The sequence below is a fragment of the Neoarius graeffei genome, chromosome 17 (genome assembly GCF_027579695.1).
Source record: "Neoarius graeffei isolate fNeoGra1 chromosome 17, fNeoGra1.pri, whole genome shotgun sequence".
Taxonomy (NCBI): domain Eukaryota; kingdom Metazoa; phylum Chordata; class Actinopteri; order Siluriformes; family Ariidae; genus Neoarius; species Neoarius graeffei.
This window is the reverse complement of record NC_083585.1, coordinates 15,366,077-15,510,255: the sequence shown is the minus strand read 5'-3', so window position 1 is coordinate 15,510,255 and position 144,179 is coordinate 15,366,077. Positions and strand designations below refer to the sequence as shown.

General features: G+C 42.1%; 3 protein-coding genes and 1 non-coding gene across 6 annotated transcripts in view; all 4 read left to right on the top strand.

Moving 5' to 3' along the window:
• Positions 1-24,773: 24,773 nt before the first annotated feature.
• On the top strand, positions 24,774-118,722 carry dyrk1ab (dual-specificity tyrosine-(Y)-phosphorylation regulated kinase 1A, b). Its single transcript, XM_060943773.1, has 11 exons — positions 24,774-25,513; positions 92,395-92,591; positions 103,198-103,290; positions 104,975-105,163; positions 108,146-108,293; positions 108,470-108,756; positions 108,864-109,010; positions 109,359-109,499; positions 109,576-109,879; positions 112,693-112,817; positions 115,880-118,722. The coding sequence occupies exons 2-11, from the start codon at positions 92,472-92,474 to the stop codon at positions 116,474-116,476; spliced, it is 2,151 nt and encodes a 716-aa protein (XP_060799756.1). The 5' UTR covers positions 24,774-25,513; positions 92,395-92,471; the 3' UTR covers positions 116,477-118,722.
• Positions 118,723-120,806: 2,084 nt separating this feature from the next.
• Positions 120,807-120,878, top strand: trnap-cgg (transfer RNA proline (anticodon CGG)). The gene has a single exon. It is a non-coding gene; the product is annotated as a tRNA-Pro (tRNA).
• Positions 120,879-120,887: 9 nt separating this feature from the next.
• thap12b (THAP domain containing 12b) lies at positions 120,888-136,554 on the top strand. Of its 3 annotated transcripts, none has more exons than XM_060943772.1 (5): positions 120,888-120,964; positions 129,632-129,752; positions 131,024-131,131; positions 134,247-134,283; positions 134,372-136,554. In XM_060943772.1, exons 2-5 carry the CDS (start codon positions 129,738-129,740, stop codon positions 136,228-136,230), a joined length of 2,019 nt encoding a protein of 672 aa, XP_060799755.1. In that variant the 5' UTR covers positions 120,888-120,964; positions 129,632-129,737; the 3' UTR covers positions 136,231-136,554. The 3 variants fall into 3 exon arrangements, with proteins under 3 accessions (XP_060799755.1, XP_060799753.1, XP_060799754.1); XM_060943770.1 differs by lacking the exon at positions 120,888-120,964 and adding an exon at positions 121,259-121,494; XM_060943771.1 differs by lacking the exon at positions 120,888-120,964 and adding an exon at positions 121,504-122,312.
• Positions 136,555-138,557: 2,003 nt separating this feature from the next.
• map6b (microtubule-associated protein 6b) overlaps positions 138,558-144,179 on the top strand; it is a 22,850-nt gene continuing 17,228 nt past the window's right edge. Inside the window, exons 1-2 of the mRNA XM_060898040.1 lie at positions 138,558-139,490; positions 142,762-142,981. Coding sequence (XP_060754023.1) covers positions 138,811-139,490; positions 142,762-142,981 — 900 coding nt within the window. The 5' untranslated portion in view covers positions 138,558-138,810. The remainder of the gene's footprint in view (positions 139,491-142,761; positions 142,982-144,179) is intronic.

The following is a 144,179-nucleotide window of genomic DNA, read 5'->3' as shown; positions in this document are numbered from 1 at the left end:
CAGGACCGGGGTCCTGGCGTTGGGCTCGTCGGACAGCCTCCTCAATACCCCAGCGGACAGGGGCCACAATCCGGGACACAGGGATAATAGGCCCGACTTCATTCTCCCTGTTAGTGGCAGAGAACAGTCTGGACAGTGCATCAGGTTTGGTGTTCTTGGAGCCGGGGCGGTATGAGAGGGTGAAGTCAAACCGACTGAAAAACAGGGCCCACCTAGCCTGTCGAGGGTTCAGTCTCTTGGCTTGCTGGAGGTACTCCAGGTTCTTGTGGTCAGTCCAAACCAGGAATGGATGTTGTGCTCCCTCCAGCCAGTGCCTCCACTCCTCAAGGGCCAGTTTGACCGCTAGCAGTTCTCGATCCCCCACATCGTACCGGGACTCAGCAGGACTCAGGCGGTGGGAGAAGTAAGCGCAGGGGTGCAGCTTTCCTTCCGAACGTTGAGAGAGCACCGCGCCGACACCACTGTCTGAGGCGTCCACCTCCACGATGAATGGTTGGGAGGTGTCCGGGAGAACCAGAATGGGTGCCGTGCAGAAGCGGTCCTTGAGGTCTTTGAATGCCTTTTCTGCCTGAGGAGACCAGCCATAAGATCCACCTGTCCCTTTGGTGAGGTCTGACATGGGTGCTGCCACAGAACTGAAGTTCCTGATGAACTTGCGGTAGAAGTTAGCGAATCCTAAGAACCGCTGAACCTCCTTAACGGACTTGGGAGTAGGCCAATCCCGGACGGCCAGGGTCTTGGCAGGGTCCATTTGGAGTTGGCCTGTCCGTACAATAAATCCCAGAAAGGAGACCTCGGGAACATGAAATTCGTATTTCTGGGCCTTGGCGAACAGATTGTTCTGTAGCAGCCTCTGGAGAACCTGGCGGACATGGTGGCGGTGCTCCTGCACGGTCTTGGAAAAGATAAGGATGTCGTCGAGGTAGACAAAAACGTATAGGTTAATCATGTCCCTTAAGACGTCGTTGATTAGGGCCTGAAAAACAGCTGGTGCGTTGGTGAGTCCGAAGGGCATCACCTGGTATTCGTAGTGCCCAGACGGGGTGTTAAAGGCAGTCTTCCACTCATCTCCCTGTCGGATACGGATGAGGTGGTATGCGTTCCGTAGGTCCAACTTGGTGAAGACGGTGGCGCCTTGGAGCAGGTCGAAAGCTGTGGACATCAGCGGAAGGGGATATCGGTTGCGCACAGTGATCTTATTCAGGCCCCTGTAATCAATACATGGTCGGAGCCCCCCATCCTTCTTGCCGACAAAGAAGAAGCCGGCTCCAGCAGGTGAAGTGGAGGGTCGAATAAACCCAGAGACCAGGGCATCTTTGAGGTATTCCTCCATGGCCTTGCGTTCTGGCTGAGAGAGTGAAAACAGTCTGCCACGAGGAGGGGTAGTCCCAGGGAGCAAGTCGATGGCACAGTCGTAGGCCCGGTGCGGAGGAAGAACGGCGGCCCTGCTCTTGCTGAATACCTCCTTGAGATCCCAGTACTCTGTGGGAACTTGAGATAACTCGGTGAGATCAGGGGGCTCGGCAGGAGACACAGGAGAGCTAGAGAGCAGACAAGAGGCATGGCATGCAGGGCCCCATTCCACAACCTGGCTTGTTACCCAGTCTATGCGAGGGTTGTGGCGAGTAAGCCAAGGAAGGCCTAGAATAACTGGGAACTCAGGTGAAGGAATCAGGTGCAGGGATATTTCTTCCTTGTGACCTTGAGACTGGAGGAAAACTGGAGAAGTAACTTGGGTGACTCTTCCATCACCTAACGCTTGGCCATCGAGGGCAGACACAGACAGTGGGACTTCAAGAGGTGCAGTCGGAATATTGATGCTTTGGGCGAAGTGAATATCCATAAAGTTCCCAGCCGCCCCTGAGTCTATCAAAGCTTGACAAGAGTGGACAGACTCACCCCAGGAGATGGAGACCGGGATGTAGATTCCTTGGCCAGGGAGTCCGGGAGAGAGGGTAGGCCCCGTCACAACCCTCCCTCGGCTGGACGGGGCGGTCCTTTTCCCAAGAGTTCGGGACATGATGCTCGGAAGTGACCAGGCTTGCCACAGTAGATGCAGCACTTGTCCCTCCTTCTGCGCTCCCTCTCAGATGCGGAGAGGCGAGTACGACCCACTTGCATGGGTTCTGGACAGTCACTGAAGGAGGTAGACGGTCTCCAGGTAGAGGTAGGGAGGCTGGGGGGGCTCAAGGCTTGGTGGCGTTCTCTCATCCTGTTGTCCAGACGAATAGCATGTGAGATGAGGGTTTCGAGGTCACTTGGGCATCCAATAGAGGCCAGACCGTCCTTGATGGGGTCAGACAGACCATGGTGGAAGGCTGACACCAGGGCAGTCTCGTTCCATCCACTTACTGCTGCGAGTGTTCGGAACGAGATGGCGTAATCTGCGACGCTTCCTCCTTGCCGGATGGACATGAGCTTTCGGGCTGCGTCGGTACTGATGTCTGCCTGATCGAAGACCCGAAGCATCTCTTCAGAAAACAGCTGGAAATCAAAGCACTCAGGTCCCTGTCTTTGCCAGATAGCAGTAGCCCAGGCTCGCGCCTTACCAGCTAATAAGGTGATCACAAAGGCAATCTTGCGGCGATCCGTAGTGTAGGTGGTAGGCTGAAGCTCAAAGGTGAGTTGACACTGGGTAAGGAACTCTCGGCACTCACTGTGCTTGCCGTCATACCTCTGTGGTGCAGGAAGGCTGGGTTCGCGAGGTGAAGAAGGCAGCATTGCAGGAGGCACTGGAGCAGGAGTGGGAGCTGGATCAGGAGCAGGAACTGGATCAGGAGCAGGAGATGCAGGCAGAGATGTCAGCTGTGCCAGGGTTTTCCCAATTTGCTGAAGCAGTTCCTCGTGGCGAGCGAGGGCCTCACGTTGGCTGGTGAGCGTACGTCCATGAGCGTCCATGGTCGCTCCGAAGCGTGTCAAAGCTGCCATAATTCCCTGAAGGTTGGCCGGGTAGACAGTTGAAGCAGCCTCTGCTGAGTCGGTCATGACGGAGTCTTTCTGTTAGGGTTTTGCTGGGATTCGAACCTGGTTCGTTGGTGTGATAATCCAGCAAACCCCCACTAGGCCACCAGGGGGATGACTCAAATGCAGAGGCGTGAGGCGGAAGTAGAAAAAGAATCAAAAGGTTTATTTAAACTATATACACTATATACAGGGCAAAACAAAAGACAAAAAAAAACCAAAGAGTATAATCCAAAAGAAAAGCAAAGTGCAAAAATTCAAAAGCTAAGAAGATCAAAAAACACAGTACAAAGGAAACTGGAGATAAACATAACAGCACAAAGACTCCGTGACAAGAGGACTGAACTCAGGGGTATAAATAGACAAACTAATTAAGGACACAGGTGAAGATAATTAGGCAATTAACACAAACACAAGACACAGGAACAGTGGCGGCCTCTAGAGGCCAAAATAAACATGACATGAAAAGGAAATAACAGCGGCCTCTAGAGGCCAAAACAGTCCTAGTCCTAACATTTATGTTGCATTCATGGTCCAAGAATGTTCAAACTGCAAAGACTTGGACGAGTTTCACGAGAAATTCACGGATTGGGCACCTACAAAGTGGTCTCTCCTCTGCTCTGCACATTTTACTGAGGACTTGTACAAAACCTCTGATCTGTTGAGGAGCATTGGCTATAAGCCCATATTGAAAGAGGGTGCAGTACCAACAATTAAGAAAAGAAGACTACAAGAAAAGGAAAGTAAGTTTAGTTGCACCAATTCTCCGGGAATGTGAGCCGAGCAGTAATGGCGGAGTACTCAGTATGGAGAATGAGTGGACCAGTTGTCAGACTTCTCCGTTGGATATGCTCTTTTTTCTTTTCTTTCTTTCCCCCTCCGCTGAATATGCTTGCCTCAGCAGCAATATCTCGCCCTTACGTGGAAGAAGCGAATGAATGAAGAACTCAAAGTCAGATTGTTTTAAAACAATCGGCCACAAGCTCAGCCTTCAAAAGCAAGAACACAGACAGGTAAGATGCGACTCTCTCATTTGGTTACATAACAACAAAAACAACACTCGTTGTTTACCTGCATGTATTGTGCCTTTAAATTACCGGTATAAGATTATTTAATTTGCTTCAGAATGTGATTGTCTCAGTTCATCTGATTATTTAATTAGCCTTTTACATTTTAATCAGTGAAAATGCATGCATGTACATGCATGTTGCATAAGTTTAAAGGAACAGTCCACCGTACTTCCATAATGAAATATGCTCTTATCTGAATTGAGACGAGCTGCTCCGTACCTCTCCGAGCTTTGCGCGACCTCCCAGTCAGTCAGACGCAGTCAGATGCGCTGTCACTCCTGTTAGCAATGTAGCTAGGCTCAGTATGGCCAATGGTATTTTTGGGGCTGTAGTTAGATGCGACCAAACTCTTCCGCGTTTTTCCTGTTTACATAGGTTTATATGACCAGTGATATGAAACAAGTTCAGTTACACAAATTGAAACGTAGCGATTTTCTATGCTATGGAAAGTCCGCACTATAATGACAGGCATACTAACACCTTCTGTGCGCTTCGGCAGCGCATTGATATCTGAGCTCCATATCAATGCGCTGCCGAAGCGCGCAGAAGATGTTAGTACGCCTGTCATTATAGTGCGGACTTTCCATAGCATAGAAAATCGCTACGTTTCAATTTGTGTAACTGAACTTGTTTCATGTCACTGGTCATATAAACCTATGTAAACAGGAAAAACACGGAAGAGTTTGGTCGCATCTAACTACAGCCCCCAAAAATACCATTGGCCATACTGAGCCTAGCTACATTGCTAACAGGAGTGACAGCGCGTCTGACTGTGTCTGACTGACTGGGAGGTCGCGCAAAGCTCGGAGAGGTACGGAGCAGCTCGTCTCAATTCAGATAAGAGCATATTTCATTATGGAAGTACGGTGGACTGTTCCTTTAAACGCCTATCCTGTTTTAATGAGAGTCACATAAGACTGTCAGTTCAATTCTATCCAATTCTCTAGACAGCTTTGTTCTCTGGCTTTATTTCGTAAGGTGGGGGCCTCTGTGGCCCATGTGTTACTATCGGATTCACTTTCTGATGGTTTGAACTGATATGGTTCTACGTGTATAGCAGTAGCATGTACACACACTCCAATTTCAGGACTATCACAGTCTGATGCATTACTATCTGAGGAATATGAAGAATCTCCAATAAATCCGAATGAAGAGGCCATCGCAACCACTCTCGCCTGCCGAGTCTGGCTTTGGTCTATAGCACCGGTTACCACTGTGACGTCACCCACCCAGGGCTAGCTGGCTCAGTGGGGCAGCTCAAATGCTAACTTTGTGATCGATTTTTAACTCTTAAAAATATATTTTTTTATTCCCAATTATGCAGCATACAAGAGACAAGGATGGAGATACTATCCACTCAGAAATGTACTTAAAAATAAAGGTTCTGCGTATCTCCTTTAAGCACTTGGCCACCTAGCTAACACCTTTTCAGTGCGTCCTTGGTTATCAGCTTATTATCCCCAGTGATCACCTCCCTGTATAAGCTCAGTAGACACTCACACTAGTTGTGAAGTGTTGATCGGTGTCCATGTACCTGATCATACTAAGCCTTATCTTCCAGTTCTGACCTCCTGTGACTTTGACCTCTTTCCTGTGTTTACTTTGACTCTGTTTTCTTGCCTGATCTCTGACACCCCATTTATACATTGTAAGGGTCCACTACGTGTGGGTGGAGCACAGAGGACGGCAGGACAGAGATCAGGTGTAACAGAGGCTTTATTGGCACACTTTTCAGCATTGACAATCTATATGCTTCTAACACACACACCAGCGTCTCGTCCAGGGATGAGCTCCTCTGCTCTCGCTCTCCCTCCTTAAATAGGGCGCGGTCACTGGGAAGACAAACACAAACACAGGTTAATTGCCATCAGGTGTAGTGATTCTGCCACTTACCTTCCCTGACTCCGCCCTCCTGTCACAGACCGGCGCTTGACCACCCCCCGCTGCCACATACATCGACCAACCCTAGCCCGTCCCAACTATGTCTTCTGATTGCTATTTTGGATTTGGTTACCAGTTTGTGGCACACCCACTTTACCCTGCGTTTGCATCCATAAGTGCCTACACCCTGACACCGACAAAATCATTTCCACTTAGAATGTAAACAAACTGGCAAAATGACAGTAGCAATTTGTGAAAAATGCAATAAAAATAATTTGTGAAAAATAAAGATACGTTCTTACCATCAAATACTCTCACTCTCTCTAGCCGCTTTATCCTGTTCTACAGGGTCGCAGGCAAGCTGGAGCCTATCCCAGCTGACTACGGGCGAAAGGCGGGGTACACCCTGGACAAGTCGCCAGGTCATCACAGGGCTGACACATAGACACAGACAACCATTCACACTCACATTCACACCTACGGTCAATTTAGAGTCACCAGTTAACCTAACCTGCATGTCTTTGGACTGTGGGGGAAACCGGAGCACCCGGAGGAAACCCACGCGGACACGGGGAGAACATGCAAACTCTGCACAGAAAGGCCCTCGCCGGCCCCGGGGCTCGAACCCGGACCTTCTTGCTGTGAGGCGACAGCGCTAACCACTACACCACCGTGCCGCCCACCATCAAATACTTCCATTCCATATTTTGTTGCTTTTTTTGGGGGGGGGGGGGGGGTGAGTAGGGTTTTTATTTCATCCTCGCAACATGGTCCACCATTTTTTCTTCTTCTTTAGTGTTTTTTGGTGGTTGGCAAACCAACTTAAAGGTGCATGTGGCAGTGGGGGCGTGGCCAAGCAGCAGTCTGTGAATGAAGGGTGGGGTCGGAGAAGATAAGTGGCTAAGTCATTCCATCTGCTGTCAATTAATGTGTGTGTGTTTGTTACAGGGATGGAGCATAAAAGGAGAGAGAGAGCAGAGAAAAGGGGCTCTCTCCCCGACGACAATGCATGTGTGAGTGAGTGAGTGAGTGAGTGAGTGAGTGAGTGAGTGAGTAAAAGGAAAGAGAAAGTGAGCAAAAGCAAGCTGAAAAGCTAAAATAAAGCATTTGTGGAACCATCAACTCTCGCCTGCCGTGCTTCTGTACTCCACCCACATCAGGGTCTTACTACAGTGGTGCCGAAACCCGGGAGTGCAGAAGGGAACAGCCCCATGGAGTCCTCGCCATTCAGTGACCTTATCCATGCCCTCGCCACAGCACAGCAGAACCAGCATCAAGCACTGATCACCCTCCGAAAGGAGCAAGAACAACGGCTCGAAGCCTTGGTGCTGGCCCAACAAGAAGACTGCCAGGTGTTCCGGCACCTGCTCACATCAGTGGGGTCCACGACCGCCACCAGAGTGGACCCTCCCCACCTCACCCTAACAAAGATGGGTCTGCACGACGATCCGGAAGCTTTCCTCACACTCTTTGAGCAGGCAGCGGAGTTTAGAGCAGATTCCAAACATGGCTGCTCCAGACTACACTTCCCAAGTGCCACAGTGCCCCTTGTCACCGGAATTCTAACCTCAACACCTGTCTCTAATTTACTGGCAACCACTTTCCCTATATAAGCTCAGCTCTCACACTCTGACTTTGCGAAGTATCGTTCTGTGTCCCCATGCCTGACTTTACTGAGCCGTTTGACTATCTGCCTGGCTTCCCGTTATTGAACTCTGTTTATGCTTATTTCTGACTTCATTCTCTTGCCTGATCTCTGATATTCTGTTTGCCAATTGACTGACCCTTGCCAGCCCTGACTACGTCTCCTGTTTCCTGATTTGGCTTTGTTTAAAGTTTGCGATGCACCCACTCTCCCCTGCTTTTGCATCCATAAGTGCTTGCACCTGGACAGGATACTTTGCCATCAATGGATGCAGCAGAGGAAGCCAAGCAAACTGCGATTAACGCTCAGGGGCATCTGTTAAGAGAACACCAACAGATGATCAGCAATCTCAACACTAGGATGTCGTAACTCACTGCTGTCGTGTCGCAGGCCATCCTCACACATCCTTCATCTTCCGCTGGTGCTTCTCAGATGATTCCATGACATGAAAAGTATTTGGATGAAGTGTCTAACTGCAAGGGATTCCTGCTTCAATGCTCCCTGTATTTCTCCGCTCTCAAAGGAGCCACAGAAGATTGCTCAATTCATCAATCTCCTTTCAGGCAAGGCTTTACAGTGGGCTAGCGCTGTGTGGAAGCTTGGGGGTGTCATATGACCGGCTCATAGACCTCATATGACCGGCTTACAGAGCTTTTTCAGTGAGTGTTTGATCATCAGCCTGAAGGAGTTGAAGTCGGTGAGAGCTTGTTGACCATCAGACAGGGAGATAGGAGAGTTGCTGAAAATGTGCTGGACGTTCGCACACTGGCTGCTGGCAGTGGTTGGAACAAGCCAGCACTAAAAGCCAGGTTTTATCAAGGTCTATGCCCTGAAGTGCTCAGTGAAATAGCCTGCCGTGATGAACATCTCTCCCCTGACTCCCTGATCGATCTGGCTATTTGTCTGGATCACCTCATCAAGAACAGACCCTCATTACAGCCACCTCCAGCACCCTCTCCTACTTTGGCCTCCCCAACTCCCATGGAGGTCTCTCACGCTCACTTACAACAGTCTAAGAGGAGATGCCGTGAGGGCCTCTATTTCTCCTGTGGTGAGTCTGGTCATCAGATTACTAAGTGCTCTGTTCGCCCACTGTGGGAGAATCAGGTCCGCCAAGTAACCAGTCTTCCTAGCCCAATGAGTTCCAAAGCTATTCACAAGTCTCACTCATTTAAGGTACCTGTTGTGTTAAAACTGCCAGACTCAACCCATATTCTCTCTGCATTCATAGACTCAGGGGCAGAAGGAAATTTCATCAGCAGCTCAATCATCCAGAAATTCCACTTGTCCACTGACGAACTCCAAAGACCACTCAAATTAAAAGCCATCGACAGGGGCCCCATGAGTGATGGGCTTGTTACTGCACGCACGTCACCCTTGAAATTCAGGTGGGGCAACCCATTCTGAGCTCATTTCCCTGTTTGTCACCCATACTGCCCATCATGATCTTATTTTGGGATTCCCGTGGCTTCAGCTTCATGTCAAGTTTATTTTTATAGTGCTTTTAACAATAGACATTGTTGCAAAGCAGCTTTACAGAATTTTAGTGACTTTAAACATGAGCTAATTTTATCCCTAGTCTAGCTTCATGATCCTTTAATATCTTGGCAACAAAAAGAAATCATCCAATGGTCCCCATCTTGTTTCCAGAACTGCCTGAAACTTCCCCAGTTCATGCTCCTCTTCCACCTCTGTGGAGAGCCCTCTGCCTGATTCACTAGATAATGTTAATTCATGCTACCTAGATCTCAAAGAAGTGTTCAACAAGGGTAAAGCCAGTGGCCTGCCTCATCATCGTCCCTACAAGTATGCCATAGACCTCCTCCCAGGTACAACTCCACCTCACAACCATATCTACCCTCTCTCCATAATTGAACAAGCTGTTATGGAAGAGTATGTTCAAGAGGCATTGAAACAAGGGTATATTAGACCGTCAACATCTCCAGCTTCTTCTTTGTTGAGAAGAAAGGGGGAGGTCTCTGCCCATTTATCGATTATCAAGACCTCAATCAGATCACTGTCAAATACCTCATCTGCTTCTGTTGGTGCCGTCAGTACTGGAACAATTAAGAACAGCCAAGATCTTCTCCAAACTAGACCTCCATAGTGCATATACAATAGTGCTTGAAAGTTTGTGAACCCTTTAGAATTTTCGATATTTCTGCATAAATATGACCTAAAACATCATCAGATTTTCATACAAGTCCTAAAAGTAGGTAAAGAGAACCCAGTTAAACAAATGAGACAAAAATATTATACTTGGCCATTTATTTATTGAGGAAAATGATCCAATATTACATACCTGTGAGTGGCAAAAGTATGTGAACCTCTAGGATTAGCAGTTAATTTGAAGGTGAAATTAGAGTCAGGTGTTTTCAATTAATAGGTTGACAATCAGGTGTGAGTGGGCACCCTGTTTTATTTATAGAACAAGACTCTAGCAAAGTCTGATCTTCACAATACATGTTTGTGGAAGTGTATCATGGCACCATCAGGAGAACACTGAACAACAATCGTGTGCATGGCAGGGTTGCAAGGAGAAAGCCACTGTTCTCTAAAAAGAACATTGCTGCTCATCTGCAGATGATCACGTGGACAAGCCAGAAGGCTACTGGAAAAATGTTTTGTGGACGGATGAGACCAAAATAGAACTTTTTGGTTTAAATGAGAAGCATTATGTTTGGAGAAAGGAAAAACACTGCATTCCAGCATAAGAACCTTATCCCATCTGTGAAACATGGTGGTGGTAGTATCATGATTTGGGCCTGTTTTGCTGCATCTGGGCCAGGACGGCTTGCCATCATTGATGGAACAATGAATTCTGAATTAGACCAGCAAATTCTAAAGGAAAATGTCAGGATACAGTGGTGCTTGAAAGTTTGTGAACCCTTTAGAATTTTCTATATTTCTGCATAAATATGACCTAAAACATCATCAGATTTTCACACAAGTCCTAAAAGTAGATAAAGAGAACCCAGTTAAACAAATGAGATAAAAATATTATACTTGGTCATTTATTTATTGAGGAAAATGATCCAATATTACATATCTGTGAGTGGCAAAAGTATGTGAACCTTTGCGTTCAGTATCTGGTGTGACCCCCTTGTGCAGCAATAACTGCAACTAAACATTTGTGGTAACTGTTGATCAGTCCTGCACACCGGCTTGGAGGAATTTTAGCCCATTCCTCCGTACAGAACAGCTTCAACTCTGGGATGTTGGTGGGTTTCCTCACATGAACTGCTCACTTCAGGTCCTTCCACAACATTTCGATTGGATTAAGGTCAGGACTTTGACTTGGCCATTCCAAAACATTAACTTTATTCTTCTTTAACCATTCTTTGGTAGAACGACTTGTATGCTTAGGGTTGCTGTCTTGCTGCATGACTCACCTTCTCTTGAGATTTAGTTCATGGACAGATGTCCTGATATTTTCCTTTAGAATTTGCTGGTATAATTCAGAATTCCTTGTTCCAACAATGATGGCAAACCATCCTTGCCCAGATGCAGCAAAACAGGCCCAAACCGTGATACTACCACCACCATGTTTCACAGAAGGGATAAGGTTCTTATGTTGGAATGCAGTGCTTTCCTTTCTCCAAACATAACGCTTCTCATTGAAACCAAAAAGTTCTATTTTGATCTCATTTGTCCACAAAACATTTTCCAATAGCCTTCTGGCTTGTCCACATGATCTTTAGCAAACTGCAGATGAGCAGCAATGTTCTTTTTGGAGAGCAGTGGCTTTCTCCCTGCAACCCTGCCATGCACACCATTGTTGTTCAGTGTTCTCCTGATGGTGGACTCATGAACATTGGCTAATGTTAATGTGAGAGAGGTCTTCAGTTGCTTAGAAGTTACCTTGGGGTCCTTTGTGACCTCGCCGACTATTACACACCTTGCTCATGGAGTGATCTTTGTTGGTCGACCACTCCTGGTGAGGGTAACAATGGTCTTGAATTTCCTCCATTTGTACACAATCTGTCTGACTGTGGATTGGTGTAGTCCAAACTCTTTAGAGATGGTTTTGTAACCTTTTCCAGCCTGATGAGCATCAACAATGCTTTTTCTGACGTCCTTAGAAATCTCCTTTGTTCGTGTCATGATACACTTCCACAAACATGTTGTGAAGATCAGACTTTGATAGATCCCTGTTCTTTAAATAAAACAGGGTGCCCACTCACACCTGATTGTCATCCCATTGAATGAAAACACCTGACTTTAATTTCACCTTCAAATTAACTGCTAATCCTAGAGGTTCACATACTTTTGCCACTCACAGATATGTAATATTGGATCATTTTCCTCAATAAATAAGTGACCAAGTATAATATTTTTGTCTCATTTGTTTAATTGGGTTCTCTTTATCTACTTTTAGGACTTGTGTGAAAATATGATGATGTTTTAGGTCATATTTATGCAGAAATATAGGAAATTCTAAAGGGTTCACAAACTTTCAAGCACCACTCTATCTGTCCATGAATCGAACGTCAAGAGAAGGTGGGTCATGCAGCAAGACAACCACCCTAAGCACACAAGTCGTTCTACCAAAGAATAGTTAAAGAAGAATAAAGTTAATGTTTTGGAATGGCCAAGTCAAAGTCCTGATCTTAATCCAATCAAAATGTTGTGGAAGGACCTGAAGCGAGCAGTTTGTGAGGAAACCCACCAACATCTCAGAGTTGAAGCTGTTCTGTATGGAGGAATGGGCTAAAATTCCTCCAAGCCAGTGGGCAGGACTTATCAACAGTTACTGGAAACATTTTGTTGCAGTTATTGCTGCACAAGGGGGTCACACCAGATTTTGAAAGCAAAGGTTCACATACTTTTGCCATTCACATATGTAATATTAGATCATTTTCCTCAATAAATAAATGACCAAGTACAATATTTTTGTCTCATTTGTTTAACTGGGTTCTCTTTATCTACTTTTAGGACTTGTGTGAAAATCTGATGATGTTTTAGGTCATTTATGCAGAAATATCGAAAATTCTAAAGGGTTCACAAACTTTCAAGCACCACTGTAACCTGGTCAGGATTCAAGAGGACGACGAATGGAAGATGAATATTTGGTCATGCCTTATGGCCTTTCTTGCACACCAAGTGTCTTCCAGTGCCTTATTAATGATGTGCTCAAAGACATACTGGGGAGGTTCATAATCACTTACATCGATGATGTACTCCCCAAATGAGGGATGCCCATCGTGAACACGTCAAGTCAGTGCTCTCCTGTTTGTTCAAGAATCATCTGTATGTCAAAGCCAAAAAATTTGAGTTCCACATCAACCAGATCTCATTTATTGGATACATCATTAGCTCAGTGGGTGTGAGCATGGATCAGGACAAAGTCTCGGTGGTGACATCATGGCCCACTCCCACATCAATGAAGGAGCTACAACATTTCTTGGAGTTTGCAAACTTGTACTGATGCTTCGTTTGTGGGTTCAGTACGATCGCCACTCCTCTCACAACCCTGCTGAAAAATGGACCATGCCGCCTCCAGTGGAACCCAGCAACCAAAGATGCATTCAACTGGCTCAAGTCCACCTTCGCTCCGGCCCTTATCTTGCAACATCTAGACCCTACGAAGCTGTTCATCATGGAGGTAGATGCCTCAGAGACTGGAGTAGGAGGGGTTCTCTCTCAGCGTCTTGGGGAAAAGTCAAAGCTGCACTGGAAACTGAGAGCTCCTGGCCATTAAACTGGTGCTAGAAGAATTGAGGCACTGGTTGGAAGATGCTGCACACCCGTTCACCATCCTCACTGACCACAAGAACTTGCAGTACCTAAAGACAGTTAAATGTTTGAATCCCCACCAAGCCAGATGGGGCCTTTTCTTTACCCAATTCCAGTTCCTGATATCCTACCACCCTGGCTCCAGAAATACTAAGGCTAATGCCCTCTCCAGAATCCATAACACAGTGACTCACACATCCAAACCCACTCCCATTCTTCCACCAGCCTGTTTTGTACAAGCTATCACTTGGGACATCGACAAAGAAATCAGGCAATCTCAACTGGCTAACCCATCTGAGAACTGTCTTCCCAGACTCATGCATGTGCCACCAGGACTCAGAGGCAAACTCATCACATGGGCTCATTCCTCTCTAGCCACAGGGCATCCCAGCAGCCATCGCACTTACCAGCTTCTGAGGAGAAAGTATTGGTGGGAGAACATGGTCTCTGATATCAACCACTTTATCTCCTCGTTCTCCACCCGTGCCCAAGCCAAGGTACTTCAAGCTCCACCTGTCGGTAAACTCTGTCCTCTCCCAGTACCCCAACGACCGTGGTCACACATTTCCATTGACTTTCTCACCGACCTACCTCAATCCCAAGGCAATACAGTCATCCTGGTGATCACAGACCGGTTCTCCAAGGCACTCAAGCTCATCCTGTTACCCAGCCGATCCACAGCATTTGAAACTGCAGCACTATTGTTCAATCACATTTTCTGCTATTATGGTATTCCTGAAGACACTGTTAGTGACCGGGGTCCCCAGTTCATCTCCTGACTGTGGTCCAAATTCATGGACAGGCTAGGAGTATCAGTAAGTCTCACTTCAGGATATGACCCTCAATCTAATGGCCAGGTGGAGTGTGCAAACCCAGAGGTGGGTTGCTTCCTCCAAATCTTCTGCAAGAGGAATCAGAAGAACTGGGCATGATTCCTCCTCTGGGCCAAATATACACAGAACTCGCTAAAACAGTCTGCTACTCAGTTAACCACATTTCCAGTGTGTTCTAGGCTATCAGCCACCACTTTTCCCTTGGGACAATGCACCCACTCAGATCCTGGCAGTAGATTCTTGGTTCCAGAGGAGTCAACAGATATGGGAAGAGGTCCATCAGAGACTGGAACACAGCAATTCAAAGTACAAACAATATGCCAAGGGGACCGAGTGTGAGTATCCACTAAAGACTTGAAGTAACCCAACACCTGCAAGAAGCTTCAAGCCGGATACATCAGCCCATACAAAGTAGTGCGCAAGGTCAACGAGGTCTCCTACAAGCTCAAGCTCCCACCTCACTGTAAGATGGCTCCCACGTTCCACATATCATGCTTAAAACCTGACATCCAAGGTCCCCTAGCCACAGACACACCCACCCAAGAACCTCCCTCCTTAGATCTAGAACACGACCCCATTTACCAAGTCAATAAGACCCTTAACTCCTGTCACAGACAAGGACAACTCAATACCTGGTTGACTGGGAGGGGCACGGCCAAGAAGATCACAGCTGGGTTAACTCCAAGGACATTTTAGACCCCCTCCTCACTCAAGAGTTCCACAGGGAGCACCCAGACAAACCAGCTCCAAGGAAGAGAGGTCGCCCAAGAAAAGAAGTTGCTCCCAGAGGGAGGTCCTCGGGGGGGTTTCTGTCAGTAACAGTGCTAAAAACCTGAGTTTGGAGCAGATTCCAAACATGACCGCTCCAGACTACACTTCCCAAGAGCCACAGCGCCCCTCATCACCAGAATTCTAACCTCAACACCTGTCTCTAATTTACTGGCAATCACTTTCCCTATATAAGCTCAGCTCTCACACTCTGACTTTGCGAAGTATTGTTCTGTGTCCCCATGCCTAACTTTACTGAGCCATTTGACTATCTGCCTGACTTCCCGTTATTGAAATCTGTTTACGTTTATTTCTGACTTCGTTCTCTCACCTGATCTCTGATATTCTTTTCACCAATCGACTGGCCCTTGCCCATCCCTAACTACATCTTCAGTTTCCTGATTTGGCTTTGTTTACAGTTTGCAACATGCCTGCTCTCCCCTGCCTTTGCATCCATAAGTGCCTGCGCCCTGACAACACACATATACACCAGTGTATCGCAAACAATTAGAATATTGTGAAAAAATTTAATATTTTACATCAGTTATTTAAGAAAGTGAAATTAATATATTTTGCACTCATTACATGTAAACTACTTTTAATAATTATGGCCTACAGTACAAAAAAGAAACATATCTCAAGATATTAGAGTATTTCATTTCGAGTTTGTGTCAAGCAGTATAAATTCCATGTATCAGTCAAGTTCAGTAGGAAGACTGCTGACTTGACAGTTGTCCAGAAGACGGTCATCGACACCCTCCGCAAGGAGGGTAAGCCACAGAATGTCACTGCTGAAAAGGCTGGCTGGAAAAGGTGCACAAGCAACAGGGATGAGCACAGCCTTGAGAGGATTGTCAAGAAAAGTCAATTCAAGACCTTGGGAGAGCTTCACAAGGAGTGGACTGAGGCTGGTGTCAGTGTATCAAGAGTCACCACGCACAGACATCTTCAGGAAAGGGGCTACAACTGTTGCATTCTGAATTTCAAGCCACTCCTGAACCACAGACAACATCAGAAGTGTCTTACATGGGCTAAGGAGAGAAAGAACTGGACTGTTGCTCAATTGTCCAAAGTCCTCTTTTCAGGATCAGGGCTCGAAATTCATGTATTTTTTCACCAGCCAGCCGGACTAGTTACCTTCCAAAGTAACTAGCCAAACAGAAAATCAACTTGCCAAAATTTGTTCATGTATGAATTTTACTTCTGTCAAAAATAACACAAAAGAGAGTAGTTACCATTGTTCATGACTAATGTGCATTTATTTCAAGACCCGAGTATTCTGATACTGGGTTTTTTTGCACACTTTACAAATTGGCATTTGCTGTTCCACGTCCTCCTCGTGATATCCAAAAAAATGTCAGATGACTGACCCCTTACTAGTTCTTTTAGGAACCAATTCGTCCGCTTCCATTTTTAATTTGTCGCTGAAATTGACAGAGCTTACACGGTAGCCTATGCAACACCAGCGATTGCACGAACTGAGTCAGCGCTGTAAACCAAAACTAGGAAATCTTCCCGCAAGTTCCTTTCAGCACCGAGATGTCGCCCAGGATTGGTTGGCGAGTGCGTGACGTTATTGTTTTTCTTTATCCTTGGGCAGCCTCTCACGTTACTGCCTGAGGGACAGGGAGAAAAACACCGGAAAAGGTTTTAAACAAACGCAACAAACACGAAACAAACGCAAGTCGGCAGATGACCATAAAATACTCAATAGTTACGATATAATAATTATATGTATCTCACACAGAATTTTCAGAGATATATTGAGTATATTCAATATATCGCACAACCCTAGTCTGAATCTTCGCTTTATATATATATTTTTATTTTCAACTAGCCAGCCGGGCTGGCTAGTGACAGGAATTACCTGCCAAATGACAAATTAAGGCTACGTTTACATTACGTCGAATCAGCGGATCATCAGATTAACGTTCTTAAAACGATTCACGTTTACACTAAAACCGTTAGCCGTGCACACAGCAACGCCAATACGCGGATACACTCGGCTCCGCAGGCATCCTGCGCTCCAAATCACTCCGCCCTGAACAGCGAGTGCCCTCTGGAGGGTGCGCACTCCGGCCCTGCGCAGCTCACACAGCGCGCGAGTGAAGTGCACAAGCCACGATTCGGGACTGAGCCGCTGTGTGTGTGATCCCAGCGCATATCACTTACTACTTGCAAGTGGAAGGATGGCAAACCTAAAGACAATCATAACTACACAATGGGCAGTATTTGCATCAGTATTTGCAGTATTTTCATACTTTTATACTCTTTAATGAAAGGTGATACAAGGCGGAAGTCCGCGCCATTTTTCAGCAGTCGCGTCACATGACCAACGCCAGCGAATCAGGAAGGTGGATGTCACAGTGACGTTGTCCAATGAGACGCCAGCTAGAGCTCAGCACAGCGTATCCGCGTATTTTGAATGTTTACACAGCACCGGAGCTGACACGATCTGGATTGAATACGTGGACGCTGGCGGATTCCCGTTTCCAGGCGTTTCCAGGCGGTTTAATGTAAACGGACAGTGCATCCGCGAAGAAAACGAGACAGATACGGTCTAGTGTAAACATAGCCTAAGTCGCCTCGGGCGACCGGACCACCGCGAATTTCGAGCCCTGAGGATGAAAGTAAATTTTGCATTTCATTTGGAAATCAAGGTTCTCGAGTCTGGAGAAAGAGTGGAGAGGCACAGAATCCAAGTTGGTTGAAGTCCAGTGTGAAGTTTCCGCAATCTGTGATGATTTGGGGTGCCATGTCATCCGCTCGTGTTGGTCCACTGGGTTTTATCAAGTCCAAAATCAATGCAGCGTCTACCAGGAGATTTTAGAGCACTTCATGCTTCCATCTGCTGGCTAGCTTTATGGAGATGTCAATTTCCTTTTCTAGCGGGACTTAGCACCTGCCCACAGTGCCAAAGCTACTACCAAATGGTTTGTTGACTCTGATATTACTGTGCTTGATTGACCAGCCAACTCGCCTGACCTGAACCCCATGGAGAATCTATGGGCTATTGTCAAGAGGAAGATGAGAAACACCCGACCCAAAAAATACAGACGAGCTGAAGGCCATTATCAAAGCAACCTGGGTTTCAATAACACCTCAGCAGTGCCACAGGCTAATCGCCTCCATGCCACGCCGCATTGATGCAGTAATTCGTGGTAAAGGAACCATATTTTTCAGAAGCTGGAAATTTCTGTATTGTAAATCCTTTTTTGATTGATCATAGGAAATATTCTAATAATTTGAGATACTGGATTTCTGATTTTCATGAGCTATAAGATATCAAAATTAAAACAAAAAAAGGCTTGAAATATTTCACTTTACATGTAATGAATATAGAATATATGAAAGTTTACCTTTTTGAATTAAATTACAAAAAACCCTTTCATAATATTCTAATTTGGTTTTTTGAAAACCCATTCTGATTCCCAGCTAATTGTCTGATAATAATTAAATAAAACTTGATTGAGTCTGTCTTTCTTACTCAATTATTAAATCTGACCCACCATCCAATAGATTTTACTGATCTAGTCAAGAAGGTAGCAATACATAGTTCTTCACACAGCATAAAATATAAAACTGGCTACAGAGTCACTGGTATGACTGAGTTTTTGCCCCCACGATAAGCCCAAGGGGGAAAAAACCAACCAACCAACCAAACAAAAAAACCTTGTCTTAATGACTCCCCCTTGTGGAGAATCTTCAGCTTTCTCATTCTACTGTATGTGAGTGCTTGAGTGTGAGCGTTACAAACCTATGATAAACTACATATATAAAGTGTATATATAGTTTATTATAAAGTACATGAGGTACTTTACATCTAAAAAAAACACATGAAGACAAAAATCAGTCAAATTTTACACTACAACAGACACATGTAAGCTTACAATCAACTGAATGAAATTCCATAGACGTTACAATGACAATACTGTATTAATTACATTTATATAGATGAATAGAAAAGTGCTACTCCAGTCAGTCTCAATTTAGCCCACTTTGTCCAGCTAGATGTTGCTGTCCATGGTGATTTTTACTGCTTGGCTGTCCATCACAAGTTTCACTTTCTGCCATCATAATTTGGCTTTTACTCAAATGTATTTTAAAAAGACAAGCATAGCACATAATGTGCTCAACTGTTATGATATGAAACAAATATTTATTTTTTAATCTTGCCCAAAATATTTTTGGAAGGCAGTTTGTTAGTCTATTAATTGTTCTAAGACTGCAATTATAAATAATTTCTAAATTTTAATTAAAATGTGTACATAGGATTGGTCTTTTATTTCAACTTGACACCATCATATATTGAGGAGTTTAAGGCGTACACATGGATGTATTTTTTATTGATTGAATGGCTTTGTCTATATCCATTGCATTGTAAACACCCCTTATATTTGTTACTAAGTTACATACACTGCATGAACAAAAGTATGTAGACACCTGACCATCGTATTAATATACACTCACTGGCCACTTTATTAGGTACACCCATCCACCTGCTGTTTTATTCGATTATCTACTCAGCCAATCCCTTGACTGGAGCACAATGCATAAAATCATGCAGATACAAATCAAAAGCTTCAGTCAAGTTCATTTCAAACATCAGAATGGGAAGAATTGTGATCTCTGTGACTTTTACTGTGGCATGGGTGTTGGTGCCAGATGGACTGGTTTGAGTATTTCAGAAACTGCTGATCTCCTGGGGTTTTCACACACAACAGTCTCTAGAGTTTACACAGAATGGTGTGAAAAACAAAAAACATTGAGTGAGCGACAGTTCTGTGGGTGGAAACGTCTTGTTGATAAGAGAGGTCAGAGGAAAATTGCCAGATTGATTTGAGCTGCCAGGAAGGATATAGCAACTCATAGCAACTTTTTACAACCATGGTGAGCAGAAAAGCATCTTAGCATGCAACAGCAGAAGACTACATTGGGTTCCACTTCTGCCAGCCAAGAACAGGAATTGTAGAATCAACAACGAGGTCCTATTAAAGTGGCCGGTGAGTGTATGTGCTTGCTGAACATTTCAGTCCAAAGTTGGTCCCCTGCTTTCCACTAGACTTAGGAACATGGCTGGGGGAACTTCCCATTAAGTCACAAGCGCATCAGAGAGGTTAGAAGAGAAGGCTTGGGACCAAGTCAGCGATCCATTTCATCTGACAAGTGTTCAGTGGTGTTGAGGTCAGAGATCTGGGCAAGTCACTCAACAACTTCCACGCCAACCTTGGCAAACCATGTCTTTTCTTGGAGCTCACTTTGTTCACAGGTGCAGCGTCATGCTGGAACACGTTTGAGCCCCTTATACCAGGATCAGACTACATTTTTATCTTTCACGATGGTGACCATGTCAGATTAGGCAATCATAGTGCCATAAATTCTTTCTGTGTCTTGGTTGGGAGACCGGCAACACTACAAGTTTGACCCTAACCAATCACTATTTGCGTCCTTGGGTGTCGTTGAGGAGGAGAGCCAAGAAATTGACAATCATGGCCATCAAGAAACACGTCGTAGGAAATGTCAAACTAGGTGAGAAAATGCAAAAAAAATTCTGACATGCTCAATTTTTCGTCAAGTCTCATGGGATATCACTGTTCTTCAATTATGTTACATTACAAGGCCTGTTTGCCCTTCCCAATATTCAATGTTTGGGCCTGATGCTGAAACTTTGTTGGCTATGACAAAACTGTGTCAAAATCAGGCTGCATTTGTGTAGTCTGATCCCGGCATTAGTTCTAATAAAAGGAAAGCTTAAAAGGTACAGCATACAAAGATATTCTAAATAATTGTGTCCTTCCAGTTTTGTAGCAACAGCTTGAAAAGAACCATATATGCAGCTCATCCAGAATACTGCAGCTCGCCTGGTCTACAACCTACCTCGTTCTTCCCATGTCACCCCTCTGCTTGCCGACCTGCACTGACTACCTATCACAGCTCATATCAAATTTAAGACATTGGTACTACCTTACCACGCTGTCAAGAGGTTAGGGCCACTATACCTCCAGGGTTTGATCCACCCATACACGCCAGCCAGATCCCTACGCTCCGCTACTACTGTCAAGTCAAGTTTATTTATATAGCGCTTTTAACAATAAACATTGTCACAAAGCAGCTTTACAGAATTTGAACGACTTAAAACATGAGCTAATTATATTCCTAATCTATCCCCAATGAGCAAGCCTGTGGCAACGGTGGCAAGGAAAAACTCCCTCAGACGACATGAGGAATCAAATCAAAAATCAAGTTTATTTGTACAGCGCTTTTAACAATAAACATTGTCGCAAAGCAGCTTTACAGAATTTGAACGACTTAAAACATGAGCTAATTTTATCCCTAATCTATCCCCAATGAGCAAGCCTGTGGCGACGGTGGCAAGGAAAAACTCCCTCAGACGACATGAGGAAGAAACCTCGAGAGGAACCAGACTCAAAAGGGAACCCATCCTCATTTGGGCAACAACAGACAGCCTGACTATAATATTAACAGTTTTAACAGATATAACCCTCAACTGTCCTCATGGGGCCGTCCTTCACAGGAGTGGGGCGATAAAACTCCGACCAGACACAGGGCACCAGGATGGATCAAGCAGGTCCGAGGGGCAGAAGAGGCCAGCATCTCAATCCCAGGATCAACATGTAACTCAGAGGGACAGATTGGGGGGGGGGGGGGGGGGGAGAGAGAAAGAAAACACGTTGTTAGGTATGCCCTAAAAATGACAAGTATTAAATCTGTGTGGTAGGCTCGCAGAGGAAGAAACCTCGAGAGGAACCAGACTCAAAAGGGAACCCATCCTCATTTGGGCAACAACAGACAGCATGACTATAATATTAACAGTTTTAACATGAAGACAGTTTCGTTGATATTGTAACTCTTCATTGATGGAAACTTGAGTGCAAAACTGTTCATGACAACTGCAGTCCTAAAGTTAGCAAGTCAACTGTAGTCCTCAGCCATAAAAACATTACTGTAAGAGTGCAGAGCGTCCTCCAGGTGTGACTTTCAACTGTCCTTATGGGGCCATCCTCCACAGGAGCGATGCGATGAGACTCCAACCAGACACAGGGCACCAGGATGGATCAAGTAGGTCTGAGGAGCAGAAGAGGTCAGCATCTCAATTCCAGGACCGACATGTAACTCAGAGGGACAGATTTTTTTTTTTTTGGGGGGGGTGGCGGTGGTTGTGGACTACTACACCGTCAACAAACTCGAGTGAGCAAGCAAGTGGGGACTGACAGCATCCATACATCCCAGTTTACCAAAACACTATGTCTGAGGACCCTCCAGATCTACACCTTTACCTCATAAACACCATTAACAAAAGGCTTGACTAAACAGATATGTTTTCAGCCTAGACTTAAACGCTGAGACTGTGTCTGATTTCCGAACATTACTTGGAAGGCTCTTCCATAACTGTGGGGCTTTGTAAGAAAAGGCTCTGCCCCCTGATGTAGCCTTCGCTATACGAGGTACCAGCAGATAGCCTGCACCTTTTGATCTAAGTAGGCGTGGCGGGTCATAGAGGAGCAGAAGTCACCTGGTCACCTGGCCCCTCCTCCTTGCTGCTCCTACCCAGCCCACTCAAGACTGCTGTTTGTCCTAGTTCCTCATTGGTGGAATGACCTTCCCAATGAGGTCAGAACTGCTGACTCCCTGACCACCTTCAAGCGCAGACTGAAGACTCACCTCTTCAGGCTGCACTGCTCCCCTTCCTCCCTGCCTACTGTGCAACTGTGTTTCGGTCTAGACCAATCTAGGCTGTGTACTGTCTAACCTGGGGTTAGCTGTTTCTCAGCTCATCTCATTATCTCTAGCCGCTTTATCCTTCTGCAGGGTCGCAGGCAAGCTGGAGCCTATCCCAGCTGACTACGGGCGAAAGGCGGGGTACACCCTGGACAAGTCGCCAGGTCATCACAGGGCTGACACATAGACACAGACAACCATTCACACTCACACCTACGGTCAATTTAGAGTCACCAGTTAACCTAACCTGCATGTCTTTGGACTGTGGGGGAAACCGGAGCACCCGGAGGAAACCCACGCGGACATGGGGAGAACATGCAAACTCCACACAGAAAGGCCCTCGCTGGCCACGGGGCTCGAACCCGGACCTTCTTGCTGTGAGGCGACAGTGGGGTTAGCTGTTTGAGTTCTCTATTTAGTTGTACTTTATATGGTTGGTTTGTTTCCTTGGCTGTTTGAGTTTTGATACTTCAACAGAATATTACACAAAGTATTGTCACTTGTTCAGTTGGCACTAGAACTTTCTTGTCTAGAAGTTCAGCACTTTGTGTTCTTGACTTTTGCACTTGTACGTCGCTCTGGGTAAGAGCGTCTGCTAAATGCCTGTAATGTAATGTGATATGCAGAGGCTCCAACTTGGGAAATTGCAAAGAGGGAGATTCTCCCTCTCTGCAAGTAGCTCAGAGAGAGAGACAAGTTTGAGCACCGCAGGTGCGAAGGTGAGTTTTATATATATATATATATATAAAAATAAAATGTGTGTGTATATAATGGTGTATATATGAATGATTCACCACATTTTGTGTCAATGTATGTGTATATAATATATATATATATATATATATATATATATATATATACACACACACACACACCACATTTCGTGTCAATTAAATCTTATTAATAGTAACAGATCTAGATAAATCCAGTGACTATAGACCAAACTTTAATATGCCTAAAGTCAATTTTAATGTCAATAATGACTACTATAAATTGCCAATGGTAGACCCTCTGATGATAATGCTCTTCTAATAATATTCTAAGTCTAAGTTAGTAAAAGTCAGACAAAAAAAGTCAGACAAGTTTGTTAGAATCTAATGTCTGGTCTGGTGATCTAACCTTGTCAGATATAGGGTAGTCTTGCTGCTGTCCAAAATAGTCTACCATTCATCCCTGGCGACCATCGTGACGGGCGATCCGAACTTTATCTTGGTGATTTTCTGATATTTTTTCTTCGTAGTTTGGCTTTCGCCATTTCCACCAACGGAACTTCGTTTCATTGTCTCATTCAAGAGAACATAAAGTTAAAGACGAGCAGGCGATAAATGCAGACGAAATGCAGGCGCAAAAAAACAAATAAAATGGTTGAGTGTCGCGGGTTTTCTCGTTCTCTCGCGCGTATCATTAATAGCGCCATCTGTATGCTTTATCGGTAACTGCTAAGACATTGGGTGGCTCAAGTGTGTACCCCCAGTGTACCGAATTCCGCTCGATTCATATGCGCACTTGATCTGCGCGCGCCTGCCTCCGGCATTCACTCCAATCCTCCCGTTACGCCGATCGGTGTACCGACCAGGGAATCAGCATATACTGCGGGGTACACGCTTGAGTCCACCCATACAATGTCAGACACACGAAAAGCGGAAAGTCAACTATTAATTTTCGTCAACATAAACGTATCAAGTTATATATATATTTTTAACTAATCATGTGTAGTCGGGGCAGGAGATTTTTATGTTGTCAGCGGGAGGTCGGGAGGATTTTCTAAATGTTCCCTAAAGCGGGGAGAGTTGGAGCTTCTGAATATGGGTGTGATGGTCTGCTGTCTATATACTTCTGGCTACATAGCGTATTTTGTTCCCCATTTGCAATGTTTTTTTTTCACTTATTTTTGAAATTAAATTAAATTACAAACATTTTAATTAAAATTAGATAGAACATTAAAAATCAATAACGAACTTATAAATGAGTTTTGACACATCTACTTTTACAGTGGAGACATGAAGAGACATGGCACCGTTTAGGCGCCATGGTGTTGACTGACAGATCATGACGTCGTCTTAGGGCGTCATTGCTACATCCGGGACCTTACAATTTGATTGACAGTTTCCATAGTAACGTCACAGGCAGTCGCCATTTTGTCGGCAGGGTTTTTTTTTTTAATCTTTCAAATGTTTTCGCTTCCCGCCGGAATCATGCAGTCGTATCATTTAGAGTGACAGCTCTATGTGAAGAAGTTCTTCGACTGTTCTGTAGGAAAATATTTTCGGAACAAACGTTTGGATCCGCTGGGGGTGGACTGACTGAGCGGCACGGAGCTCTCTTGGCTAACATTAGTAGCCGCGCGTCTGGGGTCTGCCGGGCCGGTCCGCTGCGCAGGTTTGGAGCGCGCGCCATTTTGTGAAAATTGATATATAATCTTGGTGGAAAAGTGATTTTTTTTTTTAAATATTAAGGCATATTGGCAGGATATGATGTATATACACGCGTAGCAATTTTACCATTGTTGACGTCGCGCTTCCCTCCCTCCAGAGTGTTCTAATCTGTGCTCCGCCGTAAACCAGAGAAACATTCTCACTTTTGAACGAAAGCTAGCGGAAGCAGCAGCAGCTAGCCGTTAGTCACGTTTGTCAAGTCAACGATACCCGGCTAGCATCAGTGCACCGCGCTCCTGCGTCTGACCTGCTATGGCTGTTTTCACGAACAGCGGGACATTTGGTTGTGTTCGCAGTTTGACGCCTGTCAGTTAGGTTGTTAGCTGTGTGTGTGTCTCGGAGTGCCTCAGTCAGTGAACGCGTCGTAACCAACGTTACAGAAGCTGGATCATTGGCTTTACCTTTCCGGATCTGGGCCTTTAAATGAAGATCACATCATTAAAGGTAGGTGGAAATGGTTTCCTGTTAAACGCTTTAACCCTTTTAAAGAAAGACAGTGTGAGTAGTTAATGACTCTGAGTGAGTGAGTTAGTTAGGCAGCTGGTTAGCCGCTCTCATTAGCTTGCATTGCTGTACAGCTCTGGCCTAGAGGCTAACACTGCTGCCTTATTGCATGGATGGATAGATAGAAAAGTTCTCTTCATCAGGTTTTAAGCAGTGTACTCCTGCTCCTATCTGAAAGTGTCGTCGTTAAACTAGTTAGCTAATTCAGTCTGGTATGCTAACTGAATCTTTAGGCTAGCTGACGGTGTTAGCAGCACTTCACACTGCACAGACAGCTAGCTACTCGCCCAGTGTTGTGGGTGGAAGATTAGCTCTTTGGCTGCTGGTTGAATTATAATCACATTTAGCTAACACATGATGGTGCTTATTTATATGCCTTTCAATGACTTGACTGACTAACTTGCTGTCAAACCAGTGTTGACAAAACTGTTGGTTCAATCCAGACTAACCTTAAATGCCAGTTGTCCGTCACACTGAATAGTACTCTACAGTGTCAAGTATTTTTAAGGCGTAATAGACAGAAGCCTTTAACTCTATATCAACAAGCTATTGAATTTTAGTTTACTCATTAGGTCTAGCAGTGGTAATTTTTAAGCTTTTATAATCAACCGATCTCTTTTTTTTTTTAAAGAGCAGAGTTAAGACAGACGGTTAAGATTAGATTAGATTAGATTCACTTTATTCATCCCACATCGGGGAAATTCACGTGTTACAGTAGCAAGAAAATGTCAAACAGACATTTAAATAAACTGAAATAAAAATTAGACAAACGAAGGATTAAATACAGAGGGCTATTTGCATTATCTACCGTGAAAAAGTATAGAAAAATTGCCTTATTGAGAGGCTCGGAAAAATTGCACATTACAGGTAGACTCTGTATACACACACATACATACATACATACATACATACATATATATATATATATATATATATATATATATATATATAAGTATGCATAAAAATAGTTTAGGGCCTATATTATTGCACATAATAATTGCATCGATGAGAGATGGCAGAGGTAGTAGTGGTGAAGTAGTGCAAATTAAATGACAAACAGGTTATTGGTGCTACGTTACAAGTTGTGGATGTTATACAGTCTGACAGGTATGAATGACCTGTGGTATCTCTCCTTCTTAATTGTATTAATTTGATTATTCAGTATGTGAGCTCATCTGTCTGACTTTGGACTTGCCAGGAAAACACAGGGGATGATGTCATGTTGGCTCATCAAATCTTACCTGACACTAGATCACTCAGTAAAGGGCTTAGAGGTGGTTTAAATCAGAGAGAAGAACTCCAGCACAGTTTGACTGACCTGCTACTGACGCTGATAATGAATTGATGAGTTTAGTCAGTGTATTAGACAAGACTTGATGCCAGATTTAGACCTGAACATGTTATGTGATGCAGAAGAGATTATAGAGATGAAAGTTGAATGTGTAATTTTTCTGCATGGTGAGGAAATGTGCATGTTTGTGATTCCTGAATGGTTCTTGTCAGAGTTTTTCTAATTTTATTGTAAGTTTTGTACCGTGCACAAAGATGTGTATACTCGACGTGAAGGCACCCAGAAGTCATTTGTTTGCGGTGAGGAACAGACATAAAAAGTTTTCAGTCCCACCTCCCATGCGTTTTCCATGGAGACGGATGAAAGTCTTGTGCAGAGGATTGTGGGAGCAAGTGATGTAAAGCAGGCAAGAGGAGCAAGAAAAAGTTGAGAATTTCTCAGCTTCATGCACATAAGAAGCAAATATTGCTGGCCTGTCAGATTGCTCACATAGTTATGCCAACAATCATAGACTAGTTTCACCATCAGCGCAGTGCAAGATGGAAGAAATAAACCAAAATGCTCTCGCAACTAACACACACTTACTCGATGACTGACACCTTTTTATAGCCTTGTATACTTGCAAAAAAACAACCACCAAAATGTATCAATATTTGAATACAAACTTTTGGGAGATAAATATATTGGTTAATAATGTGTAGGAATATTTAATGGGATTAAAAGTGCATTGGTAACTTGAGTAAGGAATATCACGCTCCAGTCTCTGCTGTAATAATTCCTCCCAAAAAAAGTGGATAATTTTTAGGGTAAAGTCATGGTCTACAGTGTTATCCCTTAGTTAAATTCCCAATAGCTTTCCGACACATCACATCAACTTGAATTTAATATTGTACAAAACATCTCATATTTTAATGGTTTATAGTTCAATTTAATGTTGAGGAATTCATTTATTATTATGATAAACAGTTTCCCCTTTCTCTTGCTTTCTTTTTCCCCTTTTTTATTTTTTAAAGGGCTTTGCCATTTTACTAAGAAACTGGAAAGTGTAAACTTTGTCCTGGAGACTTTTCTGTACATCGTGACTGTTAGAAAGCACTTGCAGCTAAGACTCCTTGCATAAATGGGTCATTCTGTGTCAAATCAGATAATTCTGCACAGTCTCAGATGTTGTTCAGACCTTGCCAATATCATAAATTGGTCAAATCCAAGACATCTAGAATATTTCTGTTCAGATCCAATCTTTTCATATTTTTTTCAGCCCTTGGTATTATTTCATTTGTATAGCCTCAAAAACGCCTTATCTGGGAAGTCATGTTTGAGCAGTAATATCTTGACAAGTATTGTTCCTAGTTTCACCAAACTTTGTTTGATGGAAGACAAACATGTTTTCTGTATACCAAAATCATTAAAAGCCAGTACTGCATGCCATTTTATTTTTATTAGGCCTTAGGTTTGGGGGGGGGGGGGGGAGTGCAAAATTCCTAAGTGGGGAATAATGTTATGGGCACTACAAACTCGCATTTTTGCAGCAATATTAGATCAATCATTATTTTTCAATCACCAATGACCATGAAGATGATGCAAATAAAACAAGGCTTGGTCGCATATGTTGGTTATTTTTGTAGGTCCAGAATGGTATGTAGGGCTAGTAGGAACATAAAAATGTACATGTAAATTAATTGATGCATGATGATTAAGGGTACAAAGAGCTAGTGTCTTTTGGTTTTTTCTTCATGCAAAAATGGACACAAATTTGAGAGATTTTTATGTATGCCAGAAAAACGCCTCTCTTTTTACCTCCGCATCTCAATGAATATTGAATTCCTGTGTCATAGGAAATGTAAGCATGTTTTCAGTATGTTAATTGGAATAGAGGGCATTTGAAATGGGAACTGAGTCTCTGTTGAGGTCCTGGATATTGAAAATAAGTGAAATATTTTGATAAAAGCTCTGGAGGCTGTCTCCTCATTAAAGTGCCTGAGTGAAACGAGCAGACTTGCGATACAATCTGCATTGTGGAATATCACAAATAGCTCCGTTAGTTATGTTTGTTACTTTTACTTACCCGCTACTGTGGTTGGTAGGTTGAGCAAATTAATCCGCCACTACACAATCACTCGGCTTTGCCAGGTAGCAGGTTCTTCATTTCCAACCCTGTTATAGAAACAAGAACATATTAGAACATTATATCATATATAATGTTGTTTTACCAGCTGGGAGGGCCGTATTGTGAAATACCATGACCGAGGTCTTGAAAGTACTGACCGAGGCCCTCTGGGCCGAGGTCAGTATTCAAGGCCGAGGTCACGGTATTTCACCATACGGACCGACCTTAAGCTGGTAAATAATATATTTTAATTTTTTTCTTTACCAAATTCTAACAGAAAACGAGAGCGCCCGAAAGGGAAAACCGAGCCGAGCCGCCATTTTCAATCCTCATTCACGGCTGCAATGCAAATTGCTTCGTCCTCTGTATACAAGTGCACTTCCATGGCAGAAAAAAAACCCTACATTTTGCCACCTATGTAGTCCCCTATTTATACAAAATTGAGTCATTCAGGATTCAGCCATGTTTTTGCTTGGTGTTGGCAAGTTACAGGTTTTTAGCTTTCTCCTGAAGTGTTTTCTTTTATTTTGTCTTCTTTAGGGTAGTAAAACTCGCTATCGCTGTGAACACTGTCGTTATCGCTATCCATGCTGTAAAATTAATGCTATTGTGAATCCTCATTCACGGCTGTAATGCAAATGGCTTCCTCCTCGGTATACAAGTGCAATTCCATGGCAGGAAAAAAAAATACATTTTGCTGCCTATGTAGTCCCCTATTTATACAAAATTGAGTCATTCAGGATTCAGCCATGTTTTTGCGCGGCGTTAGCAACAGTTAGAGGTTTTTAGCTTTCCCCTGAAATGTTTTGTTTTATTTCTTCTTCCTCAGGGTAGTAAAACTCGCTTTTGCTGTGAAGACTGTCGTTATCGCTATCCATGATGTAAAATTAATGCTATTCTCCTGAGAAACGCGAAAATAAATGTTGACAAAAATTGCTGTGTTTGTTGTTGTGAATGAGCGAGTCGCCAGAGGTCCGTACCATAGGATATGGACCCGCTCGCCAGAGTGCAGGATTTGATGGAAACCGGACTGTGAAAAAAATAATAAACTTTAATTAATGTTACAGCCAGAACTACAGTCTAAGCCATGCTGTTAACTGAAAATAATGCATAGCACCTGACCAGTCAGATCTGAGGATTCAACCACACTGTGGTATAAATAAATGTAAGAAGCACAAATGAAGATCTGAATATGTAAACCAGTCTGTTTTAACCTCTGTTTTACTGGAGCACAGATTTAAGCTTACTCTGCATGAATTTTACTCCTGACAGCTCAACCTGCTTGCTTTTTAGCAACATGCCTTCAAAGCTGCCACCACCTAGGCTAGTAACCTTTAGCAACATAAACTTGACTTAACATAACTTTTTGCAAGGGAGAAATGAAGTAAGATGGCAACTGGCAGTAGGAGTGAGGGATGATGGTATTTCCCCCCTGAACTATGAAACACCCGTGCTATCTGGGTCTACACATTTCTAGCTCTTGATGCAGTCTGCGAGACTCGCTGTGCTTCTATAGACATTAATTGTTTGGAGGCAAATTATAATCGTGCCAGCGTCAAATATTTCAGAATATTTAAACAGCAAAATGGCTCAATCTGACACTAATAGATGGTGATGCATGTATTTTATACACAAGCATGTTCCTGTACAGTTTTTATTTTTAATGGAAATGCTTGTGATCACATGGGTGGTTTTGTATACATACTGTAGAAGAAGAGCTTTATTCATCACACACTTATGAAATTCCTCTCTGCATTTAACCCATCTGAAGCAGTGAACACACACATGAGCGCACACGTACCCAGAGCAGTGGGCAGCCATGCTAACAGCAAACTCCACACAGAAAGGCCCCCGCCAGCCGCTGGGCTCGAACCCAGAACCTTCTTGCTGTGAGGTGACCGTGCTAACCACTTACATCACTGTGCCGCCCGTAAGATGTGCTAGCCTGGTGCTACAAGTGAAGCCATGGTAATAAACTAAAGTGGCTGATTCACAGGTGGGGTATACTTTTCAGGTCCAAAAATCAAACCTTAGGTTTTTGTTTCTCTGCTGCTAAAAATGACCTTTTGAGATGGAAATGAACTGCAGAGTTTCAGGTGGTGTTTACATTAGACCGTATCAGCGGATCATCAGATTAACGTTTTTAAAACAATTCGCGTGCACACAGCAACGCCAATACACGATTCGCATGCACACAGCAACGCCAATACACGGATACGCTCGGCTCCGCAGGCATCCTGCACTCCAAATCACTCCGCCCTGAACAGCGAGTGCCCTCTGGAGGGTGCGCACTCCGGCCCTGCGCAGCTCACAGAGCGCGCGAGTGAAGCGCACGAGCAGTGATTCGGGACAAATAGCAGGAAGTGAAAGTCCGCGCCGTTTTTCAGCAGTCGCGTCACATGACCAACGTGGCATGACCAACGCCAGCGAATCAGGAAGGTGGATGTCGCAGTGACGTTGTCCAATGACGACGTCAGCTAAAGCTCAGCACAGCGTATCCTCGTTCCTCAATGTTTACACAGCACCGGATCAGATACGTAATGGATTGAATGCATGGGCCCTGGCAGATTCAAGTTGTTCTGCCTGTGGAGTCGTTTCCCGGCGTTTTAATGTGAACGGACAGTGCATCCGCGATGAAAACGAGACGGATACGGTCTAATGTAAACACCACCTCAGTGCTATAGGTCATATACTGGGCGTGTTACTTGTGGTGAGAAGACGACAGCATTTAGTGCATTCCTAAAATTGACCCACTTTCTTTTACAGGCTTTCGCCTAAACGGGGGAACAGGGGCGCTGCGCCCTCTTACTCTCGGCGTGCGCCCCCTTACCGACTCCGTGAAAACATCCCAGCAACACTACATGACAATGTGTCTGATCATCAAATACATTATAATTGCTCCAAAAATATTCCAATCATAGTAGATACACCGCCAGACGGTGCAAAAACAATCCGAATTGGCGTTTTCCAGACTGAGGCGCCATGTTGTTTAGTTGTTTACTTGTCGCGGCTGCTCTCGCAAGATTTGACATGGGTTACATACAAGGTCAGCTGACTTGTAGCGCGAGATTTCTCGAGACTGAATGACCTTTCACCCACCGGCGCGGAAGCTTTTGACAGAAGTAGTTCGTGAGTTGTTTTTGTTGACACTTGGGCATTTAAAGATGTCATCCCGCGGCACGAAGCGGAAGAAAGCCAAAGACTGTCCGGGGCAGAAGAAGATTAGGCCAAAAAAAAAAAGTGTGTTTCCGGTAACCCGACCGATTGAGAATTTCCGCGTCGAAATTGCCGACCGTAAAGTTTTTATTACAAATTTCCCTCGATATTTTAGTGTAAGCGGCTTTAGTTTGTCATAATTTTTTGTTTCAACGCATTCAAGTTGTGAAAGAAACGATGATAAGTAAAATGTTTCGCCACTTCTATCAGCCCTCCTCCATAAACTGAGCCGAGCCGCCATTTTGAATCCTCATTCAAGGCTGTAATGCAAATTGCTTCCTTTTCAGTATACAAGTGCACTTCCATGGCAGGGAAAAACACTACGTTTTGCCGCTTATGTAGTCCCCTATTTATACAAATAGGAGTCATTCAGGATTCAGCCATGTTTTTGCTCGACCCAAGTTCTACAGTAGGCTGGGCTAGGCCGTCTGCTTTTAATGGAAGTAGCCTAGCCTAGGACGTTATTTTCACGTTATTTCTTGATAAGGTGTTTTCACGTTATTACATGAAAATATCATGAAATCACTTCCGTAGATCATAACTCGAACTCTCGCGATATTTTTTTTATTCGTTTAAAGATTTAAAACACTTATTTTATTATGACGTGTGGTATAAAGGATTCTGTGCCAAAATACTATTTTGTAAGATGGTTACTTGTGTTAATTTTTTCGAACAAAATTTAAAAAAAGGAAAAAAAAACCTTTCCTACCTACCGACCTTATTTTAGTATTTCACGTTACCGGAAACACCACTTTTTTTTTTTTTTTTTTTTTTTGGCCTCACTTCTTTCTTTTTCAATGTTGACAGACAATTTGTTACAATTTCCCTCTCAGATAGCCTCAGAATGTCCCATTGGAGCATTTTTCAAAGGCTTTGCACAGCGGGGGGGGGGGGGGGGGGGGACAACCGGCACCATTCCCCCCCCCCCCCCCCCCGCTTCGCTCCCTCGCCATGGTGAGTGCCCTCATACTAAATTTTTCTAGAAAAAACCCTGTTCTAGTCCACAAGAGGAAGGTATATAAAGTGAAAAACTGATGAAATGGATGTGATTTTTAAGTACAGATTTCAAAGTACTGCGCAGCAATATGTGTGTACAGTACGTGGTGGTAATACGGGCGGTATGGTGGTGTAGTGATTAACACGGTCACCTCACAGCAAGAAGGTTCTGGGTTTGAGCTCAGTGGGTGATGGGGGGGCCTTTCTGTGTGGAGTTTGCATGTTCTCCGTGTCTGTGTGAGTTTCCTCCGGGTGCTCCGGTTTCCCCCACAGTCCAAAGATATGCAGGTTAGGCTAATTAGTGGCTCTAAATTGACTGTAGGTGTGAATGAGCGTGTGAATGGTTTTGTCTTGGTGTGTCAGCCCTGTGATGACCTGGCGACTTGTCCAGGGTGTACCCTGCCTCTCGCCCATAGTCAGTTGGGATAGGCTCCAGCTTGCCTGCGACCTTGCACAGGATAAGCGGTTACGGACAGATGGATCTTATTTCCAGATATTCTAGTAAACTATACAGTAAATAGTATTTAGTAATAAAAGTAAATTAGAAAATTAACTTTACTGTAGTAGTGGTTAGCGCTGTCGCCTCACAGCAAGAAGGTCCGGGTTCGAGCCCCGTGGCCGGTGAGGGCCTTTCTGTGCGGAGTTTGCATGTTCTCCCCGTGTCCGCGTGGGTTTCCTCCGGGTGCTCCGGTTTCCCCCACAGTCCAAAGACATGCAGGTTAGGTTAACTGGTGACTCTAAATTGACCGTAGGTGTGAGTGTGAATGGTTGTCTGTGTCTATGTGTCAGCCCTGTGATGACCTGGCGACTTGTCCAGGGTGTACCCCGTCTTTCGCCCGTAGTCAGCTGGAATAGATAGTTTTCACATGACGTCACAGAGTCGGGGATTCCCTGGTGGCGGCCATCTTGGAGGGCTAGCTTACCGTACGGGTCACTGAGCACTAGGGCTGCTCGATATTGGAAAAAATCAATATCACGATTTTTTCAGTAAATATCGATATCGCGATTTTTAAAACGATATTTATACACCTTTTTTTTAAAGCCCTGATCATCAACACCTGAGGCACCGGGCCACATTTTTATAGTACAGGCCTCATAGGCTACCTGTCAACCCTTCCCGTTGTACCCTGAAACGCCTTTTACTTAAACTATTTACTGTGCAAGCGCGTACTTTGCATAGGTCCTATAGCCTGCACAAGGCTCACGTTCTCCTCACTCAACATTTCCGATCACAGAGGATGGAGCCAGCGCTGGTATTACCAGTGATTACTGCGTAACGTACACACTGGCTCGTAGCCAGCCAAGGATAAAATCTCTCTCTCACACACACACACACACACTACAACGTAAGCTTGTGTGTTGTTAAGACACCAACATTAAAACACGCACACACATGGACTGGCCATTGGGAGTAGCGGGAGTTTGTGGGCCGGCGGAGAGAAAAAAAAAAAAAGTTGCGCGCTGGCCTTTAATATGATAAGCAATGTTAACAGTTTCTTTAAGAAACTGTTAACATTGCTTATCATATTAAAGGCCAGCGCGCAACTGTAATAAACAATGTTAACAGTTTCTTAAAGAAACTGTTAACATTGCTTATCATATTAAAGGCCAGCGCGCAACTGTTTTGTTTTTTTCTCCGCCAGCCCACACTGAACCACCGGGAAAACTCCCGCTACTCCCGATGGCCAGTCCGTGTGTGAACACGCACAATATAGAGACAAGTCCTTAAGAATTAACATACATGAAAATAGCTCAGCGGCATGTAAACATTCCCTGAAAGTGTAGGTGGCACTGCGGCTAGATGCTACGTGAAATGGCACAAGGCAAACACCATGCTTCGCTCAGTCAACAGACAAAATCCACGAACCCAGTAGTCCTCCTACTACTGTGGGTTAGTGTTCTGTGGCCAAAAACACCCTATGCACAGTCATTCCAAAACATCCCCACTAGTTGCAGGTTATGTCTCAAATACAGATATGCGTTGTGGATTAAGCGATCTATTTTCAAGCATCAGGCTTCTCTTCCTTCATCTTCCAAATGTGGACTCCGCTATCTTTTTGGCATGTCAGCATTGAAATACCATTTGCAGAGATATTTCACTCGAAAAGTAAAAGCAACACATGATTAGGGCTACGTGATTAGCAGGGGACACCGTTTTAAGCGCACGGAATTTTAAAAACAATGTAATTACATCTGAGTCCGTCTACATCGCGCAATAAACCCGTCCTTAGCAGAACCTACTTCAAAGCATGATGCTAGCTGCAGATGCACAAGTCAAAATCAAATGAACCCAAGTAAACATGCCGCGGCGGGCAACATTAATAACCAGATTGCCTTACCTTAAAACGCTGCCTTGACCACAGGACGACTCGCAATTATTCCACTTAAATCCACACGGTTTAACACATCTAACACAGCTAGCAAGCTGGATATGTGCTAATATTGTTGTGCTTGTTTTCTTCCGTAGATGCCATTTTTACATTACCCAGTCCCACATCCAAAAATATGACGTAAATATATGTTAATTGTATTATTATAACTATTAGCAAGCAAATCAAACAACATATTAACAAATCAATATATAAAATCACCCGACACGTATGAAAACAGAAGAATTGATTTTTTACTGTTGCGGAGATATCGCGGGAGTAGAATGGATGACGTATGCAAGGCTACGGTGTGCCTTAGGGGACAGAAGGGTTCGTTTTACCTTACTGTCACGTCAATGTTATTGTTGTTTTATTGCCATTGTAGAAATATTGTGCACGTCCCTTTCGACAAATGACAAAAAATCGTTTCATATCGATATTATGAATTTTGATATCGTTTGACACCAATATCGATATCGCGATAAAAATACGATATATTGCACAGCTCTACTGAGCACACATTGTAGCGTGCGAGTTACATTCATTTATATATTATTTACATTTATAGTTACATTACTACTATTTAAAGCTAGCAATGGTGCACACCTGTTGTATTCACAGCTGTCGTAATAGGTCAGGTGATGAAGTCAAGCGGAGCTTTTATGGAATTCCCACTGTACGGGAGCAAACAAAGAAACTCAGCATACAAAGGAGAAATCTATGGCTTGCGAGAATCAACCGCAAGGATTATCAGCCTTCCAAACACAGCAAAGTCTGCTCCGATCATTTTATAAGTGGTAAGTTGTTTAAATAAACAATCAATTGTGTTTAAGTTTGTTTTTGGAAACCAAAACATCATGTGAACAATCTCTGGAGAATGCCTAACTGGAACCGCTGAGTGTACGTTTACATTGTAATGTACACTTAATATCGTTCGTTTGTCACGTTTCTATTTGAAACTTGTCACTTCACTCACGCAAGGGTCATTTTTGAAAAACATTTTAGGTCTATTCTGTATGATTTAATGTGTGTTTGGGATGCAAACAGCGCGCCTTTTGGCGGATGCTGCCTGAATCGCGCAGATCCGTTTTTTTTTTGGGGGGGGGGGCGTTGGGAGTGTCTGATTGTAATTTCAAAGTAAATTCTGTATTAAAATTACTAAATAAGCAAATCCGTTACAGTCCATGAAACAGGAAGTATAAGGATAAGAAAACAGTTTAAATCGGGAAGCTGCACACATTTGCGCAGCCTGAGCGGTGTGCAGGACTGCGCAAATGTGCGCAGCTTCCCGATTTAAACTGTTTTCTTATCCTTATACTTCCTGTTTCATGGACTGTAACGGATTTGCTTATTTAGTAATTTTAATACAGAATTTACTTTGAAATTACAATCAGACACTCCAACGCCCCCCCTAAAAAAAAAACCCCCGGATCTGCACGATTCAGGCGGCATCCGCCAAAAGGCGTGCTGTGAATATATAAAGTTGTATATATCAGACAGCCTTTAAAGTTTGATGAAGTCAGTTTCAGGCTTTGGAGCAGGCTTTGGCAGTTTCAGGCTTTGGCAGCCCTGCTAGTCACTTGAAAATGCATCTTTGTCCACTTCGTAGGGGTCAATTCCCCCAATCAAGGCCAGTTTGGCTGCATACCGTTGTTGTGAGATGTCGTCTAATGTATCTATATACTTCTGTTTGCTTGATTTTGCCGACATTGATCTTTATTTTAGAAAAATGAGATGAGAATGAACTTGACTGCAAAGTAAAGTGGTAATAATAAATGGTTAATATAAATATAATTTTCTGTTTGTAATAACTGTCCATTCTTGCATTAAAATGAGCATACCTCTGAGCTGGTGCAAGTTTTTTTTGTTTTGTTTTTTTAAGTAGAACGGCACAATGTATGTAAAGTGAAATATAAAAATATAATGTTTAAAAAAACAAAACGTTGTGCCATAAACTGTTCTTGCTGTGCATGTATATTACAGATCAGACTTATGGACTTTTTGTAGTTTTGTGAGAATTGGGCAGCGACACACCCAAACAGGCATCCAGTACCTTTGGACTGTCAGAAAGGCATTTCAGATGGGCCGGCATGCAGCATGTCAGGAAAATCTCTCCATACTGAAGCACGCAGACTGCCTGCTCACCTCTGCTGTGATGAGTCAGCAGAAACATGCGAATGAACAGAGGGCAGAAATCAGTGACCGCTCTGACGGCCTGTCTGATTCCCTCTCCTCAAATGCCCTTCTCACAGAAAGTGTTTGCTGTCGTACGTCTGTTCCCCATAGTCAGATGGAAGCACCGTTTATTTTAAAGCAACTTTGAAACCATGTTATTTCATTTTCATAATGCATTCTACATGAAAATTCAATGATACTGTGTTTACCTCCAATATTCAGTCATTAAGCTTGTTTAAAAGTTGGTCAGGTGGAGCTGTTTGTACAGAATCGCTGATTAGGAACAGCTAAGTACATTCAAGTTTAAATTGTTACGTGGGACAACTTGCAGAATAGTCATAAGTGTTCCACTTTAATCAACAGTGAGGAAATGATTACTATGGTGAGGAATCACTCTTACAGTGGATCATTCTGGTAACAAAAGCCCTATTCAGATTGGATTAGTTTCAGCTGGATGTGGGTAAGACTTTTTTTTTTTTTAAACATGTCTCCTCAGTGTGAGAATTTTTGCATCTGGACAGCTTATAAAATTTCCACAGGAGGAGGGAGTTTCTTATTACAGATTGTATTTTATACAAATCTGGATATTTGCTTCATGTGATCATGCTCCATTTACAATAGGCAAGGCAAGTTTATTTATATAGCACATTTCATACACAATGGCAGTTCAGTGTGCTTTACAGAAGTAAAAACAAAACAGTAAACAATAGAGAATAAAGTTACATAAAATAATTTTATTTTTATTCTAATATATAATATTAAAAGAATTAAACAATTAATTAAAAGAATTAAAATAAAATAATAAGAATTAAACAATAGTAGAAATAAAATAATAAAATGAAGTAGTAGTTCAAATAGGAGGAGAAAAAGAAAAAAAAAAGAAACCAGCAGAATAAAATAGAATAAAGTTAAAGTAAATTTGAAACATGCAGAGAAAGTAAAAATTATAAAAAATGTAAAGAAGACAATATTAATTATTTAACAGAAAGCATCTGAAAACAGCTTGGTCTTTAACCTAGATTTGAAGCTGCCAACAGCAGGAGCATTTTTAATGTCCTCTGGCAGTTGGTTCCATAGCTGTACTGCATAGTAGCTAAAAGCTGCTTCACCATACTTTGTTTTAACAACTGGTTTTAATAGTAAATTTTTCTGTTTCGATCTGGTAGATCTGATTGGGTTAGGCCGCTGCAACATATCAGAGGTAATTGGGCCCTGTACCATTTAGAGATTTGTACACCAGCAGCAATGCTTTAAAGTCAATTCTGTAGCTTACTGGAAGCCAGTGAAGGGACCTTAGAATTGGAGTAATGTGCTCTGTTCTTTTTGTTCGTGTGAGAACCCTAGCCGCTGCATTTTGAACCAGCTGAAGTTGTTTGGTCTTTTTTCAATTGTTATTGATAATTTGCCCAAGTGGGAGCATATAAAGGTTGAAAAGTAATGGTCCAAGAATCGACCCCTGGGGGACACCACAGGTCAAGGACATTGACGTTGAGGAACAATTTCCCATGGTAACAAAGAAGCTTCTATCTTTTAAGTATGAATTTAACCAATTGATAACTTTACCAGTCAATCCAACCCAGTGTTCAAGTCGATTATAGCAGTATCGCTCAATATGGCATTCAAGCAGTCGGGTTGGTACTGCAGTAGAGAGTGAAATAATAAAGCTCAATTGGTTATTTCAGTTTGAGGTGAACCAAAGTTCCAGCAACAATTTGATCTTACAATCGCAAAATATGAGTGGCATTTCACAATTTGGGAATTGTTTAATATTTGGGGAGGGTCACTGATGTGCACGTGAAGAGACTAAATATGGCAAATAGCAGCAGTCAAGCACCCCCCCCAAGTGCTAGGTGACATCTGCATAGAAGATTATGGACGTGCATATGGATGGAACTTAAATTTTCAGATGGCCGCAGAGTTTGGTGCGGGAAAAAAAAAAACAAACCCATGATCAGCAGTTTTCTTGGAGGAGGATAGAGAAAAAAACATGGCCTATCCAGACAGAAATAAAGCCACAGAGAGGAGAGCACCTATAAAATGGGAAATTACCCCAGGATTCCATGTTAATTTAATCCTGTCTGGATAGGGCTAAAGTAATTTTATATGTACACACCAGGGTTTCCCCTAAAGCGTCATAGCGTAGCGGCCCTGCTATGCTTGATTTATTGACTGATGTGCTTGGTGACATGTCACTACCCATTAAAGGTAGACTGCCTTTCAGATTTTTCAAGTGTAGGTCATAAAAAGAATTTTCCCTGACACCCAATTATTTTTGTTTTAGTCGACTGAAAGCTACTGAATTTGAATCACAGACTTCCAATTTTATTTAAATTTTTTTTAAATGGAACAATTAATGAATTTAGGGCCATGTGGCCCTAAATTCTCTGCTATTTTTCCTGCTTCACCATGACCCAATTCAAGATACTACGTCATGCATCACGTGGTGGGCTTTCCCCATTTGCCCAAGGCATTGTGGGATACAAATTTGAAAGAAAAATAGAGGACGTAAGTGTGCAAATGAAACATGAAAGACCAACTACAGTAACGGAAAGCGAGAATAAAAGATGTTGTTGTGAATAAAAACAAAAGCTATCCAGTGCCCCATTATGGTGCATGTGTTGTTCTAACCCATTATTTGGTCTGCAGTTTTAAGAGTTAGACTCACCCAAATTCAAAACTTCTGGAGGAAATAAAGTTAAATCTTCATTAATCCAGTAAAACTTGAAGTATAAATTAATTTAAAGAAATGAAACCGAAAGAAAATAAGTTGGACGTGATGAGGGTGACAATCATGTTGTGAATGAAAACAAACTGTAAATGAGTTCGGCACTGTTGTGAAACTCCCCCGAAATATTTTGCGATAATGTGTTAATGTGAATCATACAAAAGAAATGCAACAAAAAGTCAGAATAAAATGAAGATTCATCACCGATATTTATTTTATTTAGGTATTTGATCGCCATTTCTCCGATTCCGATTAATTCAAAGTCTAATGATTTAGATATTATGATGTGGTTATTTTTACACACACACCTGCTGTACTCTGCTTCCCCAGAATTTTGTAAACGATCCGGAACTTCCGGGAGAGTTGGCAAGAATTCAGCTTGTCCTCTCGGACAAGCAGATACAGATTAGACTTGTCCGGTCCAAACATTTAGTTGCTCTGTCCGGTCAGCCTACCGCTAATGTCAAGCCCTTTTTTTTTTTTTTTTTTTTTGAAATGCGAAAATTACCGGTCAATGTCCGCCAGTCGGGCCTTATTTCCCACACTGTAATAAGGTATTTTTCTTTATTGGGAATTTCCCCATAACGTTCTGTCACGAAACCTGTCTTGAAATATTGATAGGTATCTGTACTTTTGTCTGCCTTTAGCATCTCCAGTGTATTTAGAAGTTCCAAATATTAAATACAACCCCAATTCCAAAAAAGTTGGGACAAAGTACAAATTGTAAATAAAAACGGAATGCAATGATGTGGAAGTTTCAAAATTCCATATTTTATTCAGAATAAAACATAGATGACATATCAAATGTTTAAACTGAGAAAATGTATCATTTAAAGAGAAAAATTAGGTGATTTTAAATTTCATGACAACACATCTCAAAAAAGTTGGGACAAGGCCATGTTTACCACTGTGAGACATCCCCTTTTCTCTTTACAACAGTCTGTAAATGTCTGGGGACTGAGGAGGCAAGTTGCTCAAGTTTAGGGATAGGAATGTTAACCCATTCTTGTCTAATGTAGGATTCTAGTTGCTCAACTGTCTTGGGTCTTTTTTGTCGTATCTTCCGTTTTATGATGCGCCAAATGTTTTCTATGGGTGAAAGATCTGGACTGCAGGCTGGCCAGTTCAGTACCTGGACCCTTCTTCTACGCAGCCATGATGCTGTAATTGATGCAGTATGTGGTTTGGCATTGTCATGTTGGAAAATGCAAGGTCTTCCCTGAAAGAGACATCGTCTGGATGGGAGCATATGTTGCTCTAGAACCTGGATATACCTTTCAGCATTGATGGTGTCTTTCCAGATGTGTAAGCTGCCCATACCACAACCTCTAATGCAACCCCATACCATCAGAGATGCAGGCTTCTGAACTGAGCGCTGATAACAACTTGGGTCGTCCTTCTCCTCTTTAGTCCGAATGACACGGCGTCCCTGATTTCCATAAAGAACTTCAAATTTTGATTCGTCTGACCACAGAACAGTTTTCCACTTTGCCACAGTCCATTTTAAATGAGCCTTGGCCCAGAGAAGACGTCTGCGCTTCTGGATCGTGTTTAAATACGGCTTCTTCTTTGAACTATAGAGTTTTAGCTGGCAACAGCGGATGGCACGGTGAATTGTGTTCACAGATAATGTTCTCTGGAAATATTCCTGAGCCCATTTTGTGATTTCCAATACAGAAGCATGCCTGTATGTGATGCAGTGCCGTCTAAGGGCCCGAAGATCACGGGCACCCAGTATGGTTTTCCGGCCTTGACCATTACGCACAGAGGTTCTTCCAGATTCTCTGAATCTTTTGATGATATTATGCACTGTAGATGATGATATGTTCAAACTCTTTGCAATTTTACACTGTCGAACTCCTTTCTGATATTGCTCCACTATATGTCGGCGCAGAATTAGGGGGATTGGTGATCCTCTTCCCATCTTTACTTCTGAGAGCTGCTGCCACTCCAAGATGCTCTTTTTATACCCAGTCATGTTAATGACCTATTGCCAATTGACCTAATGAGTTGCAATTTGGTCCTCCAGCTGTTCCTTTTTTGTACCTTTAACTTTTCCAGCCTCTTATGGCCCTTTTCCACTACCCTTTTTCAGCTCACTTCAGCTCGCTTCAGCTCACTTCAGCCCGACACGGCTCGCGTTTCGACTACCAAAAACCAGCACGACTCGGCTCGTTTCAGCCCTGCTTAGCCCCTAAAACTCGCACCGTTTTGGAGTGGGGCTGAAGCTCGCCAAGCCGTGCCGACTGAGGTTGGGGGCGTGAGCAGACACTCCCCTGTGCACTGATTGGTGAGGAGGAGTGTCCTCACATGCCCACACACGCCCCGCGAGCGCGCTGGGATCTGTAAACACCGCAAACCCGGAAAAAGAATAATTACGAATTACGAGGATTTCTGAAGCCTTATGCGCCTCGCCTCATCTATACGCTCTTGCCAGTATCTGTTGGCGTTGTCGGTGACAACAAGCCACAGCACCAAGACCAGCAACACTAACGACTCCATGTCCTCCATGTTTATTGTTTACTATCCGGGTCGTGAGACTACCGCTTAAAAGCTCACTGAATCAGTGACATACAGAGCATCGTGGACGAGTTCGCGGAGCGCAAGGCTCGTCGTATGCCCTTCAAATAATGCGCGCAGTAGGCTATTGATGTTTTATTATGAGCCATGTACAGTATGTCACCTAATGTTTTTTTGTTTCTGAGTTACATGTTCGTTTGAAGGACTTAATGTACAAAATAACATAGTTGCACCCCGTAGTGTTGAAATTGGTAAACACAGTGCATTCAGTGAGGTTTGCACCGCCCTCCTTTTATTTCTGACTCTTCCTGTCACCGCTGCAACCTCTGAGCGCTCATTCGTATGCCCTTCAAATAATGTGCGCAGTATAGGCTATTGATGTTTTATTATGAGCCATGTACAGTATCCTAATGTTTTTTGTTTCTGAGTTACATGTTTGTTTGAAGGACTTGATGTACTAAATAACATAGTTGCACCCGGTAGTGTTGAAATTGGTAAACACCGCAGTTGCGGACATTTTGTAGCCTAAAATGATGTTATGATAAGCTTTAATAAAGGGCCCGGTCATTTGCCCCGCCCCCGGCCCGGCTCTGACTTGTTCCGCCACTGTCACTGATGTCACTGTTTGCGCTGCTTAACGACATCACGTGACGTCCACCCACTTTCGCTAACTCCACCCAATGTGTCCACCCACTTCCAGCCAGCACGGTTCAGCGCGGTTGTAGTCGAAATGCAACTCCAACAGCCCTGCTCAGCTCGACTCAGCTCGACTCGGCACGGCACGGCTCAGCCGCGTTTGTAGTGGAAAAGCGGCATTATTGCCCCGTCCCAACTTTTTTGAGATGTGTTGCTGTCATGAAATTTCAAATGAGCCAATTTTTTGGCATGAAATTTCAAAATGTCTCACTTTCGACATTTGATATGTTGTCTATGTTCTGTTGTGAATACAATATCAGTTTTTGAGATTTGTAAATTATTGCATTCCATTTTTATTTACAATTTGTACTTTGTCCCAACTTTTTTGGAATCGGGGTTGTAGTTCAGGATGTTGTAGTGACCCAGATCCGATAGCTGGTTTGCTGAACACTTCAAGTGGAATAGAAGAACAAGCCTTTATTTTTTTTTTAATTTATTTTTGTCTAATGTAAACTCAATCGCAGTGAAATTCCTCCTCTGCAGTTAACCCCTCTGAAGTGGTGAATGTGCACGCATGCCCTTGGGTACACACACAGAGCGTGTGAGTGCAGTGTCCAGACTAAATATATTTGTGGGTAAATCGCATGGATCTGTGATGCCTGTATGTTTCAGCTTTTGAATGTAACACGATCTACTGGTATAAAATAAATTTTTAATCGTTTCATGGAGATTGTACTGACTGCAGTTGTCTTGATTTTCATCATTAACTGTTGCATGTATTTTTGTTTACCCGGCAGTATGGCAGACGCTGCATGATAAACAAAAATCTGTGACATCACTGAAAGTCCTCTATATTCTATTCCAGGTTTAAAAAATGCCAGGGACCCCAGTTTGACCAGTTATGTGGGTCCTGGGACCCAGAAAAAAAATCTTAGTGCCATCCCTGCCTACAGTATAAAGCTAGAATCAACACATGCGTTTTGTAGCCTTTGAGCAGGTAATCGATACAGTCCGTGCAAGCCCATGGCCCTGAACTTGACCTAAGCTCGCAGCTGATGCCAGAGAAGGGTATCCTACATTGATTGGACAAGCAATGCACAATTAATATTCACAGGTAACTTGTGCAAAAATAGTGGAGCCTTCAAGCTGGGTACGAGTGAGCAAAACACCGACGGGTTGCAGCTGAATTATGGAGTTTTTCACAAATAAAACTTTGGAAAACAGCTCCAACAGTCAAAGACCAGTTGAGACCACGATGGCCAGCTCGCTGCATGTTGCTGACCAAATTTTGCCAAATGCCAGCTCATCTGATGTTTTTTTCATTTTGTCATTGTTTATTGTTCACTTCAGTCTTGAGTATTAGGTATCATCTGCACTATTGCCAAAGTTTAATGATCAATATTTCGAACAACTCATGCCATGTTACATCACCATTCACTTTGTTTGATGTGAAATAAACTGCAGTCTCCTTTGGAACAGTACACTGCTTGTGAGATGCAAGTGGGTATTGTATTGACTTTGGGGTTTTCCCTGTTTTTAGGGTGGGAATTCAGTAAAATATGGCCTTTTCCCCAACATGTTGAACGGGTGAAAATCGGCTCTAGATGTCACCAGAAGCCTTATATATAAAAATTTGGTGGCAAGGTGGTGTAGTGGTTAGTGCTGTCGCCTCACAGCAAGAAGGTCCGGGTTCGAGCCCCATGGCCAGCGAGGGCCTTTCTGTGCGGAGTTTGCATGTTCTCCCCGTGTCCGCGTGGGTTTCCTCTGGGTGCTCCGGTTTCCCCCACAGTCCAAAGACATGCAGGTTAGGTTAACTGGTGACTCTAAATTGACCGTAGGTGTGAATGTGAGTGTGAATGGTTGTCTGTGTCTATGTGTCAGCCCTGTGATGACCTGGCGACTTGTCCAGGGTGTACCCCGCCTTTCACCCGTAGTCAGCTGGGATAGGCTCCAGCTTGCCTGCGACCCTGTAGAAGGATAAAGCGGCTAGAGATAATGAGAGATAAAATTTTTTTTTTTAAATTCATAACTGAAAAAAAACTTTTCAGTAAAGCTGGCTTTATATATTCAGTCTAATCTTACTGTCAGGCACAATTGTCGTAGTTAAGATCAGTTGTCTTTAGAACTCATGCTTGCTGGTGGCCAGCTTAGTGCCACTGCGACCGACAACAACCTACGAGAAATGTTTTGGCAGTGTCAGAAATTTTTTGATTAAATTCTGAATGTGACTACAACACTCATCTAAAATCCCCCAGTAGAAGAATGGCATAGGGTTACACAAAACTCTGGGACAGCAAAAATATGGTAACGGAAATGGCGAAACATACGGGATTTAAAAAGGCAGTTTTCTGAATTGCAGCAGCAGAGAGAATGTCGCTATAATAGGAATGTGATGATGGTGTTACTAATTTTGACATTTGAGTTGATGAAATAAAAAAAGAATTGTAGCTCTTATGAGACTATGCAATCTTAGTTTTTCCTTGCTGTAATTGCGTTGTTTCGACAGCAGAAGGCACGATAAGATGGTGGGAATGCAAAATGTAGGCAGAAGTAACACTGCTCTAATGCCGTGAAAACACACAAAAGAGCTGCTGTGCGACCGATTTGTATAAATGGATTTAACAAGAAATCGGAGCTTTCCTTTTCTGACTGCTGAAAGCTAAATAAAGTGAAGCAAATGTAGGTAGTAGAAATGTTCATGCCCCCCCCAAACACCCAAGTGTTTAGAAACTCTTACATGTTCATCCAGAATTAAAGCGCTAATAAAGAACTTTAAAGCTCATTGGCAACAGTTTTAATTTGCACATTTGAAACTTTATATGTTAAACCCTCTGCAATTTTCTTCTGGTCCCAAGAAGTATTGTTAATAAGTAATAATTAAAATAAGTTAGCGCGGATCGTGGTGAATTTGTGTTCGGCTATTTTTGTGACCACTGGGCGCATGATGTCATTCAAGACAAACAAACCGCTTGAGTTGAGTCCACTTCCGTTTACTTACATTGCCGTTCGGCTTGAGTGCAGACGTGCGTTCAGGAATTTCCAAAGAAAAACCATGCCTTATTGTGCAGTGAACTATAACAACGGGACCGGTTCAGGAAGCAGTTTTTACCTTTTTCCGAGAAAGGAGAAGAGGTAGTGTGTGTGGATTGGCCTTTTCCGGAAGAGGAGAAGAGGCAGAGCGAGAGGGTTGGCTTTTTCCGAAAGAGGAGACGAGGCGGAGCGAGTGGATTGTGCGCGTGAAACAAAATCAAGCAGTCAAAGAAGAAACGGACCAGCAATGCTCAAGCAAAAAGGAGATTGGAGTTAAACATTTTTACTTTTGCTTGCAATTGACAAGTCAAGAATCCTTGAGGGATCCTGTACAATCATTGTGGAAATGAGACAAAGGGATATTTCCTCGCTTAGAGTCGGCTATAAATAGTATAATGCCGCGGATGGCAGGCTAATGTGGCCTACCGGCGCACTGTCAAGTAATTTATCTATATCCACTAGGGAGGGCGGTTTAATTATTCTTCAAAAGGGCTCTTATTTAGTATTATGACAAAAGTAGGAATTTATCATAATTGCCAGGATAAATCGTTTGGGCGTGAGTCTTGAGGTCCGGCGTCACCGCGATCAGAGTCGGCCGAGTTGCTGTCCGATTCCGAGGCCACACGGTCAAACTAGTGAGCCACATTCACCGATTGCTTCGCAATGGCCATAGGTTCATACATGTATGGTTTCACCTCTCGATATTTAATTTGGAGAGTTCTTACTTCAAAATCGCTATCACGTTTGGACATTTTACACAACCTCTCACGACCAAAGTCCGTTCACGTGTGCTCGGTTCACAAGTAAACACAGAACTGCTCCCAGTCTGTTTGGCTTAAATGATGTCATGACGACGATCCCCTGGCGGTGAAAGTGCGCATAAGCGAGATGTAAACAAATCTTCGGAAATTGGGTTAAACGGTATATTTTAACTGTTTTATTCAATTTTAGGGTGCAAATTAGACAATAGGAAGATTGAACTCGCTTCTGGGGTTGTCATTCTCGACAAAGTTGATATTCTACGTTTCACCTCCGACCACTGCCTATGACCTTTAAAACAACTGGAGCTGTGGTGAACCTGAGCTTGAAAGAGGACACAGGTGTATTTTTGCTCCCAGACACAGTGAGGAAAATGGTTAGAGAGAGACAAATTTCTCCAAGAAATACAGTTGAAGGTTTGCAGAACTAGGGAGCAATTTGGGGTAGTTTTGAAAGAGAAATGTTGTCCCATTCTTGCCTGATATACAATTTCAGTTGCTCAACAGTTCAGGGTCTCCTTGCACATATTAAAACTGCATGGCAGTGTAGGAAGAGAGTCCAGGTGCTAAACTGGGCAGTCTGCAGTCCAGACCTGTCTCCCATCTAAGACATTTGGAGCATTATGAAGGGCAAAATACTGTCGTATTTTGCCCTTCATAATGGATACTGTTGGATTTTGCCCTTCATAATGCTCCAAATGTCTTAGATGGGAGACAGGTCTGGACTGCAGGCTGCCCAGCAGGGGCTTCAAAGTTCGGGAGAATAGCAGGGTACAAATAATTTACAGCAGGGTTCAAAATGGTAAAATGTCTGCCAGCGGCAGACATAATGCACGCAAAGCGTGCAGAGATAGATCGATGGATGGATGGATGCAAGTACGAATTTTTCATGGGGCGGGATGGTTTGGAACAGGCCATCTAAAATTGGGATAACATTTACCCGGGACAGGTATTTGAGGCGGGTCATCTAGCTTAAGCTTGATTAGCGTTGTTACGCACGCCAGTGTTTCCCACAGAAATTTTGGAGACTATGGGGGCAAGCCCTGGGGGAGGCGCGGGGGTTGTTTAAAATTGAGTGATATGTTAAATATTAAGTTATTACTGAAAAACTATTGATTAAAAAAACAGACACTGAGAAATGGTCCTATAAACAACTTTACCAATATAAAAGATTACCAGGACTACAAAAATGCAGAAAAAAGGCTTTACTTATCCAAATGCTCCTGTTGGTTCAAAAGTTAAAGTACATAGAGCCTCACAGCACAACATGAAGTTACCTTAAAATATAATATAAATGCCTCAGCTTTCATGTAAGAAAAACACCTATTAATACTAGTACTGTGTGCAGGCAGTCTCTCCTGAAGACTAAATTAAACAATATTCTTTAAGTTCGTTTCTTAAGACACGTATTTTTTAGGATGTTACCTTGTTTGTTGACAAACAAGGTAACATCCTAAAAAATACGTGTCTTAAGAAACGAACTTAAAGAATAGTTATAGTTAGACATAATGAACTTTCACTACATAAATTAAACAATAATTATAAACTAATAAAATAAATGGCTCAGGCTTCATAGAAGAAAAAAAACAATTTGAACAGAATCTCACAGTATGATGCTGAAGCTGCCTAAACAGTGGAAAATAAAATACCATTTTGGCAAAAACGTTGGCATCCATTAATTTCTTGTATTAAGTAAAAAAAATGTTGCCAGATACTGCTGACATTTTACAGCCCAAAATATGTTCAAAACCCGCCAAAATGCACTTAAAACCGCCCAAATTGGGCGGGAAACCGCCCAATCTGGCAACACAGGTGGCAATAATGGCTGCACTCATGTCGAGGATGTAAACACAGTTGACATACATGACATAGTGGATGTAATTTACGTTCACAACTTTTTTTGCTGTCAGAAATATTTAATATTAAATTTTGTGACTCGACTGACAATAGCCAGCGGCATAACAAGCCATAGCCGACGATTTGCCGCCGGTGACCGGCTACTTTTGAGACCGCTGGCCCAGTTTAGCACCTGGACTCTCTTCCTACACTGCCATGCAGTTTTAATATGTGCAGAAAGCAATTTGGTATTGTCTTGCTGAAAGAAGGAAGGCCTTCCCTGAAAAAGATTTTGTCTGGATGGCAGCATATTGCTCTGAAGTGTACGTATGTGTGTATCATTCAGCATTAATGATGCCTTCCCAGATGTACAAGCTACCCAGATCATGTGCACTAATGTTCCCTCATACCATCACAGATGCTAGCTTTTGAACTGTGCACTGATGATAAGCCGGATGGTCCCTCTCCTCTTTAGTCTGGAGGATGTGGTGTCCATGATTTTCTAAAAAGAATTTCTATTTTTGGTTTGTCAGACCTCAGGACAGTTTTCCACTTCACCTCAGTCCATCATAAAAGAGCTCGGACCCATAGAAGGTGGTGGTGTTTCTGGATATTGTTTATATCTGGATGCAGTAATGAACAGTGTTCACAGACAATGGTGTGCTGAAGTGTTCCTGAGCCTATACAGTGATTTCCACTACAGACACGTGTCTGTTTTTAATGCAGTGTCTCCTGAGGGCCTGAAGATCACAGGCATCCACTGTCAGTTTTCAGCCTTATCTCTTGCATACAGAGCTTTCTCCAGATTCTCTGAATCTTTGAATGATATGTACGTGATCCCCAAATTCTTTGCAATTTTTACATTGAGGGATGTTATTCTTAAATCGTTGAATTGTTTGCCCATGCAATCTTTCAGAGCGGTAAACCCTTCCCCATCTTTACTTCTGAGGGATGCTACCTCTCTGGGATGCTCTTTTTATAACCAGTCATGTTACTGATCTGTTGCCAATTAACCAACTTTGTTTGTTTTTGTTTGTTTAAGCATTATACAACTTTCAGTCTTTTGTTGCCCCATCCTAACCTTTTCTGAAACGTGTTGCTGACATAATTCAAAATGAGCGCATATTTTTCAAAAAAAAAAAAACCAATAAAAACTCTCAGTTCCAATATTTTTGATATGTTGTCTTTGTACTATCTTCAATGAAATATAAGGTTTCCATTATTTGCAAATGTTCACATTCTGTTTGTTTTACAGTGTCCCAACTTTTTTGGAATTGGGGTTGTAAAACAAGTAGATCTAAGTAATTAAATAAAGTATCTTCATTAAATATGTCCTGAAATATTTAATGTTGTCTGAGCTTTAATGTTATAGTTTCTCCCCAAAAATATGCACAAAATGGTTAGTTGTAGAAGTTATCTATATTAGCTAATCCTGTACCACACCAAACTAAACTAATGCTGTGTTCACACTTATACCGGTACGAAAGTGGTATAACTGTATCGATATAAAGTATACCGGTACAGTTTAGTGCATCTGTCCACACTAGCGAGAAATGTTTGCGGTTTTCTTTCACGGTAGTTGAAATGCGCGTGCGCGAAATGTTTCCGTGGTTACCGAGTCACTTCCTTCCGAGAATATACGGCATCCGTTATTTCGAGATCTCAAGAAAACAAAACAATTATTTCATGATCTCAGCTGGATCACTGTATCTCCGTCGGTAGAGACGAAGCCGGGCCAGTCTTCTGCGGAGGTGCCGCGGACTAATTTTGAAATTATCCCTTATTAAAAGACTTAATGCAATCTCTCCCTGTGTCAACCCCTGATCAAAATATTGCCTTATTAGGTGATCGATTATTCCAGACATTCTAATGACCAAAGTTGCGTCTATACAGAATGAGAAATAGCCCCAAAGTCAGCATATCACAAGTCTCTTGGCGCACCTGAATGAACCATTTCTCAGCTGTTTACTCGAGATCATGAAATAGTTTTCTTTTCTCGAGATCACGGAATAATTTTGTTTTCTCGAGATCTCAAATTAGTTGTGTTGTGTTCTTGAGATCCTGAATTAATTATGTCGTTATCTCGGGATAACAAGGTGAATTAAAAAAAAAAAAAAGGATTATATGAAGGGCCTCTCTCGGCTTCCGTACGGATGAAACAATGTGTGTGTGCTTTTTGTTGTCAGTGTACAGTCTGTATTTCTGGTGGTCATTTATTCAGTCGAATCATATAAAACGCGCGAGGCAGTTGAGAGAGAAACAAACGAATCTCCGTTCTTCACTATTTTATTCAGCGAAGACATCGATTGAAGTGTGTGACTTTGCGCATGCGCGTTATATTTGTATTGATACAGAACCGCTTCATCTGTCCACACTACAGCGAAGCGCTACAGTACCGATACTGTACCGATACGAAATCCATACATTTGTGGGTTTCGTACCGATACAGTTATACCGCTGCAGTACCAGTATAGTTGCTAGTGTGGACAGGTGTTGCGGTACGAAAGTAGTTTCGTATCGGTACAAAATCCCTAGCGTGGACAGGGTATAAAAGTAGTACTATGCAAGCGGCAGATAAGAGATTAATGCTTCCTGCGTTGTATGGTGCACAAATGTGGACCAAAAGGGGTTAACTGTCCATGCAATCAAAGTGCATTTTACACTCAATTGAGCACTTCTGAATGCTATGACTGTGTTACCCTGTACACACCATCTTCAAGGCCAGGGTCAGAGTTGCAGTTTGGGGAATTGCTTGAGAAATTGGAATTGTGCTTTAGCCAATGTTGTAACCTTTTTATATGGGGCAAACAGAGGGTCTGCTGGAATTGAGGGAGAGAGAGAGAGAGAATAAGGGAGTGAGGGAGAACACACAGTTTCCATCTAGAGGTCATCTAAATTGTTCATAGTCTGTCTTGTCAAATTCAGTCTTAAAAGTCTGTTTTAACAACCAAATTCCAGAAGCTAAGTCAGAATATAATTTTCTTTGAATTTAAGACATATAATACCCAGTGCAAAGCCATTCTGCAAGAAGCATATTCCGAGGTATTGCCTGAAAGCCATGGGGTCTAAAACGTAATGTATTTCTAAAATTTTTTATTTTTTTTTTTACCTCGAAGGAGTTTTGAACAGATCATTATATTTGGGAGAAATAAACTACATATCAAGTACGTCAAAAACCATTAAAATATTCAGTATTGAGTTCTGTCCCCTGAATGTTCTTTGCACATTGCATGGGATCTGTGATATTAGGATTTACATATAAGAATATTTTGCTGTATTTGTGATCTCTACTTGTTAGTCTAGACCCATTAATAAAATTCACATTTCTGAATTTATTAAAATCTGAACATGGTATCAAATTTCAAAGCGGTCATTTTGGGGCTTCTAGCCCCTTCAAGAAAGTGGCTGTAAAGCAGAAGCTATGATAGAGAGGGCTCAAAATTCAGATTTGTTCATTTGGTGAGTAAAAGAACATTTTATTAGCAAAATGAAGAAAATCTGAGGCCAAAGGGCATGGGCCATTGGTTGATTTGGCATGGAACCAAATCATGTGCAGTTGCTTGGGGCCGTCACAGAGGGGGCAATATATGACGATGGCATATTTGGCACAATCTCATAAGCATAATAGCTCCCATTCTCTTTGCAGAGCACAAAGTGCCTCAGTCAGCCTTGGGTGGCTTGCCTTTTTTTTTTTTTCTTCCCCTCCTTCCCCTTTTTTTTTTTTTTTTTGACTGCCATCAGTCCTGTGTTGTGGAGTGTGCCAAGCACTTTTCTGAGATGGTGGAGGTGGTCAGTTGTGGGAGTGGATGACCACATCATCCAAGTAGGCTGCAGTGTCTGGGCGGTGGGGTCTCAAGACAATGTCCATCAGCCTCTGGAATGTTGCAAGTGCTCCATGGAGCCCAAAGGGAAGGACCTGATATTGTTGGTGCCAAAGGCAGTCTTGGGACATGCTTTCCTGGAGAGGGCTACCTGCCTTTTAAGTTGAGGGTGAAGATAAACTGGGTCCTCCCTAGATAGTTTGAGGTCATCTACTCGTGGCAGTGGTAGCTGTCAAACTGCAATACTGTGTTTAGCCCCCAGAAGTCATTAGAGCCGGAGGCTTCTGTCAGTTTGGGGATGATAATGATGGGGCCGGACCAGAAGCTGGTGGATATTTATTTATTTTGGGGCCCTCCTGTAGCATCCTGGGTACTTCCGCCTCTTTAGCGGAAGACTGGCCTCTGGGACTTGGTTGAGCTGCTGTTGGATGACTACTCCTGTGGGAGTCTTAAAGGATATGGGACATGAAACATAAAAGCACGCTATATCAGTTTCTTTCCATTAAAAATATGAATTAATTGCATCAACAAATACAAAATCATCTATTAAATTCAGCAAAATCGTTATATTCGTGATGATTATATGGCATTTCTGCTCGACTTCCGATATGCATTTTTTGCAACTGGAAGAGCCGCTGTCACGTGATCATGCGTCACAAAAACTTTCGGGCACAGCACAAGCGGGTAGATGAATGGAGAAGTGGATGACAAGAAAATTGTTTTTATAGTCTTTAAAGTACATTGGACATCATGGTGTATTGTGCTGCTTATGGTTGCAATAATTCTAATGGGAAATGCCCTGGAGTAAGTTTTTTTGCATTCCCCAAGGACCCGAAGCTGAGGAAAGTGTGGGCTCACCTGCGCATGCGCAGTAGGCTTCGCGCATGCGCAGTAGGCTTGGTAGGACAACTTTACAGAACACCTGTTGAAAAAAACTTTGCACCTACTGTTTCCCACAAACTGTATTCGGACCATTTCACTGAGGATTCTTTCAACATTAATACTCAGGTACTGAGCGATATTAATTCATGAAACAGGAAGCATAAGGATGAGAAAAAAAAAAAAAACAGTTCAAATCGGGAAGCCGCGCACACCTGCGCCAGGCTGCACAAATGCGCGCAGCTTCCCGACCCAAACCGCCTCCCTCTCATCCTTACACTTCATGCCTCATCCTCCATGAACCAACATCGCTATTTTTTTTTTTTTTTTTTTTTAAATCGGATCTGCGCGATTCAGCCGTGAAAAAGGCGGCATCCGCCGAAAGGCGCGCTGTTTGGATCCCTGCACGGAGGCCAGGGGACAGGGCAGGAATATTTTTGTTGATATGAGTGATCCCGTGCGATTTCGCGACCCCCCTGTTGAAGACCTCTGCGCTAAGCGACTGAAAGCCGAGGTAAGGATTAGTATTATAATTTTGGGTGTATCAATTATTGATAATCATAATTCTGACTCGTTTCGCCATTTTGAATGTTTTCATCTCGGACTCTGGAAGCATTGTATCTCAATCAATCTCGAAAAATATCAGCAAAAAAAAACCTAGCTTGCAACGGACTTTAGCTAGATCTATGATGAACTTTCAATGTATGATACAAAAATAATACTTCTTTCAACAGATCATTAGCCTTTGAGCAGAATTGTTTTTAACTTACCAGGAAGTGTTATCGAGCCGACCGCTTTCAGTTTCATGAGGGCTGAATGAACTCTCACTCTCAGAATCATCTGACCCGTCAGAGTAAAGACAAGATCCATGTTCATGTGAATTTCCAGCTATCGGTTTGAATTGATAGGGTCTAACTTCACATCTCTGTGAAACATCGGGAATGTCACTGTCGATGGTGTCCATTTCGGTAACCTGTTTACATTAGATTCCCAAGCGCTGGCTCCTTGGAAAGTTTTTGTGACGTCACGGGTCACGTGACCACCTAGCTCATTAACGAATCCTTGTTTTACGCTGATGTATAGAAAAACTTGAATAATGTGATGATTTTCACATTTTTGACGCCCTGCAGTGATTTAGATGGCATTTCTTATGTCCTTTATACATAATTATGCCCAGGTAAAAATCCATGTCCCATATCCTTTAATGTCCAGGTGGGACTGCCTGGACTCTGCAGACAACACATCCCTGAAATGATACTCCCACTCGTGCAGCTCCTGCAGTTGTGTAGGGGTTAGTTCCTCCCCCTTGTGGACTTGCCCTAGTTTAGCTGGACCTGGTGAAGGAGCAGAAAGGCTGAGGGCACCGGCACTAGATCAGTCCAGCACTTTCATTAAATTTATATGGTACAGTTGGATGACTGCTCTCTTTACTGGCTGCTGAAGGTGGAAGTTTACAGGACTTGCTCGTTCCTGGACGATGTACAGTGTGATCAGAAGTTTACATACAGCGACATGAATGTCATCTTGGATATGAATGTCATGGCAATATTTGGGCTTTCAGGAATTTCTTTGAACTGTTCTTTTTCTGTGGCAGAATGTATAGCATGCATCTTTAAAAGAAAAGAAAACCCATTTTCAAAATACAGTTATGAAGATGGATTATGATATAAACTAAGGATTCCTGCGAATAATTGAAAATAAAGAGCTCGCACAACGAGGATATCCATCTCCGAAAGTCGGTTTCTATGCAAAATGGATGATTTCATGGATGCCGCCATTGACAATATTTTAACCAATCAGAAAAATCCCCCGATTGTTTCCGGCAATGCTCTGACATCATTTGGGTGCAAGACACGGAAGCTCCACATAGCGAGTAAGACTTGAAGTTGCCCCTGGCTGGAGATTATTTCATTAAAAGGTTTATATGAAAAAAAAAAATTTAATTCCATTTCTCTAACAAAAAAGTGGAGGGGGGGGGAGATAATACGGATGTCGCTGATAAACAGCGAGGGAAGAGTGAACAGCTGATGTACTCCTGTTTATACCCCCGGTACAAGTAGTGCTGCCATGACAGCCTCATTCTGCAGACTGTAACCTTGCTAGACTACCTACAAACAGATCTGCATATAATCTGACTTACCTAAATCTGTCGAAGAGGCAAGTACGTGAGGTTTTTCTACATTCCTGGCAGCATAAGCACTCGTTAGCATGCTCTTGATTCATTCATGAAAAACTTCAAGATGTCACTAGGCTAGCCTACCATAATTACCGTGGTAGACAGTCCAACACCCACGGCAACGCAGAAAGGGGGTAAACAAGCACTGTTTTACTATACAGGATTCATGTGAACATTAATGGAGACAACAATGACAGAAGTGAAAAAACTAGCCTGCATCAATTCCCAAAGTACAAAAAGGTAAGAATACCTTCTTACCTTTTTGTACTTTGGGACTTGATGCAGGCTAGTTTTTTCACTTCTGGATAAATGCCATTTGCTGCACAGAGACAGACCTCTCATGGGTTAACTGGAATGGTCCTTCAGGTGCAAAAACGGCACATTCGCAGCTCGTGTACTCGGAACGTTTTGAAGAAGATTGTTTCATTCAAACAACTCTGATGCACTGGACGTTAGGAATGCCGTACAAGCCAGTGCTGAATCCAGATGCGGTTCCCACAATCTTTGGCCAAAAAGCAGACGTGACAAACGAGACAACACGGTCCATAGTCTGCAAAAGAGGAGTTCAAAGGGTAAGAAAACACTTTTTATGGCTTCCCTAAGTTTTTATTAAGTGTATTGATGTTATTTTGAGTTCCTTTGGGCATAAACATAATTGCTGATGCAGCTAAGCAGCTTGATATTTGTTGTATGATTGGTGTCTTGCTTTGTTTTAGTGTTGTCAAAAAGCCTCGGTAATGACTAACTAAAACAACTCCGTTCGCTTGTGTGTAACCAACTGATATGGTAATGCTTGTTTATCATGGTCATTGTTATTCATGTCATTGTCCGAAATACTCGAGGAAGTCGGTGAAGAAATGTCGCTGGCGCTATGGTCCATTTTGTCGAATATGGCTGTGTACTGGTAAGTGACGTCACGCTTTACGGAAACCATTCGGAGTTCTTTTAGGTAAACAGGAATTTGTTTGTGGAATAGCCGACCTCGATCACTGCAATCTAGTCGAAAACACATGATAATTTTAAGAAACAGGTGAAAGTTTTTATGGAATAAATTCCAAACCCAGTTTTGTGTGTGTAAAACTAATTTTTTATCGCTTTGGTGTTTTCTGTAATCTAGTTGTACTCTGTGATACAGTTGATATATATATATATATATATATATATATATATATATATATATATATATATATATATATATATGTGTTGATATATATATAAAATTTTTTTTTTTTGACTTTTTGTCAATTTATTATTTTGTCTCATTTTGTTTCTTGCTCTCATCAAGAGGACCGCATTGGAAATAAGTGTATTTTATACTTTGTGTTGTCCTTGGTGCTATTTATACTGTATCTTTTTACATGTATGAATTTTACCAAATAAATCCATACCATTCCAGCAGCTCAGGTGTTTCCGGCAATATTTCCACCTTTTTCCATACAAGTGCATCCTCCTTTGCTGTTCACATGAATCCCGTATAGTAAAGTAGTGTTTGTTTATCCTTTTTCTGCATTGCCGCAGGGGCAGTGGTTGCGTTAGACTTTTTCATTGTCTGTCATTTTGACGGACAGGGTCGTAAAAATTCCGTCATTGTCCATTATTATCTGTCATTTTATTTTAACTTTTAAATGACAATGTATATAGGCTATAAATGCTATATATTTAATAACTTGTGTTTTCATGGACTCATTTTCATTTAAAAATTAATTCACAGAACAAGCTTTGTATTATTTAATCATTTATTTATGTATTTCATCTCATCTCATTATCTGTAGCCGCTTTTATCCTTCTACAGGGTCGCAGGCAAGCTGGAGCCTATCCCAGCTGACTATGGGTGAAAGGTGGGGTACACCCTGGACAAGTCGCCAGGTCATCACAGGGCTGACACAGACAACCATTCACATTCACACCTACGGTCAATTTAGAGTCACCAGTTAACCTAACCTGCATGTCTTTGGACTGTGGGGGAAACCGGAGCACCCGGAGGAAACCCACATGGACACGGGGAGAACATGCAAACTCCACACAGAAAGGCCCTCGCCGGCCCTGGGGCTCGAACCCAGGACCTTCTTGCTGTGAGGCGACAGCGCTAACCACTACACCACCGTGCTGCCCTATTTATGTATTTATGATGCAAAAAGATGAACAGAGATTCTGACGTTCGGTCACTTGTGAACCCATTTTCCCTCCGCTAAAAACATTGCAGCTGTTGTGCCTTAACGGGCATATGAACAATGTTATTTTACAACGTAGCAAGACAATTGCAGTTAAAATATGAACAGTCCACTACAACGATTTAAGTGACAATCTAATTTGACCTGTTTGCGTGAGCTCAAACCTTCCTTCTGGCCCGCATGGATTTAAATTGGGAGCTCGCTTGTGCATAATCAAAGTCGTCAACGGAGACTGCTGCCGAGGCAATTGTCATTAAATTTTGCGTCTTTGCCTTGGACAGACGACTTCTCATTGACGTTTTAATTTTATTCTGAAGGCTGAACCCGCGCTCTGCTGCGACACTGGAGACTGGAATAACCAGCACCACTTCAGCCAAAGTTCTGAAATCGGGAAACATTTCTCCCAGGGAAGTGATCAGAAGCCGGCAAGAGCCTCTGAAAGTTGGATTTCCCGACCCTGCTAGTACTCTCTTCATAGGGAGGAGATCCTGCAGCATGCGGTCTTTCTGCACCAGTGGTGCAGCTGCACCCCGCGGCTCGGCTCGGCGGAGCCTGGAACCTGACACGGAAGGTCTTAAATAAAACGAAGTTATGTTTAAATGTTAGTTTGTCTACCCGTGCTCTCATTAAAATGATAGTTTCGCAGATATTCGAGCAGTGATGTTCCTAAGCTTCCTAAGCTTGCTGGGGAAGAATACAATAAATCGACATTTGTTTCATTTTAAAAACAAGAAAACAACTAGCCTAAATGAGCGCTATTGCATTAAGACGTACAGGCAGGGAAACGACACAAACAACCCAATGCATCTCTTTTTTTTTTTTTTTTTTTTAATAGCAAAAATGATGTGTCTTCTGCAGAGAAGGGAAACATTAATACAGCTCACTGTGCTAGTGGTTAGAAAAGTCAGAGCGCGGTCAGGAGCGCGATGGGGGGAACAGCCTTGCGCAGTGGCTACAATGTATACATGATGCACTGAACATCAAGACTGCCGCAACGTCGGCTCAGATTGAAAGTGACGGCAGTGAAGACTATGTATACTGTATGTAAGAAAACTCTGCCACAACTTGACAATCATTTCAATTGTGTGTTTCATTATGTTTTATTATTGTTATTATTAGGCTATTATTGTTATTGGTAATGGTAACGGTAAACATCCGTCAAAATGACCGACAGCCTTCAGATTTTTCCGTCATAGCTAAAAAAAAATCCGTCAATGACGGACAATTGTCGGTTAACGCGACCTATGTTACAGATTACCTTTATCTTTTGGGAAAAGGAACAGGGCCACTCCCTCCATGGCATTTGTGTTGCTGCACCCGGCAGCGATACATCGCTTTCTGGGCGTTTCTTCCCACCCATAATAGTTGTAGATTGTAGTTTAACAATTTGTGTCGTTCTCTGTATGTCGTGTTCTGTCCCAAGTTTCCATCAAAATGAATGTAATCTAGCAGAGTTAGACAAAAACTACACTGTGTGGACATAAGTGGAAAAACCGCTGGTAAAACCACTCACACTCCTGACGTCATGCGGAAGCCAGCTAATAATGGCGATGTTGGTACCGGGATTCCCTTGGTGGGAAATTTTAAACTCTACAAATTCTGAATTATCCTGACATTTACGACGTGGGTTTCAATGATAAATTATCATTGTCGGGACTTGTACTATTATTATCCAAGGGGGAAAGGGGTACGTTTCTCTCAGCCTTTAAATTAAAGATGTATGCTGTACAATCATTCTGCCACAGAAAAAGAACAGTTCAAAGAAATTACTGAAAGCCTAAATATTGCTATGACATTCACGTCACTGTATGTAAACTTCTGACCACAACTGTAGGGTCTTTGCTAGCAAGCGAGGAACTTGTAGCTCATGTTTGGGAGGAGCAAGAGCATATACTAACCAGGGTTGGGTCAGCCAGTTGTAGACCCATTGCTGCTGCTCCCTCTGGGCTTGCCCGCATGTGCTTCTGTATGATGGGGGCCGGCCACTCGTTCAGTCTGCTCTTACATTTCTTGGATGTGGTCAACGAGGGAGCAGAATGGGGATGGCTGCTCCTCCCATGCTTCCCTGATTGTGTTCAATAGGCCCCTGGGCTGTTGACCGAACAGGAGCTTAAGCAGCTTCAATCCTGTAGAGGCCTGAGGAGTCTCCCACATGATGGGGAGGAGTAGGTCCCAGTTTTGCCCATCTCCTCAACCATCCTCTTCAGTATGCGGTTGAGGGTTTGGTTGAACCTTTTCCACAAGGCTGTCGGTCTGAAGGTGGTAGACAGGTTTTCAGATGCAGCAGTTGACACTGGTCTGCCATGAGTTTGGAGATGAAGCGGGTGCCTTGGTCTGTGAGCAGGTCCTTGGTTTCTGACCCAGCTGAGAAGGAGCATCAGTTTTCTGGCAGTGTTTTTTGATGTGGTGTTACAAAGCTGGATGGCTTCTGGGTAGGGGTGGGTGTTGCCAAGGACCTCACGATACGATATTGCGATATTCAAAATTTTGCGATATATTGCGATATTCTACATATGGGACATGGATTTTTACCTGGGCATAATTGTGTATAAAGGACATAAGAAATGCCATCTAAATCACTGCAGGGCGTCAAAAATGTGAAAATCATCACATTATTCAAGTTTTTCTATACATCAGCGTAAAACAAGGATTCGTTAATGAGCTAGGTGGTCACGTGACCCGTGACATCACAAAAACTTTCCAAGGAGCCAGCGCTTGGGAATCTAATGTAAACAGGTTACCGAAATGGACACCATCGACAGTGATATTCCCGATGTTTCACAGAGATGTGAAGTTAGACCCTATCAATTCGAGCCGATAGCTGGAAATTCACATGAACATGGATCTTGTCTTTACTCTGACGGGTCAGATGATTCTGAGAGTGAGAGTTCATTCAGCCCTCATGAAACTGAAAGTGGTCGGCTGGATAACACTTCCTGGTAAGTTAAAAACAATTCTGCTCAAAGGCTAATGATCTGTTGAAAGAAGTATATTATTTTTGTATCATGCATTGAAAGTTCATCATAGATCTAGCTAAAGTCCGTTGCAAGCTAGTTTTTTTTTTTTTTGCTGATATTTTTCGAGATTGATTGAGATACAATGCTTCCAGAGTCCGAGATGAAAACATTCAAAATGGCGAAATGAGTCAGAATTATGATAATCAATAATTGATACACCCAAAATTATAATACTAATCCTTACCTCGGCTTTCAGTCGCTTAGCGCAGAGGTCTTCAACAGGGGGGTCGCGAAATCGCACCGGATCACTCATATCAACAAAAATATTCCTGCCCTGTCCCCTGGCCTCCGTGCAGGGATGCAAACAGCGCGCCTTTCGGCGGATGCCGCCTTTTTCACGGCTGAATCGCGCAGATCCGATTAAAAAAATATATATATATATATATATATATATATATATATATATATATATATATATATATATATATATATATATATAGCGATGTTGGTTCATGGAGGATGAGGCATGAAGTGTAAGGATGAGAGAGAGGCGGTTTGGGTCGGGAAGCTGCACGCATTTGTGCAGCCTGGTGCAGGTGTGCGCGGCTTCCCGATTTGAACTGTTTTTTTTTTTTTTTTTTTCTCATCCTCATGCTTCCTGTTTCATGAATTAATATCGCTCAGTACCTGAGTATTAATGTTGAAAGAATCCTCAGTGAAATGGTCCAAATACAGTTTGTGGGAAACAGTAGGTGCAAAGTTTTTTTTTCAACAGGTGTTCTGTAAAGTTGTCCTACCAAGCCTACTGCGCATGCGCGAAGCCTACTGCGCATGCGCAGGTGAGCCCACACTTTCCTCAGCTTCGGGTCCTTGGGGAATGCAAAAAAACTTACTCCAGGGCATTTCCCATTGGAATTATTGCAACCATAAGCAGCACAATACACCATGATGTCCAATGTACTTTAAAGACTATAAAAACAATTTTCTTGTCATCCACTTCTCCATTCATCTACCCGCTTGTGCTGTGCCCGAAAGTTTTTGTGACGTATGATCACGTGACAGCGGCTCTTCCGGTTGCAAAAAATGCATATCGGAAGTCGAGCAGAAATGCCATATAATCATCACGAATATAACGATTTTGCAGAATTTAATAGATGATTTTGTATTTGTTGATGCAATTAATTCATATTTTTAATGGAAAGAAACTGATATAGCGTGCTTTTATGTTTCATGTCCCATGTCCTTTAAATGACAAAATTAAGTTCACAGTTACAGTAAGTCACACATCACTGAAGTAGACGGGAGGACTTTGGCGCTGTCCAGTGTAGTTTGCTTCGGGTCGGGTTTCGGTGGCTCTGGCTGAGCTAATATGTCGGGGTGGTGTCGTGCTAAGTAAATTCACAAGTTTGTTGTGTTACCTGAATATCTAATTGGAGCGAAACAGGTTTTGCAAAGTGCGTACTCTTTGTCCAGCTCACTGTTTTTTCTCCTTTCCTTTGGAATCCAAAGTACCTCCAAACATCTGCCTTAAAGTTCGGCGGCGTCTCTAGGTTTACGTTAACAGCCATGCTTGCTTGCTTTTTTTTTTTTTTCCCCTCACTGCAACTGCCGGGGGGAAAAAAGAGAAGATGAAGAGTGCCTTGCAGTGAGGTAGCGGCATAGCGACACCTCGCGGAGCGGAGGTGCAGAAGTCGTACTGGATTTACAACCCGTCTGAAACATGATTTATTATTTGAAAAAATATCGATATTCAAATTGAGTATCGATATTGAATCGGAAGACAAAGTATTGCGATATATCGCCGTATGGATATTTTTGCCCACCCCTACTTCTGGGTATTGGGTGGCATAGTCGACAATCACCAAGATGTACTCCTGGCCCCAGGCAGACTTAGGCAGCAGCCCTATGAGATCCGTGGCTGCCCGCTCGAAGGGGACATGGTTGGTGGGCAGAGGTATCAGTGGAGCCAGTGCTGGCCTGTGGGGGGAGGGAGTTGCTGATCTCAGCCACCAATCCTGGGTAGGAAAACTGGTTTCGGATCTTTTCCAGTGTGTTCTGTGATCCCAGGTAGCTTCCAAGCGGGTGGGCATGGGCCAGGTGCATGATGGAGTCTATTTTAAACCTGGTGATGATGTCACAGGGCTCGCCCTGGCAGTTGCAGTGTTAATACAGCTGTCCTCTTATCACCAGGAAGTAGGCCAGGGGCAGCTCCTGGTTGGGGTGCAGGCTCTTCTCATCGATCTGTAGCACTTGGCCTTAGCAGTGCTTCAGCCAGTCGTCCTCCTTTTGCTCCCTTCCAAAGATCTCCTTGTTTGAGACAAGGTAGAGGGTTAATGGGTAGGGAGAGCTCACTTATGGCTCCAGCTTCCATAGCTGCTGCCTGTTCCTCAGTTAAGAGTGCAGTCCCAGGGCTGGCTGGCAAGGTGCGCTTCAGCTACTGTGGCTGCTGTGACCTCCTGAAGTTCCTCCTTTTCTTCTTTCTCTCTGGGGCACCCACAGAGGCAGGAAACCCTAGTCAGTCTTTGCCTACAAGGAGAGGCACAGGGAGATCAGGGATTAGACCTAGGGGTGGGTATTGCCAAGGACCTCACGATACGATACGCATCACGATACTTGAGTCACGATACGATACTGCGATATATTGCGATATTCTACATAGTTCACTGAAAAATGTAAACGCATTATGCATCTTAAAATCCGAGTTGTATGTACATCAGATGATAGTGATAATTCATGGGACAAACTGAGTCAAAACAATGTAATTCTAATTATCCATGCCATTTTATTGTAACTAAACAAGCGCAAGTTACAACATGTTTGCAGGAACAACACACTGTCTGGAACACATTGAAAAGTGCAGTGTGCATCTTAGTCTCCCTGAGCACAATTATGAAACAAAGTGCAGTGTGGGTCAGTGTCCACACACTGAAACTGAATTGAAACCTCAGTGAATCACGTTTCTTCTGAACTTTGAGTAAATACTCAAAATAAAATGCAGTGTCTCACACACACTAAAATTGAAAATGCAAAATAAAAGTGCAGCTTCTTGCCTTTGCCCTTAAATGACAAAATTAAGTTCACAGTTACAGTAAGTCACACATCACTGAAGTAGACGGGAGGACTTTGGCGCTGTCCAGTGTAGTTTGCTTCGGGTCGGGTTTCGGTGGCTCCGGCTGAGCTAATATGTCGGGGTGGTGTCGTGCTAAGTAAGTTCGCAAGTTTGTTGTGTTACCTGAATATCTAATTGGAGCAAAACAGGTTTTGCAAAGTGCGTACTCTTTGTCCAGCTCACTGGGTTTTTTTTTTTCTCCTTTCCTTTGGAATCCAAAGTGCCTCCAAGCATCTGCCTTAAAGTTCGGCGGCGTCTCTAGGTTTACATTAACAGCCATGCTTGCTTGTTTTTTTTCCTCACTGCAACCACCGGGAAAAAAAGAGAAGACGAAGAGTGCCTTGCAGTGAGGTAGCGACACCTTGCGGAGCGGAGGTGCGGAAGTCGTACTGGATTTACAACCCGTCTGAAACATGATTTATTATTTGAAAAAATATCGATATTCAAATTTTGAGTATCGATATTGAATCGGAAGACAAAGTATCGTGATATATCGCCGTATCGATAATTTTGCCCACCCCTAATTAGATCCACCATTATTGGGCATTCACCTCTTCAGCTGCCAATGTGGATCACTGCAGTGGGGACCTCTTTCCCATCCTTGTGCACATAAGTAACAGCCAGGCTTCCACGGGGTGGGGAGGTCCAAGTCAGGGATGAGCCAGGGTAATGGTCTTCCCCGAATCCAACAGCATGGGCACGATGGCGCCTTTTACCTGGAGGGTGATGGTGGGGGGTGGTATATAGGGCGTACCCCACAAACCAGGGCTTGAAGGACCTTGCTGGAACACAGTGCTCTGGCTCTGTGAGCATTGGCTGGTCCTGAGGTGAGGGCTGTGGCGGGGGTATCCAATGCCCTTCGAGGTGCCCCCGGGCTCTGGGTGAATTGATGGTGGGGCTCGTGCTGGATTGAGGTCCTCTTCTCCCTCTCCCCATCTTCAGGGTGGCTAGGGTGCTTTCATTCCCACAACTCTCCTCTTTTCACCCAGCAGGCCTCGCAGGAAGTGATCAAGGGCAACCTGCTCTACGATTTCTCCAGGGGTTAGGTGGTCTGGTTGGAGCCACCTCCGAGTGATCCTCAGGAGGCTGCCCATCTACATTCTAGGCTCTTGGTCTGGCCTGTAATGCCACTGGTGAAATTTGCAGGTGGCTTGGGTGGGAGAGAGCCCCCGGCAGGCCAGGATTTCTTCCTTGAGAAAAGTGTAATCCATGGGTTCCACCAGTAGGGGAGGGCATGGTAGGCCTGCTGCAGCTTGCCGGTGAGGAGTGGGGCGAGAATATGAGCCCACTCCCAGGGCTGCCAGCCCTCTCTTTCTGTGACCCTCTCAAAGGTCCCCAAGAATACCTCAGTGTCATCCTCTACATTGAGCTTTGTTAGGAGGCGTTGGGTGTCTCCGACAGGGTCGAGGAGAGGGTCCGTGGCTGAGAGTGGTGTATGCTTTAGGTTCGGTAGGTCCTGGGTGATGGTTTGTAAAGCATGGGCCAGTTCCTGAAACAGCTGCCCCTGCTGCATGCTGACGTCAAAGAGCTGTCTCACCACGGGGTCCAAGGCTGAGCTGTTGGGGTCTGTGTCACTTGCCTGCATTTGCCACCAGTGTAGTGCTCTTGGTGGCGAGATGTGTGACAAACCCGTAGACAACAGGAGTGAGGTGCAAAAGTGCGCGGCCTTTTTTTTTTTTTTTTTTAATTGCCTGGTGAGGTGAGCCAGTTGGTGTGGGTTGTGAGGTTCTTGTTGGGGAAGTGTGTTGAAAGCCCCCGGGTGCGAGGAGTGAAAGCCTTGTCCTTTAGAGATGCAGAGGATTAGCTCTATAGTCCTTCCAACAAGGTGGTGCATTATCTGAGCTGGTATTTGGAGATAAGTGGGTCAGCTATAGCATTCGGAAGGATGTACCACACTTGTACACAGTGTGCAGCCTTTATGTACTGTCTTGGCATCTCGAAGAGGGTGAATGTAGGTGCTGTCATTCGTGCCTGCCAGCTGTGCTGCATTAAACTACTGCTCCTCTCGTGTGCGCTTGGTGCCGTCTTCTGCCGGTAGTGCTGAACTGCCACTGCCGAGTGCAGAGAGTGGGGCGCGGTCTTTTCAGCACTACTGTAGCAGCATTGCAAGGAACACCTGCAGAGAGGGAGAGAAAGAGAAGACTGCTGTTGGCCTGCTGTTGTTACACACTGTCTTAAACACCAATATTTTATTATGTTCCATATGATGTCAAAAAGTAGAAAATTAATTTGTGATGGCAAGAAGGAAATATAGTATCATATGGTTCATGAGTCACAAGACAAGAAAGTGCATTAATTAGTGCATTAATTAAACTCCCTATAAATGGTTCATCTCTTAAACAGTGCAGTACATATGCTACACGCTTCAGTGAGCCTTGATCCCAGCTTCCATTAGGATTCCAGCCTCTACCTCCAAAAATGAGAAAAGAAACATTGTGGAAGTGGAGAGTCAAAGGTGTGTCAAATGTTATGTCTTGAACCTTAATCTTTTGCGGCAACTGATGTTTACATGCATGAATTCTCCATCGTCTGAGGGAGTTTTTCCTTGCCACCCAGGCTTGCTCATTGGGGATATGTTAGGGATAAAATTAGCTCATGTTTTAAGTCGTTCAAATTCTGTAAAGCTGATTTGCGACAATGTTTATTGTTAAAAGCTCTATACAAATAAACTTGACTTTATCCTGCTGAATCTAAATTAAGCTCACAATGATGAAGCTCAATTTGCTTAAAGGGCTGATGACACGAACATGACTCTATGCAATTTCTTAAATAAACTATACAACATGGCAAACATGTTAGATTTCTGTTATAATTACGTGAAAAGAAGCTGTTGTTACGCAAATATCCAACTTTTAATTGCACAGCGCAAGAAAACTGGGTCCGTGGCTCACGGCCATGTTGTGACGTCAGCGGGAGAACACGCTGCGGTTCACTGGCTGTTCTATTCTGGTTCTACTCAATGGAAATGGCGCATGAAAACGCCGGTGAACTCTCTAGTGCTAGCTCTTCCTCTTCTGGGAGTCTAGAATTGTGTTGATCTCTTCCGAATAGAATCTATGATAGTCTACTCTCTTTACCCTTTGCCTCTCGTTGCTAGGCGGCAGTTACATGAAAGTCGCAAGCTTTCACAAGCAAATACATGACTGATATCACGCCGACTTTATGATAACATTTATGATTATCATGTAGAATCTATAGCTCTACGTACCTTTATCTTATGTCATTTCACAACACATGTTCTGACAGGAGGATTGTCTTTGGATCCGGCATAGCTACTAGTAGACCCCCTCCGGAATATTGGCAGTGTTGCCAGATTGGGATTTTTCCCGCCCAGTTGAGCGGTTTCAAGTGCATTTTGGTGGGTTTTGAACATATTTTCCAGCCCAAAATATGTTCAAAACCCACCAAAATGCACTTGAAACCGCTCAACTGGGCGGGAAACCTCCCAATCTGGCAACACTGTGTAGGCACTGCTGATGGTAGTAACACACGTTTGTGCTGAACTGAACACCCAAGAGATTCTTTTAAGCTGGGAAGGGTGTCAAAACAATCCAAATCGATGTGTTCAGAGCACAGGACGGATGTTGGTGAGGGCTCCCACTTGTCACGAGTGCGCCTGACTTGCTTCACCCACTTCGCATGCAGCTCGGGATCTCTGGGAAACTTGAATAAACTTACCCCATCCTTGTAGGTTTTGGAGCAAAAGCCGGCAACACAACGCGAAGGCATAATAACTAAAACATATATATATATATATATATATATATATATATATATATATATATATATATATATAAAATGTATAATAATAATACTAATAATGACAAACTGAACACCTGTCGCATCAACAACAAACTGGTAAGTTAGGAGGAAGGTTCTTTCGCTGACGTCATATAGCTCCTCCTCCTCTTTCGTCTCCTGGGTGCTGCAGCCCTGTCAAATTTGCCCAAATAGCTGCGTTTTTTATCATAACTTGTAAAATAGGCGCCTTCGTGAATTAATATATGGATCATTGGGAATTACTTTTTATGTTATAAAACATCGCCAAAGATGTCAAAAACGTGTCATCAGCACTTTAAGTTGGCTGGTTTGCAGTGGAGAGATTTCTAACCTTTTACATACTGGCATTGTTTGAGTCTGACTGCTGTCCCTGTTCATCAGCAAAAGCTAGAGACCTTCGTCACAATCAGGGTTGGCTAGAACCTTTCACTTTAGGCAAAAATTCAAGTTTAGAATATATGCACAGCAGTATTTCTTTTCTTTTTTTTTTTTAAGACCCATTTGTGTGGAATATTCCCCTAATTTTTTTTTTTTGAGTAATCTTTCTTACTTATTCTGTAATGACTATTTCAATATGATGGACATTACAAGGTAAGCATGTTAATGAGACAAAGAAGTGTAAACTTGCAATGAAGTACTTTTTTATTCTATGAAAAGTCTTAATTCAATGTTTGTGAACATACAAGTGCATAAAAATTTGTATCTATCATATATCCCTATGGTTTGACCAATTTCTTTAGTACAGAAGCAAAAGAAAAATTAACGGATTTTAAGTGACTTTATAACTAATGGCTATCGTTTCACACAGAACTGTATTTTCATAAGAAATAATGCTAATTACTAGGGCTGTAACAATATGCGTATTGAATTCGAAATTGCGATACGCAGAGCCATGATCCGTGTCGCGATACAAGAAGGCAGAATCGTGGTACACCCTTTCAAACTTCTCCTCAGCCCAAAAACAGAGGTGCTTCCAAACTTCAATTTATGAATACTTTACTTTTTATTTAAATTACATTTTAAACTTACTTAAATTACTTTTATTTTTTATATCTATTAGTAAGTCGTTTTTTCGCCGACCTGCGACAATCTTCTGCGAGTCACGCAACATCCACACTCGCCACTGGCAGAGCATTCATTTCTTTTAAGCGGTCGCCATTCTGGTTGCGACGCGGGGAGCGAATCTGTAAACAAGCAGCTCATTGGCTGGCTAGGTGTGCCACAAGCCAATCACAATCACTTGACCGGAAAGGCATGCAGTGTTGCCAGATTGGGCAGGATTAGGTGCTTTTTGGCTGGTTTTGAACATATTTTGGGGTGGAAAACGTTAGCAATATCTGGCAACACTGAAGGCATGTCTGCTTGGGCGGAAGCCTTCTGCGGCAGTTACATTTTGACACGTGAGCAATGTTTCACTATAAAAATTCCGTAATCTCCATCTGTTTTCCGCGATCACAGAAAATCATTGGCCCTATGAGTGTGAGACAGTGAGAGAGCCGCCACCCCCCCCCCCCCCCCCCCCAAAAAAAAATCTTAACGGATTTACACGATTTGGAAAAATTACTTTTTCAGAACCGAAAAAAACAGAGCTTCCGGCTCAACAGTATTATTTTGAGAAATAAAACAGTCTTTGGATATACATTTGTTCATTTTTGCATACATATTACTCATTCTCTGCAGTGGTCTGAATTATTTGTTATTAAATAGTTAATGTAAGTAAGTAAATGTTAATAAGTCAAATTTACTACTTTAAAAATACATTTAAAAAAAATCGTGGGTGTATCGAATCGTGGGTCAAAAATCGCGATACGAATCGAATCGTGAGTTGGGTGTATCGTTACAGCCCTACTAATTACCACTGTGTTTTATGTAAACATCTTTTAGTAAAATTTAAAGACACCATCACAGTAAACAAAATTGAAATTGTGAAATGCTTTGAGTTTATCATGGGTTATTATGTTATGGACATTACAGCATAAGATCACAAAACTATGAGAGCTGCAATGTGATTTACAAATAATTATTTCAATTAAGAGATTAATGGATTTCAAAAGATCATTTTCAGTGATGTATTTGTTTGTATATCTTAATAAAAGGATACCAACATTGCTATCCTACATTTTTGCAGCTACTTGTTTCAGAGAACGGAGTGTCTAAGGATACACCCACTCTGAATTTTCACATGTCTGCTCTTCTTACATGGGTCACAGTAACAAGAAAGATTTCTCACTCTGAGTATGTAAGGGGTGTCTATTCATGACACTGTGTAGCTGTCTGGTGCCTGCAAGAGTAGCTACACTAACTTCTCTTGTATGGGGAACATCATCTGCAAAGATGAAATCCCATTTAGACACAACTTGTTCTCTTGCTTTACTTGGGGACCATGGACCAACTTTCCCTCACAGGGAAACTTTCCCTTTCCTTGTGCATTGGCTAAGATGGCTTTACCAGTGACAACAGCTTGGTAACTTTTCTGTTTTTAACAACAGACCCAAAGCCATCGCACACCCCCTTTCCGTGCAAGGTTTCAAAGAAGTTTCTAATAACTTGTGAGGTACCAGAAAGGGAGATGTAAGCAAATGCAGTCTTCCCTTTGTACTGGGCGGCACACCCGTCTGTCCATTCATATATGGTAGAGATGGTACTCAGGCTTAGCTGCTGTGATGGAAGATTCACAGCCTTCTCTTGAAACGCTTTGTGAAAGTGTGCATCATGTAGAAATTCCAATGATGGCATGTTTGACAAGTGCTCCATTCTCCAGATAATATGCCATTGAGGGGTGTAGTGTTACTTTGGCTTGATCAACTTGATCAAAATAACCTGATTGGACCTCATCTTTGAATTTACATTGGTAGTTTTTGCTAAAATCCATAGTAAGGAGAACTTCCTCTTCTTTAAGCTTTTGCTGGCATTGGGTCAATTGATGGTGTTGCCAGTTGGCCATAAAGATGTGAGATGGATAAAATTCCATGTCATCTCTCTGGGCATCCAAGAAATCTGCCAGTTTTGTCTCTTTCTCAACACAGGAAATACAACCCCGATTCCCAAAAAGTTGGGACAAAGTACAAATTGTAAATAAAAACGGAATGCAATAATTTACAAATCTCAAAAACTGATATTGTATTCACAATAGAACATAGACAACATATCAAATGTCGAAAGTGAGACATTTTGAAATTTCATGCCAAATATTGGCTCATTTGAAATTTCCTGACAGCAACACATCTCAAAAAAGTTGGGACAGGGGCAATAAGAGGCTAGAAAAGTTAAAGATACAAAAAAGGAACAGCTGGAGGACCAAATTGCAACTCATTAGGTCAATTGGCAATAGGTCATTAACATGACTGGGTATAAAAAGAGCATCTTGGAGTGGCAGCGGCTCTCAGAAGTAAAGATGGGAAGAGGATCACCAATCCCCCTAATTCTGCGCCGACAAATAGTGGAGCAATATCAGAAAGGAGTTCAACAGTGTAAAATTGCAAAGGGTTTGAACATATCATCATCTACAGTGCATAAGATCATCAAAAGATTCAGAGAATCTGGAAGAATCTCTGTGCGTAAGGGTCAAGGCCGGAAAACCATACTGGGTGCCCGTGATCTTCGGGGCCCTTAGACGGCACTGCATCACATACAGGCATGCTTCTGTATTGGAAATCACAAAATGGGCTCAGGAATATTTCCAGAGAACATTATCTGTGAACACAATTCACCGTGCCATCCGCCGTTGCCAGCTAAAACTCTATAGTTCAAAGAAGAAGCCGTATCTAAACATGATCCAGAAGCGCAGACGTCTTCTCTGGGCCAAGGCTCATTTAAAATGGACTGTGGCAAAGTGGAAAACTGTTCTGTGGTCAGACAAATCAAAATTTGAAGTTCTTTATGGAAATCAGGGACACTGTGTCATTCGGACTAAAGAGGAGAAGGACGACCCAAGTTGTTATCAGCGCTCAGTTCAGAAGCCTGCATCTCTGATGGTATGGGGTTGCATTAGTGCGTGTGGCATGGGCAGCTTACACATCTGGAAAGACACCATCAATGCTGAAAGGTATATCCAGGTTCTAGAGCAACATATGCCAACATATGCTCCCATCCAGATGATGTCTCTTTCAGGGAAGACCTTGCATTTTCCAACATGACAATGCCAAACCACATACTGCATCAATTACAGCATCATGGCTGCATAGAAGAAGGGTCCGGGTACTGAACTGGCCAGCCTGCAGTCCAGATCTTTCACCCATAGAAAACATTTGGCGCATCATAAAACGGAAGATATGACAAAAAAGACCTAAGACAGTTGAGCAACTAGAATCCTACATTAGACAAGAATGGGTTAACATTCCTATCCCTAAACTTGAGCAACTTGTCTCCTCAGTCCCCAGACGTTTACAGACTGTTGTAAAGAGAAAAGGGGATGTCTCACAGTGGTAAACATGGCCTTGTCCCAACTTTTTTGAGATGTGTTGTTGTCATGAAATTTAAAATCACCTAATTTTTCTCATTAAATGATACATTTTCTCAGTTTAAACATTTGATATGTCATCTATGTTCTATTCTGAATAAAATATGGAATTTTGAAACTTCCACATCATTGCATTCCGTTTTTATTTACAATTTGTACTTTGTCCCAACTTTTTTGGAATCGGGGTTGTACACCATTTTGATATTTTTCTTCCTTCTTGACCGGTGTGTGTGTGTGTGTGTGTGTGTGTGTGTGTGTGTGTGTGTGTGTGTGTGTGTGTATGTATATATATATATATATATATATATATATATATATATATATATATATATATATATATATATTCCCAGTGACACCAGTTAATGGTGTTATCCTTGAATGGCTAAAGGGGCTAGGACTTCATCCAGCTTGTTACATTCTTCACGTGTTATCTAGGCACTTTTTGAGAGGGAAGGTCATGTAAGGACACAGTGTAGCATCAGAAAATTGAGTTTTCCTGAGGATGGTGAGTGGCTGCAGTTCATCCTTTTTTGCTTGGATCATTAGCAGATATGGCTGTGGCAAACTTTTTGATAACCATCTTCAGTGCCAGATTTGAACATGTTGTACAGAGACGTGTTTTCCGATTAGTTTCAGAAACTTTCTTTATGTTGAAGGGCTGCAGCTTTTTGAAAGATGTCAGGCCAATTGCTTTTTCTGGATATCTGGATTTAAAAGCAGCATATGCCTCCTGCATTGTCAGAACCATTATGTTCTTCTGAACCATGGTAGTCTCCCCAGCATCATTTTTCTGTTTCATTCACCGTATACAAGTGTTTTTTTCTTTCTGGCTGTTTCAACCATTTTAGTACTTGCGTATTTCTTCTGTTCCTGCCTCTCCTTTCTTTTTCTCATCCTCTCCTTTTCTTTCAACAAATTATATTTATCTTTGTCCAGTCTCAGTCTTTCCCTATACTTTCTAGTCCTCTCTGCTGACCCTGAGAGTTTTACAGTGTCTGTTTTTGCACTACTTCTGGTTTCCATCTTTAATCTTCAGTTACTGCCTATGGGAGGGGAAAAATTTATTAGCAGTATGTTGCTGAAATTCAAAATATGTGTAATGTCTGTGACACCTTCTAACTATGTTTATTATGCATTTTTAATATTTAGTAGTTGTATTTGGAATAATTTGCAACATTTCTGTTTTGTAATTTTACATTAGAAAAATTAATTTATTGTATCACACAATCTGTCTTGGCATTTTATCATTAAAAGTAATTATTAGATCTCATGATGGCTTCTAAATTTGTTATAGAGCTCATATTAAATTTAGCATGTTGAAGATCTGAAGTATGCCGTCCATTTCTAATCTTGCCAATATTCTGACCAGTATTTTTCAGAAAACCAGACTAAAGATGGTATACAAATTGTAAAATGATCATAAATAAATGTATTAATGCTATGTCACGGACATTACATTTTGGGATTATTTATCTATTCTATTCATACAAAGACTTTCAAGACAGATTTATATATTATTGGAGTGGGCAACAAGCAGTTGTAAAATCGGTCAACAATTTACAAATATAACAGATTTGTAAATATAAGGGTGTCCCAGACATCACAAAAAATTGTAAAATTTAGCTTGACCGTTTTTATAACGTGACTTCAATATATAGGGGAATGAGTATATTAGTTGATCGTTTTATCACACTTTTGATCCTTCAGTGGTATGCCAAAAAGCCTCTTTCCATGTTTACACATATCAGACAGGATATTTTTATTGTCTAATGATGTGCTGTCTGTGGTAACACAAAATATAATTAATGGGTAATTAGAGTAAATTCATTTTATTTTCACTTTTACTCTACTGATTTTAAAATATAACCTGCAAAAGAAAGAAGGCATATTACAGAAGACCAAGAGATCAAAGATAAAACACAATTATAACACTTTTTTTTTTTTTTTTTTTTTTTTTTGTAATGAGAAATCCATGTAAAGTTAACCCATTTTGCAAGTGAAGGGTCATAACACGACACGGTGGTGTAGTGGTCATCACTGTCTCCTCACAGCAAAAAAGTTTCGAACCTCGCAGCCGACAGGCACCTTTCTGTGTCCCCATGTCTGCGTGGGTTTTCTCCGGGTGCTCCGGTTTCCCCCACATGCAGATTCGGTATAATGGGGCCACTGTAATTGGTGCAAGCTGGAGTGGTTTCCCAGCCATAATGTATGTACATATATAGATCTTGCTATGGCAAAGCTAATAAATCAAATCAACATGAAAATTGCACCTGAATATGACCATTACAACTGTTCTGTGAGAAAGTATTGTTGTAAAGGGTGTTAAATTTATATGTGCACAGGTGAACACAATACTTTCCTACATTTGAAACAAAACAAAACTTTATTATATTGATGTTGACACGATCATATAACCCCATAACAATAGGAAATATGTCTAGCTAGCCCTGATTGTGACTGAGCTCAGAATATTCCATCTTTGAACCCATCTTTTCCACAAATTGAGAGCATGACACTTCTTTATCCATGCACTTGCTGCTGGAGCTACTGTCCATGTCTTTTAATATCAGAGTCAAATTAGCACATGAAGTTTAACTCACTTAGGCAGTCCCAATGACAACAGATAGAAGTCGGCTGTAGGGGTTTTGCAGGGCGCTCCCTCTGCAAAGTCCTGAGTCGCTTGGGCATTGTAGGAGCAGCTAAGAAGAGGGCCATTGCATCCGCAAGCGAAGCCGCAGAGAAAGCCACACGATGGCTTTGGATTAAAAGGGGTGATCCGTGGACTGCTACTGGGATGCAAGTCGGGGCTTGATCAACCCTGGCTGGGTCGCCTGGGTGAGGGTGTATGATGTTGCGAGACCCGAAACACCCGAGGACCCCAGGATACATCACTGAGGATGTGTCCCAGTGCATCCATGAGGTGTTTCTAGCATAGTATACTGGAGCTACTGTCCATGTCTTTTTAATATCAGAGTCAAATTAGCACATGAAGTTTAACTCACTTTTAGGCCAAATACAACATTGCCTTAACACTGCCACAAAAAGGTACTCAATGTTGTAGATTCGAATAATTTGCCACGATTTTAGCCCTGATTTTCCAGTTGTTGACTAATTTTGGAGCTCAGCAAAGAAAGATGTGTAGTGTGAAAGGGTCAGCCATTCTGAGAGTCTGAAAGTTGTCTAGTGTGCACTTGGCAACATGCCAGGATTTTTTATTTTTATTTTTGAAATCCCAAAATCTAGGTTCTTCTGCCAGGTGGCTAAGACCTTTTTTTTTTTTTTTTTTCTTTTCCCCCCCCTCTCTCCATTGATTGCTCTTTCAATAACACAACTCCAAATCCATCCATTCATTATAAATAATGCTTTTCCCAGCTGACTTCAGACGAGAGGCGGGGTACACTCTGGGCAGGCTGGCCATCTGTTGCAGGGCGAACACAGAGACGAACAGCCATTCACATTCGGACCGATAGGCAATTTGGAGTAGCCAGTTGACCTAATCCGCATGTCTTTAGACTGTGGGAAGAAACCGGAGCACCCAGAGGAAACTTTGCACAGGGAGAACATGCAAACTCCACACAGAAAGGCACCAGTCAGTCGTGAGGTTTGAACACAGGGGGTGGGTGACTACCTCATGTCTCATTTACGTGTAAGAAAGCACCCGACATTATTATAATGAATGTAAACAATGAGTATGGCTATTATTAGTACTCATAGCTGTAAATTAGTTTGCTAACTTTAGCAATATGTCTGCCTAGTCTTATAGAAGACTTTGGTTGCATGCAATGAATGCATGGGCAGAGTGCACGCAGGTTAGATTAGATTAGATAGAACTTTTATTGATCCCTTTGGGAGGGTTCCCTCAGGGAAATTAAAATTCCACTAGCATCATTACAGGATAAACAGAGAATAGAGGGAACTTCCAGATAAATTAAGTATTTTACATATACGCAAAAAAAAAAAAAAGGCAGACAATCTGGTAGGCCATCCAATCTGAATAGAATGATTTGAACAGACTTTTTATAGCCCTGCGATTGCTACAGATTTTTTTTTTTTTTTAAATCAGGGCATTTCGTTTATTCATTGCTGTCGGAATATAAAGATAATTTCAATAAATGCAGGGGTGATAGCGTTCCGGCGCCGCGCCGGATTTCCGGCGTACCGTGGCTGGGGGAAAAAAAAAAATCTAGTTCGCCCATTGTCCTGTGTCATTCTGAGATGCACAGATAGACAGTAAAGGGAATTCCCTTTACTGTCTATCTGCGCATCTCAGAATGACACAGGACAATGGGCGAACTAGATTTTTTTTTTTTCCCCAGCCACGGTACGCTGGAAATCCGGCGCGGCGCTGGAACGCTATCACCCCTGTAAATGTAACAAATGCTTCTTAAAAAAAAAATGTACCCTACCTTTAACTTTATTTATTAGGGATACTACAGAAATATTTCAGCAAAAAAGTCAATCTGGTTCAGACATTTGGCTTTCATTCAAAAGAGGAAAAATAGAGTATGCACACACAGTCTGATGCAAATTTTTAAATATTTTGCTTTCTGTCTCATGCTTGTTTCACCTTGGTTTCACACCATGACTGTCAGTAGTGTATTGATGAAGACATAATTATAGATATGTTCTCAAGAAAGGGAAGGTTTAGGGTACACCCTTTGTTTGAATGGAGACGACAATGGGGAGTTTCGTTATCTCCGATGACTGCAGGATCGGAGATAAAAAGTATCTAGCAAGTATAAATCTACGGCCTGTTAATGTGGTAGCTGTAAAGTAAAAAGTTCAGTAAAGGCAAAAAATTTATTTTTGACCTAAAATTGCACATTCCCGTATAATGCCTTTAGTGTTATGAAAAAAAAAATCCAAGAACACCTGGACTTTACTGCTTAAATTTGGGTTATAACTATGAGTATCAATTAAAATCCACTTGTATTTATCTTTAATTTCTGCTGCACTTCATAAAACTAGAACACTGTGGTTGTGAGACTTTTTATTTTTTTTTCCAAATAAAAAAAAAAACCCATTGGAGTCAAGGGGAATGTTTAGTGTTCAGTGAAGAGATATCTTGGGCCACTACCACACACTTTGTAAAGGCAGGTCATTTTTAAAGAATAGCATTTTCAACTTCTGTATGCTAAATTTTTATCAGTGGAAATGTCCGTCCGTCTGTCAGATTATGTTGTGGCGATGTCCGTCCGTCCGAAATCAACTCCTCTCACAATTTTTGGAGGAATTTCACAAAACTTGACAGGATTGTTTGTCGGTAACATGCATATTGCAATTTAGTTCAATTAGTCACATTTTACCAAAGTTATGGCCCTTGATTACCAAACTTGTACTTTGACAATTTCATGAGGGTGTATAAAGCACTTATAGCATAGATATAGTTGCCAGCAGGGGATATTGTGCTCTCGGAGCACTCTTGTCTTTTTAGCCTTCTTGCACCAATTTGTGCATTGTTACTTAATGCACAATAACCATCCAATCCTAGATGTGCACAAATAAAATGCACTGGTCCAACATTTTTGCATCCACATAGGGATCGCTCGAAGTGAGGAAGTTGCAGTGTTATGGACAGTTTGTACCCATGAAAAATCAGTAAAACAATGAGAGCTGACTCATTAGCAGCAGTAATTGAGTCACTTATGCTTTCGGCCATTAAATAACAGGATCTATTAAAAACGTGTATTATGTTTTGAGAAAAGGAAGCAGTGTAGTAGTTATCAGTGATGCTTGGCTACTCGGATAGTAAAATGGTTCTGTTATTTCTTACAAGGTACTTGATTTATATGGCATTTTACCTTAAGCACATTCTGTGACCTAGAAAACCATTTGGGATTTGGCCTGTGTGGTAGAAAAGGAAAATATTTGTTTTGAAGACTTTGCAAATTAGTGGAGATAAATGTTTGTTTATAAATTTTAAAAATATACATATTTTAAATATTTAAATGTAAAATGTATTTAAATAAAAATACAAACCCCATTTTCCAGAAAAGGTGTCTTTTTTTTTTTTTTTTCCCAAAAGGGCAATAAAAACACATCTGTGATTTGTTCATTGATGTGAACCTTTTATTTAACTGACGAAAGTACGAAGAAAAGATTTTTAATAGTTTTACTGACCAACTTAAGTGCATTTTTTGTAAATATAAATGAAGTTAGAATTTGATGCCTGCAACACAGTCAAAAAAAAAAAAATTGGGATGGGGCATTATCAACTTAACTGTTACATCACCTTTCCACATCACCTTTCCTTTTAATAACACCTTAATCATATGGGAACTGAGGATACTAATTGTTGCAGTTTTGCCATTCTTATCCATTGTGGCTTGATGCAAGACTTAACGGTCTCAACAGTCCGTGGTCACCATCGTCAGATTCTTCTCTTAACGATGCGCCATGTATTCTCAATCGGAGACAGATCTGGACTGGCAGCAGGCCAGTCAAGCACAAGCACTCTGTCTATGAAGCGACACTGTTGTAGCCTGTGCAGAATGAGGCCTGGCATTGTCCTGCTCCCCAGGAAGAGACATCACCTTGATAGCAATATGTAGCTCTCTAAAATCCCAATATACACCTCTGTGTCAGTGGTACCTTCACACACCTGCAACTTGCCCATGCTGTGGGCACTGATGCACCCCATACCATCACAGATGCTGGCTTTTTCATTTTTCTCTGATGACAAACTGGATGGTCATGTTCAATTTTGGCATGGAGAACATGTCAAGTTTTCCTGAAAACAAGCTGAAATGTGGACTCATCTGAACACAGCAAACATTTCCACTGTCTTTTGGTCCATCTGAGATGAGTTCGGGCCCAGAGAAATCAACAGCATTCCTGCACAGAATTGAATCACTTCCTCCTTGCGTAATGCGTAATTTCAGGTTGCTTTTTTTTTTTTTAATGCAGTGGTGGACTGCGTTAAGTGACACCAGTTTTCTGAAGTCCTCCTGAGCCCATGGATTTCTCATATTAGCATGACAGTTTCTCAGGTAGTGCCACCTGGGGGCTCGAAGGTCACACACATTCAGCACTGGTTTCCAACCTTGCCATTTATGCACCAAGATGTCTCCAAAGTCCCTGAATCTTTTCACAATACACTGCAACCCCACTATAACGAACTCCTTGGGGGACATCCAAATAATTTTATACTGAAAAGATTGTAAAACCCAAATGGACCTACTGGTCACACCAAACCTTCACTTGCGTAAAACAAGACCAACTGTGTTTTAATTTATATTTACACTTAATTCACTTGCATATTTACGAAGTAAAGGAAAGAAGTCTCACTTACTGCTGTTTGCTTGCTGCATCTTCTTTCTTTTCAGCCTATCATGTTGATCGTAGTTCTGGAAAAAGTCACCGAGCTTTTTTCTTTAAAAGTTAAAATGTAATTTTTTGGAATGGCATATTCTTTTGACAAATTTGTTGCTTTCTCACCATGCTTTAGATGATCCATGATATGAAGTTTGTCTTCGACGGAGAGTATCTTGCGTTTACAAGCGTCATGTAATGGAGGCAGATGACTGGGGTAAATTCAGGAAGAGTGTTCGTTTAAAAGCAGGCAAGCAAACAGTTCAAAAATTTAAGACTGAGGCAGGGTTGTGGAACAGGTAATAGTTGATCAAGGCACAAACAGAATATCGGAGGTAATCACAAAGGCAATGTCCAAAATACAAAAGCGAGTCAAAACTAGTAAAGCAATACACAGCACAAAGACTAGGTGTAGTGTGTGTGTGTGTGTGTGTGTGTGTGTGTGTGTACTTTGCAAAATCTGTGTGTTCAGGGAGTCCTGATAAGCGTTTGCAATGATTACGCCTTAATCCGGAACAGATGAGTTTATAATTTATTTTATTTATTAATTTATTTATTTTTTGGTCGTCATCTCGGGGGTGTTTTTGTTTTTTTAATTAATAAATAAACTTCTTTTATACTGATGGATAATATCCATACAAGACATGTTTGAGTGTTCTTGTTCATATTTATACCTTTTTTTATGCTTTATACAGATTTTATTTTAATAGCAAAAACAAATGTCCCTGGGCGCCGCCATCTTGCTCTCTCTGAGGTTCAAATATTGCACTTCGAGTACAAATTGTGATAACCTACATGCTACATGAGTTACTGAAGCTAATGGATTTTGTCAACACATTGCTTCTAAACTGTTGTAAACAACCTTAAAGAGGCAGAGTGTCAAGCGTTTGGATGTAAAATAAAAAAAGCCTGATCACTGATCATTTTATGTGACATGCTTTTGTCACATTACATTACAGGCATTTAGTAGGCGCTCTTATCCAGAGTGACGTACAACATATCCAGAGCAGCTGGAGTAGCAGTTGAGGGTTAGGTGCCTTGCTCAAGGGCACTTCAGCCAGTTCTGCTGGTCCAGGGAATTGAACCCACGACTTTTTGGTCCCAAAGCTGCTTCTCTCACCATTAGGCCATGGCTTCCTCATATCGCTTTTGTTTGTGATATATATATATATATAAAATCCCCCCCACTGAGAAAAGATAAATGGCAAGAATTGTGTTGCTATAGCAGCGGGATTGTTTACTGGCATCTGTGTCAGTACTGCGTATGTGTGAGATTTAAACTTCACTTTTTTATTAAGTCTGTTGATTTCATGTGTTTTCGTTGCCAGTAAAAATCACGTGGTTATGGAAACTTTCTGATTTTAGATTTTTAGAATTAGTAGCCTTTATTTGATGGCTCTGTGTAACGAAGGTGTAACGTTCTCATGTGCGGTTAACGTTATAGGCGGATATTCAGTTTCAGTGCATATGGTTGCGGCCAGGTAAGCCTATTTTTAGCAATAGCATAACTTTTTTTTTTTAATGGATACATTAACAAATGTGTGGAGGGCACATCAGGGCACTTGCCATGATGAGCAAACTGCGTTTTATTTTTGGGTTTTGTTTGACTGTAAAGGCAAGGGACATGAACTTAGTTCATTATATGCGAAAGTTCTTAGAGTTCGTTATAGCGTGGTTGCAGTGTATTATGTACTGTAGGTTTTTAAACAAATTCTCTGTAGTCTTTCGTTGAGAAATGTTCTTTTTGAATTGATGAACAATTCTCTCTCAAATTTTGGCACACGGGTGAGCCACAACCCATCCTTGCTTGCAGAGACTGAGCCTTTGGTGCATGCTCCTCACACCGGTTACTAATTAACCTGCTTAATGTGGAATCGTCCAAAATGGGGTTACTTGAATATCCTATAAAATTTCAGTCTTATTATTCCTTGGTCCAAACGTTGTTGGTTTTTTTTTGTTGTTTTGTGTGGTTTTTTTTTTTGCAGGCATCAAAGTCTAACTTGGTTGATATTTACAAAATATAATTAAGCTGGTCAGTAAAACCTAATGAATATCTTTTGTTTGTACTTTTGTCAGTGAAATAAAAGTTTGTGGGAATTAACAAATCAGATTTTTATCGCATTTTTGGAAAATTATCCCAACTTTTCTGGAATTGGTTTTTTATATAAATAAATGTGTATTTATCTCATAGCCAACGAGGTGTGTAGCACTGCGTTGGCTATAAGCCATGTATGATAAGTTTGAGTGAAATAACTCCTTTTATTCTATCCACATTCACTGGATTGTGAGAACAGAGGGTTTTTTTTTTTTTTCTCCTCAAATTCAATAAATAAAAACTTTGGACAAAACGTCTGACAAAATAATTTCCACTTAGAATGTAAACAAATCAGTGAAATGACTAGCAATTTTTTTTAAATAAATTAATTTATTTTTTGTGGGATTTTGTTTTCGAGTAGTCAGGGCTCGACATTAAGGATTGCCCGGGGCAAGTGAAACATGCATTCGGGCAAGTGGGATATGTCCCTGACATGCCTGACCGGGCAAGTTGGAATGAGCATATATTACAAACTAGCACCACAAAAATTAGGCTTTTTGGTCTTTTATTTCAGTTCCTAAAAGCGTCCCTCACTATGTATCCACCATTATGCCTTGGCTGTTTTCTTGGTCTCAGTTTCATTTATTGCTTTGCAAGTTATTTTATATACCCCTGTAGTATGGTACGCATACTGTTTATGATGTCACGTGATAATTACAGCTGGGGTCAGACAGACGCCGTCTTTCATGCAAGCACGGCTTAATCTGTCTTCAATATGGTCAATTTTTGCGCCGTTTTTGCTTGTTCAAACAGATAAAGTCCTGTCAAGCGATTAAAATATTTAATTGCGATTAATGTCGCGACTGTTGTAGTTAACTCGCGATTAATCTCAATTTAATCGCACATTTTTGTCACATGAAAAACCATTGTAATTCTCTATCAGCATAAAAAAGTGAATGGGCTTGCTTTGTACCAATTTTTTTTTTTTTTATTGCAGAGCATAACGTCTTGTCACAGCCACTGACATCCATAACTTCCATATTAGATGAGAAAACCAAGGGATGAAAAATAAAGTGCATATCACTGTGAAAATAAAGTTTTATTTTACTCTTCATTAGTTTCTTTTGAAGAGAAGTATTTGCCATAAAAGAAGAAAAAAACAGATAACAAAAATAAAAACATTCATCATGCGTTCAAAAACGTTCATCATAGTGTGGCACTGTATTCTCTAATTCTCACTGCTTATAACTCTACACCTACCCGGTGGAGATGAGCTGGGAAACTGAAGACTGAAGGAACAGTATTGAAAAGTATTTTTCCAGTCTCACCTGTGAAAGGTAATCCCATGTGATCTCGTGTGGACGGTAAACCTGTTGGTACAGTTAAACGCAGCACGTGAATGAGGCATCTTTATTCTCGGCTACTGTCTAGACGCTATTCCAGAGACGGGTGAAGAATCTCCACTTTGCCCCATCCAATATGGCGGCGAGGATGTTTATATGTCTATGCCTTTCTCCATCACTCACACGTACTCTTATTGAAGCAGTGCGCAACAAGCCTCAACAGGAACAAGAGTCTTGTTCTGCCGAAAATATCGGCATAGTTCGAACACTGAGTGTAGGCACTGGGTGTAAACAACAAATAGTTTACAATGTCTGGGTAGCAAACAGATGGCAGAATTGGTGTCCGGTCCTCCTTATGTTTCCATTCTCCCTTGCCGCGAGTCTTATCATATGGGTCAAACCCATCAATCACAGCCAGTTTCTCCACATACCGTGCCCTTTCTGCAGCTGGTAATGTACTCGCATAACCAGAATTATCATCCATCGTGTCACTTTACTCTCGCTCGTACTTTGTTTTATTTTGTGAGTGCATGTACTTGGTCTTCCAATATGGCGCCTAACAAAATCTCGTGGCGCGGTGACGTCATGTGAAAGGGGTCTATACACTAAACAATTTTAAACTCAAACATTACCCTGTCTGTCATGATGCAGCGTGGATTTTTTTTTCCTCCTCTTTAAACCTAGAGGTGGATGATGGATATATATAATATCCTCAAACACCGTACTGTTCAAGAGTCTTGGCACCCTATTTTGTTCATACAAACTTTGTTATAGATTTCTATTTTGTGATTTCTACATTATAGAGTAATGAACCTATAGTCTGAGAGAGTTCTACACAAATGCACTGAACTTTACAACGGCTGCATGCATGTGAAATGGAAATAAATCAACTAAGGCAGGAAAAACTATTTTGGATAAAATTGTCCATTACAAGTAAAAGTAAAAAGTAACCAATAACCAAACTTAAAGGTCATAGGCAATGGTTTTCAATTTGTGCACATTTGAAACTTCATATGTTAAAAAACCCTCTGCAATTTTTTTCTGGTCCCAAGAAGTATTGTTAATAAGTAATAATTAAAATAAGTTGGCGCGTATCGTGGCGAATTTATGTTTGGCGATTTTCGTGACCACTGGGCGCATGACGTCATTCAAGACAAACAAACCGCTTGAGTTGAGTCCACTTCCTTTTACTTACATTGCCGTTTGGCTTGAGTGCAGACGTGCATTCAGGAATTTCCAAAGAAAAAAACAAGCCTTATTGCTGTGCAGTGAACTGTAACAACGGGACCGGTTCAGGAAGATTTTTTTACCTTTTACTGAGAGAGAAGAGGCAGAGAGAGTGGATTATTGTTTTCCCGAAAAAGGAGACGAGGCGGAGCGAAAGGGTTGGCTTTTTCCAGAAGAGGAGACGAGGCGGCGTTAGAGGGTTGGCTTTTTCCGGAAGAGGAGAAGAGGCAGAGCCAGAGGGTTGGCTTTTTCTGAAAAAGGAGACGAGGCGGAGCGAGTGGGTTGGCTTTTTCCGGAAGAGCAGACGAGGCGGCGCGAGAGGGTTGGCTTTTTCCGGAAGAGGAGACGAGGCGGGGCGAGAGGGGTGGCTTTTTCTGGAAGAGGAGACGAGGCGGAGCCAGAGGGTTGCCTTTTTCCGAAAAAGGAGACGAGGCGGAGCGAGTGGGTTGGCTTTTTCCGGAAGAGGAGACGAGGCGGAGCGAGTGGGTTTTGGCTTTTTCCGGAAGAGGAGACGAGGCGGAGCGAGTGGGCTGGTTTTTTCCGGAAGAGGAGACGAGGCGGAGCGAGTGGGCTGGCTTTTTCCGGAAGAGGAGACGAGGCGGAGCGAGTGGGCTGGCTTTTTCCGGAAGAGGAGACGAGGCGGAGCGAGTGGGCTGGCTTTTTCCGGAAGAGGAGACGAGGCGGAGCGAGTGGGCTGGCTTTTTCCGGAAGAGGAGACGAGGCGGAGCGAGTGGGCTGGCTTTTTCCGGAAGAGGAGACGAGGCGGAGCGAGTGGGCTGGCTTTTTCCGGAAGAGGAGACGAGGCGGAGCGAGTGGGCTGGCTTTTTCCGGAAGAGGAGACGAGGCGGAGCGAGTGGGCTGGCTTTTTCCGGAAGAGGAGACGAGGCGGAGCGAGTGGGCTGGCTTTTTCCGGAAGAGGAGACGAGGCGGAGCGAGTGGGCTGGCTTTTTCCGGAAGAGGAGACGAGGCGGAGCGAGTGGGCTGGCTTTTTCCGGAAGAGGAGACGAGGCGGAGCGAGTGGGCTGGCTTTTTCCGGAAGAGGAGACGAGGCGGAGCGAGTGGGCTGGCTTTTTCCGGAAGAGGAGACGAGGCGGAGCGAGTGGGCTGGCTTTTTCCGGAAGAGGAGACGAGGCGGAGCGAGTGGGCTGGCTTTTTCCGGAAGAGGAGACGAGGCGGAGCGAGTGGGCTGGCTTTTTCCGGAAGAGGAGACGAGGCGGAGCGAGTGGGCTGGCTTTTTCCGGAAGAGGAGACGAGGCGGAGCGAGTGGATTGTGCGCATGAAACAAAATCAAGCAGTCAAAGAAGAAACAGAGCAGCAACGCTCAAGCAAAAAGGAGAAGATTGGAGTTAAACATTTTTACTTTTGCTTGCAATTGACAAGTCAAGAATCCTTGAGGGATCCTGTACAATCATTGTGGAAATGAGACAAAGGGATATTTCCTCGCTTAGAGTCGGCTATAAATAGTATAACGCCGCAGATGGCAGGCTAATGTGGCCTACCGGCGCACTGTCAAGTAATCGTTACCTATATCCACAAGGGAGGCCGGTTTAATTATCCTTCAAAAGGGCTCTTATTTAGTATTATGACAAAAGTAGGAATTTATCATAATTAGCAGGATAAATCGTTTGGGCGTGAGTCTTGTGAAGGTCCGGGGTCACCACGCTCAGAGTCGGCCGACTCGCTGTCCGATTCCGAGGCCACACGGTCAAACCAGTGAGCCGCGTTCACTGATTGCTTCGCAACGGCCATAGGTTCATGCATGTATGGTTTCAACTCTCGATGTTTAATTTGGAGAGTTCCTGCTTCAAAATCGCTATCGCTTTCAGACATTTTACCCAACCTCTCACGACCAAAGTCCGTTCACGTGTGCTCGGTTCGCAAGTAAACACAGAGCTGCTCGTGGTCTGTTTGGCTTAAATGATGTCATGACGACAATCCCCTGGCGGTGAAAGTGTGCATAAGCAAGATGTAAACAAACCTTCGGAAATTGGGCAAAACAGTATATATTTAACCGTTTTATTCAATTTTCGTGTGCAAATTAGACACTCGAAGATTGAATTCGCTTTTTGGGTCGTTCTTCTCGACAATAAAGTTGATACATTTCACCTCCGACTGTTGCCTATGACCATTAATCAATAACCAAACTTCAACTCAATGTGTGATCTTCATTTTATGTTGCAATTCACAACTATTCTATGGTTTTCCTAAAAAAAAAAGTGTTCGCAAAATAGGGGGCAAATGATGATGTTGGGGGGCAAGTGAGTTTAAAAGTTAATGTCGAGCCCTGAGAGTTTTTATTTCATCCTCGGTTGGTTCAGCAACACACTCCGCTATTTTCTTCTTCAGGTTTTTTTTGTTGCTTTTAGTTTTTTTGGGTGGTTGGCAAACCAACTTAAAGGTGCATTACCACCACCAACTGGGCTTGAATGTAGAACAGGAGTATTTTAAAAAAAATTTATATATACACACACATATACACACACACTATATATATATATATATATATATATATATATATATATATATATATATATATATATATAAAATTTGTGTGTGTGTATAGATATTTAGATATTTCATTTATTCATTACCTCACCTGGGATGGAGTCCACCAGGGGGCAAGGTATTGTTTTCGGTGGGGTTTTTTTGTTAGCAACATTACGGGAAAATGTCTGGACCAGTCTTCATGAAACTTTCAGGATAGATGGGCATTGGTCTCAAATAGAACCTCCAACATTTTGAGGGTCATCCGGTCAAGGCCACCAAAAAGGTCAATTTTTTTCCCGCGATATCTTCCTTCATATTCATCATATTTACTTCAAATCAATTCTAAAATGTTCATCTTTCAATTCTGCTTCCATTAATATGCTACATGGCGGGGCATCTCTCATAGTTTTTCTTTCAAACTTTCCTTTGTTTGCTTGTGTGTGTGTGTGTGTGTGTGTTAACAATCTAGCGTCTAGACGGTTGCACCGATTGACTTCAGATTTTCAGGGTAGGTGGGAAATGGTCCGTAGATTACCTGATTAAATTTTGGGGGTAATCGGGTCAAGGTGAAGGTTAAGGTCACCCGAAAGGTCAACCTTTTGGTCAAAATAACGTTTTCCATTAGAACTCAAAAACGGTTGCCGATAGACGAAAGTTTACTATTATGAGCATATAGGAACTCCCATATGGCCATGATCTTTGACGTTGGGTGACCTTGAAAGGTCAAACTCAAGGTCATGGATTTTAAGAGGGCTGTAACTTGAAAACGGTTGATGGGAGACAGATATTTACCATTAACATCTTTATAGGAAGTGCCATATGGGCTTTCATTTGGCACCATGACCTTTGATCTTGAATGACTTTGAAATGTCAAACTCAAGGTCATGGATTTTCATCGAACTATCACCTGACAGCTGATGATTGAGAAATATTACCATTATCAATAAATAGGTATAAAATAAGTGCTGCTGGGTGAGGTTTGTTTTGCCTGGCAACACTTGCCATTAATAAACTTGGTGGACTTGAACAAAATGTCGTATATTTCATGGTGCCTTAACACATGTACAGCTAATTGATGGCAATGTGCTGCTAGGCGTTCAGAACATCATTATTGGAAGCTATTGGAAATGGTCTTGCCATGGCTATCAGAATAGAAAGAAAATGAAGGAAAACATATGATACTTGTCTGACTATCTGTCTTGAGATTTAAGGGCCGCATTCAGAGCTGAGTGACACATGGGTAGTGAGCATTTCATACCATGCTTGGATACACCAATGTTTGATCCCGGACAAAACTGCGGACTTAAGTTGTATTCAGAGAATTACAGCTAGATTTATGCACGTGGGTTGTAGGGTTGGGCGGTATTACGGTAAGAAGGTATCCCGAGGTATCCAAAAGTACCAACGGTATCGGTCTCATTACCGTCATTTTAAAAAAATATATAATATCTAAATAAATATGGAGTACATGAGGTCATAATATAAAATAATAAATTGAAGATCATCCCGAATAACTGTGTGATCGTATTTTCACTAATTCTATCAATTTCCTAAAGAAGTTTTCATCGCGTGCAGGGTTGTTTATGTCGTTACCATGGCAACCCTGCGTGACATTTTGGAGTCTGACAGAAAGCTTCACAAGAGACTGAGCCCGGGGGTGTCATGGCTCAGATGGCTAAGGCACCGTACTATAAATCCGGGGACCCGGGTTCGATTCCGACCCGAGGTTATTTCCCGATCCCGTCTGTCTCTCCCCCGCTCATTTCCTGTCTCTCTATACTGTCCTATCTAAAAAAAAAAAGAGAGACTGAGACCGCGGTTGAAAGATGGCAAGTCAAGATAACGAGTTAGTGGCAAAAAAAAAAAACAACATCGTCAGTGTGGCAGTATTTTGGTTTCAAACCAAACGAAAAATCTAATATGTCCCCTAAGGCACACCATAGCCTGGGGTACTCCACTTCCACGAGATCTCTCCAATGAGTTGTGTTTTGAGTAGGTTACATGAGTAACAACAAGGTAAAATAATATAACGTATGACATTTGGGATGTGGGTAATAAACGTTTGAAATGTCATCTACTGAAGAAACGGAAGAAAACATCGTAGCGTAAACTGTTCGGTTTCTGGTGGGAATTAGCAATGCGCTTACTATCTTTGTTGGGTGTGTTAAACCGTATGGATTTAAGTGGAATAATTGTAAGGAGTTATGTGATCAAGACAACGTTTTAAGCAAGGTAAGGCCATTTGATTATTAATTTCCCCGCCATGGCATGACGTGGGCCCATATGATTTTGCCTTGTGCAGCTATCACGCATTTGAATTAGGTTCGCCTCATTTGCGCTGAAGAATATGGTTTATCGCGCAGTCTAAACGGACTTGGGTGTTGGTTGATTCTTTTTCTTTTTTTTATTTCCCATGCTTGAAAGGGTATGATCCTGCTCATCGTGTACTTTTTTTTGATGGAGTAGGTGAAATAGTGCTGCAAATGGCGTTTCAACGCAGACGTGTAAACGACAGTTGAATGCTATTTTCAAGATGAAGGAAGAGTTGCGTGATGCTTTGAAATATCTCTTAATCCATTCATCAATGCACAAAATTCGCTTTGCTGCTTAATCCATACCACAATGCACACAATTCGCTATGCTGCTTTTAAATAGTACATTTGAGGCATAGGCGCACGTTACACAGTAGGCCGAAACAAAATATTATTTTTTTCTCGGTAATACCGTATACCCCGGGAAAACACAGAGACGGTTTAAAGGTATCAAAATTTGGATACCGCCCAACCCTAGTGGGTTGCAAAGAGTCTTTGTGTGCGATTCTGAACTTGGACTTGTCTCTTCTGTACTCCAGTACCTCTCGACTCTTTGGACACCATGTTCTGAATGAACATTAACCACCATCATGTAAGCATGATCATATGATGCCAACATACAAGTTTGTAGAAAATACAAACTGCTAGAAACTTGCTCCTCTTGTGGAAATTTTATTGCTCTCCAGTTGTGAAAGTTTTATCACTGAGGAAACGTGTTTTAAAAAACATGTATTTAAAAATTTTTTGGACACAACAGTCAACAAATCTGAGACTTGATTTTTGTTTTTTTCTGCTGCCAAAAATTACCTTTTCAGATGGAAATGAACTGCATCGAATGTCAGAGCTACAGGTCGTATACTGGGTGTGTTACGTGTGGTGAGAAGACTGCATACTGTGTACTGCGTTTCTAAAACTGACCACCTTTCTTAGCCCACAAGAGTAAGGAATGCAAAGTGACAGACTGTTGAAATGGATGTGATTTTTAGTACAAATTTTCAAGTACTGTGCAGCGATGTGTGTACATGGAGGTAACTGTAATAACAGCTGAAGTGGTGACGATCCTTATGGTTTTCCGAAGACGAAACTTTTTGATTGACTCGCATTTCAACCACTTGACGCTCTGCTGCAAAAGTGTTTATTTTTAATTTCATTTTCTCATTATTTATTTATTTATTTATTTATTTAAATGTTCAACAACAATATTCTTTTCGTGTTTTCCGGAAAGGACATTCTTGACAGACAAAAGATCCTGTCAGAGGCACTTCGTTTCCAAAAAAAAAACCCTTCCATTTAAATATCTTTCCATTGTGAATGAATGTATACATCCCAGAGTAAAACTAGTTAGTGCTCATCTCATTCTCATTATCTCTAGCCGCTTTATCCTGTTCTACAGGGTCGCAGGCAAGCTGGAGCCTATCCCAGCTGACTACGGGCGAAAGGCGGGGTACACCCTGGACAAGTCGCCAGGTCATCACAGGGCTGACACATGGACACAGACAACCATTCACACTCACATTCACACCTACGGTCAATTTAGTGTCACCAGTTAACCTAACCTGCATGTCTTTGGACTGTGGGGGAAACCGGAGCACCCGGAGGAAACCCACGCGGACACGGGGAGAACATGCAAACTCCGCACAGAAAGGCCCTCGCCGGCCACGGGGCTCGAACCCGGACCTTCTTGCTGTGAGGCGACAGCGCTAACCACTACACCACCGTGCAGCCATCAAGAACTTATAAGAGACATTACTGCTGTAGGTCGGGCTGGTGTGGCCCTGCAAAATAAGGTAGAAGAAACTTGAGCATGCACATAGGGGCCAAGTTGCAGGAGTTAGTTGGTGTTAAAAAAAAAACCCCACCATGATTTGTGAAACGGCCCTTAAAGAAAGAAATGAATTTTATTTTGTGAGCACATTGTTGTTGTGGGTGGGGTGTCCCGTCCCCCCCCCCCTTTTAAATGAACTGCTTTATATTTGAACTCCTATGGTCATATTGTACTCAACTGAAAAAAGACAAGTGATCTATTTAACTGCATAGCTTTCGATCAATTGTAGGGGCAAAAAAAAAAAAACCAGCAATAAGTATTGGCCATGTTTATTGTAAAGCACCTTTTGTGAGTGGTGACGTGTTAAAATGTTAGGTACCACTTGAGGTATTTATTTTTGCAAGAGCCTGCTCTGTAAATAAATCTGCAAAGAAATAAATTCAAGCTTGCCTTCCCTTTTTAGGTCACATTCCTCTCAGTGCTAGGCATGGTTTGAAATGATGGTGTGATAATGCTGGGATTGCACCTTCTGTTACTGGTTTGGGTGAGTTCTTCGCCCAATCTCGGTTCGCTCACATAAATCGCTCTCTCACTTCCTGAGATTTTTAGTTTGCACTCAGCCTCCCATGTGTTGGATGTTACCTGAAAGTGTACCAAAGTTGAGTTTAATTTGTTTATTTCTTGTTTTCTTATTGGCAAATGGCAGCAGCTCTGCCCTGGCAACAAAAGTGGTCTGTTTGCATACTCTGCTGTGATTGGGTTGAACATTGATGGGCTTGCCAAATCACACAGTATCTTGGTGGTGATAGGCTATGCTAATTGGGTGCTGTTGCTGGGATTCGGAATAGTGGTGTGGTTCAGTGTGGCTGTGGCGCATTGTGCTGCCTACTGAGGGATGCTCATAAACGAGCATTCTCCTAATAACCATCAGAAATTACTCTTAAAGGAGGGTGAATTTATCAGGATTGTATTTATTAATTTATTTTATTATATTCCTGTCCGACATATACACTATTGGGTTACTCAGAAACTAAACGTTAAATGTTCTTTCATTTCATATTTGGTGTGCACTATGGCATTCAAGTCTGTATTCAACATATTTTGAGGGATTTTCCTAATCATGTTTTTTTCCCCCCTTTTTCTCATGTGTACGCCTCTTGTATAAAAATGTGTAAAAAAGTTTTCAAGGCATATAGGAATGTCGCATTTAATGAGATGCTTCTTCATGAAATAAATGCTGTATGGTGATCTGTGACGCTTGTTAAAAAATGTTGAATCCTTTTAAATTAGTGCTAATAAGCATTAAAACACATTTGAACTTTTCTTCCAGGGGGAGAGACCTCAGCATGCCAACCCTGGTCTGGCCGGCTTGCACGCTCTTTTTCTTTCAATGCTGCTGGGTTTCACATGGCTGCACCGATGCCTCATTCACACCCGCAGCACAGTGACTGTCACCAGCAGAGTACAGAGCAGTCTGGCACTGTGCTACCATACAGTGACCAGACGCAGGTGCTCACTGCCACTCAGGTAATAGCGACTGCTCATGTACATACATGCCAAGCATATGTAATCTACTAGGAGTGTTGGAGTTTAGTTTTAAATATATTACAGTATCACACCACGTAAAAACACAAACCAGTGGGAAAAATTAAAAGAAAGATGTTCAAAGATTCCGTATAGGCTTGTATCAGGCTTTTTCTATGATGAGGGGTTACAAATGCCATATGCTAGGTTTGTGGTTGTGTAGCATGAGCGAGAATAAATGGAAATAAAAACCACATATATTTTTGTGGTCATTGTATGTCTGTTAGATAGTATTGATAAAATGAGCAAGGTATCTTGTTGGATTTAAAAAAATAAAAATCTGTGCCTTTGTCAAATAATGCACCGTTTTGGAGACCTGTTGTGTGACAAAATTGGTGCTGGTATTTCAATCCAATGTCACTCTAATAAGAGAATTTTACCGTAGTCTACTGATCGAAAGGCTTAAACTCAAAGTTAAACACAGAAAAATATTTTCATTGTAACTCTTCCCAAATCCACATGAACGCCGATCAAAAATTGCGTCATACGCATAACATCCTCTGTCCATCTAAGTTACGATTGTTCAGGTAGTATTTAAAAGGCTATTTAAAAAATTAAATAAACGCCGGGTGTATGTGTTTTTTAAATAGATATAAATCTGACTGCTATCAAGTTTTTTTGGCAAAAATTCTGATAAATTTGTATTTTTATTTGGATTTAAATGTACAGTCATAACCCTTCATCCAACTGCTAATTCCTACTCAGCAGTGTTAAGACTGAGCTAACGAGGGCATGGGGATCTCCAGACACTCATGTGAGGTCACTGCACGAGACGTCTAGGATGCATGTAATGGTGGCAGAGTCGGTGAAAGTCGTAGTCTGTCCAACAAAATTACGACTGTGCACTGTTACGTCCACACACAGGGATTTAAAAACTCAGAACTCGGCCACCCAAAGTCCCAGCCCGCCAAACTTTACAGGCACCTCCCTCTCCCCCAAGACCTTTCAAATCAGCCCAGGCATGGCCCGCTGTGACTGCAGTCTGTTATTCTCCCCCCAAACCCCTGCACAAGTGCGGCTTGCCGAAAACTTTAATATGAGCCCTGGCTCAAGCCAGCCTTTTTAAAAAAAATTCATAACTTGGCCTCCAAATGGCCCAGCCCCACCAAAGGAGGATATTGAGACCGTCAGACGAGAAGAAATTCTATGTTCCATGAAACCACCAAACCCAATAAACTCTTGTGGTGACTTCATTTTGTAAGGAGATATCCCAGATGTCCTCCTTCAAAAAGTCCTTGGGAGAAATTAATCCATAATATGCTGCCTTTCAAATTTCACTCACTTAAAGCCTAGATTACAACCGGACGTGCGATTTTTGGCATTTCCCAAACTGCTGCGGTTTTTTTGTTTGTGGAGAAAGACGCACGTTGGCCGTAAGTTTGTCTTGCAACCTGAAAAAAACGTAAGCGCCCGTAGAGTTTGTTTGACATGACAAAGAACCTCTGCGGCCGGTCTGCAGCCAGTCTACGGCTCGAAAATCAGCACGTCACACGCGCACCCTCCGTGCATTTCACGCGCATCCTCCGTGCATTTCTTGCGTTTTTTGCACGTAGACCGGCCGTAGGAGCACGTACTGCCGGTTGTGACCGAGGCTTAAGAGGACATCAGAATTTAATGTTTGATGTTTGTTTTTTCACAGGTTTTAATGTTTCAAAATTAGATACCGGTTATCACATTCTGGTATATTGTTATGTAGTTAAAGATTTTGTTTTGATTACATTTTCTAGTCAAATGAAAATAAAGACTTGGTCATTGTTGGCTTTTAGATTAGATTAGATAAAACTTTATTGATCCCTTTGGGAGGGTTCCCTCAGGGAAATTAAGATTCCAGCAGCATCATTACAGATAAACAGAGAAAAGAAATAGAGAAAAATTTCTAGATAAATTAAAATAAATTAAGTATTTACATATGAGTGATTCCACGCTTATGGGTACTGAAATGGGGACATGAACATATTTTTAAAAATTCACCTAAAACCATTTCTTTTTTTACCATCAGGTCACAAAACATGTAATCTTTAATGAATGATATGTTAAAAGATAACTTTAATTTTCTGAGATGTAATAAAAACATATTTATATGCCAAAGTCAGAACGTAACAGAAGTGTTGTGGACATATATATTCTCAATTTTAACAATGTAGAATTACTTTTTGAAACATAGGAAGGTGATGTTTTAGCAAATATAATTAATAAACATGTGTAGTAGAATAAACATACACATTCTTTCAATAAGATTAACATGGTATATAGCTAGATTGTAATTAATTTGTAACAGACGCGAGATGGACAATCGTAACAGAAGTAATGTAACAGACATCATTTTGGAACTCATAGGCTTGACTTTGGCATATAAATATGTTTTTATTACATCTCAGAAAATTAAAGTTATCTTTTAACACATCATTCATTAAAGATTACATGTTTTGTGACCTGATGGTAAAAAAAGAAATGGTTTTAGGTGAATAAGTTCATGTCCCCATTTCAGTACCCATAAGCGTGGAATCACTCATATACAAATATAAAAAGAATAAGATATGGGGAAGAGAGAGGAGGGGGAAAAAAGGAAAGGGGGGGCAGCAGGAGAGATATTGCACTTTATATTACACATTGTCTGGTATTGCTTATTGTTAGGCTAGGCTACTGCTCCTTCCCATCCTGTCCTCCTGTTACCCCTCCTCCCCCCCAGAGAGGAGTTTGTACAGTCTGATGGCGTGACGGACAAAGGAGTTTTTGAGTCTGTTCGTCCTGCACTTGGGAAGGAGCATTCTTAGGGTGTTCACACGGCACATATTTGCATCGATGCTGCACCGATGTATTTTGTTGCGATATATCTTACACCGGTGTAAATTTTGCGCAGCGTTCACACGTCACAACCCTGCTTACTAGAGAGAAGCGTGTTAGCACCGGTGCAGCCCCACTTGCGGTCACACGGCAGTTTCTGCGACCGTGTTATAGTAGCAAAAACTTTATTACTATCATTTCCTTTGATAGTAGTAAAGTTTTGATATTTCCTTTTATTACTATCATTTCCTATCATTATTACTATCATTTCCGATAGTAATAATGCGGAAATGAAATATGCGCATGCGTGAAAATGTACTTCTTTTTCCCGGTTGTCATGGCATCACCAAGTGCCGGGAAAACAACGTGGATGAAGACACCAGTGTTGCCAGATATTGCTGACGTTTTCCATCCCAAAATATGTTCAAATCCGCCAAAATGCACTTAAAACTGCCAAATCTGGCAACACTGGAAGACACGCAGTTCTGTTGTTGTTGATATTCGCCATTTTGGAAGCGCAAAATACCAGGATGCAAATTATGCAATACCCTTATGTAATCAACTCTTCTCACGCGTAGCGAGTCTACCCCTGTAGCGTTCAGACGTCCCATTTTATATCGGTGCTGCCCCGCAAACTAGCATTTACTCCGGAGTAAATTTCTTAAACCACCTCCCGAGCAGGGTTAGATTTGCACCGGTTTAAGCAGCTTTCAGGGGCTACACCGGTATAACTTTGTACCGTGTGAACGCTCTACCGGGGCAGCCCCGGTGCTACACCGGAGTAAAAGTTGCTGTGTGAACACCCCTTCTGTCACTGAACAGGCTCCTCTGGTTGCTGATGACGGTGTGCAGAGGGTGACTGGCATCGTCCATGATGTTCAATAGTATCGACATTATATTTGAGTATTTGTTGTTGTATTGGTTCAGTCAATTGATTAGACTAGACTTTCCATAAAATTTCTTAGATTGTCAGAGAGTGGGTGCAAAGGAGAACTGGCAGCACTGAGCAAATAAAATTTGAGTGTATAGTACGCTTGGGAAGATTTAACAAGAGCATTGGAAATCACAGAGAGATTTCAACTATTATGATGACAATCGAGGGCCACTGGACAATTTATGTCTGTGTAAAAATGTGGTTAGCATGTCCACCTCTCGATTGGGAGATCGCGAGTTCTACTCACGGTCGGGTCACACCAAAGGCCATCATAAAAATGGTACCTACTGCCGTCTGGCAAGGCACACTGCAATACAGATGCAAGTGGGGAGTCAAACTCTCGCGGTTACCAGAGGACTAGCCCCCCACCCCACTGTAACCCTCGCTATGTAATAGGCGAGAGGCTGAGGGCTACGGAAACGGAGATCGGTGCCACCCTGTGCGCCACATGGTGTGGGAAGGACTTTGTAAAAACATGGTGTCTGCAGCTTTAACGCCAACAAACTTTGAATGACCTGCTGTCTGTCTTCATGAATAGAGGTTTAAATTAGGAAAATGAAATGGTGTGTTTATCAAGGTGCAAGAATTCAGTAAGTGCTCTGTTTTGGCTGCTATTCAACACAGAGCACATGCACACATTATATTTTATTTACGTTTTATAATGAGCTTAGTTACAGCTAATAACTCTGTTATAATTCAGTTTATAATCCCAACCTCAGTCTTCAAGCATTTCTGACCTTGTTAACAGATAATTAATTAATAAAAAAAAAAAAACCTGACTAAATGCTAGCAATTGCAGCTACAGCCAATTGATAACGAGCTTCCGTAGGACATACTACACACGATCTCACAGCCTAGTTTGCAGCGTTGTTTAGCCAAAAATATAGTTGTTAGATTTAGTTATGATCAGCAGTGCCATGATTTTCAGTGAGTTTCATAGCTGTCATGTTTGGTAGTTATGAGCATGGTAAAAGTGGAAGCAGAGTTAGCAGTGTGACGTGTTTACAATAGTAGTGGATTATACAGCCAAAGGGTTTTCAGAGCAGTCCACATCACCTTCACAAAGAAATGGAGATTGATGTATCTCACATGCACTCGACTTGCAGCACACTCTAGCTTTTAGTCTAGGTAAATGGTGAATATTTTGAGTTCATTAATCTGAAATAAATCAGCGTACACATTATGATCAAATGTTGTGGACACATGAGCCACACCCATATGTGGTTCTTCCCCAAAGTGTTGCCACAAAACTGAAAGGATACAATTGTACTGGATGGCTTTGTATGCTGTTGCATTACAATTTCCCTTCACTGAGGCTACGGTGCCCAAACTGCTTCCAGCATGACAGTGTCCCTGTGCACCAAGCAAGGTCCATGAAGACATGGTTTGCCAAGGTTGGTATGGAAGAACATCAGTAGCTTGTACAGAGCCTTGACCTCAACCCCACTCTACACCTTTAGGATGAACTGGAATGCTGACTGCACCCCAAGCCTCCTCACACATCAGTGCCTGACCTCACTAATGCTCTCGTGGCTGAATGGGCAAATCTTCACAGCCATGGTCAGAAATTGGGTGGAAAGCCTTCCCAAAGAGCGGAGGTTGTTTGTAACAGTAAAGGTGGATGGGGCCGATGAGTACTGACTGTGTTAATGCTTGTGGTTTTTGAATGAGCACATACTAGTGTGATGGTCAGGTGTCCTTGTACTTTTGGCTACATGGTGTATGTTTGATTTAGCTGCTGTTAGACCTGTGTATATTTAACATCAGTTAATATATTTATTTTTGGGATTGCCACTGAAAAACTGTCTGAAGATGGTCAAGATTTGCACTTTGGGTTGAAAGTACATTGCAACCCCGCTGTAACGAACTCCTTGGAGGACGCCCAAATAGTTTGTTATACCACAAAGTTCATAATGAAATGGACCCATTTGTCACACCAAACACTCACTTTATATGTGAAATTTTAGGCACCTTCTCCTTATCACAAATTTCTCCTTCCGAGTCACTATTGTAGTTAATTGACTGAGGCCCTGTCCACACGGCAACGGATTCAGGTGAAGCTGATAAAATTGTTTATCGTTTCGGCCTAGCGTCCACACGGCACCGGCGTTTTGGGTGCCCCAAAATGAAATCTTTTGAGAACGGGTTCCAGAGTGGAAAAATCTGGCAACGGCCCCGTTGCGAAGTCGTCTGGATGAGTAGAACGGATTTGTTTACGATGACGTCACAACCACATGACTGTGAGTGCTTCACGCCGGGTAGAAGTGTAACGAACTCGATGCGAGTTGTCAACAAATCCTATAACTTGGTTCATGAAACGTGCTTACAAAATATTTTCACTGTGAATATTTATTGTGTAATGGTGCAAAGTGAGAGAGAGAGAGAGTGAGAGAATAGCCCTTAGGGCAGAGTCTTTAGTCCAAACACTGCGGAAGCAGTACCAAACCGCTCACCGCCTGTGCACTTTCCAAAAACAAAATAAAATCCCGCCAGCAAAAATAGGAAGAAAAAAAAAAGGAGCGATCTCACCTCTTCAGATGTTGGTTTAAGTCCTACAATACATTCCTCAAAAAGGGCGTAGAAGAACAAAGTAATCCATCAACGTGTAGCATTCAATTTATTCCGGACCATTAAAGAATTCTGGAGAATATCAGAATGTTGGCGTACCGGCTTCCATCTACCCCCATTCATTCCTCTTTCCGCGTCTTTCGTTTTACGCTACTGATTAATAATAAAAACTTTATGTGGCTAATGCTACAGAAGAAGGGGTTTATGCGCATGCGTCTATTTCTTCTATTGTTCTGGTGTCTCCGATGGGACCGTCTAGAGGTGTGGCACGTGTATTGTATCGTTTTCAGCAAGCGTTGCGTTGCCATATGTACCTGATATTTTACTGATCCGTTGCCCATGTGGACACAATATTTAAAAAAAAAAAATCTCGTTGCCGTTGTTGTGTGGATGTAGCCTGAGTTAAAGGATCACAGATGGAGGCGATGATTTCTTTGTCTGTTATGGAAATGACAGAGGTTACTGGTGTATCTTTCACCCACTGACCCATTCAGTTCATTAATGTGTTGAAAATTACTGATGTCATGCTGTGGGTCAAGGGGTATAAAAACGCCACTTGTATGCTTTAACTAGGTGTTAAGTTTGGCAGTATCAGCCGTCATTTGATCCTTTGATCACCATTCTCGATAATTGTTAGTGATTGACGCCTAAGGTGGGGTTTACATTAGACCGTATCAGTGGATCATCAGATTAACATTTTTAAAACGATTAGTGTGCACACAGCAACGCCAATACACGATTCACGTGCACACAGCAACGCCAATACACGGATACGCTTGGCTCCGCAGGCATCCTGCGCTCCAAATCACTCTGCCCTGAACAGCGAGTGCCCTCTGGAGGGTGCGCACTCCGGCCCTGCGCAGCTCACAGAGCGCGCGAGTGGAGCGCACAAGCTGTGATTTGGGACTGAGCCGCTGTGTGTGTGATCTCAGTGCATGTCGGGCATGCGCGTCACTTACCACTTGCAAGTGGAAGGATGGCAAGCCTAAAGACAATCATAACTACACAATGGGCAGTATTTGCATCAGTATTTGCAGTATTTTCATACTTTTATACTCTTTAATGAAAGGTGATACAAGGCGGAAGTCCGCGCCGTTTTTCAGCAGTCACGTCACATGACCAATGCCAGCGAATCAGGAAGGTAGATGTCACAGTGACGTTGTCCACTGACGACGCCAGCTAGAGCTCAGCACAGCGTATCCGCGTATTCTCAATGTTTACACAGCACCGGACCAGACATGATCTGGATTGAATACGTGGACCCTGGCGAATTCCCGTTTCCAGGCATTTTAATGTAAACGGACAGTGCATCCGTGAAGAAAACGAGACAGATACGGTCTAATGTAAACTTGGCCTAAGACTCGTTAAGCCTTTGTTTTGCAGTTTTGCAACCTTTTCCGTCTAGGTACGGAAAGCTTGAGTGGGAGGTGTCGCGGCGAACGCCCTTTTTGTCAGCCGGTATGCAAGCGCGTTAATTACTCACCTGCGCGCAATCAAGGAGAACAAAGCGACACGCTGACTACTTGGTCGGGTGCGAGGACTGAACAGCAAAAAATAGGCTGCTGAAGCGCGAAATACAAACTCGATCACTTGCTGAGCATTTTGTGAAGCTGTGTAGAAGTTTTACCATTGTCAAGATCTGAACAGACAGCCGGTAAGCTCGCGTTTTTTATTTTGTTGTGAATGCGAGGAAATTGTTGCGCTGACGGGGCATTGAGATGCGGGGAAAATGTTTGTGTTTGTAGCGTCTTAAGGTTCAAATATTCACATGGCGCTTTGTGTAATTGTTGGCTGGTAAGGGTTATTACAATTTGCTTTGTTTGGTCCGGTAAAAGGTGTGGCAGCTTGCTTGGTCTCATGTTTGAAATGGCCCAATTTAGATGTGGTTTGATGCGTGGATATTATTGTGCTGAATCCTTGGGTGCCAGCGAAGACATGGTTTAAAAGCATTTATCTTTTTCTACTTGCATACAGTGCATGTTTAAAACAAATTGAAAGTATTTCATTGCTAAAATGTTCATGGTGGATATGGTTTGTAAATATGTAGGTTGGCTTGTTACTTGGTAACTCATTTACTGGGTTTAGTAACTTGCTTAATTCATTATGGCCCTTGTGGTTAAAATTTAATATTTTGATGCATTTACGCTGAAACAGTTCATTCAAAATCTGTCTCAAGTTAAAGTAAATTCTGTCTATTTTCACATACATGTATTTAATGTTAAGCTTTTGATAATCATTTTTTGTGTAACTGCTTTTATAAAAAGAAAAAAAAAGTGCAAATTGGTAAATGGATGGTGTTTGTCTTTTAAGGTTTTTCATCTGCAAAGGAAAAAAGAAAAAGATGGAACAAAGGCCTGGTTTGAGTGAATTCCAGTTTTAGGTGGGGTTTACATTAGACCGTATCAGCGGATCATCAGATTAACGTTTTTAAAACGATTCGCGTGCACACAGCAACGCCAATACACGATTCGCGTGCACACAGCAACGCCAATACACGGATACGCTCGGCTCCGCAGGCATCCTGCGCTCCAAATCACTCCGCCCTGAACAGCGAGTGCCCTCTGGAGGGTGCGCACTCCGGCCCTGCGCAGCTCACAGAGCGCACGAGTGTAGTGCACGAGCAGTGATTCGGGACTGAGCCGCTGTGTGTGTGATCCCAGTGCATATCACTTACCACTTGCAAGTGGAAGGATGGCAAGCCTAAAGACAATCATAACTACACAATGGGCAGTATTTGCATCAGTATTTGCAGTATTTTCATACTTTTATACTCTTTAATGAAAGGTGATACAAGGTGGAAGTCCGCACCGTTTTTCAGCAGTCGCGTCACATGACCAACGCCAGCGAATCAGGAAGGTGGATGTCACAGTGACGTTGTCCAATGACGACGCCAGCTAGAGCTCAGCACAGCGTATCCGCGTATTCTCAATGTTTACACAGCACCGGACCAGACACGATCTAGATTGAATACGTGGACCCTGGCGGATTCCCGTTTCCAGGCGTTTTAATGTAAACGGACAGTGCATCCGCGAAGAAAACGAGACAGATACGGTCTAATGTAAACTTGGCCTTAATGTTCAGCATTGGTATTACCCTTCAAGTGTGGGATAAGCACAGCAAAGGAGCAAAACACTTGACAATGACGTTAACACACATTGTTAACTTGACTGCAGGCTTGATTACTTATCGTCTCTGGTGGGAAGAGGAGTGCATGGCTCAGTGCATCATGTAAGCAGGCGAATGATGAATGTAATTGCAGTAAGTGTTTATTTTCAAACAGGTAGGCAAACAGTTCAAAAAGATAAGACAAAGGCGGGGGTCATGAAACGGGCAGTGGTTGAGCGAGGCACAGAGAGGCGGAGGCAAAGACGAAAAGCAGAGTCCAAATGCACAAAACAAAGTCAAAACCAAAAAGGCACTACACAGATACAAGGCTTGGTAACGTGTGAGACAAGGTACAACGTCTATACTTCAAGTCTGTGTGTTTAGAGAGTCTTTATAAGCTTGTGCTGTGATTCTGCTGTAATCTGGAACAGGTGCATAGTAATTATTCCTAATGGTGCTGTGCATGCTGAGAGTGTACGCATAGATGTGAAAATGTTTTTTGATGAACACTCCCGACTCCTTGTCATTAAAGGTGGGGACCGTGAACTTGGTTCATTATATGTGAAAGTTCATAATGTTCATTATAGCAGGATTGCAGTGTAAAAAGGTTGATGCAGAAAGATTAAATGGATGCATCAGTACAACAACGGATCACTCTTAACGCATTACAAATGAGCTTAATGGTCATAATTGATAAACTTTTCTTTAAACCTAAAAATATCTCATTTCATTATTTGTAGCTGCTTTATCCTGTTCTACAGGGTCGCAGGCAAGCTGGAGCCTATCCCAGCTGACTACGGGCGAAAGGCGGGGTACACCCTGGACAAGTCGCCAGGTCATCACAGGGCTGACGAGCTAAAAATATGTTATACATTTTGATTTATTGTGCAGGACTGTAAAATTGCCTAAAACTCCACCATCCACCTGAGCATTTATGATCATTGCAGTTTCCAATTCTGAAGCTTGTATCATTATACCCTCCTGTGCTGTCAGTGAGGTGATAGTAAGGCAGTGCTCCGATTGTACTCCATAACCAACCATGACACCATAACAACCCTATAATCCACATACGGTCCTTACTTTGATCAAAGTTTTGTCCAGGAAAATGAACTGTTATATATATCTCAGCCTAAAGGTGTGTGTGTGTGTTTCATACAGAGGCACATGCCCCAGTGTTTTCGTGAACCAACTGCAGCTCCTTTGAGGAAGCTTTCTGTTGACTTAATCAAAACCTACAAACACATTAATGAGGTAAGATCTGCTGCCAAAACGGGCATGTTTGTTTAATAATGTATAAGGGCAGTAAACTCTAAGAAGCATTGGTCAAAATCTTAATGTAATTATTTATTTATTGCTGTCTTGTTTCTGTTTTAACCCTTACCCAGAGTTTTATGCTACCGATACATGAGCTAAGGTTTGACTTCCAATTCTTCAGCTAATTCAGTGATTTGTGTAGCAGATACTCATCTATGACTAATAATAAACAGGTTAAAATCCATGCTGTTACAGAAAAAACCCAAAACCTAGCATCGTTGTAAGGAGATGTTTGTTAAATGTTTATGGAAGGAGTCTCAGGTGTAAGCACTTTAACAGTAATGCCGCTTTTCCACTACCAACGCGGCTGAGTTGGGCTGAGCCGTGCCGTGCTGAGTTGGGCTGAGTCGAGCTGAGCGGGGCTGTTGGAGTTGCATTTCGACTACAACCGCGCTGAACCGTGCTGGCTGGAAGTGGGTGGACACATGGGGTGGAGTTAGCGAAAGTGGGTGGACGTCACGTGATGTCGTTAGGCGGCGCAAACAGTGACATCAGTGACCTTTTAAGCGGTAGTCTCACGACCCGGATAGTAAACAATAAACATGGAGGACATGGAGTCGTTAGTGTTCCTGGTCTTGGTGCTGTAGCTTGTTGTCACCGACAATGCCAACAGATACTGGCAAGAGCGTATAGATGAGGCAAGGCGCATACAGGCTTCAGAAATTCTCGTAATTCGTAATTCTTCTTCTGGGTTTACGGTGTTTACAGATCCCAGCGTGCTCGCGGGGCGTGTGTGGGCATGTGAGGACACTCCTCCTCACCAATCAGTGCACAGGGGAGTGTCTCCTCACGCCCCTAGCCTCACTCAGCTCGGTTTGGCTCACTTCAGCCCCACTCCAAAACCGTGCGAGTTTTGGGTGCTGAGTAAGGCTGAAGTGAGCTCAGTCGCGCCGCTCTGAGGTAGTCGAAACGCGAGCAGTGTTGGGCTGAAGTGAGCTGAAAAAGGGTAGTGGAAAAGGGCCATAAGTTTTCAGTCATGGGAGAGTCTCCAGGACCAAGACTTTAGGCTTTCAGGTTTCTTGGAAACGTCAAGCGTGAGGAGATGAGAGGCTGGTGCAGGAGATATATATATATATATATATATATATATATATATATATATATACATACAAAAATTTTTTATTTTAAATAGCTGCTATCATGTCAGCGATGATAGTAACTTAGTTGTTTTGTGGACATTCATTCATACTATGAGCACACAAAAATTGACATGCACTAGGGTTTTTCTGGTAAAATACTGTTAGTATTTTTTTGTCAATTTGGCACCTCCTGAAAATGTCACAGATTTGTATGTGGCACAGTAAGTGATACAGGGTGGTCCGAAAAGTCAGAAATCAATGAGAATGCAATGAGTAAATATGTTGATCTGAATATGTTGAGCAAACATGTTGATGCAACAGCTGAGAAAACGCATATAGTGTAAGGCTGAACATGTAGAGCGTGTGGTGTAAAGAATAAATACAAAATTACGTATATGGAGTTTTATTGTCATTGGTTCCTGAATTTTCAGACACCCTGTATATCATTTTATGAACACCCATATAAAACGGACTGATATTGTTTGAGACAAACGTAAGAGAAACTGATGTTTTGTTTGTTTTTAATCTTTCATTCTGCGTAGGTGTATTATGCAAAAAAGAAACGACGGCATCAACAGGGTCATTGTGAGGACTCCAGCCATAAGAAAGAGAAGAAAGTCTTCAATGATGGCTATGATGATGACAACTTTGATTACATTGTTAAGAATGGAGAGAAGTGGATGGACCGTTATGAAATCGACTCTTTAATAGGAAAGGGTTCATTTGGGCAGGTATGGTCCCTAACATATGGTCATGTCATATATGCAGATGAAGGCACAGCTTCTATTGACTGACTTGTATATTTAATATGCTTGCTGCTCAAACAGAGCTAGTCAGGTCCAATTCCCACACATACACTGTGTGGTCAAAAGTGTGTGGATACCTGACCATTCACACCCATATTTGGTTGTTGAACATCCTATAATAAATTTAGTCCCCCATTTGCTGTTGTAATAACCTCCACACTCCTGAGAAGGCTTTCCACTAGATTTTTGGAGCGTGGCTGTGGGATTTGCTCATTTCGCCCACAAGAGCATTAATGAGATGAGACACTGATGTCAGGTCATGAGGCCTGGGGTGCAGTCGGTGTTTCAGTTCATCCCAAAGCTGTTCAGTGTGATTGAGGGCAGGAATCTGTACAGGACATTGGAGTTCTTCTACTTCAGTATTCAATCTAATGCCATGTACACACGTAGCCGGGTATTTTTAAAACCGAACATTTCCCCCCCCCCTCCGTTTATAAAAATGTTTTATCCACACCACCTCGTCTTCAAAAAAAATCCCTTCCACACATAACCGAACATCTGCGTTTTCAATCACATTCATAAGCATTCCAAACCTGTAGATGGCTATTTCCCCAAATCCTACCCCCTAATCACATCGCCTGTGCTCTTGGAGCAGTAGTTGGGCTTCTAAAATTAAAGATGTAAATAGCACCTGCACAATAATTAACGCTTTCAAGGCACTACTCCGATCCATTACTCTTTAGCTAGCCGCACACTACGCCGATTTTCAGCGTACCGAGCCAACTGAAGTCGCGAGTCAGGCGTAAAGACTAGTTTTCGATGGTACCGACTCATCTCACAGCCGATTCGAAAAACTAATCGGGAGCCAGACTGATCGGCGAGAGTCGCTAGCAGTAGCCAATCATATCTTTCGCATATAACACGTGACATCATTAAACACAATTTCTAGCGCGAGAAATACGTGTTGGTAGCACCTAATGCAGGTATATACTGTAATTCCATAGACTGAAGCTTTATCCATAGACACAGTGGGCTGGAAAGCCACTCTGCTCAAGTTGTGTGGCTGAATTCCAAATCGCTTTAACTCCCCTATATAAGTGCACTATTTAAGGTTGGGAATAATAGCTCATGCAGCCTAGATAGTGCGCTACATATTCCATGTTGTGTCATTTGTAATTCAGCCTGTAGCATCTTCAAGTGTTGGATTTAACAGTAATTATATCCAATAGCCAATCACAAAGCTATTAAGTTGTCACATGTCGCTTCAATCGCGACTGCACTCGTCAACAGTCGGGGATGTGTGCGTGCCCTGTCGGGAGTCGGCTCTGAAATGGGTCGGTTCGGTACCGCGTGGATCGCCGTGGTGTGCGGCTAGCTTAAGTCCATGCTTAATCTGGCTTCTGCAGTAAACAAAGGTCGCACGTTTGACGTCAGGGCAGAGTTGTTGTCATTTTTTTGGCGCAGATTGTGACGTTCTAAAACGCAAACCTCCGGTTATCTCTGTCTACACGAAAAGGCGTACACGGAGTTTTCAAAAATCTTCACTTTGCCCGGAGTTTTTTTTAAATATTCGTTTTTGATGTGTTTTCATGTGGATGACAGGCCAAAACGTAGAAAAATATCTTCGATTTAGCAGATACCCGGCTACGTGTGGACGGGGTCTCAGGCAGCCAAGAAACCTTTGTCACACACACACTCGAGCACAGACTTGAGCACCCAGTGAAATTTAACCTCTGCATTTAACCCTGTGGCAGCGGGGGCGTGGCCAAGCAGCAGTCTGTGAATGGAGGGCGGGGTCGGGGAAGGTAAGTGGCTAAGTCGTTCCACCTGCTGTTAGTGTGTGTGTGTGTCTGTTTATTACAGGGACGGAGCATAAAAAGAGAGAGAGAAGAGGAGAGCTCTCTCCCCAACCACAATGCGTGTGTGTGTGAGAGTGAGTGAGTGGATGGATAGATGAAAGGAAGCAAGCAAGCTGAAAAGCCGAATAAAAAGATATTCATACAAATATCAACTCTTGCCTGCCGCGCTTCTGTGCTCCTGAGTTTCGGCACCACTGTAAAACTTCCTGATGTGGGTGGAGCACAGAAGCACGGCAGGCGAGAGTTGATATTTGTACGAATATCTTTTTATTCGGCTTTTCAGCTTGCTTGCTTCCTTTCATCCATCCATCCATCACTCACTCACTCACACACGCATTGTGGTTGGGGAGAGAGCTCTCTTTCTCTGCTCGCTCTCTCTCCTTTTACGCTCTGTCCCTGTAACAAACACACACATTAATTGACAGCAGGTGGAATGACTTAGCCACTTACCTTCCCTGACCCCGCCCTCCATTCACAGACTGCTGCTTGGCCACGCCCCCGCTGCCACAAACCCATCTGAAGCAGTGAACACACACACGCACACAAGTGAGCAATGAGCGCGCGCACACACCCAGAGCAGTGGGCAGTTGTGGATTAGGTGCACTTGCTCAAGGGCACTTCAGCCCAACCTCAGGCCAAGGCTGTCCCATGTTAACCTAACTGCATGTCTTTGAACTGTGGGGGGGAAAACTGGCATACCCAGAGGAAACCCACACAGACACAGGAAGAAAATGCAAGCTCCGCACAGAAAGGCCCCCATCAGCTGCTGGGCTCAAACCCAGAATATTCTTGCTGTGAAGCGACAGTGCTAACCACTGCACCACTATGCTGCCATGGATCTCATTTTGTGCTGGAACATATTTTGGGCCTCTTGGTTCCAGTCAAGAGGAACTCTACAGTGATTATTCTACAGTAGACAGTTGTGTGCATCAGACTTTGTGCCAAATTTGAGGAAGGCTGTACATATGGGTATGATGGGCAGGTGTGTCCAAACTTTTGACCAAGTAGTGTACATGCCTGACACCACTTTAGTATTCTTATTGTCGTCTTTGGTGTGTCACTGAAACTTAAATATGTACTGATGTGTCTTTTAATTGGCTTCTTGCAGGTTGTTAAAGCTTATGACCGTGCTGAACAGGAATGGGTCGCAATCAAAATCATCAAGAACAAGAAGGCTTTTCTGAATCAAGCTCAGATTGAAGTGCGGCTGCTGGAGCTCATGAACAAACATGATACAGAAATGAAATATTACATAGGTATTAAATTCAGATGACATTTTGAATCTTGGGCTACATGGTGTATTAATGATGCAGTTTATTGTATAAACTATAATTGTTTTTCTATTAGTGTGTATTACATTACATTGTTTTCAGTAAAATAATTTTTCAGTTCAGTAAAGCCCCTTAATATATTTTCCCCTCCCCCCCTTTAGTTCATCTGAAGCGGCACTTCATGTTTCGGAATCACCTTTGTTTAGTGTTTGAAATGTTGTCATACAACTTGTATGATTTGTTACGAAACACAAACTTCAGAGGAGTTTCTTTAAACCTGACGCGGAAGTTTGCCCAGCAGCTCTGCACAGCACTGCTGTTTCTTGCCACTCCTGAACTCAGCATCATCCACTGTGACCTCAAGCCAGAGAACATCCTACTATGTAACCCCAAGAGAAGCGCCATTAAAATAGTGGACTTTGGAAGCTCCTGCCAACTGGGACAGAGGGTATAATTAGAACAGTTTCTCTCATTGTTTGTGTGTGGGTTGTTGTTGTTGTTGTTGTTGTTGTTTTTCCTTTCTTAATTATTTAAATGTAATTGCATCTTTTTCAGATATATCAGTATATCCAGAGTCGATTCTACCGCTCCCCTGAAGTGCTGTTAGGAATGCCATATGATCTGACAATAGACATGTGGTCTCTGGGGTGCATACTGGTGGAGATGCATACAGGAGAGCCTCTGTTCAGTGGAGCCAATGAGGTGAGAAACCTCATGATTGAGTCAGTAAAAAGCGGGGGGGGTTGTTTTTTTTTTTTAAACTTTAACAGTGTGGCTACAGTGAATTATTCAATTTGGGTTGGGGTGTTCTCAACTAAATGTCTAAAGATCCGTCATGGATTGTCTGTGTCAGGAAATCTAAGATTTGTAACAAATAAACATAGCAGCCCACTGAGGAGGTTATTGTAATTGTACAGTCTATCAAAGGACGTACTGTCAAATTGTACAGTATATTGGTTTGGTGTTATGTTTCTATTTTGTGCTTAATTGTTAACACATACAGTATGTGTGTAGAGGGGAAAAAATGAAAGCTCTTTTCATTTCACTCAGGTGGACCAAATGAACAAAATTGTTGAAGTCCTTGGTATCCCACCCAGTCACATAATGGACCTAGCACCAAAAGCCAGAAAGTTTTTTGAGAAATTATCAGATGGGACGTGGAGCATTAAGAAGACCAAAGACGGGAAAAGGGTGCATTTTATTTCTGTTTTTCTATGGACTATAGTGAGCTTGTATGTTCATTACTAAGTTGTTTGTTTGTCAACAGTACAAGCCTCCAGCTTCTCGTAAACTCCATACCATTTTGGGGGTGGAGGCTGGTGGACCTGGTGGTCGAAGAGCTGGTGAGTCTGGCCATGCAGTGGCTGACTACTTGAAGTTCAAGGACCTTGTGCTCAGAATGCTAGACTACGACCCCAAGACTCGAATCCAGCCCTACTATGCGCTCCAGCACAGCTTCTTTAAGAAGACTGCAGATGAAGGAACCAACACAAGCAGCAGTGTTTCAACAAGTCCTGCACTTGAGCATTCGCAGTCCTCAGGGACCACTTCTAGTACATCCTCAAGCTCAGGTGCCCTGCAAATAGAGTCCCACTTTGCCTACTCAGTGGTCCCTACTTACAGCAATCAAGTGACTCAATAAGTGCTATTAAGAGGTTTCACCTTGTTCTATGAATGAGAACATCAAAATGCAACTTCATTCAACTTCTTTCTTAGAGAAGATGATGGTATTCCTGCATTAAAATAGGTTCTACTGAGGCTAAACATTATAAAGCTGTTTGTTTTATTTATTTGTTTATTTATGCAACACATACTGTTTAGGTTAGATCCAGATTGGTTTCGTTTTGCCTGACACACAATAAGAGAATAAAACAGGCCTATAGCTTGTCTTCTGTTAAAAGAGCTTGTCTACTGAACACAAAACTGCTTTTTCTGTGGTACTACAGGGTAATTGTGATACCCTTATTTGCAGGACCATTAACGTGCCGCCTTATATATTTAATCTTGCAAAAATATTTTGTTGGGTTTGATTTTTGAGGGTTAAAGTCCCTCATAATCATAGTTCTGTATCATAGATCAAAATCTTCCTCTCCCAAATTCTATACATTTGTAAAGCTTGTTGTTTGTGCCATCATTGGGAAATCACAAGTTCAAATCCCAACATTGCCACAGACATCTATAGCCAATGGGAGCAGAGCTAGCCATGCTGTCTGTGTGGGAGGAGTGGCATCTTTCTCCCTCTCCCTGTAAATCACAGCAACGCTTCCTAACACTAACAGACAGTGCTTTCCAGCAGTGACACATTTTAAAACATATAAAAAGAAATCACAAAATGCATAGTGTATTATAATTTATAATGATATATCGCCATAGTCTGGTGGTTTATTTTTTTAAAGAATAGTATACAGTTTTGGAGCTTGAATTTGTATTTTGACTAAGCAGTTATTCAGGATTGACCACACCTTTTCCGAATAGTACAGAACATTTACAGTAGAATTGTGAATAAGTCTAATTTTTTTAGTAATTTAGCAGTCTCATCCCTGGAAATGTATAGTATTTTTGTAAATTTGGTTTAATCCACTTGACCTGGAAACCATTTTTAGAAGGACTTCACCTTGCATCCCCTGTCAGTTCAGGCCCTGTGTCCTTTTGTCTGTGAACATATGAAAATGAAAGAACCGACTCATTTATGAGTAAGTTCCAAGGAGTCACATAATTGTTCAGAAATCATAATCACTGAATTGCACTTGGTTCTTAAAATTCAATTAAGCAATTATATATTAATTTTAAAACTAAACAACAATCTATGAAGCCGGCCAACCAAGTATTTCAATATGTTTCCTGTCCCAAGAGGGGTAAAAACACACATTCTCTTTTATGGAAACACCTTTATAATATGAATATTTAAATTTAGGCGGCACAGTGGTGTAGTGGTTAGCGCTGTCGCCTCACAGCAAGAAGGTCCGGGTTTGAGCCCCGTGGCCGGCGAGGGCCTTTCTGTGCGGAGTTTGCATGTTCTCCCCGTGTCCGCGTGGGTTTCCTCCGGGTGCTCCGGTTTCCCCCACAGTCCAAAGACATGCAGGTTAGGTTAACTGGTGACTCTAAATTGAGCGTAGGTGTGAATGTGAGTGTGAATGGTTGTCTGTGTCTATCAGTGCGTTTACATGCACATAGAGAAAATCGAATTTCTGCCATAGCTCGACTGAAATCGAAGTTCTAAATGCCATGGAAACACCTTAGCTCGGCTGAAATCAAACCGAACTGGATTTCTCGTAATTGAGCTACGCGACCTAAATTATGCAATTGTAGCCGAGCTACTTAGTGCATGTAAACCCTGTCGAGCTACTTACTTCAGCACTGCCCCTTCTGGAAGTGACGAGATCACAAGTGGGAAACACAACAGCCTCGGTCGGCATGACAACAGTAGTAGAAACGTGCACTTCTGGAGCAATGAGGAGATAGTTCATGCTCATTCAGCTTAAGGAGTTGAAAAAAATATATATATATCGATGTTGCTGTCCTCGTCGTCATTCTTCTTGTGAACACGGAACTGATAACTTTGTTTATACTCTTGAATAGCTCTTCATGATGACAACTGGAAGTGTACCAACACGATGGGGCGTGTAGCGCCACCTGTGGCTCGGGTGCACAATGTACCTCACACAATAGCTCGATTTCCTTGTGTGCATGTAGGATTGGATTTCTCTGGCACCCCTGCTGGGACCCTTAGCTCGATTACCGACAGTAGCTCGATTTGGATGTGCATGTAAACGCACTGTATGTGTCAGCCCTGTGATGACCTGGCGACTTGTCCAGGGTGTACCCCGCCTTTCGCCCGTAGTCAGCTGGGATAGGCTCCAGCTTGCCTGCGACCCTGTAGAACAGGATAAAGCGGCTAGAGATAATGAGATGAGAATGAGATATTTAAATTTATAAATAAGCCTTTTATTAATTGACTTGAAAGCTGCAACTGTTTTACTGCAACAGCAACTAAAAAAAATGTCTTATGAGGAGGCAGATGTGAGAGACCGTCTGACTGAAGCTGTTCTTTTATTCAGTTGGAGTGATATATCAAACATAATTTCAGGTAAAGTAACAAATTTTGTGGTACAAATGCCACAAACACACCCACAAATTCCTCTGTCAGAAAATGTATAGAATTTCTTAACTGATATAAATTAATTAAAATTTATAGAATTTCTTGTCCATAGCAATCACACGTACACTGCTGATGCAGTTAGTAGAATTAGGTTGAAACAGTACTATTTCTGGTCATATACATATGGTAAAACAATATTCAGAGTTTTAATATTTTGTGATTTTATGTGAAATGTTTGTGGAAAGCAGTTAAAAAGTTAACACGGCACCTTTTCTGTGATTTTAGGAGGATCATCTGGAACGAGTACCAGTGGCAGAGCGAGGTCTGATCCCACTCACCATCATAGGCACAGTGGAGGGCACTTTAGCACAGCAATGCCAAGCATAGACTGTGACAACCTCCGCTCTCAGGTCAGTGGAGTTTTTAGAATGACTTGGCTCTTAAAAATGTTCAACACACAAAAAAGAAAAACATTGAGCATATCGCAAGAAAAATAAAGTTACTTTTAAAATATGTATGCAGTTCCACTGTATGTGTATATAAAATGATGGTTTTTGGGTTACTAAATTTGCCATCTACATTGGAAAAAACACCAGTATCTACAGTTTAGCCATAACATTTACAATTTTTGACGCCTTGCTACCTTGTGGGAGACTACAGTGAAATAATTGCATCACATTACAGGCATTTAGTAGACGCTCTTATCCCGAGTGACGTACAACAAGGGGGTACATGACATGGTGCTCCTGGCGCAGGGAGGGTTAAGGGCCTTGCTCGAGGGCCCAACAGTGGAGGCTCGTCAGTGCTGGGGCTTGAACCAATGACCTTCAGATCTGCCAGAAGCAGTGCCTCAGAAGGAGACTGTTGTGCAGCTGTAGCGGGTACGCTAGCAGGCTGTGCGCTAGGTTGTTGCAGATTAAGTATAGGAGGGTCTTAATCTCTGCAAACTCAGGCCAAAGTATCAACCTTCTGGGCCGGGGGATCTAGTGGGGGCCTCCTGTGACTCAGATCTGCGGTGCTTGTGTGCACTAGCACAGCGCTGTTCCTCTGTGCAGAGGGCAATTGAGAGCTTATTTTGCGTTTCGTAACAGAGAGCTACAAGGAGAGATCCCAGCCTGATACCGAAATTAATTGCATTCAAGATCAGCGTTAAGGTGAGAGACACCACCTGTTCACAAACTTGGTTATCCCTCTTAGACTGCCGAATCAGAGCAAGCTTATTTTGCCCTGGCTGACTGTGTTGCTAGACTCGTACAGCTTCAATTCAAGCATGCCAGCTCTGTCAGTTCCTGCCTTAAGTGTTCAACCCCAAGGCAAGAGGGACACTGATCATGGCCATCATCTGGCTCAAGAAGGGCTTGGCAACCAATGAACATTATCAACTACTGCTTCCACTAAACCTAGGTTGATGTGGTAGCCTAATTACTAGCCTATTCAGAGGATTTCTCTTCTCTTACTATGTAAGTGCATTTGGTGCAGTTAGGGGTGAGCAACCGACTTGCACTTAGTCAATAATAAATTAACACAGACTAATTACGTAATTAGACTTCCCAACAAACAACAATATAAACAAAAATCATGGAGAATAACCCCTAACTTTCAATGTAGTTTCTTAATTAATCCAGCTGAATAGCCAGTCTTCGATAACATAAGTGGATAGTAACCATCCAACTCTCAAACAAAGGCCTGTTATGCTAACACGGTTTGCGTTTCGTAAAAGAGAGCTACAAGGGGAGATCCCAGCCTGATACCGAAATGAATTGCATTTAAGATCAGCGTTAAGGCGAGAGACACCACCTGATCACAAACTTGGTTATCCCTCTTATGGCCCTTTTCCACTACCCTTTTTCAGCTCGCTTCAGCCCGACACGGCTCGCGTTTCGACTACCTCAGAGCAGCACGACTCGGCTCGCTTCAGCCTTACTTAGCAACCAAAACTCGCACGGTTTTGGAGTAGGGCTGAAGCGAGCCAAACCGAGCCGAGTGGGGCTAGGGGCGTGAAGAGACACTCCCCTGTGCACTGATTGGTGAGGAGGAGTGTCCTCACATGCCCACACACGCCCCGCGAGCGCGCTGGGATCTGTAAACACCGTAAACCCGGAAGAAGAATAATTACGAATTACGAGAATTTCTGAAGCCTTATGCGCCTCGCCTCATCTATACGCTCTTGCCAGTATCTGTTGGCGTTGTCGGTGACAACAAGCCACAGCACCAAGACCAGCAACACTAACGACTCCATGTCCTCCATGTTTATTGTTTACTATCCGGGTCGTGAGACTACCGCTTAAAAGGTCACTGATGTCACTGTTTGCGCCGCCTAACGACATCACGTGACGTCCACCCACTTTCGCTAACTCCACCCAAAGTGTCCACCCACTTCCAGCCAGCACGGTTCAGCGTGGTTGTAGTCGAAATGCAACTCCAACAGCCCCGCTCAGCTCGACTCAGCCCAACTCAGCACGGCACGGCTCAGCCCAACTCAGCCGCGTTGGTAGTGGAAAAGCGGCATTAGACTGCTGAATCAGAGCAAGTTCACTCATACAGCTTAAAAAAAAATGTACTTGCCTGTTGTTGTATAACATCATCTGTGACTTGCTCGAAAGCCTACGGAACACACTTAACTGTAAATAAAAGGTTAATCACAGTCTTTGGAGAGCGAAAGTTTGCAGCTCCAACTTGTCTCAAGTTACAAGACTACCAGCAATGCCTGTGCGCTCCTGAAACCTACTTACCAACGCAAGATGGTGGCAAGAGATCACTTCCTGGGTGAACGTGCCTTTAGTGCTGGGGCAGGGGGCATACATCACCCAGGTCACAGGTGACCTTTGTTGATACAAACACTCGACCTGCACGTACACATGATGGACATCCAGGTGCTTAAAGTACCATTTCTGGCGGTCAGTAGAAATGAACGTAGTGGTCGAAATAGAACGTAGGTTTTCCAGGCATGGGAAAGTTTGCTTTGCACTTTCCAGTTTGACAAATTGCTTTTTCTCTGATTAATTAATTTAAAATTGTAATCATTAATTTTATTGGAAAGTAACATGCTTTGTGATTTGCTGGTTTAGGAAGATTAGCGACTTCAGTGTGGTAACAATAACAGCTTACGTCACTGATCTCCCTCAACCCAACACCCACCCACCCCAAAAAAAAAAAAAAATTATAAAAATTAATAATAACATGCCTCAAAATATATTATTCCTTAAGTAGCTGTCACACCAAACTTTTTGTTTTGATAGTGTCTTAATGTTCTTGGTGTCTTTTTATGTTAAAAAAAAGAGAAAAGAAATAAGTAAAGCAGTATTCTAGTGTAAAACTATACAAAGGTATTCTTTGTAAAAAAAAAAAAAATTCTGTGCACTAGGATTTTCTTGAAAGAAGTGTTGGCACCTGTTTTGTATTGACCGCACTATTTTCTGCTATTTTTGCATGTGTATGTGAATGGTTGTGCCTGTGTTTCCTTCTCTTACAGAAAAGACAGCCTTACCATCCTCCTGTAGTATGGACTGATGGTGTTGGCCCTGAAGTGGTCACTGTAGAGACGCATCCAGTGCAGGAGACCACTTTTCATGTGCCTCCCCAGCATCCTAAAGCATTACACCCTCATCACCACCACCACCACCACCATCACCACCATCATCACGGACAGGTCATAACATCATTCCCTCGGTCACGGCTCTACAACTCTCCCACCAACAGCGCCTCCACACAGGACTCCATGGAGGTTGGGCATGGCCATCTGTCCATGACATCGCTGTCTTCCTCTGCCTCCTCTTCCTCCACCTCTTCCTCTTCCACAGGAAACCATGGCCACCAGGTGTACCAGTTCCGCCAGGGGCCCACCACAGCCCTGGACTTCAGCCGAATCGGGAGCATGGGTTTGGGTGCCTTCTCAAATCCCCGCCAAGAAACTGGCATTGCTGGACATCCACCGTACTCCGTTCCCTCCAACACAGGACCTGGGCACTTCATAACAGAGGGACATTTGGGAATGAGACAAGGCATTGATAGAGATGAGTCTCCGATGTCTGGAGTCTGCGTTCAGCCGAGCTCCATGGCTAGTTCGTGACTAATCTAAAAATGTTTTGTTTTCTGTAATGTGGTTATGAATATTTTTTTTTTCTAGGTGATATTTTCCTTTTCTCCTATTTTTAAATGGTGCATAGAGAACAAAAAGCTGCTCACTTTTTAGGGGAGATATCACTGAAACGCTACAACTGAAGAGTATTTAAAGTATATGTATTCAAATCTCTTTTCCACTTAACAGACACATTCGTAATACTGCAAAATGACCATCATAAGTTTGCATCTTCCAGTTCACTCACTACACATAGTACTCATGTCCCACTCGTCGTTCGTTAAAATTTTTTTTTTAAATCTCTAATATTTCAGAGCCAAGAACTGCCACACAGCTATCTACATTTAAAGCAATGCAAAAAACCATCAATTTAAATTCCAACAGTGAAACATTTAGCAAAAAAAAATTTTTTTCTTGATAATTTATTTACCCTTTATTTGAAAAGGAGATGTGTGTTTTTAAAACCTGTAGTGTGTGCAGGAAGAAGTACTCTCAGTGGTCTTTAGTGTTGTCTGTATTGTGTAACTGTGAGAAGCGTGTGCTCAGACTGTGGGAGCAGATTGAGCTGCAGTAGCGTTCAGGCTGAGATGCGTCTCACTATGTATTCCAGTTATGGAGAAGATGCACTGAATGGGGTCAGATCCATATTAGGGGGTTCTTGTTAAGAACCCTATTGGCCTTATGATTTTTGAACATTTGAACGAAAAGAGCATGGACAATACTGTTCGGATAAAGACGGCTTTCCTCTTCTTTTAACGTAAACGATAATTATTTAGAGGAATGCTGACTAGAGTTAAAAAGTAATCAAGAGGTTATTAAGAGGCCTTTATTTAACAAAGGGACTTAAGGGACTCATAATTACAGGGTCAAGTGTTTTAATCGTGACTTCCTACAATTCTTTCTTATCGAAGTAGGATTTCACAACAGAGTTAGTCACCCCATATGAGATGTTTGATTTTATTTATTTGTTCCTTTTCCTTTTGATTGTATGCTTTCCATTGAACACTGTTAAATTTGCTTATTCACTTTTTTAGTACGGGAATATTCACTGAAATTTGTGACTGCCTTTATCCCCTCTTGAATTATGCTGTGAACTTTACATATTTTTTTAAATACCAAAGTAATTGGTTTTTTATGGTTCTGTAACCAATAATGTAGCAGTTCACCACTCAAACACAGCGTTTTATTAAATGATCAGTTTTGTCCATACCAAATGTCTATCAACTACTTTTGCAAAATGGAAATTTTGCAAAGCTTGGTTGAATTATTGTTTGCTTAAACATCAAAAGCCTGTTTGTTTGTTTTTTTTGTTTTTTTTCCACCATGAAACCATAGTTTGGCACAACACTGCTGCTCTGCAGGCTACGGAGTAGCTGTGAAAGATTACAAAAGGGGGGGTTTGGGGTTTTTTTTGTTTGTTTTTATTTTGTTTTGTTTTTTTGGGTCATCAGTTGGTGGGTGATGCTACTTTTTCTACTTACTTTGGATGACATGCTAATTTTTACCGAAGGACCATACTTCAGCTAAACTATTCAGGCAGTCTACTGTAGCTACTGAGTGCAAGTTGAGTTTGTCAGACATTTTGTTTGGTGCTTGTTTCCCATATACTGTTTAAACAGAATCTAAATATGGCACTGATGGCACATGGGCATATGCATGTTTCCAAGAGAGTCAGTGTTCTCAATCACTTTGCAGTCAAAGAAGTAATTGTTAGTTAATTGCATAAGCAATCCCACCCACACTTTATAGTATAACAGGTTGTGACGTGTTCTCCACCCGTGCTCACACTTTGCATTGGGTATTGACTAAGACCAACTCCATGCATATTACGAATGAATCTTTAGTGTCCTGCTGCTAAATCAGGTAACAGGACACTATTGTACGAGTGGTGTTTATTTTGCTGAAGGCATCTTTACCCTCTTATAAAACAAATAATGTTTGATATATTTACATATTCTGAGAAGAGTAATGGTGATGAGAAATGGTTCATATAAATGTTAAATGGCTTTTAAAAATAGTTTTTATAAATGACCCCATTTGAGTGGGGAACAGCAATTTGCTGAGCTCAAAACATTCCAAAAATAAACCTGGAAAAACTAAACCGATATTAAGTGTCTACCTGTTTTAGCTCTCTGATTTAGTGTCGTTTCCTGAAATGCAGCCCCTTTTTAATAGTTGAAATAGACTTGATGTGTATATATATTTATATTTTTTAATAAAGGAAATACAGAATTCGCTACATTTCTCCTGGTATATAATTACAACTCTTATTTATTTATTTTTTTAAGAGGAGCTTTCCTTGGGTCACAAGTATAAAAATGTTGTTAGTGAGCATTAGGTTTAATCAGAAATATTCTAGCATAGAGGAGAAAATATTTTCGTACACCACTGGCCCTTTTTTCAAAGATTTGAGTGAACAAAAAGTAGGAATGCTGATCTGACCATAAATAAGGAACAAATCTGCTCTTGTATCCACACTCTTTCTTGGAGATAATTTGTGTTGATGGTCTGGGATCCCAAACGCACTGTTGCGTATCACTAGTTTCATAATGGTGATGTTCCTGTGTGTGTATGCTGTGATGCTTTTTTTTTTAGAAACTCGAGTCTGCATGTTGTACTGCAGAGCATTAGGTTTAATCAAGTTGTGTTTTCCTGTACTTATTAATGAGGTGAAAATTATGTTGGCTTTTCCATTTAAAATGATGTATAATTTTAACTAGGAGAAAAAAAATCTTATTTAATGGTCCTTAGAGTGTTAAGATGCTTCAACAAACAAAGAACAGTGCAAATATATACACTCACTACACCATTTTAGGAACATCTTTACATCTGCGCTTTCCTGCAGTTCATGAATCAACAAATCATGTGGCAGTAGTGCAATGGATAAAATCATTCACATGCAGGTCAAAAGTGTTATGTAATTGGGGGGGGAATCACGGACTTTAACCATGGTATTGTCATTTGAATGGAGCAATTCATAAACCGTTCATCTCCTAGGATTTTCATACACAACTGTTTCACATCCACTCTCTGTCCTGTTCTTGGCAGACAGGAGTGGAACCTGATGTGGTTGTCTGATCTTGTATCCCATCCTCCTCAAAGTTAAGTGTTTTCCAAGACACTTTTCTATTCACCACGTTTGTACAGAGTGGTAAAGTTACCATCACCTTTCTGTCAGCTGAAACCAGTTTAGCGATTCTCCTGTGATGTCTCTCAAGAGCAAGGCATTTCCATGTGCAGAGCTACCACTCGCTGGATGTTTTTGTTTTTCACACCATTCTGTGTAAACCATGGAGATTGTTTAAATACTAGGAGTTCAGCACTATCTAACCAACCTATCCAGTACCAACAACAATGCTGTGGTCAACCACCGAGTTCGCATTTTCTCCACGTTCTAATGCGAACATGAACTGAAAGCCATGGCCTAATGGAGCAGCTATGGGACTAAAAGGTCACTGGTTTGCTTCCCTGGACCAACTAAGTGCCCTTGAGCAAGGCACCCCCAGGTTGCTTTGGGTACTTTGTACGTCACTGTGGATGAGAACATTTGCTTGTAATGTAACCAAAGTTCTAGATCTGTATCTGCATGCTTTTATACCCTGTGCTGCTGCCCTCTGGTTGGCTATGAGCAGGTGTACAGGTGTTTCTAGTAAGGTAGCAGTGAGTACAACTGTTTAGATCATTTCACAGGAAATTGACACGTTTCAACTTGTGAGCTACCTGCACTGTATGGTCAAAAATATGTGGACACCTGACCATCACACCTGTTTGTGGTTCTTACCTAAACTTTTGCCACAAAATTGAAAGCACACAACTGTATCGGATGACTTTGTACGCTGCAGCAGTGCAGTTTACATTCAGTAGAGCGAAGGGGCCCAAACCTGTTCCAGTATGGCAGTGTCCCTGTGCACAAAGTTGGCTCTAAGACATGATTTGTCAAAGTTGGTGTCGAAGGACTTGAGTGTCCTGCACAGATCCCTGAACTCAACCCCACCTTTAGTATGAACTGGAAGACCAACTGCAACCCAAGATTTCTCACCCAACAGCAGTAACTGAATGGGGACACATTCCCAAAGCCACGATACAAAATCTAGTGGAAAACCTTCCCGGAAGAGTGGAGGTTATTTTAACAGTAAAGCAGGGATTAACTCTGGACTGTGGTGTTCAACAAGAACATACAGTACGGGTGCGATGAGATGATGTCCACAAACTTTTGGTCATACCATGACCCCCCCCCCAAAAAAACCCCTCGGCTTTTGGAACCGGCGTTGGAACGCTGTATCGTTGATTTAAGAAGATATTTATTATAATAGAAACACACGGCTCGTTGGTCTAGGGGTATGATTCTCGCTTCGGGTGCGAGAGGTCCCGGGTTCAAATCCCGGACGAGCCCATTATTTTCAGGTTTCTTACTAAGTCAGAAAACAACGGAAGCGATCCAATGTATGCGCTGTTATACTGATACATCTCCATCCTGAGGTAAATTTACAGTTATTTTATCGCGTAAATGCCCGAATTCAACATCAGTTACCTTCCAAATACCGTCTCATACCGAATATCAGAACTAAAGCAGGAAAATCTGAGCGACTTTTTCATTTATAATCCAAAACGTCTATCGAGGTATTTATTTCGACGGATCTTATAAAGTCCAATCATATTGTTGTTTATTTTCTTTGATTTTGACTCATTTTAACAGACGTTTCTTGTGACAGAAACTGTAGCATTATTATAGGACGGGTGTCGAAATGCATTCTGGGATAGCAGTTCCGTGTTTTGTTAGCTGTTTAGCTCCCTAGCTAGCTTGTGTAGTAGCTATGTGCTGATGTAGTGGGAAAATACGACACTGTTCAATTTTAATATACATAAAATAATGCGTGGACTGTAAACAGGAACAGTTTATTTATACTAGGTTCATAAACAATGCCAAATTTTTGCGCCGCTCCAAACTGCACCCGGAAAAGCACTCAGTCTGATCTGGCTTTCTTTAGGTTTCCAAGAGACCCTGAGAGGTGAGTGTGTGTGTGTTGTTAGTAAACTAGCATGCTTTAAACGATAAACCTAATGAGGCCATACTAATAAGAAAATAAATATGCGCTCTCTGCAGCCTCTTACAACACAATTTAGCAAGTTAGTAGGCACAGATCAAACAAACAAACAAAAAGTACAAGCTAGCTAGAGAAGCTAAACCTGATTAGCTTATTTGTTTTTCCACCTGTACTCCGAAAACTTCACTTCCGCATCGCGCTCTCATTCAGTGTTTTAATTGGTGTATGCCTTGTTTTGGTGAATACTACCAGCCAGTCGTAGCGCAGGAGGCGGGATCTGTTACAATACGGGTGTGTTTGCTCTGGAAGATGAGGCGGTTTTAGGATGGCGGTGAGCAGCACCTGTCTGAATGGGACGTAGTTGTGGCTCTAAGAGTGATTTTGGGTAGTTATTAATTTCAGTTTCATTTTATAGCGCTTTTGAAAACGAACATTGTCCCAAAGCAGCTTTAGAGAAATCTCTAATGAGTAAGCCAGGGGTGACAGTGGCAAAGAAAAACTCCCTGAAACGACATGAGGAAGAAACCTTCAGAGAAACCAGACTTTAAAAAAGTCAAGTGTCTTAAAAGGATGTTTGATAATGAGCAGGTCTCCAGCAGAACTAACACAGACAGACATTCACATGAGCAATTTTGAATAGACAGCTGGACTGACCTAATCTGTTTGGACCATGGAAACCTGAGCACTTGGAGGAAACCAACACATGCATGAGGAGAACATTTAACCTCCATACAGAAAGACTTCAGCTGACCTGGCGGATTTGAACCAAGAACCTGCTTGCTGTGAGGCAACAGTACTCACCTCTGCACCATCATGCCGCCTCTCTGGTTTCAGTTAAAGTTTTATTAGGAATGTACACTCAATGGCCATTTTATTTACATCTACCATATACAGTAGGTGCACTTTAAATTATAAACAATGTACTGTAGCCCATCTGTTTTTGTACACAGTTTATCAACATCAATATAATGAGCACCACTGAGCAGATGGCCAAAAATCTGTGGACACCCAACCTTCACACCCACATGTGGACCTTTCCAAAAGGGCCACAAAGATGGAGAAACACAGTTGTACAGGATGTCTTTGTATATTCTAGCATGACAATGCTCCTGTGCATAAAGTGCGATCCATGAAGACATGGTTTGCCAAGGTTGGAATGGAAGAACTTCAGTGACCTGCACAGAGCCCTGACCTCAACCCCACTGGACACCTTTCTTTCTGTTAATTGCGTCATTCTTAGGGCAAACGACGGCAAGCGGCCTTGGTGAATCTTCTCCAACCAACACGGTCTTGAGCAGAATTCCAGATCTTTTCTGAACTCATCTCATGTTCATTACACAGCAGTTGAGATATGTACTTGTTGAATTGCACCTTTCGGTCTTCCTCTTGACATGGTCCCATGAGTTGGAGAGTATAAAGCAAACTTTGACACCAGATCTTTTGTGGGTCTCTGTAGGGACATATCTGTGAAGAAACTCAGTCGTCCAGGTACATAGTAATCTGTGGTTGGTTGAAGAGAGCAACTGGACTTGCTTGACGATTCTTGAAAACGTTTCGCCTCTCCTCCGAAAGGCATCCTCAGTTCTGTCTGACTACTAGGGAGTATCCAGTATTTATTCTCTCATGGATCATCATAGAATCCGAATCAGAATGCTGATGGCTGCATTGTGGGCGGCTGATAAGATGTCATAGACACCCACCTCTGTTCAATGATGGTCGTTCCAGGCTGACAAAAATGAACGATCCACTCTGGCTAAGATGTCTGCCAGTTTTCTGGAAGTCCTCTCATACTCCCGCACCAGATATGTTTCTACGCACTTTGGGATGAGATCCCTTCAACTGGTGTGGGAGTATGAGAGGACTTCCAGAAAACTGGCAGACATCTTAGCCAGAGAGGATCGTTCATTTTTGTCAACCTGGAACGACCATCATTGAACAGAGGTGGGTGTCTATGACATCTTATCAGCCGCCCACAATGCAGCCATCAGCATTCTGATTCGGATTCTATGATGATCCATGAGAGAATAAATACTGGATACTCCCTAGTAGTCAGACAGAACTGAGTATGCCTTTCGGAGGAGAGGCGAAACGTTTTCAAGAATCGTCAAGCAAGTCCAGTTGCTCTCTTCAACCAACCACAGTCTCCGTAGGGAATGGCCAAGGAAGTGTAGTTGACAATCGATGATGATGACCGAGAGAGACTTTGATTCTGTTCATTTGTAAACTTCTTCATTGGACACATGGTCTTCGTTCTTTATCTCAAGGATAATGATTCTCAAGCATGCAGTTTGGAATGAGTCTGTCTGGTTTTCAAGCTTCTTAGTGATAATCCAGGACTCGCTTCCATAGAGAAAGATGCTCAGAATGGCTGCTCTAAACAGGTTGATCTTTAGTTCAGCAATTGAAGACCAAAATTTCTGAAGTTTCCAAAATGTGCCCTATGCTTTTCCTTTGTGATGCTTGATGTCATTTGATGTTGGAGCAATGTAAGAACCAAGGTACTGAACATTTTCAGCCTTTTGAGATGAACTAAAAATGCTGACTGTGCATCAGGTGTCCTCACCCGAGATCAATGCCTGACCTTATTAATGCTCTTGTGGCTGAATGAGCAACTAAACACTATCACGCTCCAAAATCTAGTAGAGAGGTGGTTTTAAAAGCAAGGGGAGGACTAAATCGGGAATGGGATGTTCAACAAGAACATATGGGTGTGATGGTCAGGTGTCCACTAACGTTTGGTCATGTATTAACACAGTGACACTGACATCTGTGTGTGTGTGTGTGTGTGTGTGTGTGTGTGTGTGTGCGTGTGCGCGCATGCGTGCGCCAGTGGATCAGCCCTGTACTGTGAAGGCTTACTCACCTCTTTATTATACACACTAGCCTTGTTGGTTCACATTGTAGGTGAACAGTGAGATTGCAGCTGTTTATTTAACTTTTCACACTAACAGAATATTGTTCATCCTCTAAGCCTTTCAGTTTCCGACCACAGCATTACTGCGCTATGTTTTTCATTGATGGACTTTTCTCAGCTGTACACCAGCAAAACTGTGGAACCTGTGATCCCATTGCAACACACAATCATGTCACTGCTGTTCTGATAGTAATCCAGTGCCCAAATATCATTTGAGTGGTGGTCCTGTGCTAATCTCTTTTCACTGATCGATAGGGTAGACAGGGCCTGATAAATTTTGCACAGCAGTGGATGGGCTTTAGAGTGCTTTCACAACAAAAACGTTTTAAAAATCAGCATAAAAATATTGCTAAATAGATACTGTATGTGAAGAAATCAGCCAAGCACAGAATCAGTGTTAAATTAACTGTTCAATAAATATATAACTCGCAAGCTTAAAACATTTGTGACACATTTAATTTTTTGTTTGTTTGTTGATCTAAATATCTAGAAGACATGCTATTTCATTGCAGCTCTGTGCTTTGGCTCAGTCTGCTCTTGCTGTTCAGTGTAGCAGCTTCTATCTACAGAAAGTGCTACACACATCACAAAATGTTTGCTTCACTTCCTGCAAGTTGAGTCTGTTCTCACCTAACAGGGTTACAGTTCACACGCAGACCAAGACCACCTCATTTAATGGTTTTGGTCCACATCAGAGTGTGATTGCTGCATTCTCACCTGCCTAATGAACTGCCCAGAGGGTGAAACGCACCTGGATTTTGTTCACATAGACTCAACACCCTCAGTAGTTCTATCTTACCCCTTTTCCACCAAATCAGTTCCAGGGCTGGTTCGGGGCCAGTGCTGGTGCTCGTTCACAACTTGTTCAACTTGCGAGCCAGCTGAGAACCAGTTTGCTTTTCCATAGCTCGCGGTGCTAAGGGAAGCCATGTCATTACGTCGCTGTATACATCAGTTACGTCGCTACGTTTGCATAAACCTTGGCGCAAATATCGAAGCAAAAACAACACAGAAGAAGCAGCAGCAGCAGCAACAACAATAATAATAATGGATGACTTCGCGTTTGTACAGCTGCTGCTTCTCGTCGCTTAAAAATGGTGATCTTTCGCGGTCTTGTTATTGTTGTTGGTCTTAACAACTCCGCCCCCCCCACTGACGTAAGCGGTTCTTTCCTCTGGCCCAGCAGAGAGTTGGTGCTAGCCTGGAACCGGTTTTTCTGGCCCCAGAGCCAGTTCTTTGTCAGTGGAAACAGAAAACCCGGTTCCAAACTAAGCACTGGCCCCGAACCAGCCCTGGAACTGCTTTGGTGGAAAAGAGGCATCTGTGATAAATAGGGTGCTCAGTAAAAGGGCTAGTGAGAGTAGATACAAAGTTAGTGTGCTCAGTAAAGTGGCTATTGCTTGGTTTCACTCCATAGACTGAAGTGCAGGGCTCGACATTAATGGTAGTCTGACTGTCCAGGACAACCAAATGTTTGGTCTGGACAAGTCAAATCCACATCTGCCTGTCTGATGGGACAAGTTGAATATTTGTTGAAAATCACCATTTTAGAAGAAACTTTTATTCGTCACATGCACACTTCAAGCACAGTGAAATTCATCCTCTGCATTTAACCCATCTGAAGCAGTGAACACACGCACACACTCAGAGGAGTGGGCAGCCACACCAGAGCGCCCGGGGAGCAGTCAGGGGTCAGTTTATAGTAATTATTCAAGAGTTACGTCAATAAAGTTACAACAAAACTAGTTCAAGCCCCTCAGTGATCCTCAGTGTTACTGTTTACAAAATTCTGGGGAAGCAGAGTACAGCAGATGCATGTGTAAAAAAAAAAAAAAGTCGTAATATCTAATTATAGATCATTAGACTCTGAATTCATCAAAATGAGAGAAATGGCAATCAAATGCCTCAATAAAATAAATACCTGTGGTGAATCTTCATTTCATTCCAGGCCTTTCAATTACATAATTTGGGCTACACCCTGTATTTCTGAATTTGGGCTTTTTCCGTCGTGATACAGGGTAATTTAGGCTTTTCTGCACGTGCAAAGTGCTGTTTTCCCAGCGCTCTGTGTTTAAACCTGCTGCTGCTTTTTTAGCTACAAAGTTATGAATAAATAAAGAAATCTATGAATGTTATTTTTACCTTTATTGCAGAATGTCTACAGCATTAATCCCTCTTGATGTACATGACAAAAATAATTAGAATAGAGTTAGTATTTAAAAGATGTGTTGGGGCCTGAGGAGAGTCTGGGGGAAAGGAGCCTGTGGATAAAAAAGCAAGTTCTGCACTGTTGCCATCAAAGAGACAAACCTGTAGCAGACCTGTGACACAAAAGGTTTTTCAGTCACGTCACAAGAATCGGCAGAGCAATTCACAGTATGTAGTCGGGTAAAAGATCTTAGTTTAAATGAAAGGCCAGTGTTTAAGACCATCATCAACAAGAGGACCAAGCTCCAAGTCATTGATTCCACCCACACTTGCACAACTGTGTGTATTTAAGGCCCTGTCCACACGGCAACGGATTCAGGTGAATCCGATAAAATTGTTTATCGTTTCGGCCTGGCGTCCACACGGCACTGGCATTTTGGGTGCCCCAAAACGAAATCTTTTGAGAACGGGTTCCAGAGTGGAAAGATCTGGCAACGGCGCCGTTGCGAAGTCGTCTGGATGAGTAGAACGGATTTGTTTACGATGACGTCACAACCACATGACTGTCAGTGCTTCACGCCGGGTAGAAGTGTAACGAACTCGATGCGAGTTGTCAACAAATCCTATAACTTGGTTCATGAAACGCGCTTACAAAATATTTTCACTGTGAATATTTATTGTGTAATGGTGCAAAGTGAGAGAGAGAGAGTCAATCCCACCAGCAAAAATAGGGAAAAAAAGGAGCGATCTCACCTCTTCAGATGTTGGTTTAAGTCCTACAATACATTCCTCAAAAAGGGCGTAGAAGAACAAATTAATCCATCAACGTGTAGCATTCAATTTATTCCGGACCATTAAAGACGCCGCCTTCCGCGTAGAATCATACGTCATCCTCGCCGCCATATTGGATGGGTCAAAGCGGAGAATAAAGATGCCTCATTCATGTGCTGCGTTTAACTGTACCAACAGGTTTACTGTCCAAACGAGATCACATGGGATTACCTTTCACAGGTGAGACTGGAAAAATACTTTTCATTATATTTGGTCATTATAATGTAATTTTACGAACAGATTTTTCTGACTTTGTGGCTAATATGAAGTCTCGCGCATAATAGTTTATGCGCATGCGTCCTTACTACTTCTATTGCTCTGGTGTCTCCGAAGGGACCGTCTTACAGTGCCCCTAGAGGTGTGGCATGTGTATTGCATCGTTTTCAGCAAGCGTTGCGTTGCCATATGGACCTGATATTTTACTGATCGTTGCCCATGTGGACGCGATATTTTTTTAAATAACATCTCGTTGCCGTTGTCGTGTGGATGTAGCCTAAGATGCAAGCTGTATCTTAAATGCACACAGTTTTACCCTGAATAGCCCTCTTTTATTCAGTCTTTTACCTGATTTAAATTACGTGACACTAGGTATCAGAGAGATATTGCAGTTGAGGTCAGATAATGTGGGCTATAGGGCTGTTTTTAGGTTTTTAAATGATATAGGAATTATTAGGAGAATTTAGCACAATAGGGTAGTAAACGTTCTGGTTCACACTCCAGTCCAGAAGGTGGCAGTAATGCACCTAAAAGCTGTTTGCCAACCGCCATAAAACAATATAAAAGAAAAAGAAAGATGATTTACCTAATGTGTAAATCCCGCTCTGGTCATTGGTACACGAGTCTCGCTCCTCCACGAAATCATGGCGTGCCGATCACCTTTGATGGAGAATTTGTGCTCTGTGCGAGGCTTACAGCTAGTTCGACGAACCTGGAACAACATGGGAATGGTGCGGATTTTGCGTCAATTACGAGAAATACATGCTAATTTCAATGTTTTTAAAGAAGAAAGTCAAGACATTGGGTTTTATGCAGCCAAGTTTATTTAATCAACATTTCGTTGTTTTTTTTTTTTGTTTTTTTGTTTTTTTTTTTACTTTTGGTAGCATTTGGGCGCTTGACCTTAATTTGGGCGCCTACAACGTTATCCGTCGCAGGTTTCATGTAATTGAAAGGCCTGCATTCAGACATTTCATTGTATTTTTATTTTATATGGTCCACATTAACCATCACAAATGTCGTAAAATATTTCGGCGACACTTTACGACAGTGTCGAACTCATTTATGGTTTGTTTTCATTCACAATGTGATTCTGTCCCCTTATCATGTCCAACTTGTTTTCTTTTGATTTCATTTTTTTTCTTCAAGTTTTACTGGATTAATCAAGATTTAACTTTATTTCCTCCAGAAGCTTTGAATTTGGGTGAGTCTAACTCTTAAAACTGCAAATCAAGTAATGGGTTAGAACAACGCACACCGTAATGGGACTTTGGATAGTTACTGTTTATTGTTAAAATTTTATTGAAATTTTATAAGTCATTAAAGTATAATGATTATCATAGCTATACCTGGGCGGCACGGTGGTGTAGTGGTTAGCGCTGTCGCCTCGCAGCAAGAAGGTCCGGGTTCGAGCCCCGTGGCCGGCGAGGGCCTTTCTGTGTGGAGTTTGCATGTTCTCCCCGTGTCCGCGTGGGTTTCCTCCGGGTGCTCCGGTTTCCCCCACAGTCCAAAGACATGCAGGTTAGGTTAACTGGTGACTCTAAATTGAGCGTAGGTGTGAATGTGAGTGTGAATGGTTGTCTGTGTCTAGTATGTGTCAGCCCTGTGATGACCTGGCGACTTGTCCAGGGTGTACCCCGCCTTTCGCCCGTAGTCAGCCGGGATAGGCTCCAGCTTGCCTGCGACCCTGTAGAACAGGATAAAGCAGCTAGAGATGATGAGATGAGATGAGATAACTATACCTGCTTTTTGATAAACTTTGTTAATCACTTTCCTTTCATCTAACTAGTAAATACATAGTAATAAAAAGGTTATGGTCAGAACAAATGAAAGATCTTGCTGCTTGTACGACTGTACACGTGGATTAAAAAGTTAACGTCGAGCCCAGGAGTACTATATTAGGCTTTAACTTTCTGGCAAACAAGCTACCAGCAGCTAGAAATCAATCTGAATGCTGTATAACACCTTTGTGATTTCTCTTTCTTTGGGTAGATGTAGGCTGTGGGTAGAGAACTGTCGCCGTGCAGACCTGGAAGAGAAAACTCCTGATCAGTTAAATAAACATTACAGACTATGTGCAAAGCACTTTGAGCCTGCAATGATTTGTAAAACGGTGAGTGTGGTTACTTGACTTAATTGTGACTTTAGGTCTCTCTTAATTTAACTCTGACTCTGTATAGCTTTCGGGCTTTGTGACTTTAGGATTGACTCTGTATGACTTTAGGATAGACTCTATGACTACTGTGACTTTAGGACTGGCTCTCAGTGACTGATTTTAGTATTGACTCTGTGACGTTAAGACTGTGTGGACTGATTCTGTAGAACTGATTCTGTGACTTAGGACTTAGGCCTTGGGGGCGTCGTGGCTCGGTTGGATGGGGCGCCGTGCCGTGGATCCGGGGACCCGGGTTCGATTCCGGCCCGAGGTCATTTCCCGATCCCTCCCCGTCTCTCTCTCCCGCTCGTTTCCTGTCTCTACACTGTCCTATCCAATAATGAAGGTGAAGAGGGCCCAAAAAAAATATCTTTAAAGGACTCAGGCCTTAGGTCTGACTGTAGCACTGACCCTGTGATTGTAGGACAGACTGGTGATAGGTTTGACTGTGTGACTGTATAACTGATGCTGCGATCATAGGTCAGACTCTGTTGCCCCTTTTCCACCAAAGCAGTTCCAGGGCTGGTTCACAACTCGTTCAATTTGCGAGCCAGCTGAGAACCAGTTTGCTTTTCCATAGCTCGCGGTGCTAAGGGGAGCCACGTCAGTTACGTCGCTGTATACGTCAGTTACGTCGCTGTATATGTCAGTTATGTTGCTGCATTTGCATAAACCTTGGCGCGAACATCGAAGCAACAACAACACGGAGAAGAAGAAGCAGCAACAACAACATCGAAGCACCAGCAACAACAACAATAATGGATGACTTCGCGTTTGTACAGCTGCTGCTTCTCGTCGCTTAAAAATGGCGACCTTTCGCGGTCTTGCAATTGTTGTTGATCTTAACAACAACACCCCCCCCCCCCCCCCCCCCCCCCCCCCCCGGCTGACGGAAGCTGTTCTTTCCTCTGGCCCAGCAGAGAGTTGGTGCTAGCTTGGAACCGGTTTTTCTGGCCCCAGAGCCAGTTCTTTGTCAGTGGAAACAGAAAACCCGGTTCCAAACTAAGCACTGGCCCCGAACCAGCCCTGGAACTGCTTTGGTGGAAAAGGGGCACGTGTGACTGACTGACACGGTGTGACTGTATAACTGACTGTGTGACTGCAGGTCTGACTTTGATTATAGAACTAACTCTGTGACTATATGCTGAGGAATTAACTGACATGTTTTCATGGTTGTTGTTGGTCATTGTCTCATATAGCTGAATGTTGAATTGTCTTTGTTAATACAGAGCCCTTACAGGACTGTGCTGAGGGATACTGCTATTCCTACCATTTTTGATTTAACCAGCCACCTCAGTAATCCACACAGCAGACATCGGAAACGAATCAAAATTTTGGTACAGTGCACTTTTCAACTATTAATTACAAGCCTGATTCCAAAAAAGTTGGGACGCTGTCTAAAATGTCAATAAAATGCAATGATTTGTAAATCCTTTTTGATCAATAGAGGGCTCCGAGATGATGCTAAAAATAGTAACACTGCGCGTGCGCGGCCATCTTGGAAGTCACTCGCTCCAGAGCGCTCATAGAGTACACATCATAGAGTACACATTTAGCGATTCGTTTCCGCATTAGAGGGCTTAAAAGCTTGGATTTTTTTTTTTAAAGAATTTAGACATCTGAAGTGATGGAGCACTACTGTGAAAGTTTGGATAAGCAGGCACAGGAGCGTTATGCTGAGAAGGTACGTTTCATTGGGAATGTAGATCCATACACGGTTAGTGAGAAGGAATGGAAAGCTGACCCCAGCTTGTTGCCACATGTGACATACATAGATCTTGTGAACTATCTAGTGTTTCACCCAAGTCCATTTTGTGAACTAAAGGATTTCCAGAACTACAAGAGCATGGAAGCATACGATAGATTTGTGTCCAGTTGGGTCCGCGATGTGTCGGTGTTGACTGCTGAAGACGGAGAGACAAAAGTGATCAGAGGGAAAGTGTTACACTCGCAGAGTCTATCCCAGCTAGTCTACACCCCTGGATAATAGTTGACAAGAGACATGCTATTTTATGTGCACATTGCAACTGCATTGCTGGACTTGGGGAATGTTGCTCCCATGTTGCTTCCCTGTTGTTTTATGTTGAAGCGGCCACGAGACTGAGGGAAAGAACGACGGTCACACAACAGCCGGCATACTGGATGCTACCGATAACTATGAAATTAAAATAACTATTTTAGTAACTATGAAATTCAAGACAATATTAACCTACCTGTCACAAAGTGATCAGAACAAATCCGGATACAGTCCAGTTGTCCTAAATTTGATCGGTTAATGGCAGCCAGCCACTGTCGTCTCCTCCGCTCGCTTTTCTCCTGTGCTGCAATTCCCTGGTTAGTCACGACTTTAGGGAGTCTGTGGAAGCTTTTGCCACGCTTTTCCCCTCGGTTACTACAGCCAACAATGACGCACGTATTCGGCATTGTCACCCCTTTTTGCTTCGCTGGACAACAACAATGCACTGACACAGCGACCTTTGACTTCCAATATGGCCGCCGCCGGGTGCACGCTGACCTCGAAGCACTCTATATTCAGTTGAATGTAATACAAAGACAATAGACTTAATGTTCAAACTAATAAACTTTATTTATTTATTTTTGTAAATACTCATTGTGAATTTGATGCCTAAATATCTTGTTTTTGTACTGTATTCAACTGAATATACAGTACCAGTCAAAAGTTTGTATACCCCTACTCATTCATAGGTTTTTCTGTATTTTGACTATTTTCTACATTGTAGTAGCCTGGCAAGCCCGACTAAATGTGAATATTTAGTCTGGCCTCGATCCATAGACATTTCTGAAGGGTGGGGGTGGAACAAACCGTTGTCTTTCAAACTGTCTCTGTGCATATAGGCCAACGCTCTGACCAATCAGCGCAACAGTGACTGTGACGTAGTCAGAGCGCGCAGTGGGGGAGACCTTGAAATAAATAATTTTTCAAAATGCGTATTAATTAATAAACAGGTTCTAGATATTAAGAAGTTTGGAGATAATGACCACAAGTTTGGAGTCTGTACCACATACTTAACATACACTCTTATTTTTTCCAAGTGTTTTTCAAGGGTTTGCTTAAACTGTTTTTGAGAGTTTTTATTTAGTGGTGTTTGGTGAAATAATTTCCCTTAAATTTAAAATAACGGGAAAATAAGAAACAATCAAAAAGTAATGTTTCAAAGCTGTTTATTAATTCTTCGTACTGCACAAACTAGCCCCATCCTTTTGGCTACGAGCGGAGCCAGCTGGTAGATCAGACTTTTGCCATAGCCGGTCGGCAAAACAGCGAAAACGTCCTTCTTGAAAAGGAATGAGCGGAGAGCCTCTTCCTGCTCATGTTTCAATGAAAACTCCAAGTCTAATTCTTCTAAACCTGATTCCAAAGCGGAGTCAAACGTGCGCTGTTCTCTAGCCGTAGCCATCTTTCCTGTTGTGCTTTCTCCAGCGTCGCGCAGCTTTGTCGTCACTCCTGCAAAAGCCCGCCCAAAGAATCCAAACAAAAACCTTGCGTTGTGATTGGCGGGCACGATTTGATGCCCGGGGTGTTTTTGTTTATATGGTGTGAGGCTAGACCCATTCGCTAGGCAAAAATATTTTTGGCCACTAGGCGGGTGGGTCTAGTTTACTAGGCTAACATTGTAGAACAATACTGAAGACATCAAAACTATGAAATAGCATGTGGAACATATATAGAATTATGTGGTAAACAAAAAAATGTTAAAAACAAAATGTTTTGTATTTTAGATTCTTCAAAGTAGCCACCATTTATCTTGACGCTTTACACACTTGTCATTATCTTAACCAGCTTCATTAGGTTGTCACCTTCAGTGCTTTTCAATTAACAGGTGTGCCTTGTCAAAAGTTAATTAGTGGAATTTCTTGCCTTCTTAATGCGTTTGAGATCACAGTAAATAATAAAAATACAGTAAATAGCCCTATTCCACAACTGTAGTAATCCATATTGTCAAGAACCGCTCAACTAAGTAAAGAGAAACGACATCCATCATTACTTTACGACATGACGTGTCTTTTTTCTTTTTTTTTATTTAATAAAAATAAAGAAAAAGCATTGAATTAGGTGTGTCCAAACTTTTGACTGGTACTGTAGGTTGAAAAGGATTTGCAAATCATTGCATTCTGTTTTTATTTACATTTCACACAGAAACTATTTTAGAATTGGAGTTGTAAATGTTTAACGAAGCAAGAGAAAGTTGAGTGTATCAGCCTAATGAAACATATGCTTATATAGTCTTTAAGCTCTATAATAAATAATACAAACACACGACAGGTTAATTACATTATATGACAGTATATTTATATTTCTTTTGTTTGTTTGTTGTGGAAAAGTTTGTCTACATTGGCATTATGAAGCACTCAATGATATCCTTATTTATATGAATCCTTTATTATTATAATGCTCTTGTGTCCTATTTAATTTCTATTTTATGTTTATAGACTGATGAAGAGGTACAAAAAATCAAAGAACGAAGATGTGAGTATTACATCTCTAAGTATATCTGTTGGATGTGAGATTAAAAACATTTAATAAATAAACTTGTTTTTGCCTTAATTGTTTTTAGTGGAGTCTTCACTAGAACAGTTGCTCTCAAAAAAGGAAAAAAACGCTGGTGAGGATGACACAGAGGCTGATGATGTACCTCAGTTGACTGCTCATCAGAAAGAACTCAGAGGGTTCTTAAGGTCTTTGTTTGAGGTGATTGTTTTAATAGGAAAACAAAACATCCCATTGAGTTACCAGTCAAAAGAAGAGCCATTTATCATGAGCACATTTCAGGCTTTGCTGGAAAACCGCATTAATGCTGGCGATGAAGTTCTTAGAGCAAGGTTTGAAACAGCAGCTGTTAATGAGGAATTTTGGCCAGGAACACAGCGGAAGCAACTGCTGGATGTTTGTGAGAGGTGCGTTCGTGACGAGCTCCTGCAGGAAGTACGAGAAAGCCGTTTCTTTTCGCTGGTGACTGGGGAGCTGGTAGAATTTCCAGAAGGTCAGCACATCCCAGTGTTTTTGCGTTTTGTGGACCAAAGCAACACACTCAGGGAGGAGTTTGTAGAGTTCCTCTTGTTTGATGCAGAGGAACCGTCTATGGCAGACAAATTGGAGTCTCACATCATGAAAGAATGGGATCTGAGCATGGATCACTGCAGAGGTCAAGCACACGCAGGCTCTGGTGTCTTTGGCAGTAAGATGAAAGCCGTAGCCAACCAGCTGTTGGAGAAATACCCACTGGCCATGAATACACCATGTGCCACCTTTGCACTTAACATACACCTAGCTAACAGTATTCCACTAACTGGTGTTCAAGTCGTGATGTCTGTTCTTAAAAAGACAGATGCCTTCTTTAAGGCTTCTCCGCTTCTGCAGGCTGAACTAGATAGTGCCATCTCCATACTCTATCAAGGCAACATAGAGAAAGGAGATGATCTCAAAGAGAACTGCCGTGCCACCTGGATAGAGCTGCATAATGTGTTTGAGATGGCTGTTGATTTGTTAGAGCCACTTCTGCTCTGCATGGACAGCATACATGATAACGAAGACTTGAAATGGAACGACCAATTCACCAGCAATGCTTATGCTATCTCTGAGGCTTTGGCTGACTTTGAGTTTGTCGTTACTCTTGTTGTAATGAAGAATGCGCTCTCATTCACAAGAGCCTTTGGTAAAAACTTGCAAGGAGAGACTCTTGATGTGTATTTTGCAGCCAGCAGTCTAACAGCTGTCTTGCATTCTTTGCATGAAGTTCTAGACAACATTGAAGTTTACCATGAATTCTGGTTTGAGGAAGCTGTAACTCTGGCCACATCGATGGAGATCCCAGTCAAAGTGCCCAGACTGTTCCTCAGAAAGCAACAGGCGATTGAAACGGTAGAAATACAGGCTGAGTCCTTTTACAAAGAATACCTGACTCTTCCACTCATGGAACACATCACTCAGGAAGTGAAGGACATGTTCTCGGATAACCATATCAGGGCTCTTAAGTGCCTGTCTCTTGTTCCAGCAGTCATGGGCCAGATGAAATTTAACACCTCAGAAGAAGCCCATGCAGATATATTCAGAAGTGATCTTCCTCAGCCGGACACGCTGCCTGCGGAGCTTCACTGTTGGAGAATCAAATGGAAACACAGGGGAAAGGAAGTTAACCTGCCGTGCACCATTCATGAAACACTGCAGCACTCAGATGTCAAGTTCTTCCCAAACGTCAATGCATTCCTGAGAATTCTGGCCTCTTTACCCGTGTTGGCGTTTGGGGGTCAGGGAGGCACTGGACAGAAACGCCTACAGGCTTACCTTTCAGACACACCAGTGAGGCACAGGTCAAAGAGTTTGGCTGTGCTGAATATCAATTACCATGTTAAAATCGATCTAGATGAAATGGTTGAATGTTACATCAAAAGTTACCCAGAAGAAGAAAGTGATTAAATGTTTCGTGGCCTTTACAGAGCCTTGTAAGACAGTGGAAATCTTCTCTGAATCACACTGTGCTTATGAGCATAGGGTAGATTTAAATTATTTATATTTTTCTAATTGGTGTATATAATTTGACATTTTGCAGGATGAATATTTTCTGTCTGGTAGTCATTACAATGTTAAATGTATTTATACCATTTTATATTATACAGACCTCATCAGCTTAAATGTATTTTAATCAAATGGGTATAAATTGGTGTGTATAAATTTTACCTGTGTGAAACTTGACTAATATGTGAAAGTGAAAAGTTAAGTTTGAAACATGATAAATGTTGCATTGTTTGTTTTTAATACTGTATTTCATTTACAATGTAAATAAATGTGGCTGATTTTTAATATACTGTAATGTTCTGGTGATTCCCATATTACTCATGCTGTTGTGTTTTTATATTATTTTAAATTCAGTTCAGTTATTTGTATAGATCTTGTAACTGTAGACATTGTTACAAAGCATCTTTACAGAAATTCAGATGCTCATTAGGGATCTAAATTTGTAAGCCAGAAGTGACAATAGCAAGAAAAACTCCCTGAGACAACTTAATGAAGAAATGCTGAAAGGAACCTGATGCAGAAATGACACTAAATTTAATCTCATTAATTTAATGTAGATGTCTGCCTGTCCTTGTAAATCATTTTTGGCGAATAGAGTGAATATGAGCCATGACTTTGTATATTTGCGCTCTGTCTCCAGTTTCCAGTCTGCTGCTCTGATGTTGCCACTAGATGGTGTCGTTAGTGTTTCTCTTGTAAAATTGAAACAAAGGAACATGGGTGTGACTCCTCAGCCCTCTAAGAACTTAACCAGTCCTAAAACACAGGAGTCCAGTACAGTTTGGTGAAATTCTATCTCCTTATACTCATCTGCTAACTACTGTACTAGGCTTAGTGTGTTAGAGATGCAAAATCACCAAACTGTAGAACCCTGCTTTACTTAAGAGCACAGGTTTATGGATGAGTGGGAATAGATGAATGCATACAACCAAAAATTTACAGTGAAGGGCGTGTCAGCATTTTGCATGACAACCTGACATCATGTGTAACATCGAGCTTTTTCACCCTTTCTTTTAATGCATGCATTAGTCTGAAAATAAACACCGATCACAAACAGCTCTTACTTTTATATCATTAGCAAATGGTTCAAACAGAACATACTCTAGCACACCCTGCTCGAACACACTCCATTCAACTAATCGAGTTGAAGTGGGTGTGTAAGAGCAAGAAAAGCATTAACGTACAGAACGGGACAAGGATTATTAAAGGACCAGGGTAGAGATCTTGTGATCTATACAATAGGCCATAACTTACATATACAGTGCAGTACAAAATACTTATAAAGGCACTTTGTCAGTTTATTTTTCATCAAACCTTTTCCAAATTTTACATTTATATCTGAAGTAAGTAATTTTATAATATATAATTTTTAAAGTACTGTGCAAAAGTCTTAAGCACACGATTTTTCATACAAACTTTGTTATAGATCGAGTCAGTACAAAAACATTTTAGAGTCCAAACGTTCGTTTTCCAGCACAAAATGAAATGTTACAGGGGGAAAAATGTTTGCATCTGAGCAGCATATTACATTAGAGAGCACTTTTCAGATTAAAAAAGAAAACGTAATGAAGGCTGCTGGGTTTTGGTGCAAAATGAAGAAGCGAGTGTGACAGTCAAAGTGTCCAGAAGAACTAGGGCTGGTTCTGGAAGATGCTCAGTAAAACCTACAGCTCATTTCCGCATAAAACTGCACTCACTGGACCTGAGCCTACTATAATATATATATATATATATATATATATATATATATATATATATATATATATATAATTTAAAGCAAAGGGTCATCTCACACCAAATATTGACTTTGTTTCATTTATTATGGCTTATTGATCACTGTTTATAGTATTTTTTTTTAATAATGAAACATTTATTTCATTATTTTAAGCCATTTTTGGTCGACAGCATTTCTTTACATGTGCCTAAGACTTTTGCACATATGTCTGTATAGTTCATATAGATAGATATTGACATCTAAAGCCAGTACTATTAACACAGCCCGATGCATTCCAATCCCTATTATTAAGAGATTGTAACACTGTGAAAACGCACTGAAGCGCAGGTCAGAATGAACGGATGGGTTAATAAACATGTGATTTTCGTGTTATATGGTCTCGGACAGGAATTGGTTAAATTGGGGGCGTGGCCTGTGGATGCTGCTGTCCAGCCGCAGCCGGCTGCAGGTGACGGGCGATTTTACGCAGCAATCCTCCACAACCAGGCGGGGCTGCGCTCATACTCCTCCGGCCTTTAAAACAACTATTTGGGGTTATTTTTGCTCGAACAGACTGTGGGTAAGTAAAAGGGGAAAAATCCTTGTGTAGCCTTTTGGACCAGTCCGCAAGATTTCACTGGCTTGGCCTTCTGAGGAGAAATCCATCACAGCAGGAAAAGTGGCGCTCTTATCCATTTAAAGAAGAGAGGGGAGGAAACCGATGCCTCATTTTTCCTGGTTATAAAGCTCTGCTGCAGCTCTTCGGCATGGCGTGGCCCTGCATCACCCGCGCGTGCTGCATCAACCGCTTCTGGAGCGAGCTGGATAAAGCGGACATCGCCGTGCCGCTCGTCTTTACCAAGTACTCGGACGTGGCCGAGGTGCGGCACCTCCATCCGCAACCGGGCCCGTTAGCGCAATCCCATCATCCCAGCGCGGTCGCCATAGAAACAGAGCCCGCCCACACCGCGCCGCAAGAGTCGGCTGCTGCAGCATCATCTTCAGCAGCGCGCGGGTCGTCCGTCACGCGCCAAGACTTCAAAGCATGGAGAGTCAAACCGGAACCGAGCTGCAAACCCAAAAGCGAGTACCGCCCGTGTCAGACACCGTTCGATAACGAGACGCAGTACCGGAAAGATTATAAACCGTGGCCTGTTCAGAAACGCGGAGATCACCCGTGGATCCCCAAAGGCGAGAGCAAGAGCCAGAAGCAGGAGCACGTGACGTCAGAACCGGACACGGGCGTGGAGAAGTGCGAGATCGAGGAGAGAGTCAAAGAAAAAGAAGTTGCCAAGGAGGAGACGATGAAGAGACCGGTGAAGAAAGAGGAGGATGCTGAGACTGGAGAGATGAAGAAAGCGCAGAGAGCGGGGTCCAGAGGAAGATCAGTGGCTGATGCTCTAAACAGGCAGATCAAGCAGGAGGGAACTACAGGCAGCTCATACAGGTGAAAAAGTTTGCACTACATCACTGATTTAATCACACTGTAAAAAAAAAAAAAAATCCGTTCTTTTTACGGAAAAATACTGGCAGGTGTGGTTGCCAGAATAATCCTGTTAAAAATACAGTGAAATGTAAACAACATTACAGAATAACTTGTACATTTCACTGGGATTCCATGTACAATTAATAATAACTAAATGTAAACTTTACAGGTATTCAATACATAACTGTTAATTTTACGGATATTCATTGTACAATAAAAAGCATGTAGGAATGAATTCCGAGTGTTCTCGATTATTGGTTTTTGTGGCTCCAAAATGATGGTTACAAGCAATGATGTACTAACTAGACAGATATTTTTATTTGATTTAGAGTTTTACGAAATGTGCCGGAGAGCCTCTACTGACATTTTTTTTTTTTTTTAACAGGGCAATGATGTAATTTTAACTATCACATTCTGTTTTAGTATTACAGTTTGTCTGTGTTTAAACTACAACAATTTGTAAATTCTACAAAAAAATATGATCAATTCAACATATTCTTACTGTTAAATTAACAGTGGTATTTGGTGAGGAGTTTTACAGTATATTGATGTAAATTACACACTGCTTCATTGTTTTTGTATTTACAGTTTTTTCATGTCATGATTTTACATAAATTCACTGCTAATTCTACAGACATTTTTTAGTGTGTCATACACGTGATTAAATAAGAACAGGTGTATTGACACTTATCCTCTTATCCCTCTCCACCTTCTAATGCTATGAACACAAGATGCGTTTCTTGCGCAAGGCTCCATTGTGCACAAGCCTGTGAAGCTTTCTATTCTGCGCAGACTGAGAAACAAGGACTGCTGTGTAAAGTTAACATTAGGATAATAAAACGGTTATACTTTTTTTCAGAAGAGCAAAATTGGGTTTAAGTGCAGAGGTGATGGGATAAGATACTGACAGCAGCACTGTAAGCCCTATGCAAACGCGTAGGGCGTAGTATTTTTTGTAAAATAAAAAAATATATAATTTATTAGCCAATTGTTTCACCTTATACTTTCAGCTATTTGAATCATTCGCTAGGATGTATAATATTTCAGCACTCTCATATACTTTGACATGCATTTTGTTAGTCAGTAAAACCTGAAAACCTGATATTCGAATCATTTGTTTTATTCTCCACCATCAGTGGATTAAATTGCATTAATGTTCTGTTTGTTGTAATATTTAGCAGAGAATATCAGAATATCACAGCTGAATAATTACATTTGCAATTTTAACATCCATCATGGTTCCCTTCATTCCAGCTCAGCTATGAACACAGTGCAGTAATAACGAAATATATTATGACATAAGTTAACTAAAACAAATTTGACCACCCCACTTCACATACACTTGTCTTTTTAAAATTCCTCCTGTGTACAGTAGGCTATGTATGCCTGTTCTAGGGCAGGGGTTCCCAAACAGCATTAGCTTCTGGCCGGGGACCCCCTTTGCAAACCCACAGACAATGCTACAAAATATGTAAAGAAACATCAACTTTTAGAATGTTTTCTCTTACTTTTATTCAATATTCAATAATTGTTACATTTGTTTAGCATAAGAATATTATTAACTAACATGTTTTCAACACAAATATTTTCGCACTGAACAATAAACTGTATAACCTCCTGTAGTACCTGATTCAACTCGTTATCCATCCTTTTTGCGACCAGTGCCTCGCGATGGAGCATGCAGTGTGTGGCCACTACATGCGGGGCCTTCTGCTTAATGAGAGCGGTCACTCCACTGATCTTCCCGGTCATTGCCGCGGCTCCGTCCGAACACACCCCCACACAACGGGTCCAGTCCAATCCGTTAGACTCGATGTAATCGTCCAATACTTGAAAAATGTCTTCCCCAGTAGTTCTTCTTTCAAGTGCTTTACAAAATAGTATTTCCTCCACAAATCTTTCCTGTGAAATAAATCTGATGTACACAAGCAGTTGGGCCTCATTGGATAAATCTGTGCTCTCATCCAGCTGAAGTGCGAAGTATTCGCTGGCTCTCACCTGCTCCAACAGCTGAGCAGATACGTCTTGAGCCATGTCACCAATCCGTCGGCTCACGGTGTTATCAGAGAGTGGGACAGCATCGATTTTTTTTGGCAGCATCCTCACCAAGCAATTCTCGGACAGTGTCTTTGGTGGCTGGTAAAATCAAATCTTCTCCAATTGAGCGAGGTTTTTTAGCACGAGCAATGTGGTACGAGGCTAAAAATGATGCCTTCAGGGCCCGCTCGGGGACAGTAGCTTGCTGGGTGAATGCAGCAGATTGCCTGAACAAATGCTCTTCTTTGCGTCTGAAGAAATCTACTGTTTTTTCGGCATCTGTTGGATGTTTTTGTACCAAGTGACGCTGAAGTTTCGAAGGTTTTAAGCACTCATTTGACAGGGTCTCCAGACAGAGGACACATTTCGGGCAATCATGGCCATTTTTCTGTATGGCTGTAAAGCCATACTTAATGTATGCTGCCTCATATTTTCGGATTGTAGTTGGCCAGGACTTCTTAGTTTTTTTTTCGCAGCAGTGTCCTCCACAGCAGGGCTGTTGGTTTGTTCCTTCGGTCTCTTCTTCAAAAACCTGTCCATTTTGCGCTAGCAATACGCTAACTTGAGGAGCAAAGCAGCTTGATAAATGGCACAAACCGCAACATCACAGGCAATCGGAGAGATGAGCATGGCAAACGTTTCGATATGATGTGTTATTATTAATAATAATATTTTATAATAATGATTAAAAAACTAATTACAATATATTTAATAATTATTATTTTTAAAAAGTATATATTTTTTTCGCAATTTTTTTGTTATCGTCCCTCCAACTTTCTGAGGCCTCCCTAGCGCCCCCTGGCGGCCCCCCAGGGGGCCGCGGCCCCCACTTTGAAAACCACTGTTCTAGGGAACACAAACCAGTGTACTCACTTAACTTTACTCACAGTGTATGCAAACTCTAATCTGTGACTCCCATACTTCAAGCTGTTGTTGTGTGATGAAAAATTGCATCCAATTAGAAAAAAGGGAAGCTGTTAGATATACGAGGTACTTGGGCATGTAATACCTGATACAAAAATAAGGTTAAATCTTACTTTTGTGTCAAGCTCTCACATATCCTGTACTCATTTTGATAAATTAAGACCCACAGTCTCACAATCTGCAGCAGTTGTTCTTGGTCTTCCTGCCATGTTTCTTACTCTGAAAAAGTCAAAGTCAGAAAACATACACTGATTCTGATGCTCTTTTTCAGGATGGAGTTCAAGGCGTATACTGATGTAAAGCCAGTGAAACCCATCAAAGCCAAGTCACAGTACAAACTGGCAATGGAGGAGAAGGCTAATTTGGAGACAAGCTACAGTGCCACTTATAAAGGAGAGCAGGCAAAACCAGAGGCCACAGATAACAAATTGCTTGAGCGCCGCAGGATACGCAGCCTGTACAATGAGCCCAGCATTAAAGAACCCAGCAAGGTATGCAAGTAGTACAATCAGTCCAACAGTCAGGACACCTTTAATGGCCACTGCAAACAGGGTGTTTACTGGATCTAATCAAAGTAATCAAGTCTGTCACAATATTAAATCTAGACACAAAGTCTAGTGAGTGCTTCACTCTGTCTAATCATTTGTCAGCGATAGGCTGTGTAAATCTACAGACTGGGCGAGAAAGAACTCAGCCCCAGTTGCACTTCTTCGTACCACTACTACTTCTACTGTGCATTTTTACTTGCGAATACTGGTGGTGATTGGTTACACAAAGATAAAAACTAATCCACTTTAAGCCTTTTGTTAACAAGAAATTAGACACAAAGGAGAATTAAATATTATATTTACATACACTATATGGCCAAACGTTTGTGGACACCTGCCCATCACAACCATCTGTGCTTTTTAGTCCCGTTTTGCTGTTATAATAACTTCCACTCTTCTGGGAAGGCTTTCCACTATATTTTGGAACATGGCTGTGGAGATTTCAAGTTCATCCCAAAGTTTTTAAATGGGGTTCAGGTCAGGGCTCTGTGCGGGCCACTGGTGTTCTTCCACTCCAACCTTGACATACCTTGTCTTCATTTGGTCCTCGCTTTGTGCATAGAGGCATTGCCATGCTGGAACATGTATGGGATAGGCCTCTTATACAAAGACATCCTAAACAATTGTGTACTTCCAACTTTGCAGCAACAGTTTGGGGAAGAACCACGTATGGGTGTGATTGTCCACAAAATCTTGCCCATATAGTGTATTTTTTTCCTTGAATGAGATGGAGGTCTTAGCCCTGCTAGCCTATTTATACCAGTTATCCCTGACTCAATATTATGTGTATTGCACTGAGACTATTTTTATTATTTTATTAAACAGTGTAATGACAGTTCAAGCCATCTCTGAGTGAAGGCCTGCTATAGGCTCTATGCCAAAAGCTTCCTTTAAAGTTGTAGATTTATATGTCTTTCAGATTCTTTCTGATGAGATTACAAAGTTTCTATTATCACTGTTGTGAAAAACAAACCCTGTCCAATAATTAAGATTTAGCAAATATAGTGGTTAAACAAAGGCTACACAACTCTGTTAAAACTGCAGGTTTGTGTGTTAAAGCATGGGGTGGGGGCTGTTGTTGTTGTTGTTGGTGGTGGTGGTGGTGGAGACTTACAATAACCTGTGCACCCTTTTATAATGG

Excerpts from the sequence above, each read along its gene's own strand:
- thap12b (XM_060943770.1), top strand. The coding sequence starts at position 121,406 with ATGCCAAATTTTTGCGCCGCTCCAAACTGCACCCGGAAAAGCACTCAG. Across the intron at positions 121,495-129,631 it reads TTTCCAAGAGACCCTGAGAG|ATGTAGGCTGTGGGTAGAGA; the intron begins GTGAGTGTGTGT and ends TTCTTTGGGTAG. Across the intron at positions 129,753-131,023 it reads CTGCAATGATTTGTAAAACG|AGCCCTTACAGGACTGTGCT; the intron begins GTGAGTGTGGTT and ends TTGTTAATACAG.
- dyrk1ab (XM_060943773.1), top strand. The coding sequence starts at position 92,472 with ATGGCTGCACCGATGCCTCATTCACACCCGCAGCACAGTGACTGTCAC. Across the intron at positions 92,592-103,197 it reads AGGTGCTCACTGCCACTCAG|AGGCACATGCCCCAGTGTTT; the intron begins GTAATAGCGACT and ends TGTTTCATACAG. Across the intron at positions 112,818-115,879 it reads GTGACAACCTCCGCTCTCAG|AAAAGACAGCCTTACCATCC; the intron begins GTCAGTGGAGTT and ends CTTCTCTTACAG.